Source organism: Lytechinus pictus, chromosome 1 (assembly GCF_037042905.1).
Source record: "Lytechinus pictus isolate F3 Inbred chromosome 1, Lp3.0, whole genome shotgun sequence".
In the NCBI taxonomy this organism is placed as follows: Eukaryota; Metazoa; Echinodermata; class Echinoidea; order Temnopleuroida; family Toxopneustidae; genus Lytechinus; species Lytechinus pictus.
In genome coordinates, this window is record NC_087245.1 from 16503437 (window position 1) to 16628139 (window position 124703).

Below are 124703 nucleotides of genomic sequence, written 5' to 3' on the forward strand. Positions count from 1 at the left end.
AAACGGTTGCTAAGTTACGCATGACTGGTGATCCTTTCTTTTGCTAAATGACATTTCCCCATGTTACTGACTAAGCATATATTTTAATTAGAACATAATCCATTCGTAGGTAAAATCGTGCATAGCCTACAACAGATATCACATCGGCATATATTATTAACATGTATTTATCTCTCCCTTTTTCCTTCAATTGGATGCAAAATAAAATTGAAGTCTATTATTAGCTGTGTGTTTATTAGTAAAAGTATCTCATTTGTAATCAGTAATTATTTACAACCAAACAGTTTAGAGTACAATAATAATTCAAATAGAATTTCGACTTAATTATTTTTTTTCCCTCACTGTTTAATATTTCAGGTTCAAGAGGAAACACTGATCTATACCGCAGCCGACTATGATACTAAAATGACAGAGAAAAAACCACTAATCTCAACACAATATCAGATGCCATGGAATTTTATCACGGGACCAAAATGTTTGATTTATCGAGATTGTCTGGAATATTATTTAATTTTCCTTATTATATTACAGAATCGATTTGAATAAATACATACATATTTTTGTGATCATGATGATGATGATAAAATACACATTTTTAAATAATAAAATCTGCTTATATATCAGGCAAAGTTCCTTAACGCATTTGTTGGTTTACCCTTTGCCTCGATTTATGGTTAGCTTGACTCATGCCATATTGTTGCTGAGTCCCTGGTGCTTTCTTCACCAACTGTTCTGCAGTATAAAAAAAGGTGTGTTTTTGCAATGAAAGATGATAAAACTGTACGAATATATATAGAATTTCACTGAATTTTATGATACAATATATCATTGATCCTAAATGATTAAGATGAATCCTGACATTCCATATCAGTGTGGAATAAGTCTGGACTTATAACCAAGTTCGCCCAGGAGATAACCACCCTTTGGGTTTACAAGTTTACCACAAAACGATGCTCGGAAATGTAGAACCAATTCTTATATACTTGAAATATGAGAAAAATGAATTGGTATTATTACAGAACTGGGACAAGAGATTGTAAGAGTTTGTAACATGTTCGATATGCTTATGGTTTGAAGAAAATGAATTTAATTGTAAAAAAGTAACTTTCAGTGCAAAGAGAGTATGCGCGTGCTTGTGAAAGTTTAAGAATGTGATTTCTTTTGTTGTTGCGATATTATGCAATCATTCTATAGATCTTGATATTAAGATTTAAGTAAATAATTTATTTTGAAAATGGACAATGACATCTGATGGAAACCCAATCATGTCAAAGAACTTGCCACTTTAGAAAACTAGATGATTTATGTCGTCCTTTAGGACGGATATGTTATTGCTAAATCTCTTATTTTGAAAATGATGTAAACTATTCAGTGAATTATCATTTTCTGAATAGTTTACATGAGAATGTCAATGTGTGAAACATATTTTATGAAGCTTTGCAATTTTATTGAATTATATTTGAACAATGCCAAATGAAAGATGCATATTTCTGTGTATTTAGTAACCATAAGTTATTCTAGAATAATTAATGAGATTGGTTCATCCAGTTTTTCTTTGACAGAAAAAAATCTTTCTTGCAAATAGTTTTGTAAAAATACAAGTATGTAAATGTATGACTACTTTTGTGTGCAATATATTAAAAAAGAAAAATGAATGTTCTGTATTTTTTTGAAAGGTCAATTTGCTTCCTTTAGTTTCCTCATACCCGCGAGATGAATATGCACATCATTGTGACGTCAAAGTCCATGAAAACGATGATAACCAAGGGGGTAATAGGAAAAGTCATTCAGATCGAGTGATAATATTCATCACGTTTTGATTATTCTCTTTAACTCTTAACCTCCTGCTAACATTCCAGATTCAATCAATCAATATGTTTTTAACATAAGCCGTTCATAAGAAATTGCCCCGCTGCTTGAGTATTGTACCCCACCCCGAAATATTTAATCCTATTTAATTCATAGCAAAAAGTAATATAACAAAACATTACCCGAAATATGAAGAAGATCTTTTGAATGAACTTTTTAATTTAGAGCAAAAAATGATATAAAAAAATCATAACCCAAAAAATGAAGAAGATCTTTTGATTGAGCCTTTTAATTTATAGCAAAAAATAATATTAAAACATATAACCCGAAATATGAACAAGATCTTTTGATTGAACTTTTTTTGTACTAAAAAAAATCCTCGTGATCAGCTTGGTTGCTTTGATCTCTCGTTTCCAAATTTTAGCAAATTTTCCCGATTCTTAATCCAATATGAAGTATCCCTTTCCGCTGACTCGGCATTCGTCCTATTTCGGAATTACTGTATTTTGCCAATATTAAAATAATTTATATAACGTTTGAATCATATCAAAATTGAAATCTTATACTTCGTTTAAACTTTCTCTAATATTGATGACAATTTATTTAATGCTGCATATTACGTGTATGTTCCCTTTTTTAAGAAATCTTTTTATACGCAGATATGCAAATATGCAAATATGCATTGATCTTATTAGTACTAAAATTAGATAACCCCCTATTTCGGTACAAAAAATATTTCGAAAGTACCTTTTTAAGGTACCCGATTAAGCTTGTCATTTAGAATAAACCTTGACCCTGAATTTCTCGAATCATTACAGTTATCATACCTCAATAGTGGCATTGATATATTTTTGAAAAGTTCGGAGAGTAATTGAAGGTTTTAATATATAGGCTCTGCTGCTTGGCTGTGTCATAATCCCGTAGACGATATATGGTGTTGCCCTCGAAGAATAATCTATATGCATAAACACATGTCTGCAAGGACAAAGTGATACATCGGATGAGGATGATTCTCAACACGGCCTCCAAAGATTTCAAACATGGAACATTTTATTAAAGGAATGCACATCTTTCATTTCTCTGACTATTTTAACATGAAAAATATAGACTCAAATTGTAAATGATTTCTATTGAGAACAAAAATATATGCACCCGTTTAACCCAAGTTCATAACAATAATGAAAACCAATATTTAAAGAAATTTCTCTTTAGAATATGAGGTGAAGATGAAAAACAATTACAAAGATGAATTGCAATATCAAAAACATTGTACTGTTATCATTTGTAAATACTTATTGATAATTATGTACTTGATAATCGTTTGGGAAGTGATAATTTTTCGCAATTCAGGTTGACATGCCATAGTCTAGAGAATTTGTGAACCATATTTGGAATCAATTTCTGGAATAGAATATTTCGCTTTACCAAATGAAAGTGGAAAAAATGAAGAAAAAAAAGATCGAAGATCGAAGACATGGTGTCGCATATTCATCTGATAACATTACGCAATTTTTTAAGTCCTACGGTACGCTTATGACACAGGTACTTAAAGTAGGGCGACTGCGCTAGCAAAAGCTCCATTAGTTCCTTAATAACTCTACTGACGTTAAAGCGCACCATTTGATTACCCCTCTCTCCTTCCCCTTCTCTTTCCCTATACCCCCTGCTCTATCAGACCCATACTCTTTGCTGCCATGGCGACGTGCACTGAGTAATAAAACTATTTCCCGCGGTAGATACGTTGCTTCTATTACTCACTTCCTTTGGGTACACTTTCACGGGTTCTCTCTTCCTTATAACTTTAACATTGTTCTCTATATAGACTAGCTGAAGACGAGGCAAGATGGCAACGTAATTACATCTAATTGATTCCTTTAAAATCTGAAACCAATCCAATCTCATTGGAATAGATGTTATATTAAACAGACATTTGAATTACTTTAATAATTTATTTTTACTAAGACTAGAATAGAACCTCTATCCCTCCGATATTGAATGTATCCAACTCTGGCCTGATATATACCTCAGAGTATCATTCGCCATAAATTATACACGACTGTTTATAGTTTGAAATTGAATCAACTGTCCAAAAATTTCGAAGGGTCTAATGCGTAGACCAAATGTTACATACCGACATGAAAATTTTACAAAGCTCTTCCAATCAGTACCCAAACCCCTTTCTCGTCACCATCACCATCACCAGTACGTCCATTACTTCATAACGAAATAAAAATTGATTTTAACGATTTAAACAGCAGAATATATATATATATTTAAAAAAAGCAGATTCATTTATCCATTGATAGTTTAGTCATGATAGTCTTAGCGTAAAACTAGCCACGCCATCATTTTTTGGGGGGACTTTGTACTCGGCGGCACTTTTTATAAACAATTTTCTCCTGTCTCTCTTTGATAGCAATTAACATGCTTACTGTAGCTATAAAAACTGACGACAATACTTGATAAAAAAAATAGGGATTGACAAAGTTTTGTTATTTTTTCAGAAACATGGGATTATACTCTCTAAACGCGTGCGTCATAGTTATATATCTCCACTGATTTGATGTAAATATTCTTAGACAGCTGAAATGATGAATCCGTGTTTGACTAAATATTTTATTCTAATCCTTCAGAATAATCCCCGTTATGACAGATCACAAATTGTATGATATATAATATTGTGATGCTTTGTCAGATTACACACTTGCTGCCACACTGTTAGAAAATTTATCCTTAAAATAAATGAAGTTCCTGCAGCAGAGTCTCGAGAACACCTGTAATCTTACCAGATTGCGTAATCTTACAGGATTTTGGTATTTGGTGTATGGAACCTTACAAATTTCCTTTCATAAAACACCCTTTTCCCCCTTTTTAAACAGACCCGTTTTGTTAAATTGAAGAAAAATTCCTGTTTTATGAATTTACAGAATGATTCTGTTATTGTTTTTTGCAAAATCTTTTTTTTCTGTAAAATCAGTTTTTTTTTAACAGTACACCTACACTAAAAACATTCTATTTAAACTTGAATGCACCTTAACAGATGAACACATATGAAAGACAAAATACTTGATAAGTAATTTTTATTTCAGTGACTTCACCAAACAAAAACAATCGAAATATCAAAACATATCAAAACAATAACAAAGAAAACATGAGAAGCTACTTGAGGTTTTAAAAAAGAAACTTCTATTTTTAAAACTGAAATTCTTCTAATACAAGTGTACCTCTGAAAATTTAAGAAGATTGTATTTGAAATGTAAATTCCATTACTTCACATGGGTTGATTAAATGACATAGGCATATTTTATTTCTAATCCTTCAGAATAATCCCCGTTATGGCAGATCACAAATTATACGATATGTAATATTGTGACTCTTTGTCAGTTTACATATTTGCTACCAACTACACTCAAAACTTTGAATTCAAACTTGAACCGGTTATCAATTTATTTTATATTCAGTGGAAAAATATCAATAAAAATCAAAGAAAGAAAATTAATGTATAAAATAATCACGGCTTGTTTTTATCGAAGAAGGCGATTATATGAAATCGTTGATCACCATAGAAAATACAGTGTGTTTATAAACTAATGATGATCCATATATGATGCATACAGGAAAATCGCATTTTATCATACTTCCTACGTAGACTGCAATCTCCATTTTGGTCCCGTCAATGCACTGATTTTAAAACAAGTCACAGGCGGGACAGTATCTTGCTGTAGAGGTTACTTTAAAAATAGGCTTCAAGCTGATAGGGATCCTATTTATAGGATTCCTGCGCATGTGATATTTTACCTTGTACTCTAAAAACCAAAGAGAAAAATAGAGAAGGGTGAGAAGAGAGAGAGAAAGAGAGAGTGATAGAGAGAGAGGGGGAGGGGGAGAGAAAAAAAAGAAAGAGGGGGGATGAGGGCAGTCTCAAAACTGATATAACGAGAAGTTGTTGGTGAGTGGGCGGATGTGTGTGTTGGACTGACAAGAAAATGTAAATGTATATAAAATTGTACAGAAATATAAAAAAAGAAAATGTAAATGTATATAAAATTGTAATAAGTAGGCCTGCATTTGAAAAAAAAGTGCTTACGTGCGTGTGCGTGTGTGTGTTAATGGAGAATGTGTGACGTGCGGATTATTGCGAGTATGTTTGCTTGTTTGATGTGTAAGTGTGATGGGATAAAAGAAAGAGAGAGAGGGTGTGTGTGTGTGTGCGTGTGTGTGATAGAGAGGAGGGCAAGGGAAAAGGAGTATGTAGAAACAATATTTGATTAATGTCATTTCTGGAGACTGAATGATCACATAATAAACATTATAAAAAAAACCATAGTAAACAAATTTATAAAAACAATAATATCCCACTTCCTTTGGTAGAGAAAGTAACCTTATTCTTACCCAAACACTTCAACATTGTCTTCCTGTTTTTGAGGTAATGATTTGTGTATTTCTTTAGAAAATTATTGGATCTGCAACTGATCAACAAAAACAACTTCCTGATTTCATGATTGGATTTGATTAGATTATAGTTTATTACCAATTGTCTTTCTCTACCGAAAAGGAAAGAAATCACTGATATAGTAGCAGAACATAGGCATGAGAAAGAAAATAAAAAAGGAAGGTAATGAAAGAGGAATTCAGACTAGCAAAAAGAGGGGTCTTGGTCGTATAGCCCTGGGGTCTGTTGCAGAAAGAGTTGCGTTTAAACGCAAGTCAAAAAATAAATCGCAAGTCCAAAATGCGCGCTGTTGATTGGTTACAAATCAAGTTGCGCATGATTTTTAGAGTTGTGTTTGATTGCAACTCTTTCTGCAACGGGCCCCAGGTCTTATTGATCAATTTAAAAATAAGATATAATTTTACTTTTTGACCGTCTTGCTCTCCCCCTGTCAACATATCATGACGCCGGTCCTCGATTCCGTTTAAACAAAGAGGGCGACAAGTTGTAATCTGCTGGCTTCGAGATTGAGTAACAAACGACCTCCTTACGCACATACACACCAATCACGCACATACGCACACATACACACCCACACACACCCTCACGTACATAATAGGGCACACATGAGCAATTCAGACCCCCATTCACTAACGTGTTAAATCATAGCTCATCAAAAAAATCATCAAAAATCAATGCCTTGATAGATTTTACTTTATTACACTGATATTAATCACAATGCACAGTACAACAGTTTTGTTACGTTAATCGGGTACTTGTCTCGATCAAACAAAAGTTAAATGGCCTGAGATATGACTACCAATAATTTCGGTCAGTTCACTGCAAGAAAAACCGGAACTGCATTGTGGATAAATACTATTAAAAAATGGTGACGATTTTTTACCTGAAGGCTAAGAAAGCGTGAATGATTTTAAACGAGCAACCAGAAGACTGACGTACGTCTTATATGGATGGTCCAGGCTGGAGATATTTATATCTCAATAAATAGAGTAAAATTTACAAAGCAAAATGCTGAAAATTTGATCAAAATCGGAAAACAAATAACGAAGTTATTGAATTTTAAAGATTTGCATTATTACGGTGAAACAGTTCTAGGCATGTCTCTATGACTATTCATTAGATGGACTGATGACGTCCCCATTTGTTCTCTTGTATCTTATTATCTGAAATTAGGTTTATTAAAAAAAAAAATACCAAGAGCTAAAACAATTGGATTGACAACTGATTAAGTGCATTAGTTATTTACTGTCGCAACTTATTTAATCATAATGGAGACACATTATTTACACATGTATGAAAAAAATGAAACATTTATTATTTCAAGTAATAACATAAGAAAAAAGTAAAGTGGGGATGTGACATCATCAGCCCACCTAATGAATATTCATGACTGTTTAAAAAAAATATTGATAAATTTTAAAATTCAATAACTTCGTTATTTGTTATCCGATTTTGATGAAATTTTCAGCATTTTGCTCTTTCTATTTATTTAGATATAAATATTTTCAGCCCGGACCATCCCTTTAAGGTACTCGCCGATAATGCTTAACCAAAGTTCACTAGCGCACAAGTGGGAATCAAACTCGGGTCACCGGAATCCGAAACTCCCGCTCTACCGACTGAGCTATCTCCTAAGGCCCTAATTAAGAAAGGGCATGAACATAGGATTATTTCTATTATTTATATTTTTTATGTACAACATTTTGTCTAGTTTTGATAAATTATTCAAATCAATAAAGTCATGTGATCTTTACTTATGCCTGTCTAGAATGCATTGCACGCGGATGAATAACTGATGTGTGCCCTATACACACTCTCACTATATCTAGCACTTACTCTCTCATCCTCTACCCCTCTCGTGCAACAATTGATTTAAAAGTTTGCAATTGAGAAACTTAAAGAGAAATGTATCATGATCATATTTCATATTGTTGAAATTTGATAAAATAATAATTACATTGCAATTATTATAACCCCGGTCATCTGATCCTGCATGCCTGCACACAATGTATGCAATTCCTTCACCCCCTGGGGAGCATTCCAACAAGAGTTCAAAGACTCAATTCAAAGGCATACAACATAGACTTTTGCATCCTACCGGGTACCGATTCAACACCTGGGTTGAGATTGGCAAAATGTGGATTGACGCCTTGTCAAATTTAGAGCCGCTACACCACGACGCCCCCACATCTATAATTTCTTCCGCTTACTACAGAAATACATTGATCTACTATCTCTCATATCTCAAACATAATTATTTTCACGTCTTTGTTCTTTTTGTTCATCTACGTCTACTTTAAATAAACCTGATGGTATTTCCATGATTCTGTTGACAATTATGCCCCTCGGTCCTGGCCTCGTTGCTCCTCCCACACACCCCCTTCCTCCTCACCTCACCACTGTCTTCTACATCCTCTTTCTCCCTCACATACTTACCACACACACGCCCACTCGCACACATTCATCTCTTCAATGTCTTTTTCCCCTGTCTTTTTGTTTCACTTCTGAATCCCTCGATCCCTCTTCCTCTCTATCCGACCCCTCACACGTACTCAATACTATGCGTCATCCTCTCTTTCCCTTCATTTACCTCGTCTCTGTAGCCATAATTTTCACTCTCTTTCTCCTTGTCTGTCTCTCCCCATTTTCTCACATTTTATTTCGTTTTTTCATAGGTTTTATATAAGAGGGAGAAAATTAGGCCTACAAAGGGTTTATCTGAAAATGCACCTTCCCCTCATATCTAAATGAAAGGAAGTTAGACAAAAGAAATAAAGTTATTTTATATTTTGACCTCGGAAACTCTCTTGATACTTTATGTGAATATCATGATACCATGCTTGTATCAGTAATGTGACCATTTCCCGGTTTTGTTATGTCTTATTAAAGGTATTAAATATATTAATGCCTTTCGTACGATAAAGTAATACATAACAAGTTTGCTCACTACCACGAATACATTAACAAAGCAAACACAAGTGTCAGTTAACACAGATATTTATACAACCCATTAACATTATATAATTTGAGTAAACAAATGCTAAAAAAGTACATAATGCATTAAGAGCGAAGGGGTCAGCCGGGTATAGCGTATAAAGCTTATAAAGTGATATTTAAAACTGCTGAAATGAGAAAAAAAATTGTTATATGTTGTTGTAACTTGAACTTTGCATTCACTTTCAAGTGTGTTATTATCACGATGTTGAGAACTAACCCTCTCAAACACCATTATCGACTGATTCAATCATTGCATCAATAACTTTAATTCAGGCAACGTCACCCCCCGGGGTCACCCCTCCCTTCCCCCACCCTCCACGTCTTTCCCTCTCCTCCACACAAACCCTCCCTACAAGTTTACAGGCCATAGCCTGCAGCAAGCCCTTCTCGTGGTTGGCTGTGGGCCTAACATGGGTGACGAGGGTGTACCCATGATAATCTTTACTTCCCGTTGCGGAGACATGCGTTGGATGTGAGAGTGTAATTCTCCTATTCTACTTTTGTGAAATATAGCTATACAGCCTCAATGTACTTAAATGTCAAGGAGCTTGCTTAACAGGAGGGGCACCCTTTGTGTAAAATAACGAGGTAAATGCAATGAGAGGGATAGCTTCCAAATGACTGTAATTAACGTAATTTGCTACCACCGTCTGCTGATAAAATACGCATTAAATCTCGAAATTAAGTGTTTGATAGATGGGAAATATAAACATGATATAGGGGGATGTCCAGCATGATGAATTGTTTGGCAAAAATCATTCAAACAATAACGGAGTTATGGATTTTTGAAGTTTTGATTTTGAGAGCCATAATTCTGACCTGAATGTAGGCCTATATTTAATACATTTACCATACTGAATGTTATTTTCTTTAAACATGTTAAATGTGAAAGGATTTCATACACGCTTCTATGAGAAATATATTTTAAACATTATGAAAATGGAAATGTATATTACATTACATATGGGGCGGCTGCTCGCACATGACGTCACGAATTCCAAATTGTAATAATGCACTACTCTCCTATTGTGTATGGATTTTGATTGATCCTATGTCAGCAACCTTATTTTCTCTATTATTCCTGCATTTATTGAAACAAAGCTATCGTCAGGTTGAACTTCCCTGCCCCCTTAAGCATACGCTCATGTTATTTGGGAAAAGACTCTCTAATCTTACTAGTGATTATAAAAATACTAATTTCCGAATACCATTATTGCCACATATCGATTCATCAGACAGAACGTCTTATTAAGTTCCTTCCATCATTTAAGAGAAATACAAATTTGAAATTATAAAGACATAGAATTTGAGGCACCGAAGCATGTAATAGTCAATATTAAAAAATGAATGTATTCATTTCTTACACCTCTAGACAGTACATTGTAGCCACAAAACAAACTATTGAAAATAATGTAGTTTCAGCTCAGATGAGGAATATGCGTTTCTGTAGTCGTTGTAAGGATTGATTACATTGTGGGGTCAGGTGTGTTAAAAAGTCTAAAAAGGCGAGTGTGCGTGTGTGTGTGTGTGACTAAATGCGTTCATGCTTTGTCATGTGACTATGTGTGTATGATTGAATAGATGATGCACAGTATATGAATGTGGGCAGGTGTAAGAGTGCGTAAAGGTGCGTCTGCTCATGTGTGTGTAGTTATTTGGGGTAAGAGTGTGGGTGAGTGTGTTTGTTATGGTGTATGTGATGTTGTGACTCCTTATATTTCTATCTACGAGACGGGGTGGGGTGGGTTGTTTGCCTGATGCATTTAAATTGCCTTCATTGATATTCAAAGTTCTCAGTTTTATAAAATAATGTATTGAAATTGTTAGACAAAGATGATAAAACATAATCATATATACTGTTTATAGACGGAAATAATTGAAGTTCTCATTTAATTTGCAGTTGGCGAAATCACGATGAAAACATCGGTATCCATGTGTTTGGGCGTTCTTGTTTGTGTTTATTTGTTTTATTTAAAATGTCATTTGAAAGTTTTCAAATCTATCAATAATTTGTGCATTAACGTTTATTCAAGTACACTTCAGTAAATGTACCGAAATGTGTTTTTCGCTTGTTTTAGATTACTGGCTGTTTCTACTGGTTGGTCTTCAATTTATTATTTTTCATTCGTCATGATTTACAAATTAATCAACACATACACAGGTGTGGACTGTCTCACTATTGCAGTTGGGTAGGTGTCAGACAGTCAATCTTTCGTCTTGCAATTTTGATTTATTCGGTAAATTTCTTTTTCATTCCTATTAAAATTAAATGAAGCCTTTTGAATTAATTTCCATAAATCACGGAAGGGAAAATATTAAAGTTAGGACTTCTTATGCCATGATATTTTTTAGTTGTTTACTGCATTTTTAAACTTTTAATGAAAACAACTTATGTGTTAGAATGAACCATAAACACAACTATTCTCCCATCCTTTCCTGTTAGCTAGTCTAGTAGAGGAGGGTGTTAATCATGATCCAGTGAGGAAGGGCTGTTTTAATTAACGCTTTTAATCACACTTCCTCCCATAATCTTATGCTGATACTATAAGGCAATGAGTTCACCAATGCTGAGTCAGTCACATACCACAAATAATGATGGTAATGAATTTTAAACGCAAGTACTATATTTATACACTCTTAAAATAGTTGGGCAAAAAATGCCAAATTTTTTAACCAAACCTGGGCAACATACTGTCCACACAGCTATTGGTTAAAATCTGCCCAAATTTGGTAATAAAAACTGATAATTGGATACAAAACTTGCTCAATTTTATAATAATTGCCCAGAATACATATTCTACCAACATACATTACCCAACACAGTGGACAGTATGTTGCCCAACATTTTAAGTGTGTATGTATATCCGACTTTAACTTGGATTTCTGTTTCTGTGTATGTGACTTTCCGCATTTTTCAACAATTTCTTTTCCATTTTTTGATATCTTGAATTTGATAAGTCTGCAACGACATTTAACGTAAAAGCCTTTCTAACGAATTGACCCTTCCATCATTTTGTCGCAAAGTTTAAAAAAAAAAATTATATCATCATTATTGTTATCCAATGTTAAAATAAATACAGCATACGGGTGTTGTTTTTCAGATGTTTATAAATGGCTTTTTGTGCTTGACATCGTGTAAAATGGTTTCATTGTTCCCTCAGAATTTCCTTGCTCGTTGCATAAAAAACAAAAAAATGACAAGTTTGAAAACAAAGACCATTACTCTCGTCTTAAAATTCCTCTTCATGAATTAATGTTTATAATTTCCTATAGAGAATTATGTGTGAAGTAAACAATGTTATACAAAAAGTAATGTATATTATTTTGTAAAATAAATGTAATGTAGAATTAGTATAAATTTCCTGTTTCAATATTTTTTTTAATGAATGTATCACTACATTTACATGTTTTCTTTTCTCCAAATAAACACCTGAAACACTTTATCATTTAAGAAATAAAACATTTATTGGGGTTTCCATTTCAACATGTTATCTTGTATAAAATCGATACAAACATACACATTTTGAAATCGCGGAATGCACATGATGTCATTTAAGACATTACATATTCAAATAATGTGCAATTAGTGAATTATTACAATCTCAACAATCCCTTACTGGTGACGACATACGCTACGAACAGTGAAAAGTCGTTACGAAAAGGTGTACATATTACATGTATTATTAACCAAAAATTTAGCTGAGATATACATGTTAACGCATAGAGGATAATGAACTCTAAAATATGACATCTTGACTTTTATTACTCCCTGTTTTGTTAACCCATCTATACACAACTACATGTACCTAAGTAACAGTCCACGTAGTTTCTATATAAAAGATTATTTCTACAGACTCAATACGTACTTAGAGATAAAATTCTATTTACAAAATCAAGCAACAATACGAACAAAAAAACGGAAAGGATTAAACTGTGAAGTATCATTAATTTATATAGTCATTAAAATAACTAAAAGAACCAAGCAGAACAAATTATAAAAAGAAATAACTTTGCGGTATTTAATCAATATATAGATATTCTTTAAATTTTATGTACACCACTAAACTAAACATACTATTTTCAAGTGTCTTCTAAATTACTTAGAAATAATACTTTATCACCAATTACAAAAATAGCATACCGAACCAAAAGGCATAACACTACCTTGCTCATCTTTTAGAAAGAAAATAGAATAACTAACGGAATAAAAAAAACAAGGCAGCTTGTATTTATTTTTTCGTGGTTGACCACCTATCTTACAATTTGTTACAATTTGTACAAATATTTAGCACCACATTATTCAAACGAACAAAAACAAAGAAAACGATATAGTAATACAAAGCATTATAATACAGTTTGCTTTTTGCTGGAAAGACAATGATTTTTTAAGCGATAATGAAACTCGGAGCGACTCTCATTTCAATATAATCCATTGAAATTAGGATGTTTATGAAGACCTTGACACACCAGGAACGGTCTGGGTCTTGGTCCGATCTGATGAGATATCCAAAGAGCATAAATCACACCAACTACGTATCATGACCTGGTCGGCAAAACGGTTAGCAAAAAAGTTTGTTTTCCCAAATAGACCCCCCCCCCGCGGATGATTCAAGGTTTAGGACACACGGTGACTCAGTCCAGATTTGATGTGACAAGGTCTACAGAACATGTCTTTGGGATGGTCCAATCACTCAGATGTTTTTATATAAGATGTGAATTCCTAGATGAGATATCCATTGTATTGCACTTCAGTGATGATGAAAGACAAGTCAAAGCTTTCTCCTCAATCTGTCCAAGGATAAAGAAATTAAATTAAATTAGATATATCATTTTCAAATTACACAGGTAAGCCTGCCTTACTCAAATATACTGGGACTTCATACATCTTTGAGAGTTAAAATAAGTTCAGCTTAGATAGGCTAAAGAAAGCACACAGTCCTGCATAATCTGATCTAAAGGAAATGCTTTTAATTAGGGATGGTGATGAACGCCAATGTGCAGACTTGATTTTCTTTTTCAAAAAACGAGAAAAAAAGCTGTTTGACAAAGGGTAAGTGATATATATATATAAACTTGCATAAGATATTACTGTTAAAGCAATGATACAATTGGCAAAACTCTCAGAAGGCAATTGATTGTTCCATCTCCTAAAGCAACATCAAAATGTGGAGGTATTTCTCTCTCAACATGGATGAATGTAGATTGTTGTAAATCATGTCGATGGGGCATGTGAATTAAAAGTTCCTGCAGTAGGCATACAATACTAGTAATATGAGACCTCGTGCAATTCAAGATGCAAAGAATCATACAAATGCAAGTCATGTTAAAACAAAATGCAATTCATTATAATTCTTTACAATTCCCCCCAGAAACCCAGAACTGAAATAAAGATAAACCCACAGTAAGGTCGACGATACTTTCATGCAATGAGATAACGATATATGTATTTGTTACCCCCATTACTGCTAAATGAACGTGTACGTACATGAACAATGCCTCTGAAAGATTATTTAAAAAAAATTAACACGAGCAACTTATATTAGCATTGTCGAGAAAATAAAATACATGATAAGAAATGTCATGGGCTCATTACATAGCGTCAAAAACGGGATATCTCTGACGTTTGGACGTCATGATTAAAGGGAATCGATGCAGAACCTCGAATACAAAAACCATGTAGATTACGTCAAGGCCAATTAACAATTTTTCTAGCCTAGAAATGCTATTGAATTTTTATTCTGACGATGAAACAGTAATGTGTAACTAAGCACAGACTAGATATAGGCCCAGAGTACGAGAACTAAAAGAAAATAAACTAAAGAAGGTATGAATGAGGAAGTGTTAAGAAAAAAATGCGAACATGCCTGTGATATCAGCCAACGTAGAAGAAATTATAGAAGTTCCAACAGCACAGATGAAACGAAAACTGATTCAGCATGTATATAACACAAAGTCATGCTTTAGGAATAGTAAGCATACCTTCTATCAAGTATTAGATCATAGACTTCCGTTTCTGACGAACGAACACCTAGATATGGTCCGCTCTCGGGGGTTAACCCTAAAAAACATTTTGAACTTTTGGAGTTCCGGTGTCGATGGAGTCCTCAAGTGGGAAACACAAAAAGGGATATAGCAAAATATTGGTGTAATCATCACATAAAATTCTATGCATTGGACTGATGGTAAGAAGTGTGCTCTACCAAATATGTCATAACCATCTGATTCTCCATTCCTCGAACCACTTTCGGTTGGGCCACAAATTGCATTTAAAATTGCACATGGTGTGTGAGTTGTTTGTTTGTACTTTTGGATATCGTAAAATTCTTATGGTATTTATCTTTGATCTGTAATATTGGTGCTTTTACATTATTTTTTGCTTCCTAAGACCAAGCTGTGACAACTAGAATTCGTTCGGGCCAGACGGATGTCTAATGGTTAATGATGCAAAAATGCTTAAGCGATGTATGACCAGTTTGTGAGTAAAATGGTTACAAGGGAAGTGACAACAAAATGCTTCTTAGAATCAAGATAAATACTACAACTACAGGCCACTAAATGTGCATCTACAGGTTCCAAATGCAATTTCTAGCCAACCTACGGTTTGAGTTTTTGTGTATTGCACTTCGTGTCTTCGACGTTGGCTGATTAAAAGTTCTTGTAGAGACCACCTCTGTACATTTTTGAAGAAAGAAATAACCCCACATGCATTGTTGACTTGATTTAAGATTGAGAGTAACTACTCGCATGAAATAAACAGGAAAACTACATTGAATTTTGCGGTTTTATGGGCATTCTCATGGCAAAATATCATTCATTTATATGGATATGCCGTGATCGTTAGCAGTAGCCTTTACTCTTTCACTAATAAAGTTATATTATAACTATAGTACATGTAAATAAAGCACCTACAAAGACACTAATACATTTCATGCAGTTATAGAAGCTACGGAGCAATGTATACCAACTACAAGAACATGCACTGTGCTAACATATAAGCTGTGAAAATATAGATCATTGTTAATACCATGGGTAGGAATTTTCAAATGATGTTGAATATCATCTACAAGTCAAATCATATAAAACATATAGGAGACAGACATTCATGTAGGCCTTTGAGGATGGAAGGTACTTTGGTAAATTACAAAAAAAAAACATTTCACATTATTTTTTTTCCAAGCAGAGAGCAGCACTCTGTATCGTAGCTTACAATAACGTGTATGTAAATATGGTCCGTTTGTATTTTAGGTCGTGGTAACCTAGGGCGAAATGAGTTAATCCGTTGCCATTATCACATTATATTTATTATTTCAATTAAACTTACCTGTAGAGGACGAAGACAAGGATGATAACCATTATGATAAATACAATAAGGGCTGGAAGAATGGCGGCAAGAACTACGACGCCCTTTGACGTACAACCTGAATAAACAAAAATGAGGAAAGGCACAGAGAAAGGGGATACAGGAAAGAGAGTGAGGGAAGAGGAAGGGAGTGATTCGAAAAAGATGGAGAGATTGATACAGAATGTTAAAAATATATTATTCGTCAAAATTTTCAGGAAAGTGAGATTGGTGGAATGGCAGAGAAGCAATTAAAAAGAAAGATATACAGTTTTTCGTGTAATTTAGACCAGAGAATTCCTTGTTTAAACTAGCATTGGTTCTGTAAAAACACTTAATATAGCAAAACTGATTCCATAACCCTTTACTCTGAGTTCGTGCGGAACGTTACCTGAGATATTTCTAATGAAAAATCAATACACATTTCAGAACAGTAATCTGATAAAAAAAAAGAAACATCTGCTTCTATGGAGCAGTCGAATTCCTATTTAGTGCATGAGAATAGTAGACCTTAATACCGCATAGATTAAGATATCGACATCATCAAAGTCTTTACCTTCTTGTCCTAATTCTCCTCCACTGCCTGGGCCTACGGGTACGACAGGTGCAGTGGGTCGGGGGCGTCTGTGTGAGTCTGGACACTCAAACTCAGCTTCTGGGCCTAAACACACGATAATCAAAGACAATAATATAAGTTTAATTGCATTCATGAAATCACATTAGTCATATATATATATCTACAGTATATATATATATATATATATATATATATATGTGTGTGTATATATATATATATATATATATATATATATATATATATTACTTTTCAAGGCAAATCTTTATCCACTCTTGGAGGCTTCCTCACACAAGAAATAACTCGCATGTTCCCCTTTGTGGTGCTTTGCGTTTGGTAGCCAATAAGAGTGGACGAAAAATTTCTTACAATTTCCAAGGTTGGTATAATGATCGAATATGAAAACCACGGGTTTTAAGTGATATTGGTAATAATGGACGTTATGATAACGGTAATGTTAAGAAGATTCTAAAATTATATTGGCGATGCTTGCAATAATGGTATAAGTGATTGCAATTTCCGATAGTCTCTGGCATCAGTATCATAACTGTGCTCATTGAATATTTTGGTTTCAATATCTAGATATAAATCTAACTTGTTTTCTTATACAGCCTATCCAAAATTGCAATACAGTAAATGGACACTGACACTTTAGTCCAATAAGGTTTTACTATTCAATAAAGAAAGGAATATGGGAGTCGAATTTATTTACCTGTTAAATTTTTGAAGAATTTAGGGATAACAAACTGTCCCTTAAGGTCGTTTGTTGTGCGTTAATGTTTGCTTATAGTATTGTTTTGCGATCGGGCGTGTAACAAATAATTGTCTTCTTAAAGAGACTAACCAAATCATAATTATGCTTAGGTTTAACCCTGCACTGCAAAAACTCTGGTGTTGATTTAACACCAGCCCGGAATCTATATATGTTCACACCAGAGAAGTGTTAAACAACACCAGTTTCGTTTTAGTCTAACACCAGATAGGTGTTTATACAACACCAATTGGTATTAAAACAGCATCGGTTTGATTCCAAACTGGTGTTGTTTCAATACTTCTCTGGTGTGGACGTATATAGATTCTGGGAGGGTGTTAAATCAACACCGGAGTTTTTGCAGTGTGGGTGAAACTGTGTGAGGGCGTTAATGCATAAAGGTTTTTGGATTGATTAACAGAATATAATGAAAACAAAGTTTAGTAAGTTCCTCAAGAAGTGAACTGTTCTTAGGGATTCAATCCAACTAGAATGTGTGGTTGTAAAAATCTACAGTTGGTTTTATCATGTTTATCCTGAGTATTTCAGAGTGATAAAATACAGTTTTGCAAGCACCGGCCTTAATTTGTATGTCCCATCGGATGTAAACTTTTACAATGGAGGCTGTTTTTGAATAGGTGGTTCCACAAATCATGTTTCCCAAGTGCGCAATATTTCGTAACGCTTCTGACTATCTGAACTTGAACAAATACTGTCTGGCGATTAAATTAACATGTCCGTGCTTATGTTCCGCTCTAGTCCCTTAGTATAGTCACTCTTTTCCCCGGCTAACCATCGTATTTCATGCAAGTCATCACCCTCATCAAAAGCTATGCCCGTATATGGACAGACTGTCATTTTGGCCTGTTTTCGCCTCGTTTAGAGAATATTCCTGGGGCTATGTGCCAGACGAGAGTTTTATTATATTCACCCTTCCTTCTCCTCTAAAAATAGATAGTGGTCATTAAGCTCTTAACATGCATCAGTGCAGGCAAGTTGATGTTTAGCAGAAAATGCTTACTCTGCTTATACGAAGTAACAATTTGGTTGTAAATATTAATATATCTTAATCTGAAATATTGATGGATCAGTTGCCATGTGTAATAAAATACTAAATAGTCGGACTTTAAAGTAATTGGATTTCTAATTTGTGTTTCAAGTAAAAAAAAAAGTAAACCATTTTTACACCCTAAACAATTGAAACTTCATTACTCCATTAGCGTGATAACAGTTCTCTTCTCATAGATTCGCTGAGCCATTATCATCGCACCATCTGAGCCAATATTGTCTAGACGGAACGATGATTCGTTTCCTATAGAACACCCCATAGATACAACAATAGAACATTTTCCGGCATCAGATTTCATTTCCGCTGAAAAATCAAGGGTAAAGTGATTTTATACCCCTCCCTCTTCGGATGCAAGGTGGAAATGCTCAAATGAAACGTATTGGTATTACCTATGCCATGAGTTTCTTAAGGATTACATAAGATAATGATGATTTTCACAATTTACCCCCCCCCCACACACACACACACACCATCACCAGCAAAATAGAAGAATGATAAGAAGAAAAATTATTCTACACATGTGCGTAAGACAACGTTCGAGATTTGATGTCATCAATATTTCATCTAACATATGTTGGCCCACACTAATAGTGCATGCGAATCGATGAAACCTACTCCGAACAGACCGATGTTGCGTCATTCGAAATAACGCAACTGTTTTCGATCGTTTCATTCGCATCACTGAGACGCAAAAAATCTGCACGGAATCTTATGTGTGTACGACACAACAGCCATAAACCAAGACGCACATACACCTCTATTCGTCACTGCACAATCTATCAACGCAAAGCGACATTTGTTCCTTACGTATCTCACACGTTGTGAGAGGAAACGCATCTCGTTTCTCAAGTTTGAGTCATCAAATTAACGCACCCCGTTCCACTTCTACAAGCGGAAGAAGTCTCTACCGTCCTGACCTTTCAAAGTAAGGTCGTTGCCATGGTAACTTGATTTTCTAATATCCACCCTGTTAGAATGATGATAGACTTTTTGTGGGATATTTAATTCATATCAGGTTGTTGCCACATAATGAATGACAATATATCTTCTTAAAAGAGTAAATGTCAACAAATTAATATTGACACAGTAAAACCCCACAAGAATCACAAGACGTCGTACATGTATCGCATTTTAACAAAACAGGATTCGAGATGTAGATCCTTTCCACATCTGATTCATAATTATTCATATGGAAGTTTCACATTCTTGAGGTACAGTCCTTGAGGCACAGTCTGTTTTTCCTCTGACATGTCCGATCAATACTGTCCTACACATCCAGCATCAATGCAAACATATCAAAACTGCCAACCATTTTTTATCGACAAGGATTTGTACGGGTTATCACCCACCCACCAGGCAGCCAGAATGGTAAAAGAAATATATAATCTAATTTACAAGCTGTCCAATCTACACAATTTCCCATTACACTTTGATGATCCTATTATTAAGACTGCGCCTCGGGGGAAGAGAACGTTAGATGAAACGTAGAGGATATGATAAGAGATGTCTTCATAAAGTATCTTACCCACGGGGTCTTTATTATGGCCAATAGTAAAGGTTCTTGTATTTAACGAGCCACTGCTTTTTTAATGTAGTTCTCAATAAAACTCGATAAAACTATAATCTTCCCCTTTTGGTCTAGTACTATCATGGAGTAGGTCCATGGTACTATCAACATGATCAAATAGATCTTCCATATGCATTGTTTTCTCTGACAGGCCTGTATGGTCTCGTAGGATTAAGCTTGCATCTCATTTTATTCCCCTTTTTCATCATTTAGCATATACTTCGTACATCGTGTTCGCAATTTCCCCTAGGCGCTCCATCTTGTTCAATCCCGACACCATTTACTGACTTATTAACCGATAGGTTGGCATGCTATTGATTAACACGGTACTTGAACGATGATAATGACCAGATGTTAGCATGCAGATGAACCATTCATCACAATGCCGGCTTCTTTAAGAGGTCCTGTCTTTGAAATATATAACATGTAAGTAAGGACCGCGTTCTTCACAACCAGCACTTAGAGATTTCGGGGAGATCTTTGTATTGCTCCAAGATACAGGATATCATGGTTAAACCATTGGCTACACAACATATCGCTGTCTTTGGATGATTATTTATCAATCAAACCAGGGGGAGGGGGCAAGGGGGAAGATTTGATATTGAAAGGACATTGTTACATCACCTATATTATAATTTGCGAATTTATTTTTAGATCATTAGATAATGATTCATACATTCATTCAAATATAATGTAAAGATTATGATATATCAATCGACTTCCAACCTCAAACCCTCAAACCTAATATCCCTGAAGGATTTTTCAATTACGTATGTTTTAGAGGAGACAACTACGAGATGCATTTTACTCTTTTTAAACATGAACATGGATTGCGATCCACAAGATGAATTGGTCATGAAAAGGGTAACAAAGCAGGCAGCACCCCCTTGACAGCAGACATCAATTACCTCTGGATTGCATAGGTGACACCCCCACATACCGCCAAAGCATATCATTATCATCATCATGGGAAACTTACCCTGCCTGCCAGGCCTTGTACATGTGATTTGCCTGAGCTGGTAGGCTGCTGGGTAACCGAACGATGTGCCGCTGGCAAACCCGTAAACGATGGCCATGTAATGAACATCCTTCTCGTAATTTGTCAGAATGTTTCGGATGTTATCAAGAGGAATGGTCCTGGATAAGAGATAAATAATAGGCAAGGCAACACATTATACATTCCATAAATGCAAAATACTGAAGTGTGTCGACCTGATCAACAATAAAAACATATATAATTTTCAATTAGTTTTCTTGGTCATCAATCCGACAAGAAAGAAAAAACGTAACCTTAAGCATATCTTTAGCAGATCTTTGGAAAGATGGTTGTGACTCAACACATATTTCCAACGGGCTAGGTTTTGGGCCATTTCATTTTTTATCAATTACTTGGAAAACTACTAGTAAGGAATTAGTAATGAATGTAAAATAAATGAATATCTTATTTGATATGGCTTATTCATTTATGTTTCTTACGCACACATCCTAATCCCGAAACAAATTACTTACGAGTCGGCTGTGAAAGTTGAAGAGATACCCGTGCCTGGGATGCCTTGCTCAGGTTCAAATGATGATTTTCCATTGAGACTCATGGTGAAAAGAGCTGGTGAAGTGAAGGAAACTCCAGCAAACATGTTGAGCATGTCTGTACCTGATTGATTGAAAGAACCAAAGGTGATCTCCTTCTGCATGTACTGTTCGACAGGTGGGATGAGGGTCATGAAGGGATCTCCATTATTATCCTTCTGCATTCCTTTGGCGTACTGTACAACCATGATGGGTTTATCTGATTGCAGAGTGGTCTTCAGTGAAGCTGGCTGATTGAATTCCCTGAAGCTGCCTTCGAACTGAAGCTGAACGTTATTTCCCATAATGTGTACTGTGGTTGATGGACGACCAGCGATAATCCTGAAGATGAATCCACCGGATCTGTTAGAGAATGGCAAAAGGGTAAATCGCTTGCCCCAAGTGTTGAATGGGGGCAGGTGCTCTACGAGATGGTCACACCTGTATACTTGGGTTGGGACGAGAGTGCAGGAAGCTCCAGACATGACGCTGATGGGCTTGGTGGATGTAATCCTGGTTCCTGTAAGATCTTCCTGGCTCTGAAACTGGATGGACTGATACTTTCCAATATTGACGGTCAGTGTTTGTCCTTTGCTGTACCATTGTGAGTTGTGTTGAAGCCTAGCCTGAAGAACGATCTTCACGGCTGTATCGGCCTGGATGCCTGTGATCAGGAACTGTGACATCTCAATGGGCACCGGGTCGTAAGATGCCACAAAGTACTCTTCACCAAGACCATGAGTTGGGATAGCCAAGAAAGCATCGTTTGTCATGGTGAGCGAATTGAGGCCATGAACTGATATATCCTTGGTTGCTCTTACGATAAGCGTACCATTGACTGGCCCAGCCCCCCGAGCAGCAATATCTGGGTTAAGATCCACTTGCCTTACCTGCCAATAGAATGCATGATAATAAAGAATAAATGAATGTATACTAAGTAGTTATTTTATACATCAATAATGTTTCATTATTTTGTTTATGTTGAAAACAAATAAATCTAGGAAATGTAAAGCTATCCTCCTTCTATATTTGAAAAGCTACAGTCACTTGAATCGTCAATCAGTATGCTTGTTGACTATCATGCCTAAGAATTTTGTCTATTAAAACACAGAAAGGTTACCTGTTTATGTTGTATTTGCACCGTCTGTTGCCAATTGAAGTTTGGTGCTTCGACTTGAACCCTTGTCAGACCTGGTTCGTTGGCTCCTATTAGCAGCGAGAGTCTGTCTGGTCTTTTATTCTGAAAGTTACTCTGGAAGGCGAAGACGAATTCCTTACCGGTCGTGTCAAGAGGAGCTGATGAAATAAAAAAGAGAGGAAGAAACAAGAGTTTATATTAGTTTATGTTTAATAAAATTATTTCAAAAGAAACTTTTAACATGATTTCAATTATGACGTCACAAAAGTTCACATCTAACTAAGATCGTGAAGTGTATATACATTTCGGATCATAACTAACTGGCTATATTGCATTTGCAATTATTGATTGGAATGTATGTGAGTATCTTACATTGCATGAGTGGTTGTATTGGAGGATGTGTGTGGGGGAGGGGAGGGTGTGTGTGTGTGATGGTGTGTTTGTGAAGGTATGAGGGTGGGTGGATGATTCATGACTCTCGTTGCTGTGCGCCATCGTAATGTAACACATTGGGTTTGTTAAGAAACAAGGATATTAGGGGCAATCTGACATAATATCATGTCGCTCTTTACAAAACTAGAAAAAAAAACGTGATTATTATTAATTGTTCTGCTTGGGCGAATACTGGAGAAAATAAATCAACGAAAATTATTTTTGGTTGTTATGTAAGAAAAAGCTAAAAAAAGGTCAAAATTAAGTAACACTAAACCACTATGAAAAAAAAGGTTCTGTAAAATATGACGAAGATATTAAGCCTAATCTGTTCTTCGACAGGATAACATAGGCCTACAATGGAGAAAAATGTATGGCATAGTAAGTGAGGTTAATGTAAATTGAATAATGTAAACCATTATCAAATATCTTGTTCGTGTTGCAGTCACATATTATTCCACTCACACAATGCAAGTTTCATGGGTTTTGGAATCCCTGGAGTTGTGAGCAAGGTGACTCAGATAAGCTGATGTATGTCATAGAGGTATAAATAGCTTCTCTCAAAATCTGCGGATTTCCGGCTACTTCCTCGCCCGTTTCGTTTGTAATATCGCCCGAAATACATACAGGAATAATGCGATGCTACGAAGGAGGAGGAATGGAGGAGAGAAACCAAGGAGGTGTCGAATATGAGTATTCCCAGATTATCAAATTAGATTACAAATGTGATTTGCGAAGGTACAAGCCTCGCAGCTGTGTCAATCCTGATGAAAAGGATTAGCAATGCTTTTGAAACACTCGCGAACAAATAACCCTATTTACAATGCATGAGATTTCTTTTTATGCTTAATGATCCGTTAATCAAACACCCTAGATATGCCCTTCAAACTTGAGGCACCCGAATATCAAAAACATAAAATTAAAACATACCTTGAATAAAAACATCTTTCGGAATCTGACAGATATAGGTATATATATATATCTATTTAATTCGAACATAAAGACGAATTGTTATCATACAATCGTGGCGCCAGATTACTTTGAAAGTGATTTAATACATAAATAGAATAAAATAAATTTTGACCTAAATTCGAATCGTTGCACCTCAACACAACTGATAGACGATTACACCTCTTACATATTTTTAATCAATTTATCGGATGTAACAATCTTTTCTGGCTGCAAACGCCGGGCAGAGGTAACATTTCAATCAATCCTGAAATATCGTGCATGTTGACGGCTAGATATTATTATACACTCTTGAAATGTTGGGCAACATACTGTCTACACAACAATTGGTTAAACAATTATCCAACTCTGGGTAGTTTTCAACCAATACTGTGTAGTCTTTACCCAAAGCACACATTATTGGTTTAAAACTACCCAGAATTTTTTAAGTTTTAACCAATTGTTGTGTGGACAGTATGTTGCCCAACATTTTTAGGAGTGTAGAGATGTTCTAAGAGTGCGTGGCTTATTGCATAAAGTTTACAATCAACTTTGCTACTGGTACTTGCTTCCATTGAACACCAATGTGTTTGCTGGCGTGAGAAACAAGATAGCTATTATAAATGTGAGAGTACGTCTTATGTAACGACCACCGTGAGAAGCCCCATTGAATATTTAGGCATATAACGCAATTGACGTCTCTACAAGACATACATGGTGTGTTTATGATTTGTTTTTAAACGGCTTTAAACGTACATGCATTTTTATTCCATTGACACCTACTTTTTACGTTTTGAAGGAACCTACATTGTGAGATATCACCTTCAAATCGAAGAACAATTCATGTTTTATGCGCGATTGAATAAGTCTGCATTAAGTCTGATACACCGACCTGGAGGACTGTACTTTCAAGGATGATGATGATAATGATGATGAAGTAAACTTAAACTTCCGTCAAAAATTCATAAGTTCTTTGAAAATTTTAAGGCAAGAAACGGTTACGTAACTTTTACAACTTAAATAATATTGATCTTGAATCTCCATCGTACGAGATTATCATCCTTGGCTGCCCTCAAACGAGTGAAAGTTTGGGTGGGCCTTGAAATTCATCATTGGAGTTGATCCAAACTATCAGTCCGGAATCAGTCGAGACTTAGTCAAATATAGATTAACTTTGTCTAAAAGTAGGCTATAGCACGGGTAACAAGAGGAGTCGGAGGGGTACAAGAGAGGGGTAACTACAGGGCAACCTTTTGGTACAAGTGGTCACTTCTATATCCAGCGTAGTCTCAGAGGAGTGATGGGTGGTATAGGTAAGAAAGGTGAGACGGGATGAGAGGTAAGATTTTGGGCCTGGATTGGTGACGAAGGATGGAAGATTATTTTAAAAGCTTGGAAACGAAAAAGGCGGCACCTCAAAGAGATACTTAAATAAAACCTCCCCTTCGTCATTACGATGAAAGTCTCGAATCTATCGGTCCATTCGTTTTTCTTTATCAATAACTGAAATTTCACCTGTCTCTATAGATTAGAGAGTACAAACGTCATACTGCATGTTTTTTTTTTACATGTTTTAAGGAAACAACAAGTATAAATGTGCAACCTGTGGGGCGTTTCGGAAAAGGGGGTGCAAGTAAAGGGGAAAGGTGACCGAGCGACACTATAAAGGGATGGCTTGTTAGTCGAAAAGAAAAGAAATTCATCTGTCGAACGACCAAAATACCAAAGGGTCAGAATTTGTATATTCTTACTATAATATAGTGGAGGATTTGTTCAGATGGTCCGAATAGAGAGATATTTTACTAGTTGCTGAGTATTGAATACGGCAAAGACTTATGAATTGGATACTTCAGAATCTAGTCACATTGTTTGAACACTGATATCTCCCTTTCTTCGGTTAGAATAATTCCTTCAGCATCTCCCATTGGAATATTCGAATGCTTAATCTCATTATTTATCTACATGCATTGCTATAATCGCTGGGAGGAAATCATTTAAAGCTTTTGTCGTGATATCGTTGGCAAGTGACACGATGTGGCAAAGATCAGTGGAAGCACATTAAGAATTCAATTACTATCTTCCCGTATATCCTCGCTTTTCCGTGGTACGCCCAACTTCCTTACTGCTCATGCCAGCTGGAACCTTTAAAAGTCCGTTACCCAGAATCCATAGTATCGCATAGATCCTATGTCATGACGCTTTTTTATTAAATGTTTTTGAAATATGTAAGGATTTTACAATATAGAAGGATTAAATTTCTAACAGCCCAAGGGCATGATTAGAGTTGTTCAATAATGTCAATATATTGGAATACTGTTAATAACAACTGGCACAATGTACACGGATAGTATGTATGATCAATGTCTTCAACAGTGTCCTATTTAACACATTAGACCATGCAGATTAGCATATCAGTTTGGGTAAACGTATTGTGAGGTCATTGTGAGCTTGTTTCATCTCATAAAAAATGAGATAAAATAAGTGTCACGGCATCGATATTAGATTTGCGAGAAAATGTGGCCTGTGCTGAACTTCATAACAAATATCAGCTTTTATTTCGACATTTCAATTTGTGACAGAGGTTGCATGGTATTTTATTCCAACGATTGTTTGATATCGGCAGTTTGGTCTGGATAGTAAAATTGAAGAAATTGATTGTAAAATGTGTAACTCCAAATAGCAGCTCAATTTAGAGAGGCGGTGAGAAATGAAAAGAAATAGAGAAAATGAAATGAAGAGAGTTGTAAAGGAAGAGGAATTGAGTTAAGGGGCAGTGAGAAAGATAAGGCGAGGGGTGAGAAAGGAAGAGAGAGGAGCGAGATAGATGGAGAAAAGGAAGTGCATTGCCCTGAAATATGAAAAATGAGCTAGACATTTTGTAAATGGATACGGGAATAGCGTATGTTGAGGCAATGGATTTCTAGAAGACATAAGTAGGCCAACAAGAAAGCTAGGATTCGAGATATATCTCAGATAACACGAATTTAAACCTTTATGTTGGGATTTTGTAGGGAAGGCTTCCGATAAGATCGAGGAATCTGGGGATAACTTTTCAAATACTCGTATATTGGCTGCCTGTTGAATGATACACTCTTAAAAATGTTGGGCAACATACGGTCCACACAACAATTGGTTAAAACTTTATCCAATTCTGGGTAGTTTTACACCAATACTGTGTAGTTTTCACCCAAAGCACACATTATTGGTGTAAAACTACCCAGAATTGGATAAAGTTTTAACCAATTGTTGTGTGGACCGTATGTTGCCCAACATTTTTAATTATTATAGTATATGAATACAAATATTTCCGGTTTTTATCATATTGACCATACCTATATGGGTAAAACTTTTGCCAGTGCTTTATTGTGCAAAATACAGGCAATTGTGCGAATCTTTGTAGTATCATAAAAGTAATATGATCATAAATTATTACAGAGTTCCATAAGAATATTGAACGAAGATCCACGTAGCACCTGTCGTTTGAGAAGCTTCAAACATGTCAACTGTAGGGATTTCTTATCCTTAAAAATGAGAGCACTGCTTCAGAAGTCTAAACAGTGCTAAAAATAAATACAGGTTGGAAATGTAGAAAGGAACTGAAAACAACCCAATTTCGTCTTTTCAACCGAAAGCGGGTATCATGGCTTTCCAAGCTCAGCAATATTCTGTTCGTCGACGCGTAAATTCCTCTCGCTTTAAACGACCAGCCCCTCTGTGGAGTACCCGCGTGTACCTAAAATGCCTAATTACATGGAAGATTTCCGCGCGATTAATCCGCGCCCACCTGAGGGAGCAATCTAGCGAAGAAACCAGTGCTATTCGCGACTGAATCTTCAAATGCCAAATTGGCAAACTCTGACATTGTTTGCATGTAATGTATTCATGCCCGCAGCGATGATAGGGTAAAAGTTGAAAAGATAAATCAATTGATTCCGCTAGATTATCGGATTTCATTCAAACTAGCCGAATTTGTTATCGAAGCTGAGCAGCATGTTTATACCCACATCCTCGTATACCCTGTACAGAAACGCTATAGGATTGGCGACCTACAGGATATATTACCATAACTCACGAATACCAATACTGTATGTCACCAAGTGTGTATTTCATGAAGTTGTTCGTGAAGTTATGTACGACTTTACGAACGACAGGGACACGTTTTTAGTTGCTAAGTCAGCTTCATCGAGATAAAGTCACTCGCTTTATGAAGCACCCACCAGGATATCACGCTTTTACACATACGCACACCCTCATGATCACCAACGGAATAAAATCTCCACAGCCTCCCCTCTATCCCTCACACCCACACTCACATACAAACACACACACACGTGACAAAAAAACATCCTCTCCCTATCCACCACTCACATATATGCATACCTCGCGCGACTCACACGCCCGACACACACCCTCACACACCCACTTGAATATATTCATGTATATAGCCACACATCTTAGTGTAGATAATACAAGGGAAACCAAACAAAACTTGAATCTACAGGTTTCTTGTAAGTTAAATCGATACTACTTCTACATCTACCGAAGACATCTTATTACATAAATGCATGTAATTGCGCAATAGAAACATCCATCTCATATTCAATATTTTCAAAATATTTCTGTTTGCCATTAAATTTCTAGTATCTCAAAGATTCTAAGTAATAAGTAAATTACTAGATAATTTATGTCATCGTGTTCACAGATGTTTGAAATAATTGAAAACGCTACGAATCGTATTGGCATAATGTGAATAACGCTCAAATTAGTGATCTTAGGGTTTCTAACTTCAAGGAAATCGATTGACTAACGCTGCAATAAAACGTATTGCAAGATATACATTTCAAAATTCACACCAAACATACCTGATTGTGGGGAAAATATATATCACTTATTCACTGCATTACATTATTTGAAATATTGTGTCACACATGATGGATACTACTCCGAACGTGGGAGGGGGGCGAATGTTACATCTTGTTGTTTCCCTGTAAAATTGTGGTATCTTATCTTGACGAAAACGAACCCTAATTCATACTGAAAAAAGTGAAAATAATAAATCAACTCACGTATTTGATGACGCAAATGAAAAGAGGGGCACCGAACAGACGATCTTCATTACCCTAAACTAACTACAGAGCATTTTAGTATGGGCCCCAATGAGTCAATTCCCGATGAATCTATGGAAATTTTCTTCTTTTGCTTGTCAGGGATAGAAGGATATAGGAAGATCAGAGTACAAAGAAACACATGCATATCGCATAATATTAATGTTATGATATGAGGCTCCAGCTATGACATGGGTAAGAGCAGCTGCCAAGGGGAGTTGGGGGTGAAAATAGAAGATTTTACGTAAGATTTATCATAATCAGTTTTCCGTTCAGTTTTTCTGATGTTTTGATTAACGTATCTTTATTTCATCGAAAATATTTCAATCTTTCTCTTTTTCAAGAAATCACTAGTGTTTCTTACAAGAAATCAATATTTTCACTCGAATTTCTCTAATATTTCAATTTTCTGCCAAAAACAAGAAGAATCGGCAGCATCGTTCACAGCATTGATATCTATAGCTAAGAATAGTGGCAACTGCAACGAAATGGAAAGTGTGCTATAATTTTCACTTATTAATTATGCTTGCTGAAACCAAGAACTTAGAGATTGAATCCAATACAAATCGATGTGACCTTATGTGTTTTAACAGTTTTTTTCTAACATTTACAAATATAGGACACACCAGAGCAAATGATTCTTTCTTATTCCGAATCGCATCTACGTGAAAGGGTTATAGCCAGGGATTTGACTGTAAGATTGAGAAACAGTGTAAAAGCGTAACGGAGCAGTACTCTCAAGGGACTCAGTCCTTGCAGTCATTGATCATACGATCGATCTGCCTCAAGCTAAAGGCGGACAGAACCCGTTGGCCAGTAAACTAATATCTCCTGTTTTAACACACTTAACATGTATCCTCATCAAAGCGACACACTGATCCTTATGCAGGTCAGATAGTTTCTCTCTTAACTCGCTGTCAACAAATTACCATGGAAACTGAATAATAAATTATGGGGAATTTTATATTCATTTTGTTCTGACGTACATGTATATGAAATGGGCACAGAATTGAATAGGGGGAAAGTCAACTTTTTTCACCCTCAAAGTAATTACAGGATAGGTAATCGTTTAGAGGCTTCATTGGCTTAAACCGATAGCTGATTTACCGTCTTTTTATTTTGAACATAGCACAAAGAAATCATAAAATTTTACTTTTTAGGAGAAACGGTGTCTAATCATAGATTAATATAATTGGGGTGAACACGTGTTAAACATTCACTGATTTTGGGGAAGGGGTTTGTAGTTGGGGGATTATTATGTCAATGATCCGATTTGAGAATTAAACAAAATAAGTTTAAAATTATTCTCCTGTGTGGTGTTTTCCTGGGGGACTGCCCCATGTTTTCATGGTTTTGATGAAATTATATTTCAAATTGAAAATCTGTGCACAATACATCGTCATACCAAAATTTATCAAATGTTGCACCTAATCTCATGTAATACCCAATGACACAACCAGTTAGCGCTTTTCTGTCATAGATAATTTCACCCCTTTTTATCCACATGGCTATCGGAAAGACACACTGGGCTATTTTTAAAAACAGGAAATTACAAATTGGAGGCAGGTAGTGACTTAGAGGCAAGATGGAATACGAGAAAGGGGGAAATAAAGTTACTATGTCTTCCTTTACAGACTGCATCCATACGTTAAAAAGAGAACCATTTTACGAGCCGCTGAGTTGATCGGTCCATGGGCAATGTTTATAGTCAAAGTCACATACATCTGCCATAAATCTTTGCTGACGTTTCACAACGTCAGACAGAAAATCGATGGTAACAACAAAGATGGATGTGTCTTTCTGTAAAATAACGGAAGCTATAAAATGCTATAATTGGAGTCCTGGAATGTCTTGCCAAAAAGTTTCAAAATGTTACATGGAGTCCGTAATTCTAACCATTGGTCATAGCTGATGGAGAGTGAGGAATCCGATGTGTTAGCTCCAACTTATACCTTGGTCACATTTGCTCTACGGCGGCCGTACACAGCCGTTTTATTTAATTTTAATGCAAACCACCTATATGTAGTTGGTACAAAAATGTTAAAACGGCTGTTTTCGACTCGCCGTACGGCCGCCGTAGAGCAAATGTGACCTAGGTATTAAAGTTTCCTAAGTGCTTTGTCTGACAAAATACCAGCTATGTCTATTATTTGGCCGACATTCCTAATTGGTGTGAAATAAGGGTAAAAATGAAAGTTACTCAAAGAGATAGACATTACTGCTGCAAAGGCCCGGCATGAAAGACAGGAATACAAAGAGTTAATGAGAAACTTGGCATGGTTTGTTGAAGGATGCACTAATGGCTAGCGTAAATCAACCCTACGGGAAATGATGTTGGACGTGGGCTTTGCAAATTACGATGAATTTAGATCGGTCGAATTGGCTTAAAAGTCATGAACCTTCTCGAAACCGAGATAACTCAACACTGAGCAAAGGTGATACCTTATAAGATAGTGGGGATTCTTTGAAAACAGTGGCCATACGTTCTTTCCATTCTATTCAGATATATACTAGTTGTCTCCTCGCAATTAATGACAGTACCAATCACGGGACTGTTAATGGGTTAATCCATTAATCAGGAATTGGCTCCTGGAGGACATTTGTGATTAGAGAAATCTCATTTAGAATGTGCGACTTTGCGATCTACTGTAGATTTTTCAACCAATTTGGATGATAATGAGGTGTACAGTGTTTTCATAATTAACTTGGACTAGGACAATGCAATAGCTAGTTCATAATGCTAAGTAAAATGCTTGTAAAGTGTTTTAAACCCCAAAAGGCTACCGTTAAGTAAACCTTTATTATCGTTAGAAGCTATACCATTATAATCATGTGTTACCATGAATGAAAACCCGATATCAATTTTCGCGTTTATCTCACTCATGTTATCATGAGATTCACAAAGGCATGAAGCACTTGTAAAATGGTGTTGATATCTTTATTCAGCCAGATGGGCGTGACGTCATATCACGTGATGCTATTTTCAGTAAGCCTGGGAGTCATCTCCTACTAACAAGCCCCTAATGTTATTATCATACTGTTAACATAATCAGTGGCCTCAATGGATACCACCCCTCCAAAGAATAAACATCAAACAACCAAGGCCTAACAGTAGATTGTCTATTACGGAATCCCTCTTTTCACATTAATAACAGTACATAAGGTTATTATTACAGCACTCATATGGTTCCTTTGTTACTTCATACTGCTCTGTTACATTTCTTTAAAATACATATTTTTTTCATGGTATGATGGTAATAACGCAAAAATGAAGTTTCATATAGAAGTTGCCTCGTTCACACAATAAAAAAAACCCCATTCATGTAGCCTTTTTTAACAACGTTCCATGTTTTAAGCCGGATAACTATAGTGTGAACGAAGTCTTGGGTATAATGTTTCAGATGTGTCGAGGGGTTATGTACTTATAACTATAGTGTGAACCGGACAGTACCGGATAACTATAGTGTGAACGAAGTCTTTGGTATGTTTCAGATGTGTCAAGAGGTTCTGTCCTTGTAAACACTATAACCGGAACGTAGTGGGTATCTCGACCTAGAACGATTGATGGTGATAGACACACGTGCCATCACCAGCTCATCAATAATGCTTCTTCTATCTATAATATACCAATCTAATCAAACTTTAAGAAGATGCCAGACGCGACCGCCTTGGTCAGGAGGTAAAACGAAAGGAAATACCAACTCGGTCTCAGGAATATTCATAAGACGAGACAGGTTCATGATAACAACATGAAGATTGTGTTCATGAACTAAAAACAACTTGTGCATATCCCCATTACTGCAGGAATAACTCTTAACGTATCAGAGAAATCAAATTGAACAAAACTAATGTGTAAGGTCAGTGATAACGTGGCATTTGACGACTTTGACATAAGGACTGAAAGGATGGGGTGCATGATCCTTAAAGACGACCCTTCTTTTAAATCCCTGTGCCTTTTAGACATATAGTTCTTAAAAAAAAGGAAAAAAAAAAGACCGGTTATGAACAGAAAACTATCTGACCCTTCTAAGGGTATACTTTGATTTAACTTTTATCGTGTTTTCCTAATTGTATCTTTGTGTGAATTTTGGTCCATAAGTCAAATAATTTTCCAATGTTATAGTTTACAAATAGAAACTACATGTAACTATCATTTTTGTGCTCCTCCCCTGGACTGTAACTCCACCCTCATCAGACATGCTCCTGGTGAATCCTACGATTTGGAATCATATCAGATCCAATTAAACAGTCTTGAAGACATTAATTCCCACGTGATACTTTGACACCCTCAAACGAGGTCATGCATTTGACGGCAACGGCACGATCCACAGACGTTTGTGTGCCAAATTTAACAACACGGTCAAGTATCAGATTCATGCGGGCTGACCACTTGTTAAGGAGTTGTTTTATTCTTATTCTTTGCTTTGGCTTTATACAAACGCCAACTCATGGGTCTATGACTGTTCAGCCATGCTTCAAAGTCCATGGCCGAATCAATGTCAACCAGGAATAGTTTTGGAGAAAAAAACATAAATGGGGTTCCACGATATCCAGATATCAGGGTGGATTTAAACTGGGGAGGGGGGGGGGGGGGTAAGAGTAATGGTTCGTGAGGGTCTGAGTAGTAAATGAGCCTAGCTAGGATAGGTTGGAAATAGGTCATTAATATAGGCCTATTATGTACGTTTTCACTCCCCCCCCCCCTGCACTTGAGAGGGGGGGGGGGTATGGTAGCTTAGCCTACACCAATAAATACAACTGTGACCATGTTAATGGTGATAAACCCATGTTACTGTTGATTTATGGGGATGATCTCTCATGTTGACATTATAATGAGATCATCAATCTTCCGTTGGGTTTTAAAAGATATATCTGTCTCACATTATCTCTCTCTCTCATTTATCAAAATCGGAGTGAAAATATTGCAAAAGCAAGGGAGTTCCATCTTTCAGGCCAAATGGATGGTCAAGCCATATTTACAATTTCGAATATTCCATGTAGGCCTACAACAAAGAAATATCAAACTTCCGTCTGCTGACGGAAAATGTCTTTAATTCGATGATGATGGGGTTACTCACTGAGGTTACAAACTTCCTGGGAAGTGACCCTTTTGAAATCCTAAGCATGGCCCCATGCATGCCCTTGAACTTCTCATTTTTCGTGTATACTAAATCATAAACAAATATGACGACATTCTAAGTGAACTATCATAGCTGATTTCTGTTAAGGTGAACAGCAGCCGGTGCTTTATCGGAGAAAAAAAAATAGTACAAAATGTTCTTGGAAGTTTTTCCCGGATAAAGGCGATGGCAATTCAAAAAGAAAAGAAAATTAAACTTTCGTTCGCTCATTCAACGATTTTATGGATTGACTAAGACACTCCAAAAGTACACTGGCACAGATTGGCGAGTATTCGAAAATTTCGATTGATTATCTTGCAATAATTCTATATGTACGTGGTGAAAGTAGTCCATCAAAATGTGAGAGAATGGATAAAATACAAGCTCTGGTCTGGACATATCATACGTTAACTTGTCCAACGATAAGTGATATGTCTTTACTCATAATCTCAATATTTGGACGTTGATATTCTATGCAAAAACCTTTATAATACTGCCCATACTGCCAATAGAAGAGTTTGGCGAATCTATTAAAAAAGAGATATACTTATATAGTCATCGGAAAACATTCAAAATTGATTTGGCTTATCAAAGACATCAAGAAACGCAGAGATCTTCCCTATATAACTCCAGAGGATTGCGGTACTAAAGAGTTAGTAATTTCACATAATAGTAAATTCTAAAATCGCTTCATTGGGAAGGAAGTCCACCCTTTTGTCCAGTTGGTCTCAATAAAAGTATAACATGAATATTAATGTTTTGAAACACAAAAAAACTTAAATATAACATAAAGATGAATTTCCATTTTTTGTGATGTCACATGATATACGAGCAGATATATGCTTGTCATGTAAATTCCATCAATTTACATCATTTAATGGTTATTAATGAATGGATATTTTTTCTCTTGGAAAAATAACCCCATGTGTAAATAATAATGTATGGTGAACATCGACTGCACTCGTAAGATCATCAATGTCAACTTTCTGAGAAAAATGTTAATTTATTGAATTAATATTCCATAACTGGGGTACTGGTTGCATGCGGCATCCCCCCCAAAAAAAAATACTTTGGAATTCAATTGTAGATTTTCGCCAAATAATTACAATGTTTCGCTCATTTTATCTGTTTTAATAAAGTTAAATTGACGTCACATTGGACGTCCCTTTAAGTCAAGAAATATCCGAGATCCGATTGTGGTGAGCGTGCCAAAATTGAATAAAGGCCAGAGGGGCCCCCCATATTACCCTTTTAGTGCAATGTTCATGATGATTTAATTTGAATAATAATCTCCGAGTATAGACATGAACCCTATTTGGTATTTCGAAATCTGCCACTTGCTCAGAATTGTGACGTCATCAGAAAATCACGATCTTGGACACTGACCAATTTTCCAGATTAAAGATCTAAAAACACGCACAACCTATTAGTCTGCTAATTATTTAAAGAATCATTTGGCATCATTTTGGCAGATCAAACATGAATCTGGCGAGGAACCCACATAAGCCAATATATCCTATCCCTCCATTTCACCTTTTTGTCAAAAATTGTGACGAAGGGTGATCTTGGGGTACATTCTTTCTTTTATGTCTTATATAAATAATCTGCTGATTACCACAACTGTCATCTCAGTCTAAGATTGCAAAGTATTACGAACAGCTTATGAAACTCATTTCAAACTTCTTCTCAAAATTAATATGAAAGAGACTAAACTAGACACTGGTCACCAATGATGGCCCTCCTATCAGAATAACATAATGATGGGCTAGGTCACTTGGGTGAAATATGTGGAACAAATAACATTCATCATGATCATACATCATAAACTCTGGATAATATTCACCATCCATGTATAATACAATTTATAGCACACGGCTGGTGTTTTGTGTGCGCTCATTCTGTTCGAATTTTGCATGATGATTTTTCACAGTATCAAACAGGCGGCCTCGCCCAATAATGATTGACTCATAACCTCTTCCTGTAGACACAAATTGAAGATTCCTCCTCACTACCGCTCCCCTTAACCCTCTAACCATTACAAGCAAAAAGAAAAAAAATCAAATCTTGTTCTTTGCAAACATTGACTCTCAGCTCGGTTATCTAACATACCAGTCTCACTCATGGAGTTGGAGGACATGGAGTAGTACCACATCCAATTTATTATTACATTTAAAACAATTCTACTGTCTTAAAACGACAACAACAACAAAGCAAAGGTATTTTGGGGATATCAAACGAAATTATTAAAATATATACCCTATTCTGACTTCCTCACATTTAACAAAATTTTCAGTTAACATACGCTTGCAATTTACATGCATTTCCCAAATCCAATACCCCATCTTACTTTTTCCTATAGGCCTTCTTACAAACACCTGTTTCTAATAATAATGGTTATGAGGACAATCTTATTAAAATACGTGTCATAATATGGGATTTTTTATAAGATTATATTAAAACAAAATATATTAGTGTGCATTTTTTTACAGATTCGCCCATATAGGGTTCTGACAAGTTGCGAAAACCCCTTTCTGTTAGAACCGATCTTTAACCTTCAGTACACAAAGACAGAGGAAGTGACACGTTGGTTTTAATGATGCCAGAAAGAACAAAAAGGAATTAGCAAATTATTGAACGACATAATTATGGGAATGATTCCGAAAGTGACGTATTTCGGAAAAATGGGGGGGGGGGCAAGCGTTCCATCTAGCTTATTTGGTTGTGTTATACTTTGCCTTTCTAAAAGTGGCTACAGGCACATCCCCTTACCCCCGTCCGTAATATACCCCCTCCCACACACACACACGCACGCACACACCAACGAATGCAAATGACAGGATGAATCTATGAAAGTCGACAAAATGCTTGTTGTCAATGCAGAAGTTACGTAAACTGTTGGGGTCATAACAGTCACTGTGTCGTCACTGCATGGTAAACTTCAATGGACATCCTAGCCGAGGTGTTACCGATGTTCTGTTGATTAATACGATGATTACACCATAGAGAAACAATTAATGGTCAATTAATTGCAATGCGACCTAAATTGTAAGGATAATCCGAAATCTCCTAGTTATGAACCCTCCCCGTTAGAGTAATAACTTGTTTAGAAATCTGCTACGTTTCCATGATTTGTAAAATTAATTCCCGATAATTGCGATATTGATTTGTTCGAAATCTTGACTTTCCTATACCCTCTTCGAGTTTTATATGCCACTACCATGAATAATGTCTAATATCCGAACACCATGTAAGAAACCAGTTTGCACTTGACGATGGTGGGCATTTGATCTTGGCTGGTGATGTTGACAGAAAGTTCCAATAGAAACAGCAATCAGGAGAGAATTAGGAAAGAATTACAACTAACCGATCGAACGTCAATCATCGTCATCATCTGAGCCCTTTCACTGAAAAATCTATTCATCGATAAATAAGGGGTAGGAGAAAGTTTCTGGCTTTGGGGAGGGTAAAGCTAACCCCCGGTGGACCACACGCCGGTGAGCATGGACGTTATATGATACACTTCGCATTAAAATTCGTATTTTTTCGAGAAACAGTCATAATGTCGCCCAAGGGTATGCCCAGCTTTGACCTTGACTTGAGATCATATTTGGAAGAAAAACAATCGAGGAGTCAGAAATATTGAGAAGAGAGAGATGGGGAGAGAAAGTAAGGAGCAGAAACAGAGGGAGAGAAAGAAGACAGAGAGGGAAGGGTGAGTAGATGAAGACGGGTGGACAAGTGGGGGAGAGCAGATGAGGCCCTTCATTGGTGTATCAAAAAAGAGAAAGCATCATCGCAAAAGAATTGAAAGAATGCGGAATGTTTATGAAATAAATCGGACAGAGGAATTGGGAAGTCAGGCAAAAATGAGTCAAATACTTTATGACGGTAAGAAAATTTGTTAAAGTACGAATGTTACCACGCGATACGTGACCTTTTCAACGGCGAGCTTCAGGTATTGCTTAGGGTCTATGGAAAGATAAAACGCAATTCCCACGATAAACATGAACAACTCGGGGCAATTCTATCACTTTTTCCAATCACCCTACAAAATAATTCGGTTATATTGCTGGTCAAAGTTTATTCAAGATTCATAGCACCCAAGGGGGATGTTGCCCATATGGACAGTGCAATCACCCTTGTACAGCCAGAGTGATTTTGAATCTTCCATCTTTATCAGTGCGTTATCCGAAAATAAATTATTTCTTCTTGGTGGTAATGAATATAATATTATTATTACCAATGAATCCCCCCAAAATATATAAATATATAAATTTAAAAAAATTATAAAAAATTAAATGATAAAAAATAAAACAATAACGAGAAAGCGCAGCAAATATCTTTTGATATCGAACACCAAAGATATCGTTGCATGTTATTTCAGCAAAATACGTCAGTCACAAACGGATAATAACTCAGTGCACGCCCTCTTTTACATCCAAGGTCTTTCCCAATATATAAGTAATAGTCACGTGATGTTTTATATCACCTTCACCTGACATCACAAAGCGCGCGCGAGGTAGATATTCCCCCTCCCTCATCGTGCCAACATTCACTGTCATCAATCATCTCCTGAAATATTTCGTTTATTGCCCACTCCCCCCCCCCCCTCCCTACGTTAAACCTTCAAACGACCTCCACTCGTCCCCTATCATATTATAACTTAATCAGGGTATATTTTGTGATATTTACCGCAACCTTCTGCGTGTAATGACATTAATGATACCATTCCATCTCGACTCTATTTCATTTCCGGTGAAACACAACGCCAATTTAAACACGGTGTCAACTGGAAGCAACTTTCGTCATCTTTTACCTCGAGTATTCTTTTAGTAAGATATTTAGTGCGATAATTTTATCTTGATGATTGATTTGGGTCTGTTCGTATCAGGCTGACACGACGGATATGGGTAATTAATTTACAATATCTTGGTTATTTACAGCCCAAATTTGGCTTAGTCTCGATGCAAGCTCATTATGTCAAAGTATTTCTACCAAGCAAGCCATCAAAACAATAGTGTGGACCTAAACAATATGGTGAAATAGAGAAACAATAGAATTGACTCATCTGCGCATGCACAGAACAAATCCTGGGGGTACAACTGTCGAAAAATGCAAACATCCCAAAAATATGCGGAATCACTTCACAAACACGATGTAATGTAGAATGGATATTATGAGATTTGTCTTGATCATCTTCAGGGCAACATTAAGTTTTGTGACAAAATGAATGATAAACACAGCGAGCGTTAAAATTTTTTGATGGTGAACACTGGTGCTGGTGCACAAAATGGTCTAAATCTTGAAAAAAAATGAAATTTTGCGAAATTGTGATTTCGTCTGTTCATATCTTTGCTTTAAACTGTCATGAAAAAACGCCCAATACAAACTGGATTAAGGTCAATCGTAAATTCATACTGACTCAACAAACTCTATCACAATCAAAACACTTTGATCTATTCACCAGATAGACTATGCTGTGTGGGCCGATAGGGACCTCGCTCATTGGACAGATGCGGTGAAAAATGTCTTGATATTTAATCGAAAATGATGCTGGTTGCAGATGGAATGGTCTGTCGGTGAGGCAGATCATGAGTTTTCCATTCCTGTTTGATTCCATTTCTACACGCAAAATAGGCATCGTCACCATCTAATGAGGATAAACGTTTAGGATTGCTATCCCGGAAACCCGCTGGGATACTTCCAACATCCTTTCGTGTATAGAAGGAAAGCAAACGGGTAAAATAACCAGTCCACGGCAAAAAAAAGATAATGTGTGAAATTCAGCTCGCAGCAAGAAGGGGTATCAATAAAAATAAAGTGTTATTAAGTATGAGTAAAATAAGATAAGGAAAGTTAACAAGGGGAAACGCGGGAAAAGGGGCTGAGGGGGGGGGGGACCCCGGGGGGACCCGAGGGTGTTTTTGTCCGCGTAAGGTTCAAGAGCAGGAACGGAATCCTCAAGGGAGTTTAATAGGTGGACAGATATATATTTTTAAAGATAGATAGATAGGCATTATATATCTATCTAACTGGATTGATGAGTGAAACGGTAGTTAAATTTCGGATATCCAGATGAAAATAACCAGATAAATAGATAATTAGATAGATAGTAAGATAGATGAATAAAGATAGATGGATAGATAGATATACAATAGATATTAGACAGATAGATAGATAGACAGACAGACCCCAGACAGACAGACAGACAGATAGATAGACAGATAGATAGATAGATAGATAGGATAGGACTGAGGCTTGCAATATCGCAATGTCAGGAAAGCTAAGGTGGAGACGGAAAGAGGTATGGTGAGACCTGGGGTAAAGAATCGGAGTAATAACTTAAAAATGTAAATATATTTAGGTGTGTGTGAATTTTTTTTCTCACTAGAATACCTATGTAAACATCGCCAAATCTGCATTGATGTCTAATTCAATATACTTCAGTACATTAAGCGAAATATTAATTATTCAAATAAAATATCACGAGTACAAAAAGAAGCTATGAAGGCTAAAACCTCGATGGGGGTCCATGTTTATTTTATAAGTTTGCTACTTAAAATTCAGTCGTTCTCTCGTGAATTCGTGGAGCAATACGGAAGAAGATAATGGCGAATGTCCCAGAATCCACTTATCTCTCACGAGAACAAGTGAAACTTTTTTAAAACCCCTTCCACAAACTTACCTTGCCCCGGCCGCGCCGGTTGTGCTTGAGATAGCGTAGTTAACATAGCACAAAGTACTATAGTGAGATAAAATACCCCTTCCATCTTGCAATCCTAGGTATCCTTAACGGTAAAACAAAAATGTTCCGCAGAAAACATAAAACAAAAAATAATTGAGATGAAAATCGCCGGCTTGACTGCACAGAGTGGTCGTCGAAGCTAGGAATGTATGCTTTCTTCTGTACACACACTTCCGTCGAAAAGATCGCCTGCTACAATTTTTTGTTACCCCCTCACCGCTGCTGGATAGCTGCGAGAAACACCAAGCTAATCAGCTCCGCATGTGAATCACCGGCGTATGACGACATCTGACCCGGGTCATTAGCATATCATCAACACTGCATGGGCCAATCCGCGTCGAGTAAAAAAAGTTTCCCGAGTTGTGATTGGACGAAGTATCACATCAATCATTCGGTAAATGAATCATAAAGGCATGTTAAGGGGCGTGGTCTTAGGATCAAGAGGAAGTTGTGATTTATTAGGACAAAGTTGTCGAGAATGAGGACTAAGATTGTCTTCCGCAATTTGTAATGAAAAATATCGTTCTTAATAATTTCTCACAACAATACCAAGTTCCGGGAATAGCTTTAAACATTTTCAAGGATTTGTGACCATTGCCAACTGCCAAACCTATCCGACTTCAGACGATTGTTTTACATGGATTAAGAAGAACATAATATACATCGTATTCATTCTGCCGAAGATATAGGCCTATGACATTTTCATTATTTTGTAAGAGATATGTAACAGGGACAACAATAACGGTTTTACCGAAGTAATGGTTAGCATACACTCTTGAAACAAATCAGTCAAATTGACTAGACAAGTAGTCAGCTGGGTGCAATGATATGCTAGTCACATTTCTGACATATTTTGTAGATAGAAATAACTCTGTTCTAGTAAAATACGACTAGAAAATAGTCAAATATGACTAGAATATAAGTCGCATCCAACTGACTAATTTGTATTTAGAGTGTATTGCTTTCTTATCAGATTCACGACATTCTGCCTTTTTTATTATGTTAACAGAAAAAAGCTTCCTGATGTTTGTTGAGTATATGAAGTCATATCTAAGGAAAGAAATACTTTCATACTGAAGAAAGATTGGAGTTAATATGCACCAGGATAATGATATCGTTCGGGTGACTTTGAACTTGATCATGTGATCTAAGACTTATACAAGACGATCAGTGATAATCGGTCACCCTTATGTCCAAGTTGAATGAACAAGATCCATAAACTTTAAAAGTTATAATAAACATTTCCAAAAATACTTGAAACATAGTCAGAGTTCTTTGACCCCAAATTACCTTTGACCTTACCCATTCGACCTGAAACTCATGCAAAATCATAAGTGATAGTTGATTAATTTCATGTCTAAGTTTTATGAAATAGGTTCATAAACTTTCTTAGTTATGATGAAATTTCAAAATCTTAACCTTCGTTAAAGTTTAAATGTTGATACCTCGAACCTGATCAAAGTCCATTGACCCTAAATGACCAGTGACCTTGGTCATCTGACCTGAAACTCATGCAAAATGAACAGTGATACTTGAGTATACTCTCATGTCCAAGTTTAATGAAATAGGTCCATACACTTCCTAAATTATGATGACATTTCATAAACTGTTGACGACGTCGCTGCCGTAGCCGTCGCCATCGCCTTTGAAAAGGCGACGTCTATAGTCTCGCTCTGATATGCAGGCGAAACAAAAACTGATAGATCAAAATAAATCTAATCTGACATGGTGGCGTCAATAATATATCGTACGTTATAAAAGTGACCCTCGTAAACAATTAGAGTCCACCTGTTGAATTCTATATGTATAGATCTAAAAATAACAAGGCAAACTTCACATTAGGTTTCAACATGATCATCGTGTTAAATTAACATGTTAATGAACGAATGATTGGCTGATTAATAAAACAAATGAGTGTTCTATGAAAGATTAAACAGAGTGGATGGCCGTAAGAAATCGAATGTGTGTATCCATTATTTCGAATGCCATATTAATTGTGATGTGCCTATAGATATTGATATCCACTGGTGTCAAAATGATTTCCAAAAGCTTACTATCATTTTGTATTGCCGGCTGGGTGTCAATGCTCATTCTTTTGCAACCTAATAAAACATCATCACATTAATTCACAGTCACACAATCAGAAACATGTTATTTACCAAACGAAAGTACGAAATATAAGTCTACAAGTAATCGAACAATAATACTTGGACATAAATGAGAAGATTATTAGTGGAAAGGTATATATCAGGATGCTTTTATCTTATGATATAGTCTAATGAATCATATAAAAAAAACATTATTGTACTCTCTATCGTTTATGAACAGTTGTCAAAAATTACAGATAGTTTTACACGTTGTGGATATTATCACAATGATAATTCTATTTCAACCGCTATACTCAGAGAAAAAAAAGATAATTTAATATTTTTATTTAAGCTTTCAAGCGTATACATGTATTACTTTTCAGTAAGCCAACAATGAGGAAAGGTCAGCTTATGAAAAACTTAATAAACGGCTTGCTAAAAGAACGATAAGAAATAACTGCCAAAACGCATAATGAATACCTTATGAATTGATTAATTTTGTTCATTGATTTTCATCATCTTTCGTATTTTTAAAGATTTCAATTGTAATGTATTTCTTTCTAATCATTCTAATTACACAAGATTCTTCCATAAAAATTGATAAAATAATTCATGTTAACAATAAATTATTTAAAATGAAATTGGATTTTGTGAAGGAGCTATAAATAGAGCAAAGTATATCATTATATCCAGATATGATGAGCTGAAATCATTTCAATTTGTATAAGTAAATTTTTACTTATACCTTGCGACCACGGACACATGAAAGTACACTTGCCTCAAAATTTATGTATTTTGATAAAAGCCTTTATCTCTTTCTTTTTCCTCGAAGTTCATCTCTTGTTCTTGTATCCCTCTCCCTCTCTAACCCCACCTTCTCTCATTTTCTCTTATTAGTTTATTACTCTTTCTCTCTATCATGTAATGCAAAAAATACAGTATTCAAACAAAAATTATTATTACCATAATTAATATGATTACACATACATGTACATACAATCCAATGGTTTGATTTATACAATGTATTCAGGTATAATACCCATATCACAGAATATGGAAATTAGGCCTATACATCCATTGGTATTAGCTAAATGATGTAGGTGACGTGGATAAGTGGTTCAAGGGGCCTAATTAGATACATGAAAGCCAGAGGTTCGATCCCCAGCACCTATTCCATTGAAAGGGGGAATTTGTTTACCAAGTTAGTTTATCTAGAAATTATTTACGCAAATGTATGCTCGTGATTATTCTTTCTCTATAAAAGATACACAGATTTATTGAAGGTATCACTTCTTTAAAAAAAAACAGGCTTGATTTTGCTGATAAGCTATCACACATGCATGTCATCCATAATATACGTCACATTCTGTTATTATCATTCAGAATACTGTTGTAAGTTCGTTATACGTGGTATATGCAGGCATTCAGTCATGTATAGGTACGGAAAGAGCAAATTACTACTGACATCATCTCCCAATGACGTTTATTACATCACGGAGATCAGTTTCCCTAATTACGCATAAATTAGTTCGTCACTGCAGACAGATAACCAGTTCTGGAAGAACGACATTTTCACGATAGAATACAATATAATTAGGCCTAAACGTTAATGGTTAAAGAAGCATAGCCTCACGTTATCAACAGGGTATCCATGCAAGTTGAAACACATGCACATATGGCATTGTCTGCGTGTGAATTTTGTCGCCATATCCAAATTTATGTAGCCGGCATGTTGAATAAGTCCAATGCACTCTATTTCCACTATTTCCACTGGTTTTATAACAATTCATTACATAACTTTCTCAAAGTTATTAACTTCTCGCTGTTCCCCGTACTACTGCACTGGCAAATAATAGCCAACGGTGCTTTCATATTCGTATTTGCCGTTATACGTCAATATTACAACACTATCAGAAAAACATCAGAAATTGGTTGAAATGATAAATAAAATAAAACATCTGGGCACTCTATTCAACCTTTAGTAGACAGCTTGATATTGAATCGACTGTGTGATATATATTTTTTGTACCAAAACAGTTTTTAAAATGGATTTAAGTCATCGTGATATTAGTGGTGAGAGCATTGGACTCATAATCGGAAGGTTGTGAGTTCGAATCCCAATTCTGCCATTGTCTCCACTTTGATAAAAAGGGCCGGAAACTAGACATAACATGTTTCCTAGGTAATTGATTATATACCAGCTTGGCATTTACCAGCAAAAGCTGTTCCTATATACGGGAGTTACCATAACCAGAAACATAAATATTTATATAGAATAAAACAATCAAATTCAAACTACCCAACACCCCAGAGCGGTCAAGTTCTGAGCTTTTAAATACGTTTAAAAGTCATGGTACCTTTACATTGCTATTGATCTTGATATTGATAATTAAAGAGAGGGCGAAGAGATGGGTAAGTTAAAGACCACTCACCCTAAGATGACTCAGTTTCAAAAGTTCAACCTTAACCACACGGCACAGATCTCACTGCCACAGACCACTTATCTGGCTCAAAACCAAACAAATAAAAAAAAGATTTTATAATTTTTCATCCATTTTCAATAGACTTCAAATAGAATTTCCTGGCTAGGTTTCCTCCAGTTTGAATTCGAGCCAGCAAATTTGTTTTATGGTTAAAAACTTTCGGTCAAATAAGGAACATTCCTTCCCCCGTCGGCACATGTGAATCCGTGAGACCTTTTGGCTTGTGTATGTTGTGTAAGAATAATCACGTTTTGCTTTTCTGATCTTTCTCTGTGAATAAGAGAGTTCATTCTACATGAGAATGAAATCAAACGTATAAGCTTAAAAGGGAAAACAGAGAGACAGACAGACACAGTCAAATTACAGACAACCACCCCCGACGATTTCTTAAAAACACTCTTGTGTCTGTTAAATTATTAAAAAGTGAACAGTTGAAAAATATTTGCAATTCTTGATATCAACTAAATTTTCAGTATACACACTGAAACGTAAACGACAACATTACAACAAACACACAATTTGTTGATTTAATATAATAAGTCCCATACTGATCGAAGTTCGTACAAGAAATTTTGTTGTTGATAATTTATGCCATTTTTAACTGCTTCTACTTGCTTTGTTGTTTTAAACATTTTGGAGGTGATTTTAGAAATAAATGAAAGTATTTTTGACAAATTGTAGACATAATTCATTTTCCTTTTTAAGCTGTTATTAAGAGATCGATGATCCAATGGAATTTGGGTGAATTGCGTTTTCTTACAGCGGCAATAAATTTTGATTAAAACATGGATTTCAATTCGATGATTGAAATACTTGAAAGATTTTCTTCTATTTGAATAAATAACTTATTTCAAAATTGGAGCAAATGCTTCAGAATTCAATCAAGAGATTTCATAAGCATGAAGTTTGTTTACCCTTAAATAAATTAGAGACACGTGTTGTCACTGGCTGGAGGTATCAGAAGTTCAAGGGACCAAGGTTTTATTTATTAGCTGAGATTGCGGTCAACAGGGAAATAAATAAACAAAATTATGATAAGGAACTAGATCTCTTATTAAACTGTCATATATCAAGGAGAAACATGATATTTGAAACTAGTTTGGCCTTCGTAACATTTGTGTGTTCTGTCTTTCGGCGATACCGGAACACTAGCTTTTCCCTTCCTGCGTTGTGGGTTTTGGTTTCATAAGAAAACGTACAAACAACATACAAGCAATTAAAGGAAATAACAAACATAATTTTCGAAAAAAATAATGAAATATGACTTATAATTTACGATAACAAATGCATGAAAATTTTAGTATTTATGCCTTTAAACTCGTTACAGTATTATCTACAACATTGAAACTCATCTATCTTGGCCGCTGTCATCATTATGTTTTGCATGTTCTGTCGAAACTGTTTTGGTCGCAGAAAAAAATCCCTTCTGCGATGATTGTGCATTAATCGTTTGATCAGGTTATTATGGTATTCTCTTTTTTTCAAACGATTCATTCACAAAAAATCATTCTAAAATCTCAATTATACGTATCTAAACTTACAATTACATATCAATTTAGAGAAAATTATTGATTAAATTATAAAAACAAAATCACTAAACAACATAACAAGCTACCATTCAAAGCCTCATTTTTAATTATAAATTAACTTACAATGATAGCAGGTATGTTGCTTAACTATATGTCAAAGTATTGAGCAGTATACCATCATCTCTACGCTATCATTGGCACTTTCAAAATAGTAAAATCCAATTTTTAACATTGTCGCGAGAGATAGGGTCTACGTTCCAAATTTATACATGCAAGCCTACTTTTATGTACACTGTAACCCCAATTTCGTTGAGTAGCTGAGAGCATTTGCTCCAGCGACAATTGCTCCGATGGAAAATCTGCACTCAAACCAAACATAGAATCTAACCTCCAAAACTTAATACACCCTAATACTTATCTTTACATTATCCTGACCCCAAAACTCTATTAAAATCCCAAATTTAACCTATGCCATCTGAGATATTAAGACTGGAGCAAATGTCGCAGGAGCAAAATGTTGTGTCACCTTATTAGGCATATTCACATCTTCTTTAGTAAGTAGCCAACAAACTGGTTTCCACTTAACTGATTTAAGAAAGTAGTTGAGAACGGGGTAATTGTTTCACTTTGTTCGCCACCCCCATCCAGGGTGACACATAAATGAGTAAGAGCGCAGTTGACTCTACACTTTAAATCCCATAAATCCTTACAAGCTTGGTCACGTGATGCTGAAAACTACACGTAAACTACACGTAACCTTATTTGCCTAAATATGGGAAGAAGTTAAAACAAGGAAATGAAAATGATTAAATTTTATTGTTTTACGAATGCTTGTTGGCCTTCAGTGTATCCAGTGACATTTTCGATATTTCACTCTAAATTTACTCTGCTTGAATTCACTCATAAAAGAGTGAATATGTTCACTCTTTATCCACTCGCTTACAGAGTATACAGATACAAGATAAGGGAGGTCGAATGATAATGAAAGTAAAGATAATTGATTTTGTTTGAGTAAATAATTAGCGTCTTGGAACTCTTTCATTCAAATTCCTCAAATAACCCCAACATGGCCAAAGTTCGTTGACCCTAATTGACCTTTGACCTTAGTCATATGACCTGAAACTCAGGCAGGATCTTTAGTGATACACTATTACCCTTATGTCCAGGTTTTATGAACTAGGTCCATATACTTTCGAAGTTATGACATTTCAAAAACTTAACCTTAGTTAAGATTTCGATATTGATTCCCCTGACATGGTCTAAGTTCATTGACCCTAAATGACCTTTGACCTCTTTATAGTCATGTGACCTGAAACTCGGGCAGGATGTTAAGTAATACTTGAGTACCCTTATGTCCAAGTTTCATGAACTAGGTCCATATACTTTATAAGTTCTGATGACATTTCAAAAACTTAACCTTGGTTAAGATATCAATGTTGACGACGCCGCCGCCGCCGTCGGAAAAGCGGCGCCTATGCAGGCGAGACAAAAAAAAAAATATTTTACTTTGATGAATGGTTCCTATATCTCTTCCAGTTTTTTCACCTCTTCTGAAACCAAAGTGATCAGTTTCAAGCTGAAGCTTACCAAGATCTCCATTTGTTTCCAGGGGGTCTCTCCTCATGTAACATTGGGCACTTTATCACTTCATAGATCTTTCCCTTGTTCTTGAAAACTGGGATTAGACTAGACTTAACCTGAGGGAGACTGAGCCCACACATATATATATATGGGCTAGAGTCTATGGAAACTATTTCATACATATCATAGTCAGCCAGTATCAAGGGTTAAGCTAATCATCTAGGATCTTCTTATCTTTCCATACTCCTCCAATTGATGTCAAGGATAATATCTAACGTGACTTTGATATGTTCCAGAAGCTTTCCCGTTATACATCTTTGATACTTCTGCTGTCACTCCCTAGGTGATAGTGTCTCCTAATATTCTCAATTGGCTGAGCTTACTGGACTTGTTTTCCTCACTTAAGAGTTGACTGAAGTGTTCCTTCCATCTTCTGCTCAAAGGTTTTTACCGTTCTCCACTTTCTCATCAACATCTTCTTTTGACGCCAGAAAGGGCAACAAAAATTGTGCATGTTTTTTTTATTTTCTTCGATTTTTCTGCAAACTCCCGCCCATTAACGCAACCAAATCTTCCACTGCATAATTTGTTAATTTGATCTTCTTACTGATCTTTTATGCTACTGCTGGTTAACTTTCCAGCTCATGGGTTCACTTAATAGCGTGATCTTTGCTGATCTCATCGCCCACTTGGCTTCTCTGTTGGCCGACTTATTCTCTTCTTTTGTTGCATGAGAAGGGGGTGGGTGCAGCTAAACAGCTCTTGTCTTATTCACTGAGGATTACCCCTCCCCTGTCTACATTCATTCCTCTCTGCTATCACCTGAGTGGTGAGTGGCAAATGCAGACTGACAGCTTGCCAAAGAACTTGTGCCACTGTGGGATCCAACCTCACCCTCTCGATTAAAAGTTGCAGTTACCACTCCACCAACATGCTTCCACCCACAATTACTCCCACACTAGTAATAGTATACTAGTATAACAAATCAATACAATTATGAATGCAATACTCTTCTGCCTCATAAAATCTCTTTATTTCTGATTCATTATTATTACAAAAGGAAAATAAAATCTACAAGCAGTAAAGTACATATTGAAGAAAAAAGGAATCAATACAGGACTTCATAACAGTATTTTCAAAATAGCATTTTCAATCTCAATTGAAGGAATACAGAATATCAAGTACTTTGAATGGACTCATAAATAAAATCATACACAGTGCAAAGTATTTATATTGTAATCAATCCCACAATAACTAAGGTATGACATGTAAATTTAAAATTTGATTTCACACGAGGAGTACAGGTGTACTTATCTGTGGACAGGAAATGTGTTGTGCATCCAGGGAGGGCCTTCGTAAGAATGACAAACTAATTTAATATCAAAATGAAATCATTTGATCAGTAAAAAAAATAATTACTTTGTTTACAAAAACTATATCTTGTGCACAAAATCTGCAAAAATACATGTATTTTGTTTCCGAACAGTATCATTTCATTTCCGCCTTCATAAAGTACATGGAGCCAAGACGAGAAGAAAAAATACCTCACAGCATAACGTCAGATTCTACATTAATCACACAGGAAATACATGTACGTTCATTATGAAAAAGCCTAATTGAATTCTTAACATTGCTCGCTTGTTGAAAATTCACTTTTTTTTATGAAAATGCAAATCATATCTCTAAAAATACTCAATGTTTATGAATACATGTATTCAGTTAGACATTTTAGTTCACATGAAATTGTACTTCAGCCATGCATCTTTTCTACCTATGTTTCTACTTTACACCAGGAGACAAAAATTTCAGTTTGGTTCTAAAAGCAGGGTGTGGGAAGAAGGAGGGGGGATCTTGCTCTCCAATAAGTAAAATTGCACCATTTCTTAAAGACACACACACAATGATAACAAGTGGAATGCCTCTGGCCGTCTCACCTGCATCACGCGATTCAATATAGCAGCAGTGCTGATTTTGAAAACTACTATAACTCGCACAAGATGTTCAGTGATACTTGGTTACTCTTATTTCCACGTTTTATGAACTAGACCAATACACTTATAGAGATATGATGGCAATTCAACAAATACCCCCAACGTGGCCAAAGTTCTTTGACCTTACATGACCTTTGACCTTGATCATGTGACCTGAAACTCGCACAGGATGTTCAGTGATACTTGATTACTATTATGTCCAAGTTTCATGAATCAGATCCATAAACTTTCAAAGTTATGATGGTAATTCAACAGATACCCCCAATTCGGCCAAAGTTCATTGACCCTAAATGACCTTTGACCTTGGTCATGTGATGTGAAACTCATGCAGGATGTTCAGTGATACTTGATTAACCTTATGTATAAGTTTCATGAACTAGGTCCATATATTTTCTAAGTTATGATGACATTTCAAAAACTTAACCTTAGGTTAAGATTTTGATGTTGATTCCCCCAACATGGTCTAAGTTCATTGACCCTAAATGACCTTTGACCTTGGTCATGTGACATGAAACTCAGGCAGGATGTTCAGTAATACTTGATTAACCTTATGGCCAAGTTTCATGAACTAGGTCCATATACTTTCTAAGTTATGCTGTCATTTCAAAAACTTAACCTCAGGTTAAGATTTGGTGTTGACGCCGCCGCCGCCGTCGCCGTCGGAAAAGCGGCGCCTATAGTCTCACTCTGCTATGCAGGTGAGACAATAAAAACCATTACAATCTTCAATACATACAGCCCTTCCTCATTCCAAACCTGAAAGAACTATGGAAAAAAAAATTAGAGAATGCCATAATATCATATCTAAATAGTTGTATTCGTAAGTAGGGATAGTAGTCCAAGATAAACCAATTATATCTTTCTCAAGCTTTGTACGAATTCCTTCACAGAAAATAAACAAAAATGTACAATCAAAGTCAAATCGAATATTTCATAACAAATTGTATTTTCTTTTCCTTTTCTTTCTTATAAGGCACCTTACCAAAATCTGAGCCACATTTTTATAGGAATAACACTATAAACCCACTAAGCTTCTTTCGCAGCAACTTTCCTGCATTTCCCATAGGATTGTATATGATGAAATGTGAGGATTAGTGATGAAAAGATGCTTATTGGATTGTGGCTCTGACTTTTGGGAAGATGCTTGAAAAAAATTAAATATCACAAAACATTAGGCTTATTTGCAGTCAAAGACGTTAAAGACACACAACAATTTTGAAGTTGATAGAATCATGATTAGTATGTAAAGACACTTTTGATAGTCAATAGTATTACAACTTTCAGTTTGAAATGCACATGTACAAGGGTAAAAAGTTTTAGAAGATTATCAATATCATTACATAACACTCAGAAAACAAAGGCTAGTTAAAATCATCACCAATAGTCCATTCCTTTAACCTTGAACATTCTTTGCATATTAGTCTGTTACAAATAGAATCTAAAAGATTCATAACTATTTCATTGTCCTTACTTTACAAAGACACTCATACAGATATAAAACTATAAATATTTGTTATATGTTGTGCTGCACTTGCTTTAAATAGGTGAAAGACTTCAACATTTGTGAAAGAAAACAGTTTAACAGCAGTATCTACTTGAGCCCACCCAGGGGCAAATTACACAAAACATACATATTACTAATACTTTGACTTAGCTATCAATGGTAACTACCATGGTTACGTCCCTCAACAGCCAATGAAAATCAAGGCTTCAACAGAAGTTACTAGTAACGGCCATCCTTCATTTTTTTAATAGCAGGTATTATGATCAGGCCAAAGGCAGCTAATAAGTGGGGTTACAAATCAAGCCTCTTGTGTTCCAACAACACACAATATAATAAAACTACATTTGTTCACTGATTGCAGATACACATCTGCCCTCCAATACATATATTAATATAATACATTATTAATGTACCAGAATGTTCATCTTATGTATGATACTGAAATCACCATAGAATTTTAAACTATTTTAAAACTAGATATTGATACATTGTAGAAATATTTGTGCATACTTCTGAAGCTTTAAATGGTATGCTTCAAAGTAAAAGATTCAAAGAAATGCTGGTAAATCTATTGTTGACATTTCATTTCAGGTATTCAATTCTAGGGCTATAGTACAGTTTTTTTTTCTGGAGAAAAAAGAATACCAGGCACTTTTGGCTAACAATAAGAAATCAATAATCCACCTGACTGGGGTGTGTTGTGGACATGGAGGTTACTGGTAAAAGCAACCTACAAATTATAAGAATCCCATGTTCATCTGAAAAAAGAATACCATTTGAAATGAAAACTATATCAGGCAATTCCAAAGGAGTGTGGAAATTCTGTTGACCATTCATCACGCCTGCCATTCCCCTTGCCCTTCCTCTCCCAATAGCCACCCCCCCCCCCTCCCCCCACACACAAATGTGTGGAATTCTTGAATACATCATTATGTAAGTAGAAATTGTGTCACCATCAGGAATACAAATACAGTATAAATCTATACAATGTAATATCAGCATTATAATCAGTACTATTTATATGGTGAATACAAATGGAATACATTGCATCAAACAAGCTGCATTTGTAGTGAAAGAACTATGCATGGGCAATTCCAAGAAAAAAAAACCCTTTTGCATGACCAACCTTCATTTCCCACTTTTTCCCCCATTTTGACTTGGTAAACAACTTAAACACGAGAGTAAAAAGAGCCCTATATCTGTCATACAAAACAGACCTAAAAAAAAATGGAGATGATTTTGCCCCAAATCAGGAAATGACCAACACTTCACATAAGAGTAGATACTATTCAAATACTCCAAACCCCTTGAAGAGCTCATAACAGTAATAACCTATTTTGTCCTCAATATCCAGGATCATTTGTAGGACTGGAGAAACAAGAAAAAACTGAGAAATCGTTACAATCATTTTAGGAAGTTCCCACACATAGGATGTCCAACATAAATTTTATGGAGTTGGCCGTATATAATGAATACAATAATGAGTGGATAATTTAGAATCATGATTTTTCAGTCCATAGTGAATAAATTAATACATGTAGTCTGAATACAGGTGCAATTTATATGGATGAATACTTGCATCAAAAATGAAAGACAAACTGATGATAAATATCTAATACAAAACTTTCAAGCTCTTGAAAGAGATTGATTTGTTGAACAGAATTAATTTCTTCCTTCAGGATCTTTAAATTGAGTCTTTAGGATACCATAATCCCTTACATCTATGAATGAGATCATCTACAGCATATATCTGATTTTGGTATGATGCACTGAAAGTACTTTAATAATCACAGAAAATAATTGTACCCAAAATTTCAAAATTGGGGATCAGTAATAACTAATGGTTTGTTTTCAAATGAAATCATACATTATGACATCAGTGAGCAATAAGCACTTAAATTCATTTAAATTGCAGACTTTTGCAGTAGTTGATTCCTCACTGCATTATAATTTGATTGCCAATATACTCATATTAGAAGCATATTCTATTCAACATGATCATTCATATACCAGTACATGAGTAATATGACTATTTTATTTAGAATTATAAAAAATTGTCAAAATTATCAACTAACCAAATATACAAATATCATCCTCAATTGAATATAAAAAGACATTTTTATTTGAACCCAAAATACTGAGGCACACAAATCTGTCTCATAAAATATTGCCTTCAATTATTCCTAATTCCTTTTGTGAAATAAAATTTCTAGAAAAGTTGTATTACAAAAGTACCCTGCTATATATTTCAATTATAAAAAAATATACAGGCTAAAACTTTCAATTGAAAAATATGTTCACAAAATATAATTTGCTTGAGCTCTAACAATAACAATACCTGTCGCTCGCGAAAACCGACTATTCCACGTACAAAGTGTAAGATATTTATAAGAAATGGACTAATATCACCTGGATGTTGTGCATGTGATAGCATGTATACAACAAAAATATACAGAAACCATGGAAATACTTCAATAATGGAATGACCTTGGAGGAAAATTTGAAAGATAGAGATTAAAAACAAAACATAAAAAAAACAGTGTTGCTAGCATCCTCAAAATTTGAAAAGCAGGATGCTTACATTTAATAAAAATTTCAATGAATGAAGAAAAAAAAACATGCATGGCTTCATTCATCCTCTAGATATAACTTGATGCCATTACTATAAAAAAAAGAAATCAGTACTGAATAGCGATTTATCACAGTACATACGAGAAGCCAAGGTTCAACGTGATTAAGGCACTATCTATCACAAATACATCTATAAAAGTACATCAGTTATTTAAAATAGGCCTCTTGTATATATAATATTTCTACTGACAAATAGTACTGGGTGTGACATGTGCTTTGAATCATAATGAAAATGAAATAAAGCCACTTGCAATTCTTGCACACACTAACTAAGATCAGACCTTTGACTCATATTCTTTCAGTCTATATAAAGCCAAGTATACATGTAGTACAGACCAAGCAAAACAAAATTATTTTTAAATAAGATTGGATGCTTGTTAATCATATCTCCTATAAAGTAGAACAAATTGGTGTAAAATTGCTGCACCATAGTAGGACTATTAAATTCCTGCTCACACAAACTCAAATATAATTAGCTTTATCCATAATAGTGTGGCCGATGATTAAGGCTATTATAGAACAAATTCATCGAGAATGTTACAGCTCTGCAACATTTTGAAACAAAATAACACATCTGCAATTGCGGCTATATACTATTTTTTTCAAACCTGTTGCATTTGCATATGAGTAAATTTGAAATGAAATGTTAGTCTTGACCTTCGTTGTCTACCAGACCCCGTTCATCATTCCCCGAGTTTGGGGGATCAAGATGTACATCGTCGACCCTCTCCCCATGCGCTGCCTCAGGACTGTAGGCTGGGGGAGGTTCAGGCATGTGGGCATGGGGCATGGCTGGGGGCGGCATCCCGACTGTCTGGTAGTAGTTCGGTATAGGTTGGTTTGGATAGAGACTGGTATACATGGCTAGTTTCTCAGCGTCGGTCATGTCTTTCTCCGGTAGAGCTCCTGCTCCCAGATCCTCGTCTCCTGGTAGACCGGTCTTCTCTGGTCCGGGCTGGGCCGGGCCTCCTGCGGCACCCACAGGTGGTATGAAGCCAGGATTATCATAGGTAGTGGGTCCGGGGTTGAATGTGTTCTGAAATCATACAATAATGTAATCAATGTTGAAATTATTTGAATAACTCCAGTAATAAATATCAATTGAAATAGCTAAAAGATCAATGAAATAAATTCCAACTAATGAAAATAATTAGTTCAAGCCTTACACCTATTCAATCAACATGATTGTATTCTTCAAATTTGCAAACTTAGTTATGTTTTCTTTTGTGGCTACAGATCTTTTTAAAGACCTAAACGTATGTATGAAAAATATATACATATTTAGAGAAATAAACATTCAACTGAAGTTATAAATTCATTAATTACAAGGAAAACAAAACATTTTGTTGATTTATGAATGAAAAATATACTTTTTGATGATTAACATAAAATAATGATTACATACATGTATATATAAATGTGTGAATGACCTAATGAAAAGAAGGAATGATTAAAATAGGAGAAAGGATTTGATACACAGACAATCAATGAATACAAGTATTTTCATGAAGAGACGGTAGGACCAAATGAATGACTAAATGGGGTAATGCATGTTTTTCAAATATCAACCAATCAAATGAAAAGCAAAAGAAGAACATCATAAAGGAGATGGAATCGATGGACAAATCACTGAAGGAAACAAAGTAAATGGCTAAATGAATGAATGTATGAAAGAATGAGTGAATAAAATAAATGATTCCTACCTCATTGTAAACAGGATTTGATGCAGCTGGTATATTATTACTAGGGAATCTCTGGGGATCCAAGTGTACATTGGTGTTGCCGTTATTGTAGGAAACCTCTGCACCAGTTTCTCTCTTGGATTTTACTCTGAAAAAGAAACACATAAAAATAAGAGACTTTTAAGAATAATTATTCCCTAATATACAAAGAACAATTGGTGGTGGTGAAGGGGAAGGGGTGTTTCATAAATGTTTAAATCACAATATCCTTTTAAGGACGATTTTCAAAATTTCAAAATTCAATGATTCTTGCAGATTTTCAATGTATTCTAGAAACCATCCAATACAGGCATGACTATTGAATGGTGAAATCAAAGAAATTATATTCATAATTAGGAACATAGGAATTATTCATCTGTACCATTTATCAAGAAATTTTAGCAGAAAAATTATCCAATAGTTCAGGGTACATAACACAAAGCGAGGTGATTGATCAGAGAGATGGTTTTATGATTGAATTCATCACTATTTAAAATCATGACTATGATTGATTGCTAAGTTTTGTATGACAGGACCCAGCTTATACTCACCTTCGTTTGCGAACATAGAGAAAAAGGAGAATAATCAGGACAATGATGATGACGAACAAGGTTATTGGTAAACCGATTAGGAGGTTTCGGTGCAAATCACTTTGCTCTAATCAATAGAAGAGAAAGAATAAAAATCTAGGTCAGAAACTGAATTTCTTTAGTATATGATTGTGCAATCGGCTTAAGAAAATGAATGAGTATTAATCTTTCCATAAACGCTGCAATTCATATTTCACTCCTTTCTTCAAAATGCTAACCAATTATCAAACCAGAAGCAAAAAAAAATCTTGAAGTCTCATTGCATTATACAATTATACTCTGATCATCATTGATTTTAAACTGTACTCTAAAAATTAATTTTGTGAAATTGTAGATGAACCTGCAGACAGTACATGTTACTACTAGATAAAACATCAACAAGCAGCCCAAGAGGGGGGGAGTTTAATTCCACTGTAGAGTGGACAGCATCTGCGAGAAATAAAACATGGAAAAGGGGAGGGGGGGGTAGGCGCGGAATGCAAACAGAGTGTCAAAAACGCAAAATATCTAAAAGCTCCTCAAATCGACATAATCTTAACCAGGAAAAGGGTTATTCCCCAAGCACAGGACCTACTGTATAACAGACCCATGAATGGAAAACCCTGTATGCAAATTAATAAAAAGCCCTACAAAATATCAAAATTTTGAAATAGAATCCATTACCCTACATCTCAAACCTGAACCAAAGTCCCCAATACAATGCATACAGTGCATAGTCCTTAAATGAAAATGGAATATCCTGGTTAAGGCAAAGACACTACAAGGGCAAGACCGGATACTTCAGCAATTTTTTTGAAACGCTCGATTTCGCTCATGGGGGTAAATCATGGCACATCGGCACGCAGCCGTGTATAAAACATATGGGGAAAATGAGAAGGGATTTGGGAGAGGAAACAAAGGCGGCGCATGTGAATATTCCAAGTGACCTCCCCCCCCCCCCCCCGACATACATGTACATGCATGACATTCAACTCCCATACAGAATGAGTGATATTCTGTGACTTGATGTCAAATAAACTTGGAATACAAAAAAGTGTGCAAAAATTTAAATATCATAAATTGACGACTCACGTTGTGCAGAAGTCGTGCAAAATTCACCTCCCAGGCCATTTGGACATCTGTATGAAAAGAATAGTATTGATGTAGACAAATAATAAATCTTGGCCACATGATATAAAGCTTAGCAAATGATCATACAACTGATATTGATACTTGGTTGCATATATGATAATAATAGACATTTTATATAGTGCCATCTATCTAGAAATATTTTATTCCGAGGCACATTGTTATTCTTATTATTACCCCGGCTTTAGCTAAAGCTGCATACAGTACTAATATTCCAATAAGATTTGTAACAAATGACAAAATTAAGATCTCCAATGAGACATTCAAATGATTGATAAGTCTGATGAAGGAGTCTGTGCCAGATATTTGCTGCCATAAAAATACGATAGATCATCACTGCCATCTGCATAACCATTATTTATATGTTTAATATCATAAAATCACATCAACATGTTATCACAGAATTTTTTTTTCGAAACTGGTAAGCACCTTTAAATGGGAAGTTCATCCTTGCGAAAAGATTGTTGCAAAAATAGCAGTAAAAAATATACAAAAAAATTGATGAAGGTTTGAGGATTATTATTTTTAATCATTTTTTCTGCAATTTTAACTACAAGCTTTTTGTCAGGGTGAATTTCCCCTTTAAACATTAATGAATTATCACTGGTGTAAAGACTTTCAGTTGCAACAATAACTTAACTTTATCAGCCAAATAGCTCTCTTGAGGAACACAATTTATCATGAATTCAATGATGGCTGCCAAAGTAAATTTTCAATGCACACTCGCACAATGAAGACACACATACATATGGGAGAGGAAATTAGAGTCTTGTACTTAGTCAATTATGTAGTGAGAAATAGCAGGCTACATTCATTAACATAGCTGGTCATAGGCTCCCTTTACAGAACCTTGTTAACCAACAACTTCCTCTTCGGTACAGTAAAGTAAGCATCTTCCTTTGTAGTACAATGTATCTATCTGAGTCTAGGCGAATTTACACTCCTCTTTAGAATCAGTACTCAGTAATATAAAGGGACATAATCAGTACTGACAACTGAACCTCCCCAGGGAGTGAAGAAAGTGCACAAATTGTGTGCGGGCAAACCAGAATCTTATGATGGCCTAATCTGTAGAGCAAGAGATATTCCTTTTATTATTATTATTATTATTGTAGTGGTATTTTGCATACACTTTACCGTAGACATGCAGACCTACATGCCATTGTACAATAGATAACATCTTTTGTATTACGGGACCCAGGCCTTATTTAAAGTTTTGAAGCCTAAACTAATAACTCGAACAGACTTGTGAAACTTGGACACTGTTCTCATTACAAACCAAAAAAAAATTGTTTACTAGCGTTCCCATTTGATCAACCGAAAGGGGTTTTCAAAACCACTTCATGGAAAGCGATCTTGTTGCTATGGGAATGCTCTCAGTTTCGCGCAAGATTTGGAACCACAGCGTAGGCTTTCTCCACACAACATGTGCAAAGATCGCTTCCCGAAGAACAGCTGTGTCCTCAATTACGCTAAAACCAGTTTAATGATGCAAAGCAATCTTGAAAACTACATTTCAAGGTGGTTTTCTGAACCAGTTTGGAAGATCGCTTCCAAGACCGCTTCGGCCGTTCTCATTACGTATTACACTAATATCCACTAAACTAGTTTTAGGACGCTAATGAGAACGGGTCTGAGTCTGATCCCAGTGTCCTAGCCAAAGAAGTTTTAGGATTTTGGTAGCTTGATTATCAAAGTTGATATATTTCTTTAAACTTATACCCCAAACCAGAATTATAATATGAATGTAGTTTTGTACTTACCTGCATGTGCCATCAGCTAAGCATACACCACCATTTCTACAATTACAACCTATATAGTGAGAGAGAGAAGGAGAGAGAGACAGAGAACGGGAAGGCACATGGGGATGAGCAATGGATGGAAACAGAGGGAACCAGAGAGTAAAAAAAATAAGTTATATAGGGAGATAGAGAGGGAAAGAGAAAGAAAAGAGGGAAATGGGAGGAAGAAAAAAGAAAGAAAAAGGAAGAAAAGGAGTAACAAAACAATAAAACAAAGAAGGAAACCAAGTAAATGACATGTGTATTATATACATGTAGGTGTAGTGTTTATATCAGACGGACAGAAACTTGATACTATCAAAAGTTGATTCCATATTTAAATTTTTAAACATTTCATATATGTATTACAGTACAGAACACCTTTAAATTTGGTTCACAAAATGAAATCATGATTATTTCATGGATGAAGATAAAAAATTCTATAGTTTCTTTTTAATATGAACTGATCAAACAAATAACTACAGTAACAGTAATTTCAATGACTTGTCAAGTCCACTGTAACAATTTCTACAGTAATGTTAAATATTCTTGAGAAGCATTAAAGGTCAAGTTCATTCTCATTTTTTTTTCATTATCTTAAATTTCAAACATTCCAATAAAGAGTTGATAAATGAAGGGTCTCCAGTACATTACAAACATGAGATAAACAGAGATGTATCATAAAGAGATAACTTGTGCATGGTAAGTCAGTTGATTAATTACACAATCAATCAGTCGAAGGTATAATGCAGTACTTACCTTCATCACATGATGATACAGTACCCTCCCCAGAAGGATTGGGTTGTAATAGACAAAGATCTCTACATCGTTTACCACTACATGGATTGTAAACTGTAAAGATAGAAAGAGAAGAAGAAAATTAATTTCATACCCTTCAGAGATGACAGCATCAAAATTAAGCCTTAAACAACACTTGTTTGAAATTCCTATAGGCTTTGCACAGGAAGAATCTGGTTCCTGAATGAAAAGGGTTTATTTTTAGACAATGCCTTAGCAAAGTGTAAAATCTTTGAAAAGAAAACCCTACATGTAATAGTTTAACCCTAAATAGACTGGGCTATTTCGACACCTAAGAAGACGGGGGAGGGGGGGGGGGGCTGAATCAGCCTTATGATCTCGGCCGTCGATCGAGCGATCCTGACGAAAATTGGCACGTGCGTTACCCATGGCATTATCTACAAAACTATAGTATCAAATTCTGCGAAAAATCTCTCATTAATTTTGCTAATTTATGAGTAAAATCATAAGTTAGCTATAATTAACAAAATAATGCCCCTAAAATGCTAATTTTTGTTTCACATACTCTTTATAGGCATCTGATCAAATTCCTTTTAAAAAAAATGTCAACATCACATTTATTTTCTTATGTATTTTAATGTTTTCTTAATTTCCTATGTATTTCAATGTTTTTTGAATTTTTGTTTTTTATTGTTTTTTCAATGGAAATTGTCGGGGACTTTGTTTTGACCATAAACAAGATAGAATTAATCGATTTTAAGGAAAAAATGATACATTTTATGAATTTTGGCTAAAAACACTATTTGCATTGGATTTGTACACAAATTCATGTTTTTTTTAGCAATTTTGGGTTTGCATGCACTTACGAAATGTTGCATTATTTCGGAACCGCGTACCCGGGGGTCACAATTTTGGTCTCAAAAGTTGCGCAAGATTTGAAAGTAAAAAGTCAGTGAGCGACGCGGTCAAAAAAATTCGCACGGCGGATTTATCGCGAACAGTGTCGAGGGGGGGGGGGGCTGAATCAGCCCCACCCCCCAATATTCTTAGGGTTAAAGCCACAAAACGGTGACACAGCATTTGCTCTGGTGACAATTGTTCTGCTCTAAATTCCACATACTATTGGAATGACCACTTCAACCCTGGGTTTAACAATATACCGGTACCCTATCCTAAAACTAACATAAAACCCTATTGCAACCCTAACCCTAGCCCTACATCTTAAGACGAAATTATGTCTGGAGCAATTGTTGCAGGAGCAAATGCTGTGTCACCGTTTCACTATGTTATGTGTGACTTAAAGTCATGCTTAAGTATAGTACTGCGCGCATTTGACATTGAGCATGCAATCTCATTGATTGATATGCAATAACGTTCCCTGACCATTAATTAACCATTGCTGTTATATGTTTCATACCGGGTGCAACTGGGAATATAAGTACGAATTTAAGCCACATTTAAATCTTTGTGAAGCACCTCCCCTCCCCCCATGATAATTCCATAAGAATTATAAAGTATGTGAAAAATAATATGAGCGCATTGGTGACCAAGCATGACTTAATTGTGATGATCATTGCTAGATACAGGCAGACTGCATGGTTAGATAATAATATGTAACAAGGCCTTTTAAAATGTACTCACTGTTTTGGGGATATCTATTGAACTGGAACATCTTGAGTCCAGCGGGGTTGGTCAAGAGGCGGACTTCGGTCAGATTCTTGGAAGGGTTCAATCGATTGGCCTTGATGACCTCTCCTCTGGTACTGGCCGTCCAGTAGAATTGATCTTCAAATACCTCCACATGGAATGGATTAAACATCGCTGAGTGAGAGGTGGATATTAAAACAAATGAATAAATGAAAATTTTCAGACGATTTCCTCATCAGCAAATACAGCTGGCTATTAAAATGAATGCTATTCATGTTTCAATTATTATTTTTGCTTGTCATTGATTCATAGTTAATATCATTTCCACAGCAAACTAACTGACACACATACAAACACACAATGTACACGCAACAAATCTTATACTGAATCTCTTAAAGTGATATTTGTTTTGGCTGGTTTTTTAAATGTTAACAACTTTTTTGATAACCAATGAAAAGGTGGCGCTGGTATTGGGGTGAATTTTGACCCATATGTATTCAGTGCATATAGAGCATTCTCAGTAAAGCCCAAAAAGAGCTAATAAACTGATACAGCAATGAAAGCTCAAAATTGTACGAGCATAAAGCAAGCAGATTGTGCAAAACAAATTGCACAAAATCAATTATATCAGAAACAGGTGAAATGCCTCTGGCAGTCTCGCCTGCATTACGCAATTCGATATAGCAGCAGTGCTTCCTTTGAAAAACAGCTAATGAATAATTATTCACAGAAGAACACATCAATAAGATAATAAAATATTATGTCCATTGAAACATAATGACCTTTGACCATGATCATGTGATCGAAGGATTGTGCAAAACTATCATTCATACTTGATTACCCTTATGTGGATGTTTCATGAGCAAGTACCATAAACTTCCTAAGTTATGAAGCCAATTCAACACATACTCCCAACACAGCCAGAGTTCATTGACCTTTGACCTTGGCCATGTTCCTGAAACACACACAGGGTATTCAGGGATACATTGCTGCTCTTATGTCCAAGTTTCATGAACTAAATCCATAGACTTTTAAAGTTATGATGACAATTCCACAAATACCCCCAACATTACCAAAGTTTGTTGACCCTAAATGACCTTTGACCTTGGTCATGTGACCTAAAATTACAACAGGATGTTCAAGGATACTTGATTGCTCTTATGTCCAAGTTTCATGAACTAGAACCATAAAATTATAAAGTTATGATGACAATTCCTCAAATACCCCCAATATGGCCAAAGTTCGTTGACCCTAAGTGACCTTTGACCTTGGTCATGTAACCTGAAACTCGCACATGATATTTAGGGATACATGGTTGACCGTTGCTCTTATGTCCAAGTTTTATGAACTAGGTCCATATACTTTCTAAGTTATGATGACATTTCAAAAACTTAACCTTGGTTAAGATTTCAATGTTGATGACGCCGCCGTCGCCGCCACCGTCGGAAAAGCGGCGCCTATAGTCTCGCTCTGCTATGCAGGTGAGACAAAAAATGAAGTATGTCAAGGTCGGACATAGGCTTGGAAAAAATAAAATAATAGTTTACACTCTTCCTATCAAAATGGGAATCCCATCCTTTGTAATGAAGCGATTTATGTGCAAGAAGAAAAATATTAAAGAATATGGACTTTCAATTCAACATATAATCTCTCGAAATTGAAAGTTACGAATTGCACATAGGAAGGAGGAAACAGCTTCAATACACATGATTTAGGTGAATAACTGAAAAGAATAATCTGCAACTTATTCATATCAAATTTTTTTCTATATAACCCATATTAAAAAAAGAATGGTACATACTGTCCGTAATGTACTATTATTTCTCATAACATTATAAATTACTTAAAAAAATGATAGAGCAATAAAACAAAAATGCATATTGTATTCATCATATATTTTTAATAAGATCCTTAAACTGAAAACATTTTGTGGATAAAAATCTCTAAAATTCAAGACTTCAAGCACCTGTTGATAATATGCATCATCTTCATTGACAGTGAAGAACTGGTGTATCAGGTAAACCAGTTTAATTGTGCACTGGTCAGCTAAAAGGCAGCAAAGAACATTTTAATAATGTGGAATGTTCAATAAGACAGAAAGAGAGAAAAGCATGTAAACAAGTATATGCAATGTTTTCTGAAGCACCAAGAAAATAAAACTAAATTCAACTTCATACACAGGCACTCTTTTTGCAGATGCGATCTTATCCATACAAAATACTACTAAAGAAGGATATATTATAAGTACCCCATCTATGAATAGCCATAATCAATCACTAATGCAGGTTTCAACCAGATGATAATAATGTGATTTACAGTTACTATGTCCATCTGGACATAGATGCTCAAGGTACTCAAAAAGGATTTCAAGATCAATCAGGGATATTGATAACAGAAGAATTGATAAGATAAATTATCTGTTTGGTTATCCAACCTAGTAACTATCACTGATTTTGATAACCATAGCCCCGCATGATCCTTCGTTCTCCCAACATGGTATATTTGGGCATGGGCAGTACTAGAAAGTTGGAAATACAAACACCTGGATGGATACATTTTTTTTTTCAGAGAAGTGGTATATTACAAAGCTGAACCATGGACACCACAATATAAGCGCAGGGGAGCATTTCATGAAACATAATGGTCATTGACTTTCACTGACTACTGTTATAAGCTACTGCAAATCCTTGCATCTGATTGGCTCAGAGCAAATTAGCCAGTGAAAATCACTGACTGCTTGCTTCATGAAACAGGCTTAAGGGGGATGTTGAATAAGATGCCTTCACTCATGTGTAAACTATGATCTGCTTTCCGGAGAGGGGAATATGATGGGATTTATAGTGGACAGTTTGAATCCAATGTTGAATAAAAGGGGGAAGGGTCCATATTTATTGCACCTCCATCTTTACCACACCAGATAAACAGTTTATTTCATAATATAAACCCTGTATAATATAACAATGTCCCTCTCATATTTACATGTAGTTAGACACACAATGCACATGTGTCTGCATGGACATCAGATGGCGCTATACCATTAAAACTTTTGATACTTTTTTTTTTACACGATGATTAGGAGAAATGTTACTGTGTCAAATTTGGAAAAAAAATGTTTGCTTTGAATTAAGACAAAAGAGATTAAAACAACTGCTTCAATTCTGCTGCGTACGCTCCAAACCAGATACAAGTACATGAATTCGTACAGGACTTCTCTTTATAATATAGTGCCAACTGACTATTTCTGCATGCTATGATTATATGAACAAGGAGGATAATCTGGGAAAAAACAATTGGAAAAAAAAAACTTCTCTGGGAGAAGGGAAGGATGAGGACAGCTCTGCTGTACTTTGACAAAAGGAAGCAAGTTACTAAAGTATCATTTGTTGACTAAAGTATCATTTGTTGTAAATGAGTAATGTGTGCTGGTAATTTACATAGGCATCAATGAAATCTAACAGCATATTTTCTTCAATATCTTTCCATAGAATGATAATTTCTTCCCCAAATTTCGCTTGAACATGCAACATACAAAGGTTGTTTCAGAAACAACAATAACTCAAATTTGACTGATGTGTCACTTGCTTCCTTTTGCGAAAGTTGGGCAGTGCTGTCTGGCGGGGTTACAGCATTGAGTTTGCTAGTATATGGCACATTTAATTCCATATGAAAATGGTAACTGGAAGCTGCATTGACCTCAGATTTGGAGAAAGATGTTCCATATTTTGTAACCCTCATCATACACTGCAGTTGATGCTTCTGGAATGTACATGAACGAAATGATGATCATATCAAAAAGGGATGAAATCACACAAGCAGGCCACTCACATGATTTTGTTATTCATATTATCATTTTTAAACACTTAAGATAAATTCAAGTCATGAGATTAATTAATGGAAAAGACTGACTCAAAGTGCTTAGAAAATGATAATTAGAATGCATCAAAGAAAAAGTGCGTGCTGCTAAGATTTGAGAAGCTCTTTAGCCACAAAAATTGACTGAAGTCTGTTGAGAGGCATATGTACTGACTCACAGAAATGCATGAATCAGACTACACAAAATATCTAGTCAAACATTTTAAATGGCTGTGTATCAGAATATGGGGCATCTGGGAATTTGAAGCAAACCTTTGCACTGAGCCTTTCTTCCTGTAGCTGGCAATTTTGTATCCATTTTTTCCCACAACAGAATTTCCCTTTAAGCCAAATGACTTTCTCTGAATAGAAATACGGCTGTTTTGAAAGGAGGCATTCACCAGCATGGACTCTTTAATCACTGATAGTCATCATAATCAATGTTTTAATGGTGGTGTGGTTGTTAGAAAACAAGAACTCTTTTGGTTAGAAAAAAGTGGTGTGAATACACATAAGAAAAGTAATGTGAGAGTACTAAAATCTGATGGATTATCAAATAATATAAGCAAATATGAAAAATACCATTGGAGTCTTCGATTTGATCTGCATGGGGTAGAAAACAAGAGCATTAAACGAAAATAGTAAAAGGGAATCCTGTGCACACACATCCAGTGAATTAACTACTTCATGTAAAGTATGAGACAGGTCTATACATGCAGATTTGTCTGAAGCATTAGGAACTTCACACACATAACATTAGACAGAGATGCCAACTTTTTGGAATTAGAATTAGGGAGGATTTGCAAATAAAATTATGTGCACGTCTTAAGGGTGGAGTGCTCGAGAGGTACATGCTCTTGGGGCTATCTTTCAGGAGCCTAAAATGGTATCAGGGGGGTTGGCATCTCTGAGGTGATTACAGCTCTCTGGACAAAATTATTATTGGCATTACAAACATATATCCATCGATATATCAATATTGATACATCAATGTACAATGCACTCTTTTGACACCATTAATAGCACTCCAGGTCAAAAAGGCAAGTGCGAACAAAGTTCCACACTTTTTTTCTATTGAGAGTGTGTGTTGTTGCTTACGTGTTGGTATAGCCCCATATAATATTAATTTTGTCATGGAGTACTTTCCCTCTGTCTTAATGTCAGAATTGATTAAATGATTTTTTTTTACCTCCGCTAACAAGAGTCTTCCTGTTCGAGCCATCAAAGAGCATCCCTTGCAGGACGTTCAGCTTGTAGTCCACCCAAAAGACCCGGTCATCATTGCTGAAGTCAATGGTCAGTCCTCGCGGCTGGACAAGTCCCGTTTGGATGACCTTCTCTGAATTCTCTCCATTCATGTAAGCCATTGCTATAAAGGCATTGCCGACAGTATAACTAAGGTCGGCCCAATAGACATACCTGTATATAAATCAAAATGGTGATTAGATGATATTCAAATTAAACTAAGGGATATTAAAATGGTATTTCAAATGCCATTAAAATACATTCAAATGATATCCGAATGTTGTTTAGTTGGTTTTATATTCAAATACTACTCAAATAGTATTCAAGACATGTATATTCAAATTATATTTCACAATATTCAAATAGTATTAAAGTGGTATTGTTTTATTTAAATGGAATTCAAGAAAAATTGAAGAGGTTGTTAAGTGTTCATCAAATAGGTTTTAAATAGTGTTTATATGGGCCATTAATTAATGCATTGCTTGTCACTTGAACTCAGAAGTGGACAAGGATACAGCAGAAGGGAAAAAAAGAAGAATGGCAATTCAATAAAGTATGAATGTCTGACCCTCTTTGCAATATCATGTACATACAAGTATTCTACTCTACTCCTTATTTAAATTTCAACATATAACATTGATTTTATTACTTTTCACATGTCATTTTGTTATGATCATTGATATTGTATATATTTTGTATTTTACCTTGTAAAGAATTTCGTAATTCAGCCTTCGGCTTTGATGAAGTTTTCCTAATAAACCATTTCAATTTAAATAAAAACCTTCCTGAAATGACATGTAGTTCGTTCATATGAAAAGTTGAAATGCTATCAAATTATCATATCTTGAACAGTTATTAAAGTGACAAAAAAAAGGAGAAAATGGGTGCTGGATGTGCAAAACGGGTTGACTATTGTATTGTATTGGAATTGACAAGTAAAAAGGCAAGAAGAGAATTAGGAGGAGGAGGAGGAGTATAATATAGAAAATGAAGGGCACTCATCAGCAACATCAGTGTCACGAATACAACTTACCCTCTCCTTGGATTAACGGCAATAGCTGTTGGTTTCTCTACATTGTCCTTGGTAAGTGTTATCTCATGCAATCCATCCAGATCAGCAACAGCAATCTTAGGGTAAGGATCAGCTACGATCTGGGTCGACTGACGTTTAGATCTTGACGGCCTTGCATCTATCCCCTGATCAGTGAAATAGATGTTCCTTCAATGAAAGAGCAAAATAAAGATGAAAGGTTACTTACTTATAGAGCACAAAAACAGACATGTATTCAGCATGCAATTTTACCGATGATTGCATATGTACAGAAGTAGTGTTGGGACAGTGATTTTCCATTAACCAGTAACTCAGAATGGAAAATCTGTTTCGGTTATTAAATTTTCAAGTGAAGAAAATTAAATGAATTTATTTTTGCAAAATGGAATCCATGTTTTTACTGTGTACATTTTCTATGACAAAACAGGATTGCATTGTATATAAAGTTTGAACTGGAATTACAGGTTTCAGAAACACTTCAACGCTTCATAATATTTTGCAGCTTTCTTCTAACTCATTTCGTTGTTATGCAATCATTTCATTTTTTACATAAATACATGATGCTGAGCTGCTTTTGGGAGATAGTAAGTATTCACTTGGCTGTGTAGGTATTCCATCTTTATAACTGACCCCAGTCATATCCATTTTATATCACTGTCCAAATACCACAATGTGGCTGCAGTCAAGTATTTGAGGCATTTATAAACAGGGGTTTTGAAAAGTGTTTCCTTGTAACATTGATATTATACTGCGATATCGATGATTATGAGTCGGGCTAGAGTCTCTCTGAACACTCTTTACCCAAGCTGTGTTGACTAAAAATTGAAATATTACATATGTTCATTCTGGAAATTGTACTTTGAAGTACTATCTAATGAATATATATTACAAGATCAAGATAATTAAGAAGTAAAATGTCAAAAACCCAATAAATCTTTTGATCTTACCTTCCAATCCAATCTATGGACATATCTACAGGCAGGTATAAATTATCAACAGCCAGGTTCTCAGGAGCTATTCGACTGTCATATTGCAATGAATGTCTCTTGATAGAGCGAGTTTCACTGTCTACAAAGTATAAATTATCTGCAAAAAAAATCCAAACAAATGAAATACATTTTATAGTTAACATTTGTCAAAGGTTGAAAAAAATAAACAAAACCAATTAAAAATATATATACAGTATAGATCTATCTGCCTCTAATAGATTTGTAGGAGAAAATATAATACTCGAATACAATTCACAAAATATATGGCCTACACAAATATATACACCTAGATTCAACGAAGGGTGAATTTGATCTTTTTAATAGCATATACAAATATTAGCTTTAATTATTATTGTGGAGAATCAATGAATTCAAAATAAAGTATAGGTTTTTAATAGCATATACCAATATCAACCTTAAATGTCATTGCGGAGAATTAATGAATTCAAAATAATAGTGTATGTTTAGAATTTTTTATTTGCCTCCATAACAAAAAAATTGTATAATTACTACCCGTGAGTTGATAAAGTTTTCTTAGTCAATCTAATGAACTATTGCACATGTAATAATCAAGAAAAACTTACTTCGCCCTAGGAGTAACCTCAGAACGCTAGTGCCCCAATAGTTATACATATACCTATTTTCCAAGTTGTATCATATGAAAAGAATTATCCTAACCTACTGAATTTCGTAGTAGTAGACATGTAAGTAGTTTGGCACCCTCTACATTTGTATCAGGAGAATGCCTCCTACCCATACAGATATGGGAGAAAATGGGGTCAGAAAACGTTGAAGCGAATCAAAAAGTTAATCTTGAAGTTGGCTCCCCTTCTGCTGAATATTTTGCCCAAAAATCGCCTAAAGTAGGAATTATGTAAATATATAAAATGTTGATTTGTATTTCAATATGACTGTGATTATCATTACTTGTTTCAAACATATAGTCTAGGCCTTCAATTCTGCTTTGGTGGTCCACAACCAACTGTCGAGTCCCATTGACAACTCGGGTAATACTCTGTCCATCAGCTATTATCAAATATGGTGCTTCTCCTGGAAATGTTGGAGTAAAAAAGTACATATTAAAAGTCGAGTAAGAAGTTCAACCCAAGAGAAGAGCCATGAAATAATATTACACTGTGTGTTAAATCAATTAAATTACACAAAAGTTACTGGCCGAAATGTTTTTGCATCAAAATGTGAAAATGGCTGATGAGCTGAAGCAGGTCTTGGAATAGCTGATGACGGCTCATTTTGTTTTAGAAAAATATTTAAACCATTGGGAAGTTTGGGGTGAATCATTATAAAAGTTGGTTGATTCCTTGCCCTCTATAAAACTAAATGCTGTTAATTGCATACCTACAGTGTATTTTTGTTATGGCTTATACAATAGGATTGCATCAAGTATGGCCTTAATCAGTGTTTATGTGATTTTCCTCAACTGTTGAGGAATGCAAAATGATAATAGGCCTCACACATTTCAATATCAGAAAAAATCCATAAAATAGGAAGATAGGAAAATAGGAAGTGGGAATAGATGATCTTGATATTAAAATAAAAGACATTTTACTAGTAAAAAAATATAACGTGCTATTCGCTGCTCATTTGCAGGTTCAAAATATTCAAAATAGAGTGAAAGTAGAATTTGGATCAATTTTGGCTTCTGACCATTTCTTAAGATTACGATATCAGATTCTTACCATTTGCAATACAACTATTGTTCTGTCCTGAATACCCTTCGGAGCAGGAGCAATTGTAACTACCTTTAGAGTTGGAGCATGATTGAATGCAGTTAAAATCGGTGCACTCATTCACATCTAATCAAAAACAGAACAAAACAAAGAAGAATATAAAAAGGTGTGTTGAAAGAACCTTCCAATAAATTACAAGTCAGTTTCGGGGAAGCACTTCATGAAAAGGACGTTATTACCAAAGTCTGTTTCATCCTTTAATACCACAAAAGCAGTCAGTCACCTGCACTTCTCAAAAGAAACTTGTCGGGTGACAAACATTAATTAATTCCTTGCTAAAGGAAATATAAGTTAATTTGCTATGCACTGTAATGAAAGGAGAAGTCCATCCCAACATGAATATTATTTAAATAAACAATATACAGTTATATGCAAATGAGAAAGTCGATGATGTCACACACTCACCGATTCTTTTGCATTTTACTGTTTGAATTATAAGATATTTCAATTTTTGCACACTTGACAATAAGGAACTTCTCACTTAATCACGATAGCTTTTAACAACGGGACTTCTGCATGTTGAGGGAGGAATCAAACTTTATTTACACTGAGGAAACTTAGAATAAATGGTTAGTGAAAGACTGTAATAGAATCTTGTTCGCTGCATGATCCTACAACACAGATGTCTGCGAAAAATCCTACACTTGTAAGAGCTACTAGTATTCTAATTGGGTACTGGTCTTTTTTTATCTGAAGGACCAGAGTGGCCAAGGGGGGAATTCCCCAACTCGCTAGGCTCCGAGTTCCAGCCCGGCCGGGATCCCAACATTACAATTACCAGATATATTTGAAGGATCTGACAGTTAGTTGGAAGACAAATGTTGATGAAATCAATAGGTGTACTTACCCACACAATTCCGCCCATCGGCTGCTAACGTGTAGCCATGTTTACACTGGCACAAGACGGCACTGTTTAAATTGATAGTGGTACATATATGCTCACACCCACCATTGTTTTCATCACAGGAAGCATCTTTATCTGTGACAACAAGAATCACAAGAGAAATAATTAAACCTTTTCTAGCCAGAATATAAATTTTAAAGTGTTTCATGTTGAAGTTCTTTATAATTGGTATTACTTTAGTACAAAATATTTACAAACCAATACTTGTAAATGTCAACAATAAAATCAAAGCCTGTTGCTCAGCATTTGATCCAAGCGGTGACACAAGGGACCCCCCCCCCCCTTTATTCTTTTAGAATCACCCATTGAACATGCATATTAATACAGCTTAATCTATTAAAGAAGATTGTCATATGTGCCCCCCCCCCCTACTTAAAATTTGTTCTTTGTGCCCCAATTTTGAAATACTAGATCTGCCACTAGTGTGGCTCAAGCACAAAAATAGCTGGTATAGACATACATGTACAGCATTGAAAAATGATATTCAAGGCTACTTCAGTGAAAAGTAAAATCAAAATAAATTTGTCAATTGTCACATTTAATGATGCTGCCGACTTTTCACAGCTGAAATTGATTGGATTAATGACACTATATTATAACAATGGACCTCATTACATCTTCAAGGATACAGAGACATTTTATTTCTTCTACTTCAATTGGCCTATGAAAATTGCACTAAATCTCCACTATATGGACAATCTAGGATCTGTAAGGGCTCACAATCCTTTCTAATATAAATTGTAATTGGTTACTACAAAGTCAATAAAATGTTGATGTAACAATGATCTTGATTGGTAATTGCAACCTTTTTGTTCCAAAGCCCTGAGACGCATTTCATCAACATATTTATCTAGATTTTAGCAAGCTGTCAGATAAAACAGAAAATTCAATGTAATCAATGTTAGCATATAATCTTAGTTTGAATTATTTCAGTTTATCAAATGTAGGGGTCTTAATGTATTTTTTCCAAATTCAAATAAAACTTACCACAGCCCAATTCATCATAGTTATCCAGGCAGTCATTGTTATCATCACACACAGCAGTGAATGGAACACACTCACCACTAGGACATCTGAAAGTGTCACCTGTACAAACACCGGGTGTGCCTAGAATATCAAATGGGAAAGTGAAGAAATAAGATCAACCCTGCACTTGGACCTATGTATAGAAATGTGAATGTTTATTCATTAGGCCATGCTTGACTCTGGCTGACCAATTCATATCACTTTTCAGGTTCTGTGTAATATAGATGAATGAACACAAACAATGGTATGAACACGTCATTGAGAACTTAACAGTCAATCAATTAACTAATAAACAGAAATTATGTATATATTTATAAATATATATAGTATCATTAACCAACAAACCAGTAAATCAAATGATCAATTCAATAATCTATGAATCGAAATACTGATGAATCAAGCAATCCAGAAATCAATCCAATCATAAAATAATCTTGGTCCATTTATCAAATAAGTACATGTACAATTTGCCAATCAATTTTATAAATAGAATTCATTCCATAAATCATCTAATACAATGACCAGAATAATGATATACATATATATGTACCTGTATGAGAAAGAATTTTTTTTCTATTCTATTAAGCATTACATACATATAAGATTAGTTTTATTATCATTATAAATTAATTCAATTTTATATTGGACTATTCATCAATTTGCTGATCAATCAATGTATTATTAATCAATAATCAATCAACTAATCTAACCATAAACCAGGTCAATAATATAATAATAACAATAATAGGATGTTTTTATATAGCCCTTTTCCCATAACGAATCAAAGCGCTTTACAGCATATTATTACCCCGGTCATTGGAATCATTTCAATCACGCACGAAAAGTGCACAATTTCCATTCCCTGGGGAGCATTCCTTGCATTCATCGCAGCCTCATAATGGCGCTGGCCAGTAGCGGACCGTGACCCGGAGGAGACAAAGCATTGGAGGGGCACTGTATTGTTTGTGAACAATGCTGTGCCCCCCCCCCCCAATGCTTTGTCTCCTCCGGGTCACGGTCCGCCACTGGCGCTGGCATATATTCAAACATACAAAAACTTTTGCATCCTACCAGGAACCCATTTAGCACCTGAGTCGAGTGTGGCAAAGTGTGGATTAACACCTTGCCAAAGGACGCTAGACCGTGGTGGGATTCGAACACGCGACCCTCTGTTACAAGGCTAACCCAGAGAGCTCCAGCCCGCGTAGCGGGCTGGAGCCCAGACGCTCAGTGTGCAAACGGGCATTAAGGTGAGAGTACCGTGAAGTTTGGTCAAAATAATTTTGATAATACATAATTAAAACAGAAATTAAGCACTTACCACGATTGTATGGATGATAGTCTAACGAGTGGCAGTTTCCTGACATCGAGGCACAGACTGGAACCTCAAAAAACGATCAGTTCTGTCGCGGTAGCTCTCCTCTTTCAGAATTCAACACAAAATGGCCGATCGAGACCGAGGCTAGTATAGCACTAGCGCATATAGACTTTGTCAAATTCGCGCATGCGCCCTACACCCTTTCGAACGGCCATTTTGCTATGAATTTTGAAAGAAGGAGAGCCACCGCGACAGAACTGATCGTTTTTTGAGGTTCCAGTCTGTGCCTCGATGTCAGGAAACTGCCACTCGTTAGACTATCATCCATACAATCGTGGTAAGTGCTTAATTTCTGTTTTAATTATGTATTATCAAAATTATTTTGACCAAACTTCACGGTACTCTCACCTTAATGCCCGTTTGCACACTGAGCGTCTGGGCTCCAGCCCGCTACGCGGGCTGGAGCTCTCTGGGTTATTACAAGGCGAGAGTCAGAACCACTACACCATGGCTCTTCCACAATCAATCAATCAACAATCCATCCATCCATCCATGAATCAATCAATCAATCAATAAATAAATAAATAAATAAATCAACCGATCATTCAATCAAGCAAACAGTGTGGCAACTGGACCATTAATCAATCAACATGTTATCAATCCATCTATTAAATATAATTGATATATCAATCAATTAATCCATCCATCTAGAAACAAGAATCTTACATCGTTCTTCATCACTTGTGTCCGACTCTCCACAATCGTTGTGTCCATTGCATACTTGAGCTCTCCATATACACAGATCAGACGAACGGCACCTGAATCGTATACCTTCACTTGTAACACAATTGCTGGATTCTATTCATGAAGGAAATCATAGTTTTTTGTTATTATCTGGCATCTTTATATTGATGTGTAAATGCTGAGGAGAAAGCAAAAAAAATCTATTACTTTGAAAGCTGCAACGAAGAGACAAATTTTCTTCCTTCGAGAATCATTATCACCAGGGCTAGTATTCAATTCAGAGCACTGATTGCCTAAGTAAATTACTTCATCAAGGGACAATTGAGTAACAAAGATATATTTACTTTAGCAACACACTGAGTAAAACAGTTTAATATTTGGCTTAGGTATTGAATTGTACACTGGCCCAAAGCAATTTTGCCATCATGTCCATTACATGAATTTTAAGTTCTCTCTTCTTAATGAAAAATAGAGAAATCAGTCATTTTTTTTGTATATAAGCTCAAAGAAATGTTTACTCACGGCATGCCTCTCTGGTTTCGTCGCTTCCGTCCCCACATTCATTCGTTCCATCGCAGACATACTGCACCGGGATGCAACGATTGTTGGTACATCGGAACTCACCTTCCTCGCATCCTGTAGATGCTGCAGATGTATCATGAAGAGAAAAACAAATTATAACTGAAATGATTACAAGTATAATCACATCACAATACTGCGATAAATATAACATGGAGCATGAACTCACAAAGTCAGTGGCTATCTCTTTTACCTTGTATCACTTCATCAGAACGGGCAATTACAAAAATAGAAGAATTCCGTGCAAAACAATTGAATATGAATCAGTGTTAATTCTCAGTTTCAGCAAATCCTAAAAGACTTTTCCAAGGCCCATCCGGTTTTCATACACCTGATGAAAGTAAACCTATGATGTAACAAACTGGAGCACTTCACAAGTATACACTGAAATATCATATATTGAACTATTACATTTTAATGTTCTTGATATGCTAATGAAGGAACAGAAGGGGTTTTTTAAGCTCAATTCCATTCCAAACCTGGCAAACTTTCTCTCTCATGCAAGGATGGGGAGACTAACAAAAGCTAAGTAGAGAACTGACACAGAGAAAGGCAATTGGGGGCAAAGAGAAGGAGTAGATTTATTGGGATTATAGAGGAAAGACCGGCCAGGAGAGCATTCCATAAAGCATCCTGTCATAAGTGTTTATAAGAGAGTATTATAAGCTACTGTAATATTTGATTTGATTGGCCGAGATCAAATTTTTCAGTGAAAACCAGTAACAACATGCTTTGTGAAATGTTCCCCTTGGAAAAGAATGGAGGATAGTGGAATTTGTTGCAGCCCGGGAGGGGGGGGGGATAGCTGTGAGGTAACAAACTGCAATATCTTCAAATATTTTCTCCAAAAAAACATGCTACTTGTACACACAGTACCGAAAGAGCCGCTATGGTCTCCCACTCCCAGGTAGGTAATTTTCCATTGCATTACACTGCTTACATTTGTCAGTTGTAGGTTTGAATATGGATCAAATCATAATAAAGCATAACTGATATCACTACTTCTTTTTTTTTAATGTCACATAACCAATACCAATTTGATATATGAAAACAAGACATGAAACAGGCCCCGTCTTGCAAAGAGTTACAATTGATCCAATCAATCTCAACTGTATGGAAATCCATCCATATCATAATTTTTTCTACTGGAAATTATCTCAATCTCCTTAGTAAACAAAGAGAACCACGCTGAATCTTCAAGGGAATGCTAAATGTATGAATATACATCAAATCTAGAAAATGTTTTGAACAAATTTGAATTTTAGATGTTGATGTTGCTGGTCGTCCATAGTTGTGGTTAATTGGATCAATCGTGGCTCTTTGTAAGACGGTGCCCAGATATACATTGTATGCTTGAAGCTCACCTACATGTATGCCATTCAATGCTATACATGTACATCATCACCTGTTTCACAAATCATTTTGCACACATGATAAAAAATGCAAATTACATTTACATCTATTGGGCCACTGGTAATACATGAATTCAGAATATAGGGTCATTGCAATCATGCATAAATGTGAGACTACATTGTTCCAATACGGCATTATTTTGGCTTACATAACACTACACGAAGATACATATAACTCACCGTGTGTAAAATTGATTGAGGATGATATGAAAAGGTTTAAAACAGTAAAGAAATATGTTATATTGAAGCTATATATCATAGACTGTACATGTACATGCAAATATCTACTCCAAAGAAGATGGAATTATGTGAATGGTTTCCCCAATTACTGCTCTGCAAATGGACTTATTGGCCTAAATTTACAAAGGTGGTTTTGGATCTGTGCTCTAAATCTATAGGTTATGCAGACTGCATGCAGCAATATACAAATAGCGAATAGGCATGAGTGCGATGGTGCGAGATTTTGAATGAGGTGAAAGAAAGATGCTCTATTCAATGAGGCGTTAGCCAAGTTGAATAGAGCGTCTCTTTCTTTCACCGAATGCAAAATCTTGCACCATTGCACGAATAAGAATATTTGCTATTTGTGTTGTACAACGCCTCAGAATTTTGCGAAAATATGAAAAAAACAAAAAAATTTCCCTGCAGTAATCTATGAAAAGGGAGCAAAAAAATTGAAAGCGAAAAGCAAAATCCCACAAGCGCAGATGACCTTGGGCAGTATTGCGCATTTAGCCAGCAGGCTTATACGCGCGTATTACACCTTCATTTTACTGAGCGCAATGAATAAAATCGTATTGTGACGTCACCTCCTAAAGCTGTGCAACGGTACATTTGGATGGTACGTCTTGTGTGCAACGGTACGAATGTTTGACATTCAACCTCCCATTTGCTCGCGTACAACAAGCTAAGTAGGCGTTGTACAATTGCTCCTAATTCAGCACATACGTGAAAAACTTTAACTGTCACAGCAAATAATATTCATGCTTCTCACTCAAGTTACTGCATTGCTGAGCCTACCGTTTATATCAAATTTACATAAACAGTGGGTAAATCAATTCAAAAAGTGAGCTTATGACTGTAAGTACCTTGGTAACAAGAACAAATTAAGGACAATGTAACTAGAGCATGCTTCCTTATCAGGCTTTTTTCTCAGTATATGAACTGAATATAAACCATAATCAATATATGAAATGTGCATATGGCTCATTCCATGGGGTTGGGGCAATTTTTGTGACATACATGTACCAGAACTCCAAAACCGTGTCTCAAGTAAAGAAGGCAAATGTATGCATAAAATTACCAGTAAAAAAAATGGCATCTCATCAAGTCTTACTTCTCAAGCATCATAATGTATGACAGATTCACACCTGAGAATTTATTGCCAACTTTATGCCAATGTGATGTCCACGTAACGGTGGTAAAACTTTGTATTTGTTTTGCAGCAAATCCATTAAAGATTCCCAATTTCCAAATGAATTAGACATCATCTTTAAATTGACACATCAAAACTTAACCCCATTTGAACTGATCTTCTCTGTGTAATGAAAAAGCTGATACCATTGTTACATGGACATCACATGATTTGTTGCCCCAACCCCATGGAATGACCCATATATGATAACTCCAGTTCCAGACAATGGATTCAACTATAGGAATATGGGCCATAGTATTCCTGGTCACTATTATCCTGAGGGTAGCAGGCCTCATCAAAACACTTGTCCCCAAAATTTGTCCCAATTGCAATATACTGGTACCATAACTTGAGCCAGATATCTGTTCCCATATTTGTCAAAGAAAAGATCTATCAAAGAAAGACTATACTTATTGAAAGTTTATTTGCAACAATTGCACAAAAAGAGAGGTTACATAGAATAGGCAATAGATTGAGCTATAAAACAGTATTCTTCTTATGAGGCATTTGCAAATGGTATTTAGATTTTGGTCAAGTTCAAAATGATTATGCAACAAATTGTATGTCCTCCTCGAGTGTAAAAAGGATCAATACATCTACCCCGTGCATCTCATTCACACACTGTACATAAGTGATAATTCCATGCGCACTACAAACAGATATTACTTCCTCTGCTAATCATCAATCTAGAGATGGCAATGTTTATGTACTTTTTTTCTAAAACAAATCTACATTCTTCATCTCGAAAAGGAAACTCGGTACTACAACAGTGCAAAAAATGAAAAGTGAGTGAAAAATCAAAAGTGAGGCATACATACCACAACCGATTTCATCAGAATTATCATAGCAATCCTTTCGACCGTTGCAAAAGAGAGTTTCATTGATACATGTCCCAAATGCGCAGTTCATGTAACCGCTAGGGCAATTCTGATCCCCACCTGTTTTATGTGTATGAAAGGAAGAGAAACCAAACAGACTTTTAAAGGGGGGTGCCCTCTCAGGGGGTTAGGCTTTTTTTTTTGGGGGGGGGGGCGGGGTTGAAGTACTTGTCTTGATTTACATACCAGGTGTACTTCAAAGAAAAATCATGTGAATTTTGGTATGAAACCAGCTTCAGAGCACTAAAACTTAATGCGGCTATCACTGAGGAGGCTTCCAAAGAAGAATACAAGCATTTTCAACAAGTTATGCAATGAGCCAGGGGCATTGCTATGTCTGTACATACATTATCTTTTGTTTGGTATCATTGAAGTTCCCCGGCTGGAAATTACCACAAAAACAATAACAAGCTATCTACAGGAACTACTTCAAAACTTTGGAGATGCAAACCAAAGTTTGGAAATGAATAAAGGTTGGTTTCATTTGCAATGTGTACAGTGCGAATCTGTACATGAACTCTGGATGAACCAAGCATGACCAGAGTACAGTGCGTAGAATGTACTGTGAATGTACAGTGTAGCCACATGTAAGAGTACATTGTGCATAGGAGTCACAGACACAACCAAAGGCGGTCAACACAGCCAACAGAGACTATTTTTTCAATTGGAGAAAACCAAGCATAAGCTAAATGCATCTCAGAAACGGTAATCAAATTCAGGTTGATAAATCGCAGCTATATGTGTCTAAATTATAGCATTTCATCCTATACTAAGGTGTGTTTCAGGTTTTTTTTTGGACAAATACAAGCACTCATACACATCTTTCATCGTATAGTTTGAGAATTTTTTAAATCAGCTATTCACAAAGTGCAACTATCCCTTTAATACTTAATTAACACTGATTGAATCATGTGGCTGGTGTTTGGGCCAACAACCTGCAACAATTGGCGATGGGCCCAACATACTGTACATAACACAAAGTCAATTCTGATTATCTTATGTTAGGTGTTGAAGCTGGTGTTGATGTTTGGATAAACACCTTGCTATAACAGGACAATCCATATTCAATAGCCTCATTTCATGTTAGGCACTGTGGCTGGTGTTGGTGTTTGGAGTAACACCGACACCACTTTCCAGCACCAGACTAAATGCAAAGCCCTCATATACTTACAGTCGAGTTCATCTTCTCCATTGGGGCAGTCAACTATATTGTTACACACCTTGCTTCCTTGGATGCAACGTTCATTAGAACAGCGGAACTCACTCTCACTGCACAGTCGGTATACTGTACATAAACAGAAAGAGAGTTTATGGTGATGTGAGCTTTGAAGGTTTGCTTCGTAGTGAGACTAGGTGACAAGATTTTGGGTATTACAATGCAAGATAGTTCTAAAAAGAATTGCAGAGTTATCTTTCAGATATATGAAATAATATATATATATTATAATATATATTATATAATAATATGATAAAATGATATATATATATATATATATAATACATTTCAATTCTTATTCAAAATTCTTACCATCACTTTGACAGTATCATTTCCGGATTCATAGTGCAGATAATGAATAATTCCTGACCACATATGATAATGCACATAATTTTCAAACAATATGGTACATAGATTTTTATGGAACTCACCGCATCCTTCATATTCATCTGATCTATCTCCGCAGTCATTATTGAAATCACATTCCCATCGTTTGGGGATACACTTGTGATTATCACATCTGAAATCTCCTATCGGATCACACGTCACTTCAGCTGTTACAAGAGTTAGAAAAAAGTTAGAAAATGAGATGGTACTGCATTGTAAGATAATCTGAAGTACAATTTTATTCAACCAGGAAGTAAAAAGTAGAAATAATTCTAGTCATCTGGCTAGAAGCATCCCCAATCAGACATGGATCACTCACTGTTAAGTCCTGCATGCACGTCCACACGACTAAATTTTATTTCTGCATTTAACTTGCAATCTAGATTTTCACTATTACACGTTGTTTCAACCTTATGCCCCCAAAGCTGAAATGAAAAAAAAGCAATAAAACATGAAAGGGGCTCGGACTTCAGGCAATTTAATCCTAAATACTTGATAAAGCAAAGTAAATCTTGATCTTAAATGCATTTCAAAATTCCAAACTTGTGAAATTAAACAAGAGTCTCATAACAAAGAGAAACGAAATATATTTTACATGTATGCTCTGTGACACAGGGTAGCCTCGGCAAACCATGAAAGAGTACATGTACATGTAGAATGACCATTTCCATTTGTTTTCTTTCTTATCAATAAAAACACATTTTCTTTTTTTTTCGAACATCAATATGACATGTAACACGAACAAGTGAGAAAACTATTCACAATATACAGCATCCCTACAGCATCCTAAGACAATTAATTCTGAACTCACTGGGGGACTTATCAGTCACATCTCAACAAAACCCCGTCCGTCAAAAAACAAAAATAACCCCTGAAGCATTTCATGACATCACCATATCTCATAAACAGGAATAGCAATAGCGATATCAACATGTAACCATTCATACAAAAGTTACAATGTCACTGCATTATCAACTGATTGTGAACTTGCCACACAAGCAAAAATGAAGCCAAAAATGTAAGACACGAGTTTGGATCTAATAGTCTATGTTGTCACAAACAAAACACAATTCTGCCAGGGTTGGCATTGTTTAAGTTTAATGCCATCATAATGATTACTTACGACAGCCATCTTCATCACTAGTATCAGAATTCCTGCAATCGTAGTATAAGTTACATCTGAGATAATTTGGGATGCAACGATAGGAATCTTGACATCCAAACCAACCAGGCGGGCATGTTGATTGATCTGGGATACAAACAATAACAGATCAATAAGCAAACTACATAAGGAACATCGAAGAAAAAGTTTATTCGAATATATCAAATTATAATTATTACCCAGTGATAAAGTATTATGTTTTGAAATACAGGACTAATAAATTGTTTTCTGAATGAAGTTAACATTCATTTATCTATATTCTGATAGATAGAGGTCCTCAAAGTCTGATTTCATTAATTGTAACACTGTATTTCAATTAGCCTATAATCTAGCTTGAGGCTATAAAGGTAAATGATGTCTGATGTGGAACACGACGCTGCAGAATATCTAACCCTTGCATCTTGTATACTTCGCTTCTTGCTTTAGTATTAGTTTTATCAACCAGGATTCGGAGCTGCCATCGGATAAACATCAATAAAACCAAAAAAAAACTCAAGCAAGAAAATGTACAGTGAGTCCAAGTACAAAGGAAACAAGGATTCCCAGCTATTTTTTTTCTCCAAAATTGTCAAATAATTTATGGTATTTCATCTACATCATCATGAAATTTTATTTTTCCTCCATAATTAAGTGAAAGATACGTTATTAAAATAAAGGCTCATACATAGAAGAGCAAGAAGAGTAAGAAATTTGGTCTCAAATCAAAGAAGAAACTTCGCTCCTATTGTTCTTGCCAAATTTGTTATCAAAACTTTTCAAATGCTTGTGATATTTTTCTCTGAAAACAGGCTTTCTTTCTTCCCCGAGACACACAGTATGTTGCATGATATTTATAACTCAAATGTTAAAACAAAATATGTGGTCACTTTTTGTTCAACGTATGTTAATGGCAGCAGGCATATCGAGGTGGACTTACAGCATGTTGAAGGTTCATCTGACATGTCTCCACAATCATCATCCAGATCGCAAACCCATGCCTCAGGAACACAGAAACCATTGGCACAAGAGAAGTAACCTTCCGAACATGTTGTGTTGGGATGTGCTACATGATGCAAGGATAAAATTCATTCATGATAATAATAACTCTCACTCCATCTATGAATTCAATAAGATATCACAAACTACAGTATAATATATTGCAGAAATTTCTCTGCTCTTGGTGGTGACATATAAATGAATTCTATGCTGTTTCATAACATGTAATGTTCTGAGAAAATGGCAGATAAACTTTCTTGTATTATAAATGTAATGGCGTTCCCCAAGGCTATATACTTACCACACAACTCTTCATCTTCATCATCGTTATCAGGGCAGTCTTCATCTCTATCACACACCTCACTACGTGGGATGCACTTTCCACTGTTGCACTTGAATTCCCAATCTTGGCATTCATTATTAACTGGATATACAGAGAGGAAAAAAAATGAAGATTTTCAAAGAGATCTTGTTACCCAAATTCCAAATGATGATATTTGCTCTATATTTCACATCGATAGTGATAACGATTCACCTATAAAATTATAGGGACTTGATAATTTGCACAAAAAAGACACTTTAGATAAAAAGCAAATGCTGAATGTCATATCACAGTTGTAAGCTTATCCTGGTCAGTATGTAAATGAGGGAACTAATGACGTCAACACTGAACCTTCCCTTTGTATTTTATTATATACATGTTAATAATAAATAAAATGAATATTTCATTTTTTCATATTATGTAATAATTAGTTTTATTCAACCTTAAAACATATGGAATAGCCATAGTTCAACCTTTAATGACCCAATGAAATTCTTCCCTATAGTCAAATCTGAAAAACTTGAAAAACTGTATAATTTAAGCAAAGAAAATGCAAGTGTGACATCATCAACTTTCTCATTTTCATATCACTGTGTTGTGCATATACAGAAACTTAAGCAAAATTTAAAACTCTTGTATTTTTCTCTTTTTTTTCATTTGATACTGACACAATTTTCAATGTCAAGCTCAATTTATATTTCTTCTTTTTAATTTATATAAACTTTTCGTTGGGGTGGACTTCCCCTTAACACTCATTTTGCTGGGTTAATTCATTTTGTGCATACTGTTACTTGCACGTAAACTAATGACACTAAAGCCCAACACACAGTATGCAATCCGATACAACGCAATTTTTTAATAAATCACATTCGGCATTAAATATGAAAGTTCCAAGAAGAAAAAATTACTTTATTTGAAGTTAAGCATCATGTTAGGGATAATAAATCATAATTTTGCTTTGTGGCAAGCCCTGTTGTCGGAGTAAAGTCCAAAGCGGCTTCAAGTCGTAGCCGACGATGACGTCATTGTGATTTGGAATTGAATTTGCTTTTATTTCTACAGGGAGGCTCAAACTTGACTGAATTGTCATTTCAGTAGTCATACCACTATTCTTATCTATGATTGCTAAGATTTTATTGGTTGGAATATTCATATCAAATGTAATGATAATTTATTTGAAAATCGGATCGCAATGAATCACATACATGTAGTGTGTACCCGGCTTAAGGATTAATTTGAGATTAGTGAAAGACAAAATACCAGCTTGTGAGTGATGGGCAAAACTATATTTTATCACATTAATCTATTCTGAGCAACCAGAAAGCAAGATTCTTAGTACTAGGAATATTGATATTATAATAAACAGCATAGAAAGACATTTTGCTATCATATGAGGGAAAAGCCATCCAATATGATCATTACTGTATCTTTAATGATCATTATTATTCATTAGACCATGATGCAATACAGCACAACTTAAGTTTTCTAAATACAACCTATGGGGAATTTGTCAAACTACGCTCTGGTATTGCACAGGCAAATTATGCAGACCAAAATATGTTATAAATACATTTTTAGAAACACATCATAGAGAAAATGATACTTTTTTTTATCAATCAATATCTGAAAAGACATCAAATTAATCAAAGAACGAAAATGGAGAGCTTGTACTTACTGCAGTGTGATTCATCTGTGTCATCATTACAGTCGTAATCACCATCACAGAGCCATGGAATAGGAATACAACTGAATCCACCATCACACTGGAACACTGCAGAGTCACATATCCTTTCTCCTTCTATCGGAACAAAAGAAAATGTAAAATCGGGGGGGGGGGGGTGTTTCTTAAAGAGTTAAGTGTGACTGCATAATCACGGTTAACCATCGATGAGCGTATAGTATGACATTTTAAAGCAAAAAACTCATTGATGTATAAACATGCCTTAGCCCATATCCCCCGGCAAGATCTGACCCTAAGCCCTGTTCATTCATGTACATGTATGTTCATTCAGCAATACAATATTGCAGTATTTGAGGCATACATGTATACTGTATGAACAGGGTAAAAGAGGGCCGGGGTTCATTGAATGACCTTAATCATGCCATTGAACATTCATGTTCATGCAGTGGTGTCTACATAAATGAGAGACATATTGTGCTCTATCACAAGAAATTACACTATTCTTTCCATTACTTGCTTTGTTTGTTAAAGGAGAATGAAACCCTTGAAACTAGCTGAATCCATATCAAAGAGAAAAATCAAAGAAACATATTGTTGAAAGTTTGAGGAAGATTGAATGAATAATAAGAAAGTTATGAGCATTTGAATATTGAGATCACTAGTGCCATGTAGATCCTCCCATCGGCAATGCGACCAAGATCTGTGATATCACACACGTACAACTCCCTCATTACTTTAGTACTTATTTCACTTATATTCTCACTTTTATAGAGTCTATCACAAGGTTAGGTGTTTTCTTTATGAGATGACAAGTACAGAGGTTTCACAAAATTATATCATTGATGAATCGTTTGTCATATGATTAGAATGAGCAAAAAGAGATGTTTTGGGGTATATTTTCAGTGTCCGAATGGGAGAGTTGTACGTGTGTGACATCACAGATCTTGGTCGCATTGCCAATGGGAGGATCTCCATAGCATTAGTGATCTCGACATTCAAATGCTCATAACTCTTTTATTGCTAGTCCTATTTTACTCAAAGTTTTGTTGATCTTATTCTTTGATTTTTCTGCTTTCACAAAAGCTAACTTGCTCCAAGAGTTTCATTCTCCTTTAAAGCAGCACAGAATGGCCTTTAGTAATTAATGACATCATTATTACTATTTTTCTGTCTATACATTTATCCTTCTAATTCATTTCACTGTTTTGTTATTTCAATTGTACATATATTTCTTTTATCATGCTCATTCACCCGATGTCAAGAAAAATGAAAGTCAAGAGGTTCTTACCGGGGCAGTTCCTTTCATCCTCCCCATCAGAGCATTCAGCTTCTCCATTACACTCATAGAACCAAGGGATACAATCGGCATCGGCAGAACAGTGAAACTGACTACTGAGGCATCTCTCCACGCAGATACCATTATCATCCATCTCATAGTTATCAGGACACAGGCAGGTATACCCTCCACCCGGTGCCAGCAAACAAAGATGGCTGCACCCTCCGTTGTCTGTTCCACATGGGTTCACAAGCTCTAGGTAAATTGATTAGAGTCATATGAATTGATTAATTTATTACCAAAGTTTTTGTTGAGACTTATACTGACATTGGATGAAATGAAAAGTACTTTGAATGCATCTGTAGGACATTGCTATAAAAATCAGCTGTCCCAGTAAACTGGGCATTGTGGCATGCACCCGTAGTCCAAGTGTGCCCCTGTAATCTATCTTGTTTCTCGTTGTTGATTATTTAACTGAATATGGTACAATAAAATCTTAACTTTGGAATGGACATCATAATGTTGTTAAGGTAATTCTGTAAAGCATGTACATCCATCCCCTATAGAAGGAACCGTCTGGAAATTATTTTTCTCAGTTTTCTACTTCATATCAAAAATTCAAATGCTCTTCAAACATCATGGCTTGACAATTCCATGAAATAAATGATGGAAAACAGGGGTCGGATGTACCAAAATGTGGGTTTTCATGGCATTGATCTACATTGTAATTACCTGTATCTTGAACTAAAGAATGATAGACGGCGAGATCAAAGGGACGATGATACATGCCAGTAACAAACTCCTCCTCGTACTCTCCAGTCAACTTGTGAGCCCTGTAGATCTTTTTGATATTCCATTCGGTCCAGTATACCCAATCATCAAACACAGCAACACTGAATGGATGGGCGATCCGATGTACAACATCGTCATTCGCAATCTCATGGATATTGTTGCCATCCAAGTCTGCAAACCTGCAATGATTTTAGTGAATTAACTTTAATAAACTTGAGTATGACAACATTCAATTTTCTATCATGGAAGCATGCACTCGATTTCTAGAAAGTAGTGTGTTCTTCAACAGACACACAAGATGACCTTTACAAGTTAGGTGAGGTCATGATGTGTAAAGGTGAAAGAGTATATAGATGTTACAGTTCTCTATCATCCCGAGTTTGCTCAATCTTGAGGTATTAGTCTGATCAACACTGTCATAATCGCAAGATTCATTCCAAGAAAAGGGTTCTGGCTTGAGAGTAGAATGTGAGCTTAGACAGAGATGTCAAGTTCAAAGACCAGTGATGCATGGGATTTTCAACAAGAGATCTCAGCATGATATTACAAGGCATTGTGTAATGTAAATAGGGATAGGCTGTGGTACAAGCACGAGTAAGAGCTTTGGGGGGAGTGTAGGAGTACCTACAGTAGGAGGAGTTTCAAGCCTAATGCGTAAGACTTGGCTAGTCTGGCTTACCCTTTGGAACATGCACACTTTGGAACTACCATAAGACATAACTCTAATATAACGCTAATACTATCATAATTTAAAAAAAAATTCACAACACACATAAACAACTTACGCGATATGATCAAGATGCGCATCAGTCCAGTAGATTCTATCAGCAGTATAATCTACAGTGATTCCGTTAGGCCAAGCAATGTCTTTATTATGTATCTCAATAGCGTTGCTACCATCCATTCCCATACGTCCAATGTACGCCCTCAGTCCCCAGTCTGTCCAATACATATTCCTGGTGAAAGACATCAGAGAACACTGAGACATATTAATCTATCAATGAATTTCATAATAGAAAACAAAAGTGAATAATAACGTTATTACGTCATATGGCAAAATAACATATCTCTCGTCATGTTGACATTTGATAACATTATTATTTTTCACATGGCAAGATAAATCATTGCACCATCTTGACAGCACTCTAAAGCCTCCATACATATCAAAGAAGAGAGACTCTTTACTATTGGTGTCAAATTTCTGAATAAGACATTCTGAAGAATTGTGAAATTCATCTCTGAAACGGGTTTCTTTTTTTCTGGGACGCACTGCAAGCAGACCTTGTAATATTATGTGATAATACAGTGCACAATCTTGTAGAATTCATGTTAAATCAAATGTATGCACACTCACATCTCAATCCTTCCAAACATAAATATCACCTAACCCCATGTATTGGAAGACAATATCAATGAAAGGATTTTAGTCACAATCGATCTTCATTTCTTCACTTGGGTGTTTCATAAAGCTGTTTGTATCTATTGGGCAACTTTAGGAATGACAGGTGTTCCTATCCTGTGGTATGTATGTGCACTAAATTTTCATTGTTCTTTAGCTCCTCAGTCATCTTAAAGTCTTTCATAACTTAAAGCTTTCAATGAAACGCCCAACTAGTATGTGGCATGGGATGGATTTCAGCTTTCTTTGGAATGACTAAAGAGAGGATTATATTTGAATTTCTTAATGTTTTGTACATGTCACCAAAGAAACAGACTTTAAATGTGAAAACAAAATTTTTATCAGAATTTTCTTAAATGAAAAAAAAAAATGGGGACTTTACAGTATGACATGCTTACCCATGTTTTGGATCTACTGCCACTCCTCGTACCTGGGAGAGGTTATTTCGTTTTAGAACTCGACGATTACTTCCATCCATCTCACACACCTCCAAGACTTTCCTTGGTCGATCTGAAAAGTACACTTTCCTACAGAAAACAAGAAAGAGACAGCACATACAAGTAAAAGAGTTAACGAATGCATCATTCTAATTGTACACACACACAAAATGTACATGTAGCCAAATCCATTTCTGATACTAATGCATCACAACGGAAAAGGCAAAAGTACATTTCATATTTCCCTTTCTCAATTTCTTCATCTCTCTTCTGAATAATTTTTTTATCTTGGAAATCAGCATCAAAAGATACTGGGCCACATCGCAAAACATGATAACTGTCAGAAATGGATTTGAAATAATGCACTATACAAAAATTTAGGAGGAAGTAGGCAAATAAAAATCGAAATAGTAAATAAACATTTACAAAAGAATTCATTCTTTCTGTATAGTCCCAAGAGCATTCTAGCTTTATCCCTTGTATGATAGACAATATACCTACAGCATACATGTAATACTGTTTGGTTATTTTACAATCAGTGGCAGCTACCTTAGTGACATGGCTCTTTAGGCAACAGAAATCATTGTTTCTATGTAAATTACAATCGACGTCAAACATTATGATCAACAGCAGGTTTAACGCAACAGTCCAAGTCCAAGAACAGGTTCTTATCGGGGTCGGAAATTCTGACTCGGAATACATAAGTTTGCAATTTTATTCATATGGAAATCTTGATTTTTATTGAATGCTTAGCCATTGATGGCAAAATTTTAGCAACGCTATTTTTTCTTCTATACATACCTTCCAACCCAATCCACTGCGAGTCCCTCTATGCTGTTGCCATCATCATCAATGATATCCACTTTGTTTTCACCATTCATATCCATACGGATGATGTGATTTGAAATGACATCCGATACAAACACCTGGTTTCCAACCATATCATAGTCCAGTGCCACGGCGAATTCAAAATTAGCTAAGATGGCGGTGTTGGCAGAGGGATTCGATGTGTCATAGTCTCTGACGTAGTATCGATTTGCAACCAATAGGTGGGGAATTTCTTCAGCTGGAAATGTATCAATGGAAAATAAATTAATTTAAGTAAGCATTGAAGAGTTTTCAAGGTATCCATTGCAAACACCAATAATCTATTTTGTTCCAAGGGCTACAGCACACTACTTTTTGCTAATATCGTCTCCTCTACTGTTTAACCATCAAAACATAACAGCTCTGCCTCTTCCTTCTTCATCTCTTACTCCTTTTCTTCTATCTTTCTCTTTCTTCTCCCCCTTCCTCCTTTCCCTCTATCTTTGTCTTCTTCCTTCTGATTTTCCCTCCCCTCCTCTCCCTTCATCCTTCCTTCTCATCCTCTTCTCATTTTTCCTCCTTGTTTTCCCTCTATCTTCCTCTTCTTCCTTCCCTTCCTTCTTTCTGATTTTCCTTCCATCCCTCCTACTCCTCCTTCCCTTCCTTCCTCCTTTTTACTGGGCACGATAACATAAAACTAGGGACTTAATTACCATAAGAGTAACTCTAAATGATGAAAATACTATGCCCCATTTCCTTTTCTTCTACTCCTCCCCTTCTTCTTCATCCCTTACCCCTCTCCTCCGCCTCCTCCTCCTCCTTGATCCTTATCCTCCTTTATATTCTTATTCTTCTTCATTTCCTCCTTTTCCTCTTTCTCCTCCTTCCCCTTCACCTTCCTCTTATTCCTCCTCCTTCTCCTTCACGTTTCTCTTCCCCTTCTTGGTCTATACTACACTATAACTCTATAGCATACATTACTTTTTGTTAATAAACAGGATCCATCTGGCTGGAGATCATATCCTCTTGTACAGTCACAGCTGTACGAGCCCTCTGTATTCAGGCAGATCTGACTACACACATCAGGAGTCATCGCACACTCGTCAAAATCTGCAGTAAACAAATTTACACAATCCATATAGTTCATTATTCAGCATGATATTTATACAGAGTTGGTATCTGACAGGCCTTCACTAAAACACAGGGAATAGCTACCTGAGAAAGGATGATGATAGACAATAATTGTGTGCCTTCTAAATAATATCTGCAGATACATGGCAGAATACAAATGCCCATTATCTTCATCATCCATTGTCTTCTTGTCATCGTATACATCTGTAATCATTACCATCTTTATCATTATCAGGATTATTAGGATTATCATCCTTCATCTTCATCTTACTTTATTATTCATCAACATTAACATTCGACTATTATCATTGTCATTATGTATCTTATTAAACAGCACTGATAAGGGATAATAACAGATAGGGATTGAGTGACTTTGTGTACATGCAGGTTGTAAAAATCTGAGCTGTGGGGCCCCACATTCAAGAGGAAACCCTACAAAAATCTCCTTTCTTTGAGAAGCATCATTACATGCTTCGCAATGAATAATAATACTATTTTCCCTCCATAGCCTACAGTGTTAACCCAAGCATTCATTTGGATGCCTATGACACTGTAGTCATCAATATCATAGCAAATTCAGCAATCGATTAGCTTTACAATACAAGGTGATTTCTGCGTAACACAAAGGTCTGCATTTATGATTACAAGATAAGCTGCAAGAGAAAAATATTTTTAGAACTTGAACTAAGTTAAACAATCCATTTAAGTATAAATCCTAACTAGGAGATAAATCAAAAGGGCCATTACAAAAAGCAAAGAATAATAAGATATCATTTCCAATAAGGCCAAGTAAAAAAAGATAGTAGTTGATCGTCCGGGTTTTTTGAGAGCAGTGATGAGGGAGGTCCTTACTATTTGCTATCTTACTATTTTTTTAAAAAACAAGGAGGCATTTTCTCGGCCCGTTTTTCTTACATCAGTGATGAGGGAGGTCCTTACTATTTACTTTTTTTTTTTGCTTTTTTTTATTCAAATGATTGTCAGGCCATGTCAAACTCGAATTATGTGATCGATGCATGCTCAATATTATAATAAATGAGTAGAAATATATATATTTAGATATATATATATATATATGCATGATATATATATATAGATATATATATATATGCATAATATATATATATATATATACATACAATTGATTGGAAATCTATGGAAAATGTATTATGCGATAAAAATCTATTGATATATTACTGATGTATACCGGTACTGTATTGTTGTAAAGCAAAATGTTCATGTCAAGTGAATGATTTAAACATTATTCTATATTAATATATATATAAGGGTAAAAAATGCATTGGGGGGGGGGTTATTTTTATTACCATGGAGCCATGTTCAGTTTTCCAGAGCCAATCTCTTTTTTAGCTCTGGGCATGGTTTAATCGCATCGCAGTTCCAGCTGCTTGTAATGTATATTCGTTTACATGTTTAATACTGTTCAATTTTTATTCATTTTTTTAATTGATATCAAGGTTAAATGATTATTGAATTAATTGTTAAATGTTCACATAATGTTTATTATTTCAATATTTACTAATTTTTACAATTGTCCATCAAATTGAACAGCTGAAGGAAGAATGAAGTTTATCAAATTTGAACAGAATTGGCACTTACTGGAATCCCATTAATGATTTTTAATCTTGATAATGAATAACCCACTTGAAATTATTTAATGAATATTCAATGCATTGCCTGCTGATGTTAGAAAACTCCCCGGAAAACTTGCCAGAAAATTCAATTCATTTTACAAATTCACAAGTCGCGCCAGCACAGTCAAATCACATCATCCCAGCACACCGATTCACCCAACAGAGTCACAAGCACAGTCAATCACCGTAACACACATCGAAGTACAGGCGCTATCACTCACCAAAAAAACCCCCGCTGAAATACAAATTATGTCTTTAAACTTGATTTATCTGCGCCATATTTCCAAAGCACGCGACGGATTAGTTCAGATTCAGGAAGCGGGGTCCCCGAAAATGCACCAAAAATGAAGAAATCCATGATCTTTTCCGAGTTTGCAAACTTTATTTTCTCGCTAATTTATGATGGTATCTTCTAGATTCCAATAAAAAAACAAATCAGAATTTTTTTCTTTCTTGCATTTACGGCGATATCGGACTTTGCAATTGTTTTTGAAGTTGCGAGAGAGATCCCAGAGCACATGAGAGCAAATCGCTCGCCAATCTTGTGAATATTTTTCGCTATTCAGCAGCCATAAAGATAGTAAATATCAAGAAAATTGATGCTGCAATAAAAAAGGGAAGCGCGGACGAGAAACGTCACATTTTTTTTTTTTTTTTTTTTTTTTTAATTATTTTTTTTTGCCAATTTTTGAAAATAGTAAATAGTAAAAAATTTCATGCGGCGGCAAAAATAGATGCGCGCGAGGACGATCAACTACTTTCTTTTTTTACTTGGCCTAAGTTGCTCAGATTTTCATTATTCAAAATATTTCCCACATAGGATGTTTTGGTCTTATGCAACACACATGATTATACTACTCTGAAGAAATAATTTTTTTTTCAAAAAAAACATATAAGATAATAATAAGAGCTTCAATATTTTTTACCGACACAAGAGACCCTGTCTGGTGCTAAGACAAATCCAGGGCGGTTAACACAGGAACACACAAAGCTTGTTGCAGTATCGGTACACACATCATCACAAGGGTTGTTTAAACATTCATTTATACCTGAAAGTCAAACAAATCAAAATGTTAAAAAGTAACTTTCTAAAATGTGGAGGAAATAAGGATTAATGCACCCATTCCAGTATTATTTCTTCATTTCTTTATTTATTCATCTACATGTACATGTACTGATTTATCTTGAGATTATGAATGGAAACCATATTTCTTTGTGTATGTGTGAAATCACTCTTTAAGCATGAATAGTGGGGAGAAATACCTGAAGACTACACAGATAAATGTAACTTTATAAGAATAAGGTGATCAGGAACAGTAAAACCCACATAAAGTCGCACTGTGTGATTTATCATTATGAGGACTTTAAGCGGATTTTTGGTCAGAATAGTCAATTTTTAATATTTTAGTATTTCATGAAAAAGTATATTTTTTCTATGGACTACAAAAAGATGGGTGTGCCAAACAAACCCAAATAGTTGTTTTGCCAGTTTTAATTAGACCCATATTTCGTCGTTTTGGATTATTTTGCAATTTGTTCTTCTTACTGAAACCAAAGTATTCTCCTTATTTTGAACTCAAATAAATTGTAAACCAGACAAGATCTTTCATTGATGCCTCTCTATGTGCCTAATTAGTGCGTCAAATTTGGAGCTGATTTTGATGACCTTGTTTAGGATCATGATTCTAACCCTCTTTTTGTCACCTAGCACAATAGACTTGTCAACTTTAATCCCTCTTTTCTCAAAAGTAAGATTCTATGGTAGTCAAAGTTCTTCTCTTTGTAATGAGCTGGGTCATCCAATGGTAGTGGGTTGTATATATCATTTTAAAGCTGATATCCTCTTCTTTCCATCGGGATATTTAACTGAAAATTCATTTCTGGCGACTTTTCGTGGAATAGCCATGCCTGGTCACATATTAAAGCTCTATTGACCATTGATCTGATAGAAAATATGCACATTGAGGCAAACTTGAACACTATAATCCTAATCCTAATGCTCAAATGATATAAATATGACACCAAATGATATAAATCGTGGCAACATAATAGAATAATTTTCAAGAGTTTTACCACAATTTATCTCATTATGACATAACATTATGACCATTGTTGCTGAGCATATCTGAATATTAAAGGCTTCATTATCTTAGAATGTTTGTGGGGCTAATATCGAAACAAAATGTATTTGAACACTGCAGAAAAATAAAATAAAAAGTAGCAGGGTCTTTTTTTTCTTACCACAGAATCTTTCATCTGACCCGTCTTGACAATGCACGGAGCCATCACAGACATCACTATTACTCACACACCGGCCATTCTCACATGTGAACTCATCAGCAGAACAACTCGCTGTACATGTAACAAAAGAAAACAAGTACAAAAACAGATTGGAACATCTTGTAACATTTTGATGAAAAGAAATAAGATAATAGCATATTGTTAGTTTAAAAATATCTGTGGTAAAATAATCGCTACATTCTGTAAATTTGACAATGTAATGAAATTCTGAGCTTTTCTATTCAAATTGGCAAATTTCTAACATAAAATCACAATGTCCATCACTATACACTTTGTACAAGTGATTAAAAGCAATGAAGAGGAATATATTTATAAGATGAGAGTATAGGATTATATAACTTACGACAATCTTTCTCATCAGAATTATCTATACAGTCATGGTTTCCATCACATCTCTGACTCAATGCTATACAGACACCATTATCACATGTAAATTGAGTTATCGATGAACACTGCGGATAATCTGAAATATAACAAGCATTGCAACAAATTAGCAATGAATAAAGGTTAAACGGAATAAAAGATAATGAACAAGACTATTAAGGTACATGTAGCAAGTGTAATGCATGAAAGCAGAACAAGACAAGCAATAATACATAAAATCAAAGTGTATTTTTTTCTGTCTTCTAAATTTGAATAGCTACACCGAGAAACCTTGAGAGCTCATTATTAATATCAACACAATGCAGGGATCTCAATTATTCATACATGTACACATACTGTACATTCTACATCTTCTTGGCTTTTTTATTGGTATATAGTTTGGGGTAGTAATACGGAAATAGTACGGTTTATTTTCAATTGGTCTAACTCCAACTCGTCTACTATCACTTGGTCTACCATCAGTTTGTACACTATTCACATGGTCTACAGTAATTGCCATTTTGATCACCTACCATTTCGTCTAATAAACGGTTGGTCCAGTAGCCACTTAGTCCATATACCATTTGGTCTAAATGGACTAAGTGTTAATTGGGCAAAATGAATGAAAAGAAAATGGTTATTAGACCAACTGCTTATGAGCCGAAATGGTCATAGACAAACTGGTGATTAAACAAAGTGATTATAGGACCAAATGTTTATTGGGCAAAATATGTTTTTAGATGAAATGTTGGATGAAATGGCATTAGACTAAATGAGGGTTGACCATGTGAGGAGTAGACAAGTTGGCAATAGACAAGTTGGCAGTTTACCAATAGTATGTTACTAGTAAGGTATTAGTACTAGCTTACTGTAAGGCTTTGAACCCTAAGCCTCGGAAGAAGAATCCTAAGAGAATGACCCTACCACACCACTATACTACATCAGATCACTTACCACAGCCAGCGTGTTCATCTGAGCCATCGCCACAGTCACTGTGGTGATCACATTCATACTGGCTAAGAATGCACAGACCATTATCACAGCTAAATTGATCAGGATCACAGGGCCTAATATCTGAACGAGGAAAGGGCAACCATGATGTGAGTACAACATATCCGTCTGTCTTTCAGCAGCCTCCCCCCCAAAAAAAAAAAAAAATGACAGCATACATATCTCACAAAATAAAATAAAAAAACAACAGATAAATGGATGATCATACATGTAAACCTAGTCTCCTTGCTAAAATTAGTAAATCACAAATCATCATTCTTTTGACTTCAAGAAAATAATTTTCTATAGGCAGCAATGCAACTAATAATCCAAATACATGTAGGGGCCATTGGATGATTATAGAACATGTGGTTTTGTTGGGGGTTTTATTTCGGTTGAGACCGCGAGCTTCGAATCTTGTGATTCTGTTGATAGTTTTTATTTCTTTCAAATGTCTGTCACTGCAGAATTCAAAAACTTAATACATGATAAAGCATGCTATATAGTCAGTGCTGACAAATTTCATGAAATGCCCCACAACTACAGTATATTTAGGTGGTTTGCTTCAATGTTTTGAATTGATGTCAGCAGTGGAAAGCTGTAATTCTCTGAAAGTTACCATAGAAATATCAAAACCTGGGAATTCACTGAAATTTTCAGACCTCAGAATTTAGTCAGTGCTGACAAATTTCATGAAATGCCCCCATAACTACAGTATATTTAGGTGGTTTGCTTCAATGTTTTGAATTGATTACGTCTTGCTTTATTTGTTAAAACACAGCCTGAATTTCATAATTTCAATAAGAAATATTTATGAAAGAGAGGGACATAAAATATCTGCATGAGGTACATGTACACTGGCTTATCACATTTTTCATCATGTACATCTTCATCATACTGATCAATTTTGTCTCTTTGTGAGAGAGGGGAAATGAAATATCTGCATAAATTGGCTTTCTTACTTATTTCATCACATTTTTTTCTTCACCTTCATGATACTGAAAATGACTGAATCAATTACGACTCTTTGTGAAAGAGGGGACATGAAATATCTGCATAAATTGGCTTTCTTACTTATTTGATCACATTTTTTTCTTCACCTTCATGATAATGAAAATGACTGAATCAATTACGACCCTTTGTGAAAGAGGGGACATGAAATATCTGCATAAATTGACTTACATACTTACTTGATAACATTTTTTCTTCATCTTAATGATACTGACAGTGACTAAATCAATTAGGACTCTTTGTGAAAAAGGGGACACAAAATATCTACATAAGTTACATCGACTTACTTGTTTGATCACATTTTTCTTCATCACACTGACAATGATTGAATCAATTATGACTCTTTGTACGCGGGGACATAAAATATCTGCATGAGGTAAATTGACTTACTTGTTTGGTCACATTTGTCTTCATCTTCATCTTCAGCAAATTGACAATGCGCCACACCATCACATTCTTGACTCGTTGGTATACATCTCTCACCATCAAAGCGCTTAACCTCACAGGTGAAGTAGCCTGTCCGACATCTGTGACCAGCTGCAGGTAAAATCACAATAGATAGTACTCCCAGGTCAAACTCCATAAATTCCTGTCTACACTTCTATAAACAGCTTGCTTTCATAAAACTCCTATTAAAATATTCACAGCAAAGATAAAGTACCAATAATCTCTTTGCATTCATTGTACTCACATTATTTCTTTCTCTCATTTTATAAGAAATTAAATCTGACAGAAATTCACCACAGAATTTGTAGAATGTGATGGCAACTGGTATTTCATAAAAGTGCAGTCTATGCAAAAGGCCAAGTCCACCTCAACAAATTGTTGATTTTCATATAAAAGAGACAAATTAAACAATGCTAAAAACTTCATCAAAACTGTAAAGTATGAAAATTCAGAAATTTTAAGCTTTGATTAGTTTTACTTATAATCTAAAAAAAGGATAAAGGCTGATATAAATGAAAGAGCAAAATGGGAGAGCTCTATACATGTAGTGTTTCTCTCACCCACAAAATCTTTTGTATGTTATTTTATGAAATATGGAACAGACATGTATTTAGATTATTAGTGCCTCAATTTGACTTCAGTTTCAACATATGGAAAAGCCATGACTCTTTAAACATCTTCTAAAAAAAAAACAATTTCATATTCCACAAGTATGTAAATGTGGACATTCAAATGAATTATATTGCTTTCAACGTGTGTGCATAACCAGGATGTAAAAAAACTTTTAAAAGAATTTGAACAGAAACACAGGTAAAGGGGGAAATTAACCCCAAAACATACGAGTGGAAATTTTTGGATAGGCTATAGTTGTCCCATTAAAACAATCTTAAGGAGCTGTTTGAAAGACCCTCATTCAATAAGTATGATGAGCAACAGAGTTCCAACTTTGAATGAGGGGTTTTTTCACGAATGAGTTAAAAGTGATTTAGAGTCTTGCTTAAATTTTGACACATAAATGATATGTAAAGCACAATGTTATTGATAAATACGCAGTAGCCCACATGCGACTTTATAGCATAGTTTGATAAATGCTGCGGTCATTCCTTTTATATTGCACGCAACTGGGAATTCAAGTCTGACCCAAAGTCACAGTTAAATCTTTGTGAAACCCCCCCCCCCCTGGAGAGGTACATGTACTTACTGCAATTAACATTTTCATCTGATCCATCCCCACAGTCATCGACAGTATCACACACTTTGAGATCAGAGATACATCGGTTGTTATCACATTTGAAATGTAATGCTGGACAGCTCCATGTAGAAGGTACGACTAATATAAAGAGATAGATACATTTACATCACAAAGGGATAGTTGGTAAATATTGCTATTATTTTCATAGGCAGCAGAGAAAAGTTTGATGTCATACTCTCAAGTACATGTACATTCATCATTTGTTATATGAGCTACATATATTTTAAAATAGAAATATTGGTATTACTTGTATTAATACTCTTGTAAATCATTTAAAAGCATTATGTCAAATCATGTCAAAATACAACTTGAAATGAACATGTACCCTAACACATTAGGGTCCTTTTTCTTAAAAGTTGCATAAAACTACATGTAAAATATACATGTAGGCCAGTACTAGGTGATAAATAGACTTATTAGTACATATTTAAAAAAATCTTTATGAAAAAAAAGATTAATAGTCCAATACAACGAGGTTACAGGAATTTCAATGACCAATAGTAAAAACTCTTTTAAAAGTATATTTAATCCATGAACATATAAAGTGTTTAGTATTCAAATCAAAGGCATGACTTTTCAGGCCCAATGAACAATGAAACAACAGTGTTTAATGTAAGTATACAGTGCATGTAATATTTCCAAAAGAAATTCTTTAAAATGTAAGTGAAATGAACTACAAGATTCATTTATATCTATTCTGATATAGCTTATACAAGATGTAAATGAAATGAAACAAAATATCTAGCTTAAATTCATTTCAATAATGGTGGAAAAAACACTGAGATTCACCATCAAGAATACTGTAAGTACAGATGGGCTATAATTGGGAAAAGACTGGTTTTACAAATGAGGGTAAATCTTGCTAAATTTATAGCTATTTTTACTACAGAGTACAAACCAGAATCATTTGGTACATACTCATTCAACCATTGGTAGCAATAACATTGGATTTTGTTGGATTTTCTTTTGTTTTGGTGAACATTACATGTACAACAACTTAAGTTTATGGTTAACCCAGTGGAAACTGAGCAGGCCTGCATCTATATGCGGTCTGGGGTATTTGGGAAATGTACGTACATGTAATACAGACAGCATCATCATCAATTCCCTATAAACTGTATACATTTGTCAGAAATGGAGGGTGGGGATTCTCATTATAACGTTAGGTTTTATACTTACCTGTACATAATGGGGGTTCATCACTATCATCCGAACATTCTGAAATACCATCACAATATTTGGATCCAGGAACACAAGTATTTGTTGATACACATCTTACAAACGAGTCTGGACATGGAGTATTAGCTGTTGAGTACAGAGGAAAGAGAAAAACTCATAATGTGGAGCGTTCTGGCCCAGTAGATTAGTCTTCGGACTTTAAAACAGAGGGCCATGGGTTCAAATCCCAGCCATGGCATAATATTTTCTTCAGCAAGAAATTTATCAGCATTGTGCTGCACTCGACCCAGGTGGAGTAAATGGGTACCTGGTAGGAATTGATTCCTTGAAAAGCATGTGCGTTTAAGTTCATGTAATTACGACTGCCAAGCAAACGACGGGTAATAATATCCAAGTCATTTGGAAGTGCATAGAGACAATATAATCATAATGTGATATGCACTATACAAGAATTGTTTTATTATTATCATTATTAATGTACATCAGTACAAAGTCATGGTGTAGCGGTTCGAACTCTCGCCTTGTAATCAGAGGGTCGTGTTTTCGAATCCTATCGTGGCCTACATGTACATGTAGCATCACACTTTGCCACTCTCCACCCAGGTGTTCAATGGGTACCATGTGGGTTGATCATAAAGCTGTTCATAAGTTAATAGCGACTTTAAGAACGACTGGTGAACCTTTATCACACTCTATTAATCACCAATGAACATTTAATGGTCAATATCATTTACCACAAGAGAGAATCACCAGTCGTTCTTTAAGTTGCTCGTAACTTACGATAAGCTTTATAAAATGGCCCCGAGGTATGATACGAAAGCCTATGTAAAATATGCCTAGAAAGTTACATGTAGTCTGGGAACTCTTGTTGGAATGCTCCCCAGGGAGTGGAGAAAGTACATATATTGTGTTTGGGCATGCCAGTATCTCATAACTTGTGTAAAAATAATTGCAATGAAAAGCACTTAGAAACAAAGTGTAAATATATTAAAGCGCTATATAAATGTAACTATCATTAACTACTATATTATGTGATTTAGACCCACTGTAACACAAATATTATAATGACTGAGTCTGGATTGATAAAGTAGCACTGTAATACTGTATGTAGGACTATGATCTAATCTCTGGAGATAATAGGCTTGGAAGTAAAACCTGAATCATCGATGCATTCGATCAGTTTACCAACAATCGGCAACATAATAACACTTTTTACACTAATCGAATGCTTGAGTAAACCTCAAACTTCAAACCTTGTTTCTCCTTATTCATTCAATCTCTCATTGAATTTGTTCTACTTTCAATCAAGTACTTCTGTGGAAAATCATTGGTCAATTTCATTCGCAATTTATATCATCTAAAAGCTTAGGATTTACTTTTTTCATCCAAGATAAACACATGAACGGAGGCTTAATCTGTAAAACTCACCACAAAAACTTGCATCTTCGTCTGAATTGTCCATACAATCATTTTGACCATTACATCTTTCAGAGGGATCAATGCAGAGATTGTTGCCCTCACCTGGGCAATGTTCATAGTCTGTGCGACAGTCTGTCAAACTTTCTGTCAAATATAAGACAGAAATCAAAATGGGTTACATACTTTGAGAAAAATGAATGTACATGTAGATGTATTCATTTAGCCAGATGGCAGTTCGATATAAAGCTCTTTGCTTTTAGTTCTACATGTACATCCTCCATCTTTTGGTTTTCATTTTACTTCTAAATATTTTTCAATAAAAGTCGGTGGAAATAAATGAACAAATGAAATGAAAACAGAATTTACAGACCACAAACCTCATCTCGACGAAAGGTACTTTCAAGAAATACTATGCTCACAATGTATTATGATTTTTCTTTAAGTCAGAATAAATGAAAGCCAGATAAAAGTGGGTCTCAGTGTACAGTGTAAATTTTTTTTGATGAGACTGAATCCAGGGCCCCGCTGCATAAAAGTTACCATTATGGTATGCCATCCAATGGCATCTTTTACAGAATCTTTGATTCTGATCGGCTGTTGATCAATTACCATGGAAGTTACCATTGGATGGCAAAGTTTCCATAATAGGTAAACTTTTATGCAATGGGACCCTGAAAGGAAAGTGCTTATTAAATGTACATGTAGGTTGGTATTCCATGATAAATGCAAATTTCTATTTCATAATATATGCTCGCAAAGTGATGGAAACTGATCGATAATTGTCAGAATTTCACAGCTCACACCTTATAACGACACAAAATTATAGTTCATCTCACTTACCACAATCGAGTTCATCGTATGATCCACCGCAGTCTACCTTCCCATCACATCTTCTCGATAAATCAATACAAATATCTGACATCGGACACATGTATTTGTCAGCGGTGCACTGGCTATGCACTGAAATGAAAAGATGAAAAGAAATAGAAATGGTTAATCAAAGGGACTTTGATGAATAAAAAAGTGTGGCACAATCAAATGATATCATGTATTCAAGTATAAAAGAAGATGTATGAAGAAATATGCCCTTCCTGCCCTTGAGTGGGCTCTGGGTTCTGCAAATGGGAGTACACGGGCCCCATAACTATATTTGTTGGTTGATCTTAATGCACTATTACTTGCATGAGTTGTTAACCAATCCATGTACAAGTATTACAAATTAATATAAAAACTGCAGCATTTGTTGTGAATATACATCTTCAATGATCCAAAAGTTAAGAGAAATGACATTGATCTATAGAAAGAGATACATGTACTACATGTATTTCGATCAATATGAAGAGAATAAATGATGAAAATTTATATGTGGTTGCAGATCAGGCCCCTTTCACAAAGAGTTACGTACAGTGTACAGCTCTTGTAACTTTGCCATTATACATGTAGCAACTGGGGAAACCTTATTTTAACCCTAAAAGGACTAGGGGGCCATGATGGCCCCCCGACGCTTCGCGCGATATTTCCGAAACGCAAAAGGATAGCGCCACAAATTTTATGACCTTTTTCGTTAAAGTCTCGCGCAACTTTCGAGACCAAATTCGCAACATACGGGTATACCATCGTGACGTCACATGACTTTTTACGGGACAATGTCATGCCGAAAATGGCTCATTTTTATACTTTGTGTACAAAGTCTACGGGAGATGAAATTCATAAAAGGGTGATTAAATGTATTCGTTCTAATTGGTCTGCTTAATCAATTTAGTTGTTAAATGGTCTGTAATAATTTCCATTGAAAATAACAATGAAAAACAAAAGATAAAAAACAAAGAAATACATAAGAAATTCTAAATCAAAGAAATACATAAGGAAAAAATGGCTTTTGCAATTTTTATTTGTGGAAACCTTTACATTAGATTACAAAGATGACATTTGCATAAAAAGAAGACATTTTGAAGTAAATTTGGGTGTTAAAATATGCAAATAATGTTTTTCATGAATAAATTTGCATATTTTATTCATAATAAATAAAAATAATTTTCAGAATTTCTTTTTTATACTAGCTTGTAGTTTATGTGGTAAGGAATGTGCGCGCCAAATTTTGGCGCAATCGCGCGAACAGCGGCCGAGATCAGAAGGGGGGCCATCATGCCCTCCCCCAGTCCTAAATACAACTCAAATAGCCCAGTCCTTTTAGGGGCTGTTGACCATGTTGCCATGGTAGTTGCCATAATAGCAAAATTACAATAGCTGTTAATACTCTTTATGAAACGACCAGATTTTTATTTAGTGCAGAAAAAATAATGTCTCAAATTATTGTAGGCCTAAAGACTTCATCATTCCTAACATAAAAACGTGAAATCATCCTGGGGGGCAAATACATGTATAAAAAAATTCTCTCTATATTTTTATTTACTTATATACATATTTTTTTTTAAACTTTTTTTTTACTTTTTACTTTCAAGTCTATAGCCATAGGCTGCCAGTTGTACATATATTTTTTTTTTAAAGTTCCATACAATGTACATGTACAAGAGACAGTAACAGCCAGCAACAGGCACTGTAAGCACATATTTACATACCCTATTAGCACAATAACAAATTCTGGGTGCCATTTTTTAGTTTATTATTTGCCTACCCCCAAAGAACACATATTGGTGTCTGTATACAAAGATTCAAGGAAATCCCATTCCTCTGACCCCTAAATTGTGTGACCATGAAACACAATAGGACCAAGGCTCCCAATCACAAAAGGTCTGTATGGAAGCATAACAGAGGCATTAAAACAGATCTCGTTCCAGTCTGAATATAACAGACAAGGAATAGTAGGCCTATAACCTATTTTTGAACAATGATGTATACAGTTGTTTTATGATGTAACAGCTTTGTCCCTGGTAGTTAAGGGTCTAGATAGGTATAGGCCGATATTTAGTTGAGATGGATTTAGTGTAGGTCTACATGTGAGCGAGTGAGGGTGAGGGGAGGTGATGTAGTCAACCCCGGTCCCCTTTTCTGAGTCAAAGTGACTCAATTCTGATTAACTATCACATATAAAATGTTCTGGCATCAACTGAAAGTCAACTTATTTGGAGTATATCCCTGATGAAGAAGACTAAAGGTTTGCATCGAAAATTTGGATAATACTTGGAAATAAATTTTTTGATGGAACTGAATGCATTAATACCTCTTTGTGTCTTACATATCTCATGATCTACAAAAATGAGGGGACTCTTCTTTACTTACAGATTTCTTCCCACCCCCTTTATAAAGTAGTTTATAGGAAATGGATAAATCAAAAACTTAGCCTAGATGTATGTAAGTGGGCCTAGAGGAATGAGAAGTCCCCTCTGCAGCATCCGATGTGATAGTACAAAACGGTAAAGAAAAGGATCTACATATAGATGTGCATGTACACAGGGCTTTCTGTTTTTCAGTTTGGTTTCATCATTGTAATCTCTTTCCCTTGAATTTAGTCAAGACAAAACTTACCTAAACCTTTCATTCAGGGAAAAACCTCAACAAAGACATTTTTCAAGAGAAGTCAAATAAAACTAACCTCAAATATCCTGAACTACTGTATGACAACCATTTACCAAATTTAAGCTAGAGCATTACGTTGGCCAAAAAATTATTACCCTTACTAACAAACATTAATTCACGGAAATTGGTTACATTTACATGTACAAGAACTTCAAAGGGAATAATGGCCTATCTAGGTCAATAGATGTAGGCCTACATGTATTATTCCATGTAGCAGATCCTTTAAATTTTCAGAGGTTGTGTAAAATCAAAGCAGTTGGAGTATCCAGGATTTTTTCAGTATTTTTTACTTCCTCAAGTCTCTAATGTCAATATTGACTTCTTTCATACAATAACTTTTTTCATACAATGTGCATTGTAAGGGCATGCATGTACAGTCAGGAACAATGCCTGCATAAAAGTGTACAAAGAATAAACACAAATTTCAAATAGAATAATAGCTGCATTAAATTGGGAGATGCAGATTCTAAATGTGTCTAATTTGAAGAATTGTTCATGTGTAATTTGCTGATAGGTTGGTGTTCCACTGACGGGTCTGGTTCTCATGCAAATACTCTCACTGATGGTGAGACTCACTACCATCTACAAAACGCATGGTGGCGATCTCTCCATTTCAGTCTGTACCTGGTCCTGCTGTACATGTATACTGCCAAGTGCTAATAAAACAAGAGAATCTAAAAATATTTAAAATCACCTTCAATAAAGATTCCTTAACACATCAACATCTTCCTGGGACACATACATGTACTGTACAAAATGAAATTTTACCTTTAACCAAGTAGAACCCAAATTATTTAAAGCAAAGTACATGTAGGGTCCATGTTTAAAGTTATCAAATTTATTACAAGTGCCAACAGTATCATTTGTGTGTCATCCATATCCAACTAATCCCACTCATCATACTACATGTAGGCTATATTAGGCAATAGCACTAGATTTGTGCTGTAGACATGCAGTGTCCAAAAAGTCAATAGGTGAGTTAATTGGCCTCAAATTTTCTTTTGATATTTTGAGTGAATAATGTAGTTAAACTTGGCGACATCTTCACATTTTCTGGCAGCCAAGTTGATTATCTATTGATGTGACATGTTTCCATGGCTCATCTCAGAGGCTCACACAGTCCTACATGTATAGTGGTGTTGGTCAGCATAAAGAATTTAAAATGCTTATTTTTAGCCACTAGCCACACAGTAGGCCTATAGCACATAGGGATGCACCAATGTGCAAAAAAGCATTTCCAGCACATTTAAGCCTTATTTTTCACTATTTAGGACATTTTCAGGTAAGTTTTGAGCAATGTCTGTGATAATAATGCTAATAAAGTATATAAATAAGGTAATGCTTTTTAGTAGAAATACAGTTTCGTTTTTTGTTTTGTTTTGTTTTTTGTCCTAACTACCAGTGAGAGGCCTGCAGAGTTTGTCTGTGTTTTAATGCCCCCACCCCCACCCCCCTCCCATCAATTGAATTGGGTCAACCAAGCAAGGATCAGTATTACTGTAAAGTCTGTATAAATTGAAGTTCTAGTGCATTGTCTTTATCCCATGTTTGACACATTAAACTACATGTATACAGCCCTTTAAATCAATGCATAAAGCAAATGTACATATAGGAGCTCACAAATTACGAAATCCCACACCTCCGGTATTCACGAAATCCTAGTGTTTTTATCACAATGCTGCATTGTCAATCTTGGCTGTAGTTATAAATACAATGGATGTGTGCACCCCCAGGTTTAGGCACAACCAGGTACAGTGTGCCACTCCGATGACATCAGCAAAAAAATAGCAAAATAGTGTTTTCATAATACTCCTTTCATTCACCTTTCAAGGTAGAATAGTTAAATTGTTCATAATGGGTTCCCATAAAAGACACAATCAGACAGTCCACTCCATTGCAAAAGTACACTTGATTTCATTAATTGAAAAATTGCTTTTATGAGCAAAATCTGAAAAAAGTTAAATAACCAAATTCCTCAGATATACATGTAAGAGAACTGCTAGTTTGAAAATGTAATCAATGATGTGATCTGATTTTCCTTTTTTTTTTGGTACCTTACATGTATATGTACATGTACATGTAGTATGATATTTTTTATATACATGTATAAATAAAATAAACCTGGTGGGTGTTTCATAAAGCTGCTCGTAAAGTTACGAATGTTCTTGGGTCATAACTCAATCATATAGGGATATCACATAGCATAAGAAAGGATCACCAGTCGTGCGTAAAGTCATTCGTATCTTACGAACAGCTTTATGAAACACCCACCTGCACCTACATTGTATTGCTGTTTTTAATGGTCAATATATTGATTTAATTTAAAGAATAAATCCTTTGAAGCTTTGATAATTTTCATCATCATCTGTCTTAATGAAGCTCATGCATTGCAATCAGCTTTGTAAGAGTTGATATCAAAGTAAATACAGTACCCAACTCAATTGCAATACATGAGATGACAAAATAAACTGACCTGTAATTTTTTTCGTTACTATAGCAACCATTGATTGATGGCAACCAGATCGATAAACATTGAAAAAGTACCAAACCTTCACAAAATTACAAATTTGCCATTCAAAGGATTTAAAAAGGCATTAAAATCCATTTTCACACTAACATGTGTACATGTCATGTGCATGTGTAATAATACAGACCACATGATTGAAATCACAATTCTCTGCAATAAATTGAGTAATGATGTATACAGTTTTAAGTAATATTATTCCAAATTAAGTACGAAATAATCATTGATACAACAGATTAACACATTAACAAAATTAATGATGCATAGTATTTTCAAACATCATCATTTTTAAAACTCAAACTGCAATTTTTTTTGCAAATTATGATTCAGTATTAGAAGTGGACGAAACTGTCATGTCCGTTACTTACACTGCGTGTCATGTCATTTTGAGCTACAGTATGAATACAGAATGTACTGCAAAACTGTTGTTAAACACCATTTTATGAATAGATCATGATCTTGAGGAGAAATTAGCATCAACATGAAGTGCATGCAATCTAAGAATTCACAGAAATTTTAAAGCAATAGGAGGTCAAAAGCTTCTTCCGTTTCGTGTCATGTCCGTTACACTCACGAAGAGTGCATTTTCTCCGCAACTGTTCAACGAAACGATTTGAAATTTCATGTGTATGTAACTGATACTTAAATGTGTCTGATAAGCTCAGTGACAATTATCAAAAGACTGCCAATTCTATGGTATGAAGCTTTGAATAACAAAATGTTGTCTGAATGTCATGTCCGTTACGCTGGAATTGACCATGTAGATTGAATTTAAAGTTATGCAAAGGCATGTGGTAAATGGACACCAAAATGTTAATTGGCGATTGTTTAGCACATAAGAAGGGTTCACCAGTCATTTTTTAAGTCGCTCTTAGCTCTAATACGAACAGCTTCATGAAACAGCCCCTGGGCAAAATGAATTTCTGATTCAGAATTCAGATTGATACATGTACATGTGGATGATCAAGTCTAGTGTTCGCACTTGTACAATCATTCTCAATTGTCCAATCAATATCTGTACAGATGACTAATATTTACCCTCTCATTGCATTCATATCAATCATCTTTTTCATTGTAATATGAATCAGATCAGGGGAGCATTTCATGAAACGAATATTGATTTTCAAAAGCAACTGTTACAAGCTACTGAAATCTTCACATCTGATTGGCCGAGACCAACTTAGTCAGTGAAAATCACTGACAGGATGGTTCATGAAACACTCCCCAGTCCCCAGGTAAATTCAAAAATTGTATTTGATGTATTTCATGTACAGTCTTCTTTTTCGAGTCTGTTGTAAGAATTAGTTTTCAATAGAATGAAGAATCACACTGCTCAAAATGCATTTTAATGTTTGTCTCATGTTTGACAACAATGTTCAGCTAAAACCATGTAGTAGTTTGAGTATAATTCTTAATTGACCATGCAGTGTTCCAACTTTAATACCCGATACCAAGTTCCAATACCCCGTATGGGGTGTATATGGTCTTGTTTAAGGTGGATTTTTTTCAGTAACCATCATAGAGTTAAAGAATTTTGTGGGTACATTTAAAGCCCTTATACTTTAAGCTGATATATTGTTTCTTGAATAAAATTTATTTGGACTTTACAGCCATTTTCGTCAAAAATGTTCCAACTAACCCCAATCTCCCTGTGTGCTGATGATGTCATATCCCCACCTGTTCTTTTGTACTTTATGAAATTAGGTTTATTCCAAAAATTTTCTACCAAGAACTAAAACAATTGAATTGACAACTGATTAAGTGCATTATTTATTTCTTGCTGCAACTATAATGGAGATACATGTACATCATTTACATGTACATGTACACATTTATGAAAAAATGCAATAATTATGATTTCATGTAATAACATAAGAAAAAGGAAAGTGGGGATGTGACATCATCAGCCCACCTAATGAATATTCATGAAGACATGCCTAGAACTGTTTCACTGGAATAATGCAAATCTGTAAAATTCAATAACTTCGTTATTTATTATCCGATTTTGATGAAATTGTCAGCATTTTGCTCTGTGAATTTTACTCTATTATTATACTCAGAGTATCCCTTTAATCTTTATGAGGCTATTAAAGGATTAGGAAAGGTATTTAAAAATCAAAAATCATTCAAAAAGTGAGAAAAAAAATCAAGATTTTTTCCTGTTTCTGCCAGTTCATGGTAACAACGACAATTTGAACAATAATTAAGCAATTTCACTTTGAAAAAGTATGAACATAGCTTTCATGCCTTACAGATGTCACGCATGGAGAGCCAGGTACTATACAATGCACTCAACTAAATGAGATAATGGCTAATTATCACTCACAACACCGCACGTGATCTAATGTAGATGTAGATGTAGAAGTTCTAGATGAAAGCTAAAGGTACGTACATGTGTGGTTTATGTATACAAGTACTGTACATGTACCGTACATTGTGCATTGTGCATTTTAGTTTCCAAACAAAATGTTCAGTGTTTTAGTCATTTTCTACAAACAATGGCTACATTCACTTCCACAGGCCGAATCTGGATAATATAACACGATTTTAATGATCTTTAATGGTACTCAAGAATCAACTATACATTACGGTACATAGGTTATACATTTGATTCAGTGATAGGTCAATACGCATTTTGGGGTCATCATCTCAGAGAAAAATCAGCATTGCATTGCGAACAGTGGTGTTATATTCACTGAGATGACATCTCTCACTGCTAATATGTTGCGTAATCAGGTAATTTGCTTGCTGTTCTTTTATTATGATTTGATGGATCAGACAAGAAATGCTTGTGTACATGCACAAGCATTTCAATCATACCAAAAATCCATTGCAGAGTCTCTTAGTCTTTGTGAATCTAAATAAATATAATATTTTAGAAACAGATACTGCTTAGACTATCTTTTAACATTTCAACTCCCTTCTGAAGACATATTTTCCCCTTGGAGGATTTTTTTCTTTCAGCGGTGTGCGCTCTGGACAAAATGTAATCCCTTGGAAAAAAAAATATTTCTGTGCATGGAGGAAATATTACAATGTAATTCATAGATCCTCTTGATGGGGACATATCACATTAATTATTTCATTGCAAATGATGTATAATTCTAAACTTGTAATATTTCAATTCAACATAAAAAATGACAATGATGACAAAATAATCTGTCACTTTCTGCATTGACACCATTCACAACATGTATGATTTTGAATTTGTAATAACAAACATCATGTCTATTCATTCCATAATATCAGATGCAACCCATAATTTCAATCAACTTGAAAATGCTGCAAGTTTAAATCACAGCCTTCGCAATGCAAAAACTGCTAAGATGTTCTTTCTTATACATTATTACAGTATGTACACATCATTTTTAATTCCTACCTTTTTTCTCTTTGAACCTAATCAAATCATCATATAATATGAGATTTTTTAGCCCCAGAACCATTTTAGATTAAAACTGCTCAAGGCAAGGCAAAACAGACAATGTATGGGAAAAGGCAATGGGTTGCAGCATAATTTCATTTGGGTAAAAAAAGCGTATTTGACCATTAGGTAAAACTGCCCCACTCTGGGTATATTTCATCATGCCCCAAAAATGCTATAACAAAATGATCATTTTTTTAATCTTAAAAGTGGAGGCCTACACAAGGCCTATTGAAGGCAATACATTTAAACACCGATGTATATACCGGTACATGTAAATGTACATGTACAATGTAGCCTAAAAATAGACATAAATTACAGTTTTAGCCATCCATTACAGTATCTATATGTACATGTACATGTTAACCTGCACATGAATCACTTATTAAAATGCAGATCACATTACAGTACATGTTAAACAGGTTATGGTTGCATTGATCAAAGCAATTCTCAAAACAATACACCATTATCAAAACCAGCCAATATGCTGTGCTCGTAAATTTTTTTCTGGGTTTTGAAAATTGGGTAGTGTATTATGTAGACTACATGTACACTTTACACTGTACATGTATTTGAACCAGTTAATATACCTGAGTCTATAGTCTGAACAAAAAGTGAAAGAAGCTGAAATTTCGCAACACTCCAGCTAGGTAATCCCTTTCAAAGTGAAAGTTTATTGAACCTGTTAAAGTAGCTTCCCACTCACACAAACATCTATTACAATGATGGAAAGAAATCTATAAAGAATCCTGAACAGTCATTTCAATGTGATGATTTTGCTCAAAAAAGAGGGGGAAAATACATGTAGTATTTCCCATAGGGTTGTAAGTTATCAAGAAAAATAGCAAAATCATATCTAAACAAAGAGCTCAGAACGGTTAAAAATGCCTCCAAAATCAGTATGGTTGAGACTTGAGAGGTCTGAGAACAATGCCCTAAGATTATATTCAGCTTTACATCAAAATGAGAAATAAAGACCAACACTTGTTTGAATTACATGTACATGTACTAGGTTGTACAGAAAGTGAAGTGAGGTTGTTGTTTTTTTATTGTACAATACCAGTTTTTTCCTAGTCATCACGTTCTCTACGGTGTGAACTAGACGTACATGTAGATACCAAAGCAACTGTTCTGCAATCTGTATTTTCAGATAGTGACCCAAGAATGCTTACCGGTAATGCTTTTATAAACTACACTAGCTGCATGTAACTATTTTTATCAAGTTTTTATACATGTATATTCTAGAATAAAATTTGCAGAAGGGCCAACGACCCCCCCCCCCCCCCATCCCGAAGTATTAAATGAGAATATACCTTCATTATAAAACCATCAGAATACATGATGAGTACACTGTAGATTTTAGCTACATGTACTGCAGCTGAATAGACTTTACCTAGATTACACAGTACGATCGATGCACTTGGAAGCATGAATCAGAATTGGGTGGAGCTGAAATCTACATACACCTGACCTACATACATGTACTTGTACCAGCGTTTAATGAAGCATTCTCATAAACTGACACATCATCACAGCGACAGTTATTACTTTATTGCGCTGTAAAAATGAAATGAGTAATAAAACTGCAGATGTGAAATGGAATGAAATTAAACGTGTCAAATCATTATTAAGTAGCATGTGGCATTACTCACATGCCTCCTTTTTTTCTAGCTGCTTTAATGGTGTAGATCAGGCAAATAGCCAGGGGACGGTGGGGGCAGTCGCCCCCCCCCCCAAAAAAAAAGGAAGGAGAAAAAGAAAAAGCGAAAGGAGAAAAGGGGAAGAAAGGTATAGCTTTGTTGTCTTAATTTTCCCTTCTTTTTTGCTTAATAAGATAATAAAAACCTAAACAAGACGTTCTTCTCTCTTCGTACAAAATTTTGCTTCCGGGAAAAATATCCAAATTGCCATTCCCTTTTGTTTCCCACACCTTTTTTCTACTCTGTTTTTCCACTTCCCCGCTGTGGGAATCGTCTAATCTTGCCAGAAATTATAAAGTATACATGTACATGGGTGTAAAGAGTATGACAAGTATTTTTTTCAAATATTGCATGCATTGACACAAAATTTTGGCTCTTCTGTTCAGAGCGGGTAAACAAATGCTAATTCTTCCGCTTTTCAGCAAGTAATTTTTGGCAAAGTATCTGCTCAAAGGGGGAGGCATTAAATTTGTGTAAGTATGTACGATATTAAACTTTATTCCATATCGCTGCACATCCATGTCTTGTTTTGCGCCATTGATTTGAAATTTTGAATATCACTGAAGTTTCTTAATCAAAAGGAAGCACTTAATATGAGCGAAATTACACATTTTTTTCTCAAAATAAATCACAGATGTTTCCGTACTTCGCGAGCATGTATGGAAAAGGAAAAGTCCCTCTTCTACATGTAGCTTGAATCATCCCTTTCACAATTTGAGCTCGTCTTTCTTCTTAATCGAGTTATATATAATCTAAAAAATATCAAAATTAGAACAGGTTAAAGTTTCAGATAATTTTTTTTATATTTAGAGCTTCAACGCCATTCGCGGGAAGGAATAGCACCTACATGTATTTACCCGTCTTCTCCTCTGTTTTGCGACTTGAGTTAACGAAATTCAATGTGGATACACTTTTTACAATCAAATCTGATGTGACCAAGTTAGGCATAATCATTTCTGTTCTCTATTTCTAAAAAAAAAATTAAGTTTCCACGCTTCGCGCCGTAAGAGGAATTATTTCAAATTCTTCAAGCTTTTCCCATTTTTGGGGCGCTCATAATCTATTACGAAACAATTTTGTTTTAATCATAGCAAGTCAATATTGAGTTGATAAGGGTACTAGAGACGCAAGAGACTCCTTCTTTTGATTTAAATTTGATGAGATATCGAAAACTTCGCGCTCCGCACAGGAGGGGGAAAACTCCCCCCTCCCTGCACCCTCCCCCTAGGGAGCACACTTCGCGCGCCCTGTAAGTGTTGGCATGCTTCGCGTGCACTTACTGTCCCCTCCAAAATTGAATCCTGGCTCCGCGGTTGGAATGGATGAATGTGTATTTTTGTTTTCTTGAATTTAGGTCAACACAGGGAGATCCAAATGTGTGGTACATCTATTTTAATAGCATGTTATCTCGATCATCATGATAGATATGACGGAGCTTGTGATCTGACCAAAGTGAAACTACAATTGGATATTGTGGTTTGTAACCACATACATATAAATAATGTTTGACTCTTTCATCATCGACCCCCCAGGGAGAAAACATTATATGGGGGCTTGGGACAATTTAGCCCCCCCCCCCCCCGAAATAAAAAAGGATCCCAGGAAAAGCTTATCCAATAGCAGATTTAGGTAGTACAGTAAGTTGTGAAATGTAGCCCCTGAAAATAAAATATTAATTTTTTGCCTGCAAACTCCGAATGTGAAAACCTGTCAAGATCTCATTAATCCTTTCAATTACATACATGCAATTCAAACATAAAAAACAGGCCATTCATTCCTAGTTCTGTTTCTACATGTACAATGTACGATGGGGGGGGTCGGGTGTCCGGACACTTTATATTTTTGAAGCCTTCTTTTTTGTCTTTGGAAATTTACACTAAAAATATTAATTCAATAGTTATAATCATCTTCGATTTTGTTCTCTCTAATATTTCCTAACATTTTCTACTAAAAATTGATAAAACTTCGCTTGTAAATTTTTCCAAATGACTTTCTAAAATTGACCGTCCGCACACACAACCTGTCCGGACACACAACAACTGGGTATACAAGCACTAGCTGAGCTGTCTCTGTAAGAGACTATAAAAATCTTTCAATGAATAGAATAATCCCCTGTCCTATTAGGTTGCTAATCCTCTATATCTGTTACTTTCATGCACGCTAGCCAGGTGATGATATTCCCACCACCACCACCACAACAGAAAACATTGTTACAATGTCTGAAATGTGCACAAGAAGGAGAAGGCTGTTGCTGGAGAAAGTTCCACCAATTTAAAGCTCCTTGGTTCCACCATGGTTCCACATACAAATGATTACCATCACTTGATGAAGCTATCCAGATCACAACTTGTACCATGGCTTCATCATGGACCCTACCATGGTTCATGGTACTACATGTAGTACAGTAGCTTTTCTTTTCCAGGCTGGGAGAGTTTATGACTGCTTTGAATACAGCAGAGCTTTTTGGCGAGACCACTTTTAAATGGAGCACAATTACATCTTAATTATGTAGGCCTATGTTACAGAATGGGGGGTTGTGAAATGAGCACAAACAAAATATCTAGGGCAAATGAGGACGGCCTTTAAAGGTCAAGTCCACCCCAGAAAATTTTTGATGTGAATAAATAGATAAAAATCACTAGCATAATTGTAATTGAGGTGCCAAAACGACTTTCAATTTTGATACCAGTAGTTGTTTTGGCACCTCATAGGTCATCAGCAATCCTGTATGTATGAGACCTATCAATATTCACTAGTTATTTTCAGGTCCATTATCAATGTGTGTACGAACACTGCAATGTACGGATACATGTAGGCCTACATGTACTGTACATGTACATACCAAAACTGCACTGAATCAAGGCTAAAAAAGATAATCTTATTTGTCCTTCAAACCAGGGATTAATACAATTGATTCATCTGGTACCCCCACCCCCCTCTGGTAGCCTTTCTCAGGGGCGGATCCAGCTTTCGCCAATAGGGGGGGCCGAAAAATATTTTCATCAACATTTTTCCCGATTGGCCGCTATAATCTGATTTTTTGTTGGTTCTTTAGGGGGTAGTCCTAAGTAAAGACTGAAGTTTTAGTTTTTATTGTTATAAACAAGATAAGGTATCTCATGGGTCTTAATATAATATGCGAGTGCGAAGCGCGAGCAGAAATTTTAATATAGTAACGTGAAAAGGGACTCAATTAGGACTGTTTTCAGTGATTAATGGATACAGTATCACCAATTAAATAATGAGTGTGCGAAGCGCGAGCTCAAAATTTTTGATATTCCGACCTGAAAACTTGACAGTCTAAGCACGTTTTTATTTAAATAAAGAACAAGATGTGTCTCAAACATATAAATGCGAGCGCAAAGCACGAGCTTAAATTTTTACTGACATAATGAAGGGGCATTTTGAGAAATTTTGGTAAGAATTTCCAAAGATGATAGGTATCTCACAAATCAAACAATGTGAGCGCGCAGCGCGAGCTTAAAATTTTTATATATATTAACAATTGGTATAAATCAAACAAAATAATGAAAGCTTGATGCTCGAGCTAAAATATTGTGTGCAAATTGATTTCAGAACTGGACATATTAAGTGCCATTTAATCATCTTGAATGAGATTCATTACACAGGCAATGCGAAGCGCGAGCGAAATATTTTATATAAATTCTATTTTCCAATTCTTCCCCCACCTTTTTCTTGTTTCCTTTTGGGTCGGGCCGGCCGTTACGAGGCTGTAAATTACACATCATTGGTATAATACCTCTTTCTTACTTTTCTTTCTGTTTTTTATCGTTTCTATCAAGTTAAAGAGTACACTTTTTTCTGCAGGTTGCCAAAATATAGGGGGGGCCGGGGCCGGCTCGGCCCCCTCCTGGATCCGCGCCTGTTTCTCATAACAAAACAAAATTAAGGTACACAGAAAAACAAAATATAAATCAGAGATCATTCAAACTCTCTATCCATCCATGATGATGATGTTACATATGTATTCACATCCGGGGAATAATTTTCATGGTATCGCATCGCAATTTGCTCCACATTTTTGAAAGACTGAGCACTATGCATTAAGTCTTTTGTATATAGCACATGTTTACATAGGACTGTACATTAGGCTTAGTCGAGAGTTTTTCTCTTATGACCACAAATGCTATTCAAATTTGTAAAGCAAAATTATTCCCTGACATCTATTAACAAATTAATGTCAACTTCAAATATATCATATCAACTTTTCTTGTAATTCATGTTATGAAAGACAGGAATGTGCTGGTTACATACTGTGCAGTGACTGCATACTGTAGCATATATGAAAATACATGTTCAAGAGGGCCAAAAATTCATGCAAAGTATGAAATAATATACACAAAGACCTACATGTACATGTGCATAAAAACTTCATATGAGAAAACATATATCATGAATAAAATATTCCATCAGGTCCGAGTTGAAACATAAATGTCTATATAGACAAAAACAAGATAATTTGGAAATATAATTCACCCTTTGAATATAAAGTCTATATGGAAATCCTGACCTGGGGTACGACCAACAACAATGAAATGTCAGGGGTGGGCTACATGTTACAGTATAAAAAGCAATATTTCAGACAATACACCAAATAAGAATTAGTAGGTATCGCAATATGTAACTTCAATAGTGGTCAAGCATGATAGAAATAGAACAATCTCTTGAATACTTATTCTGAAAATTTTGGAGAATAATGCATTAAAATAATTGCCACATTAAGCAATTGAACTTAATAAAAAGTTGGAATTTACTGGCTTGAATATACAAAAAGGTCTGAATACAGGACTGTATACTATACGCAGGCTGTGGAAGACTACACATTATTCAACATTGTGTGCACACAACTGTTTATTTAGCACTGTCCTCCACCCAGTTCACTTTCCTAGAATGCAATCAAGCATATCGATAAAAGCATTGATCGACATCAGATACATTATTTGTGCAATAGGAAACAAACTGATAGTGTTGTATTAAATATTGAATAAAATCATTGGTTTTTACAGCATTAGCTGGTGAAGTGAGATATTTACCTACCTACAGTAGATATTGAATAAATTTATTGTACAAATATTGCCTACCTACAGTATATAACATTTCCTCTCCCCGACGGAGTTATATTTTTCCCAAAGAATTATATTTTGCCCGAAGCATGCAGCACTGAGGGAAAATATTCTCCTGAGGGAAAAATATAGCTTTGGAGGGGAGTTTGAATTTTATTTATTAAAAGGATAGTCCACGCAATATCTGTTATATTATATAGTCTTTGTGGATTCACCAGATCAGAGATTGCATTCATCATTTGGCTCTCTGATTAACCCGAAATTCTTGCTGCAGCTCTGATCCATCTACGTCATAATATAAATTTTTGGAAAATACATCAAGCGCGTTCTTCATGCAATCGCGTTCACAATAGCGCGTACATCAAATAAACTACCTCATTATGCAACTTGTAAGCAGCGAGTGACGTCACCTTAGTGAATATAACGCTGCAATTGACAATACAACGCATTTATTCACTGAGGTGACGTCAAAACCTAGAATATAACAGATTCTATCCTTGCAGCTACATGTACATGTGATGGAATATTGACCTACCATCAGTGACATACTTCTCCATAGCCCATATTCCTCCAGGGGAAACAAAGGGATCTGTGAATAGGCAAGGGCTCGGGGGGGGGGGGGGGGCACTTGCATTGATGAGTGGATACCATGCGCGACCCCTAAAACACGTAAAAAGGATGTCTTTTTCAAGATAGGGCACATTACGTAAGTAATGTAATAAGGGTGTCAAAAAAAAAATGAAAAAAGGGTATCTATTTCGCTCGAAAAGCTTTGTGTTTAGGGTCAAATTTGCAAAGGTACAAAAAAGACTAAAATGTACTTTTTGCCCCAACATTCAACACTAAGTGTTTAGAGTCCGATTTGCATGAGGTGTGGGATGTGGGGCCGTATTCATCCCAATAATGTAGGTAAAGGTAAAGCCGAAGACCGAGGTCTGTGACATACAACAATTGAAATTAATCGCTGTACTTGTTTAGGGTTCAATTCAGAGAATACTTGCCAAAGGTAGTATCGTTTTGCTTCCAATACTTGTTAAGGGTAGGGTTTCACATGCCAATACTTTTTAAGGGGTGCATTTTCAGAATATGGAAAATACTTGTTTAGGGTGCTTTTCGAGACCCCATGGTCGCCCATGGTATCCACTCGTCAATGGAAGTGCCCCCCCCCCCCCGGGCAAGGGCAGATCCAATGTGGGAAAAGGATTCACCCCCCCCCCCCAGCAACAATATTCATGTACATGTAACATTGTTAACTCCCCCATGTGGGTTGGGGGTCAAGTCAGGAAACCCCTTTTTTGCTTGTCGAACAAAAATTTGTGGAACAGCTAGCACATCTAACACAATAGCAGTGACGGGAAATTATTAAAAATAGTATGAAAAAGCAACAAGGGGACCGCATGCCCCTCTCATTCTCATCCATTTTTATTTGACAGTACAGTGTTCATGTCTTTGATACATGTACCTGATACCACAACGAGAGCATGCCCCCATCAAAGCCTTTTGTAATACCCCAATACATGACAATGCTGCTACCACCACTCTCGTCTCACATGTAAACAATCATAGTCATACACAGACACTCTCGATTTCTTAACTCACCCATCAGAGTCATCGCAAGAAGAATGGCAATATTTAACAATAATCCTTTATTGTCAGCCATTGTGATTAATGTCAAATGATTGTCCAAGTCAAAATCGACGCATGGTATGCAATCCCAGCGCAACTGTCCTTTGGTGGAGCTTTTCAGGCAACTTTTCCCTCGTGAGAAGCTGTATGAAGCGTCTGTTTTCGCAAGTCAGCTGCTCTGCTGCCTGATTCGATCACCGAGATAGGGTACGGGGTACCACGGGAAACAAAGGGGTGAAGAAACGGATCACTGCACACCGACAAACAGAAATAACGGGGAACTGCATGAACAAAAGATGAAAGGGGGTATTATTGTTTGGCCAAAGAAGTACGTCATCAGCTCACTGTTAATTTCCAAGTTGGTCTTGATGGCAAACACGTCTGATTGTCCTCGTAGCAAATATAAACGCACTATCAGATGAAAATACTTGTTCATGCCCTCACAGTGCAGTTGCTGGATATATCGGAATAGAGTTCGGAGCTAGCCTAGCCAGCTACTTGCAGCGCGGTGCCAGTGCTCTGATGACACGAGCTAGAGAGTAGAGATACCGGTACTAGGCCTTATATGGCGCATATCGCTTTGAACAGGACTGGTAGCTGAGCGAACGGAAGTGCTCGTCCTTTTGCTTTCTAATGAAGATAGCAATCCCGAAAGGACCCGAATAGGCTGTGGATGGTTCATTATTCTAAAACGCAAGTGATCTTTTATCATTGGCCTAGATCCAGGCGCGTAGCCAATGGGGGCGGTCGCCCCCCCCCAAACGTCCCGAAAAAGAAAAAAAAAAGGAAATTAAAAGAGAGGAGAAAAGGAAAAGCGAAGGGAAGAAAGGTAGCTTTACTGTTTTCTTTTTATTCTTTTTGTTTCTCAAAAGAGAAACTCCTTCACTCTTGCTCTAAATTTATATATATGAATTTTGCTGTTGTTTCCCTCACCCTTTCTCTAACCCTGTTTTCCACCTCAGCTATATGTGTTTCTTGCCGGTTAAAGTTCAAATGTATACATTAGGGTATGGAATTAGAGTAAGGTTATAGGCCGAAGTATATGAAGCTATCTTCTTTTTTTCAAATTGATCGAGCAACTATTCTGGTCGGGTCGGCTCCGGGCGGGTAAAATCTTTATATCAATATTTCTGCCGTTACCTCCATACAGGCAACTTAATTCTCCCGCTTTTCAACTCATTACTAAACCGAACCATCATTTGGGGGCAAACAGGTTCAACTAATTTAAAAAGAGGAAGGTATACAATAATTCGTGTCATAAAAAAGTACAATATTTTTTTATTAAATTCTATTAAACTCCAAGTCATTTCCCTGCACATTCATCTCCTGTCCTGTTTTGCGCCCTCAGTTTGACATTTTTAATGACCGGCACTTAAGTTTTTATCATTCAAAATGAAGCGCTTCAGGATAAGTCAAAGAAATTATACGTTATCCTTTTTTATATAATTTCAATAAATCACAGAAGTTTCAACTTTTTGCGCACTATTTTCCTTGTAATAAAGTTCAATAATCTTAGAAAATCAATTGAATTAGAGCCGATAGGGTATTAGAGAGATATCTGCATTTGATGAAACGTCCGCCCCTTGAAATTTCAGAGTTTCATTGCTCTGCGCGGGGAGGAATATCTTCCTCCCGGCATATATACCCTTATCCTCTGTTTTGCGAGTTAAAGATATGCACTGTCGCTAAATTGTTTGTAATCAAATCTGATCTTTTCAAGGGAAGCATTCAATATAGCTTAGAGAATACCATTTTCTTTGCAAAAAAAAAATGATAAAACGCTTTAGCCACCGCGCTTCGCGCGGGGTAATTATTATTTTAATTTCGTCCATTTTATCCCTTTTTGTGCGGTCACAATCACTTTTGAAAACAATGTTCAAAATCACAATGTTGTCAACTGAATTGGAGCTGATATAGGTACTATATAGAGACAAGAGAGACGACTCCTTTTCATTTTAATTTATGAAACACCGAAAGCTCACCCACCCCCTAGGTATAGCGCTCTTTAAGTGTTCGCACACGCTTCGCGTGCATTTACCGCCCCCTCCAAAATGAAATCCTGGCTACGCGGCAGCCTATATAGATCTGGTCCGAGTTATAGGGAGGGGGTGAAAGTAATATAGTGATTGAGTGATATAAACTTTCAAAAACTTGCATGGGGTCTTTCTTCAAAAGGAGCAATTACCTTAAACGTGAACATGACTGTATAGGCCTACATAGGCCTACTAACATCTCAACTTTGCCCGATAATGGCAGTTCCTCATTATGTGTTTTCATGTGTTTGCGACACGTACATGTTCAACCAGGGGCGGGCAGATCCAGGATTTTCCAAGGGGGGGCACATTTTCCCGATGAAAATTTGACAAGAAAAAAAAAGTTTTCATCTAAAATTGAAGGTCATTTCGTCCGCGGAAAATTTGACAAGCAAAAAAATAAGGGGGGGGGGCACACACTTAAGTATATACGTAAATACAAAGTTTGATTATGGCTCTCAAAGGGGGGGGGGGGCACGGGCCGGCTTTGCCCCCCCCCCTGGATCCATAGGCCTACAACATCACCTAAATTACAGAAAGGGTTAATTGTGATCATGCATATAGGGCCCATCAATGTGCAGATCGAGAGAAGCGAGTGAGTAAATTTTCAGAAGTTGGAAGACTAAATGGCGTTGGAAACCATGCAGGGGTCCATTAATGCCTTATAAGAGGTGTATGAAATAACTCTAATATTGCGAATGGTCTCAGTGATACTGAAAGAAATTGCTTTCAGTCTTTGAAAATAATAACGTGCATAAATTATAAAGACACTAATGCACCGTGGCTTTGAAAATGAAAGGGGAATAGTGCGTTGTATCAAAATGACTAAATAGCGATTAAATTGTCAATACTTATTCAAGTATATTTGTCAGATTTTTTCGGATAGTAATGGAAAAGGGGGTCCTAATTATCGAGGAGAAGGTTGATATACCTTCTGAAAATGAATTTAGGGCATCACTTATACCACAATTTAAACTTTCCAAAGTGGAAACAACTCATAAAAATATAAGTTGAGAGGATTTATGGCCACATGTGCATTGTATCAGTGGTAGAGGGTGTCACTTTCTTGAAGGAGGCGAATACACTCATTGCAATATGATTACTTTGATGCAAACGAAAATGAAAGATTGCAGCAAGGGAATATATAATTAAAATCATCTGAACGATATTCAGAGATGAGGTAAAATTGAAAGTTTTAAAGAAAAAACTAATTTAACTTCTGAAATACTGATTATTTTTTGTTGTAGAATATTATTTGAAGTCTAGTTTATGAATTGAAGACTTTTTTTAATATGGAAAATGTTGATATTTTAAGTTTCAACAGTAATGATTCAATGAAGGCCACCAACCTTTTCTATGAAGCATGTTGTAGGGGTGTATAAACCACCCCTAATCTCAAATGATGTGTTGTGATAGAACCCTTCCCACTTTGCGCCAGTGTATTTAAAGCTCGATGATATTGAAACAATTATTTAGTCGTTGGTTGAAATTCAGAAAGAGCTCATAGTCTTGTGTCGCAATAGACACACTTTGCAACAAGGCAAAAATGATCATTTTAAATGAGAACAAATATGTATACGTTCAAACAATTATTGAGGTAAGATTAAGCGAGAGAGCAGTGTGACCGCGGCGAGAAATTTTGCCTTTTCGGACGAGAACCGGTAGCCTATACTCAGCATGGTATATGGCCGTAAGAAAAATTTGCCAATTTGAAGATGGATTGAAAAAATGGAAATAGCCATATTGATTATTAGGTGATCAAAAATGATTTTTTTTTTCTTTCGAAAAGTGGGAGCACGTTGTAGGGTCATCACCCCTCTTCGAAAATGGGGGAAATATTTATTTCTTAACTTACCCCTGAGATTGAACGGTGATGTTAATGTTGAATCCTACACAAATATGCTAACTGCTTTTGACTATTGATAATTATGAATGTAAAACACTCCCGTAAAGTCTGAAGAGCCAAAAGAAAATGAGGGTAGAAGTGTGGTATATGGGGCAAAATTTTCGAATATAAGTCGCAAGTGATCGAATGGAAAGCTAATTTTGCGATAGATTTTGACTTAAAACACAATCAGGCATTAACATTTATCCTTTTCCTTTTTCTGTATTTCTATTTCTCTTCAATTTTTTTTTCTACGTTGGGTTTTTTTTTGTTAGAGGGAAAGTGTCCCAAGTCCAATATGAGTGTCCAGTTATATGTATGGCTGCAAAACCCCAGCATTTTTCTCAAGCGAGCTTGACTGATGAATGAGTGAAAATTGATAAGTGATTTTATGACTGATACGCGAGCTCCATCTACGACAGAAATCCGAATTACTTTGATATCTAGCATGTTCTATTCAGTTTCAAGTAACCTGCCGTCACTCATTAT

At 35.6% G+C, this 124703-nt stretch overlaps 3 protein-coding genes across 4 annotated transcripts in view; 1 reads left to right on the forward strand and 2 right to left on the reverse strand.

Annotated features, from left to right (window-relative positions):
• Positions 1-3069, forward strand: part of LOC129258325 (uncharacterized) — an 18372-nt gene extending 15303 nt beyond the window's left edge. The window contains exon 6 of the mRNA XM_054896616.2: positions 358-3069. Within this exon, the coding sequence (XP_054752591.2) occupies positions 358-376 (19 nt within the window). The 3' untranslated portion in view covers positions 377-3069. The remainder of the gene's footprint in view (positions 1-357) is intronic.
• Positions 3070-12705: 9636 nt separating this feature from the next.
• LOC129263933 (IgGFc-binding protein-like) lies at positions 12706-24176 on the reverse strand. The gene is made up of 7 exons (XM_064098130.1): positions 24161-24176; positions 23246-23421; positions 22069-23015; positions 21539-21696; positions 17155-17259; positions 16581-16677; positions 12706-14047 (listed from the first exon to the last, which is right to left on the reverse strand). The coding sequence occupies exons 1-7, from the start codon at positions 24174-24176 to the stop codon at positions 14029-14031; spliced, it is 1518 nt and encodes a 505-aa protein (XP_063954200.1). The 3' UTR covers positions 12706-14028.
• Positions 24177-50304: 26128 nt separating this feature from the next.
• On the reverse strand, positions 50305-103359 carry LOC129258336 (low-density lipoprotein receptor-related protein 2-like). Of its 2 annotated transcripts, XM_064097258.1 has the most exons (39): positions 103245-103359; positions 102414-102548; positions 100986-101111; positions 99756-99884; positions 98498-98644; positions 97061-97180; positions 96087-96206; positions 95684-95794; positions 94369-94491; positions 91641-91769; positions 90654-90918; positions 89814-89942; positions 88802-88972; positions 87957-88195; positions 87237-87479; positions 85943-86065; positions 84247-84369; positions 83887-84012; positions 82932-83057; positions 81853-81975; positions 81377-81490; positions 80146-80265; positions 76445-76567; positions 75905-76036; positions 73822-73941; positions 72778-72909; positions 71880-71996; positions 71110-71232; positions 70141-70279; positions 69176-69361; positions 68087-68316; positions 67480-67500; positions 63040-63219; positions 61399-61491; positions 60622-60670; positions 58802-58848; positions 57692-57797; positions 57123-57249; positions 50305-56455 (listed from the first exon to the last, which is right to left on the reverse strand). In XM_064097258.1, exons 1-39 carry the CDS (start codon positions 103333-103335, stop codon positions 56066-56068), a joined length of 5448 nt encoding a protein of 1815 aa, XP_063953328.1. In that variant the 5' UTR covers positions 103336-103359; the 3' UTR covers positions 50305-56065. The 2 variants fall into 2 exon arrangements, with proteins under 2 accessions (XP_063953328.1, XP_063953334.1); XM_064097264.1 differs by lacking the exon at positions 67480-67500.
• Between the last annotated feature and the right edge of the window lie 21344 nt (positions 103360-124703).

Excerpts from the sequence above, each read along its gene's own strand:
- LOC129263933 (XM_064098130.1), bottom strand. Across the intron at positions 17,260-21,538 it reads TACAAGGCCTGGCAGGCAGG|GCCCAGAAGCTGAGTTTGAG; the intron begins GTAAGTTTCCCA and ends TCGTGTGTTTAG. Across the intron at positions 16,678-17,154 it reads AGGAGAATTAGGACAAGAAG|GTTGTACGTCAAAGGGCGTC; the intron begins GTAAAGACTTTG and ends TTGTTTATTCAG.
- LOC129258336 (XM_064097258.1), bottom strand. The coding sequence starts at position 103,335 with ATGTGTCCGATGTCAGATATTTGTATTGATTTATCGAGAAGATGTGAT. Across the intron at positions 76,037-76,444 it reads CGAAACCAGAGAGGCATGCC|AATCCAGCAATTGTGTTACA; the intron begins GTGAGTAAACAT and ends CTTCATGAATAG. Across the intron at positions 70,280-71,109 it reads AGACTATATGTTTGAAACAA|ATAATTTATACTTTGTAGAC; the intron begins GTAATGATAATC and ends TTTTTTTTGCAG.